This window comes from Monodelphis domestica, chromosome X (genome assembly GCF_027887165.1).
Source record: "Monodelphis domestica isolate mMonDom1 chromosome X, mMonDom1.pri, whole genome shotgun sequence".
Lineage (NCBI taxonomy): Eukaryota > Metazoa > Chordata > Mammalia > Didelphimorphia > Didelphidae > Monodelphis > Monodelphis domestica.
In genome coordinates, this window is record NC_077235.1 from 68740774 (window position 1) to 68884952 (window position 144179).

General features: G+C 41.9%; 2 protein-coding genes and 1 non-coding gene across 8 annotated transcripts; 1 reads left to right on the top strand and 2 right to left on the bottom strand.

Annotated features, from left to right (window-relative positions):
• Positions 1–21214: 21214 nt before the first annotated feature.
• Positions 21215–21321, bottom strand: LOC130456218 (U6 spliceosomal RNA). The gene has a single exon (XR_008914811.1). It is a non-coding gene; the product is annotated as a U6 spliceosomal RNA (small nuclear RNA).
• Positions 21322–45950: 24629 nt separating this feature from the next.
• Positions 45951–91069, bottom strand: LOC100011252 (protein PALS2-like). Of its 5 annotated transcripts, none has more exons than XM_056809695.1 (3): positions 90932–91069; positions 90025–90132; positions 45951–47542 (listed from the first exon to the last, which is right to left on the bottom strand). In XM_056809695.1, the coding sequence occupies exons 2-3, from the start codon at positions 90124–90126 to the stop codon at positions 46019–46021; spliced, it is 1626 nt and encodes a 541-aa protein (XP_056665673.1). In that variant the 5' UTR covers positions 90127–90132; positions 90932–91069; the 3' UTR covers positions 45951–46018. The 5 variants fall into 5 exon arrangements, with proteins under 5 accessions (XP_056665673.1, XP_056665674.1, XP_056665672.1 ...); XM_056809696.1 differs by having other exon boundaries at positions 90901–91039; XM_056809694.1 differs by lacking the exon at positions 90932–91069 and adding an exon at positions 90480–90616.
• On the top strand, positions 90827–93576 carry LOC100032944 (ubiquitin carboxyl-terminal hydrolase MINDY-3-like). 2 transcript variants are annotated; one of them, XM_056809700.1, is made up of 2 exons: positions 90827–91213; positions 91811–93576. In XM_056809700.1, the coding sequence occupies exon 2, from the start codon at positions 91886–91888 to the stop codon at positions 93224–93226; it is 1341 nt and encodes a 446-aa protein (XP_056665678.1). In that variant the 5' UTR covers positions 90827–91213; positions 91811–91885; the 3' UTR covers positions 93227–93576. The 2 variants fall into 2 exon arrangements, with proteins under 2 accessions (XP_056665678.1, XP_056665677.1); XM_056809699.1 differs by lacking the exon at positions 90827–91213 and adding an exon at positions 91566–91686.
• The last annotated feature ends 50603 nt before the right edge of the window (positions 93577–144179 follow it).

Genomic DNA, 144179 nt, shown 5'->3' on the forward strand with positions numbered 1-144179 from the left:
AATACCTATAAATAGAATAATTTTTATTTTGGAGTCATTTATGTTATCAATTGGGCTGGTGGAGTAGGTGACCACAGTGTATAAAACTGTTAAATATTTAGTTGAGTCTACATTTTTATGTATTTAATTCTTTATTCTTATAAATTAATAATTTATTATCAATAATAACAATAAAAAGAATAATATTGTCATCTGAAAGCAGTTTGGTTATGAATTGTGCTGGTTGAAGAGCTGATCACAGTATTTAAAACTGTTAAATATTTAATGGAGTCTCTTTTGCTTTATTTTCCTATATTTACATCATTAGTATTAAAAATTAATACTTTATTTTCATTAATAACTATAAGAAAAATATTTTAATCTGAAAATTGTTAGGTTGTGAATTGTGCTGTCAGATGAGGTGATCATATTATCAAAAAATTGTTAAATATTTAATTGAGTCTACTTTGCTTTTTTATTATTGAATTCATTATCCTTAAAAATTAATAATGTATTATCAATAATAACAATATCAAGAATAATATTTTAATTTGAATGCATGTAGATTATGAATTGTGCCTGTGGAAATGGTGATCACAGTGTTTAAAAACTGTTAAGTATTTCATGGATTCCTTATCACTTTATTTTTATGTATTTAATTAATTATTTTAAAAAACTAATACTGTATTATAATTAATAGCTATAACAAGAACAAGATTTTCATCTGTATGGAGTCAGTAATGAATTGTGCTGGTTGAGGAGGTGATCACAGTTTTTAAAACTTAAATATTTAATGGAGTCTCTTGTTTTATTTTTATGTATTTACATCATTAGTATTAAAAACTTAAATTTTATTATCATTAATAGCTACAACAAAAGTAATATTTTCATCTGAATGCAGTTTGGTTCTGAATTGTGCTGGTAGAGGAGGTAATCAACGTGTTTAAAAACTGTTCAATATTTAATTATGTCTACCTTGCTTTTTTATTTATTTATTTCATTATCTTCACACATTAATAATTGATTATCAATTATAACAATAATAAGAAGAATATTGTCCTGTGAAAGTATTTTGTTATGCAATATGCTCATGGAGGAGGTGATAACTGTGCTTTAAAACAGTTAAATATTTAATTGTGTCTACTTTGCTTTTTTATGTATTTAATTCATTATTCTTAAAAATTAATAAATTAGTATCAATAATATCAATATCAAGAAAGATATTTTAATTGGAATGCAATTAGATTATGACTTGTGCTGGTGGTGTGGGTTATCATAGTGTATAAAACTGTTAAATATTTAATGGAATCTATTGATTTGTTTTTATGAATTCAATTTATTATTCATAAAAACTAATAACTTATAATTAACATCAATAACAAGGATAATATTTTCATTTGGAGACACTTATATTATGAATTTTACTGGTGGAGGAGGTGATCACAGTGTTTCAAATTATTAAATATTTGATGGATTCTCTTTTGCTTTTTTATGTTATTTTATTTTATAATTTTTGTATATTATAGTAATATAATATTGATATAAATAATATTGTATTATAGATATTAAAATATTTTATATATTTTATAATGTTTTATATTTATATTATGATTATGAAAAACTAATAATTCATCATCCTTAATAACAATGATATTCATAACCTTTTCCTCTGCATGCAGTTAGATTATGAATTGTATTGGTTGAGGGGGTTTTCACACTGTTTAAAAACTGTTAAATATTTAATGGAGTCTGTTTTGCTTCATTTTATGTATTTACATCATTTGTATTAAAATCTAATAATTTATTATCATTAATAGCTATACCAAAATATTTTCATCTGAATGCAGTTAGATTATGAATTGTGCTGGTGGAGGATGTGATCACAGTGCTTAAAAACTGATAAACCTTTATGTCATATTTTGTATTTATATATTTATGTCATGATTATTACAAACTAATAATTCATCATCCTTAATAACAATGATTATTATAACCTTTTCCTCTGCATGGAGGTAGATCATGAATTGTGAAGGTGGAGGAGGTGATCATAGTGTTTAAAAACAGTTAAATATTTAATGGAGTCTACTTTGTTTTTTATATATTTAATTCATTATTCCTATAATAAATAAATTATTATTAATAACTTTAACAGGATTAATATTTTCATCTGGACGCAGTTAGATCAATGAATTGTGCTGGTGGAGGAGGTGATCACAGTGTTTAAAAAGTATTAAATACTTTATTGTGTCTAGTTTGCTTTATTTTTAAGTATTTCATGTATTTTGTTCATTATTATTAAAAATGAATAATTTATTATCTTTAATAACAATAGAAGAAAACTATTTTCATCTCGATGTAGTTATATTATGAATTGTATGGATAGAGAAGGTATTCACAGTTTTCAAAAGCTGCTATATATGTTATTGTGGCTAATTTCCTTTATTTTATGTATTTTATGGTTTTATTTATTATTAATAAAAACTAATAATTTCTTATCATTAATAACTATAAATGTCAATAATGTTTTATCTTGATACTGTTGAATTATGAGTTCTGCTGGTGGAGGAGCTAATCACAATGTTTAAAATCTGTTAAAATTTTAATTGAGTCTATTTTGATTTCTGTTTTATATTAAATCATTATTAACAACTAAAAATTCATTATCTTTAATAACTATGAGAATAAAAATGTTGTCATCTTGATGCAGTTAAATTATGAGTTGTGCAGGTTGATGAGATGATCACAGTGTTCAAACACTCATATTTTATTGAGTCTACTTTATTTTTCTTTATTTTATGAATTTCATTCATCATTATTAAAAAGTAATAATTTCTTATTGTTAATAAAAATAATTATTATTACCTTTTCCTCTGCATGCAGTTTGGTTATGAATTGTTCTGCTGGAGGAGCAGATCACAGTGTTTAAAAACTTTTAAATATTTAATTGAATCTATTTTGCTTTATTTTTAAGTTTTATTTTTTATTTTGAATTTTAATTAATTTGATTTGCACTCATTAAATTAATCATGATTAAAAAGCAATAATTTATTATCGTTCATAGCAACAATAATATTTGTCTTTGAGTGCAGTTATATTGTGAATTGTGCTGTAGGAGGAGTTGGAGTATCTGAGTTGATTTTGTTGTAACTCATTATTAATAGCAATGGTAGCGACAAGGCCTGCTTGAGCCAAGAGCCACAGACTAGGGCCTGGCCAGGTTCTTTGGGATGTTCCACTTGGGCACATTCCTTGTTGGCAGCAGGCCATAAAGTCTAAAATGCTCTTGCTTTGCATGAGAAGCTGGACCTTCTGACAGCTGCCATTGGGGAGGGCTTCTGAATTTCCTATGTCAAGACTGACTGAAAATGGGCTCGGTTGTTTGACCGTTGCTGCTGACATGATCAGGCTGCACCTGCAATATGTGTTCAAGTGACTCCGTGAAAGTTCTCAGGTTTAAGGCTTTGCTGTGATTTTCTTTTTATTTCCTCTATTCCTTGAGGCAGGTGATTGCTTGGGGTCAGGGGACTTGCCCTTGTGGCAGTTTGCAGTGAACTGGAGTTTTCGGGGTTTGGGGTGAACTGTCCCAAGAAGCTGGAGTGTGCACCATGGTTACAGCTCACTGAACTGGCTCAGCAGGTGGGCTAAACCAGGTAGGGAGAACCAAAAGGCCTCATGCCTGTCGGTGACTTGCTGGGGGGTGGGGGGACGGTTCTCCTCCAGGCATGGGAAGACGTCCCCTCAATGGAAGGGGCTGATGGGGACAGTTTGTTCCAGTGGCCACAAATGTGGGTGAAGTGAAGCAGGCACTGTAAGGTACTTAGATCCTGGTAGACCGAGAAGTCAAGGTGTTCCCCAGCATCCCAGACCTTCACTGATTGTCTTGTTACTGGACTTGGAAGACTGGAAGACTGAAAGAGGCTGATGACTTTGTTCAGCTCTGCCTCACTGGTATCCAATTTATGGCAAGAGTCAAAAGTGGTTTTGGTCTTCTTTCCAGTATGAAAGCCAACCAGTCACCCAAGCAGCCATGTAGTCACTGTAGGTGTGTAATTATGGGATGTGCTTATTTTCTTAATTTCTGGTAATTGATTCCTGCTGCAAGATGGATTTGAACTATAAAGGAGCCTTGTATGTGCTTATTGTTACCTGTTATTATAACAACATGAGAAACATATTAATAATGGCTATACTTAGTCCAAGTTGATATTAGTAGAGCTTGATTTTTGAGGCAAGCACTCGTGGGACTTGATTTTGATATTGTTCTGAGTTTGATTTCGGGTCTGATTTTCTGAATTATCATCAAGTCAAATATCCACCATTCAAGGGAAATATCACCTACTGCTCAAGGAGAGCGCAATCTGGAAGCTACTAAGGTCTGGATAAAGTGCTAGAGAGGGAGTCAAGGTCTGAACTCAGACATTTGCTAGCTGTGTAACTCTGGGCAAGTCACTTCCCCCTGGTTGCCTCAGTTTCTTCATCTGTAAAATGTGCTGCAGAAGGAAATGGCAGACTGCTCCAGTATCTTTGCCAAGAAAACCTTGAATGGTAGCACAAAGAGCTGGACACGACTGAAAAAACGAATCCAGTACAACATGGATCTATCTTCTCTCTCATTTTGATGGCCTAAGATGAATGTACAGGATTGCAATATGTAAAAGAATCATTTCTCTGCCACTCTGACATCATGTGGCCTGTGAGAAGCCTTGGAGTTAAGAGGCCTGATCAGTGTTCTGGTTTTCCCCAAAGCGTGAACCTGCGCTTCAGCAGAATAAAGCAGAGTTTCTGCCTCTGTAATTTCAACCTTGTGGGAAATATTTCCTTGGCAATGAACTCAGAGAGAAGAGCTTCCTCCCCTAACATATGTTTGTCCTATCCTGTGTACCTGTGGTAGGGAGTTGGGCCAAGGGCCTGGAGCTAGGCTGGTGACATGTTTATGGACAGCATATAGGTGTCACGTGGGAAAGGGAGCAAGGTTTGAAGCCTGGAAGCCAAGGGTTCAACTGCCACACACATAGGCACATGTTGTGGCTGCGTTGCCCTGGCCAAGCTTGATACTTCTCAAGGTTCTGGCCCCTGCTCCCTGGTTTTGTATCCTTCTGGGCACTCTAATTGTTCTTACATTTTAAAAAGCTGTATCACTTTTTCTAAAAGTTCTACAAAAATAGCAATTTTGGTTCTGTTCTCATTAGAGATATTCAAAGTGTAAAGGGCAAAGGGGTCATTCACTGCGAGCCATAGGGTGACCCCTGGAGGAGGGCCCAGGAGGTATGTTTGCAATCTGACCACTACAGAGGTTATTTTGTTTCCTAAATGACCTTTGTGCTATGCTGATTGATGGTACATTCCATCCTGCAAGAACCCTGTAAACTTCCACTCTGGGTCCTTCCTATGGGTTATCTGCTTGGCTATTGATAGGGGAATTACAAGAGATTTGTGTTCCTGGGCTTTGGGATCCGGTGGTCATCAGTGGCTCATTCTGTGTGTGTGCAATCTTTTTTCAAAGTACCAGCTTCTAGTTTTATTTATTAAATCAATAGTTCTTTGACTTTCAATTTTATTAATTTCTCCTTTGATTTTTAGGATCTCTAATTTAGTCTTCATCTGAGCATTTTTAATTTGTTCACTTTCTAGTTTTTTAATTTGCATGCCCAATTGATTGACCTCTGCCCTTCTTAATTTGTTAGTATATGAACTCAAGGATATAAATTTCTCCCTGAGTACTGCTTTGGCTGCATCCCATAGGTTTTGAAAGGATGCCTCATCATTGTCATTTTCTTCTATGAAGTTATTGTTTCTATGATTTGTTCTTTTGTGCATGTGCAATCATGCACACAAATCCTTCAGTATGTTTATAAACATTGCTGAAGGCAATGTTTGGGATAGTGTGTGGAATCTAGACAGTCCATTTCTTCTAAAGACATCCCTGTGGACTGTTTCCTGGCTATCTTTCCCCCCCCCCCATTTTTATTTCACTAAATGTCTTTCAATTACATATAAAAATTAACATTGAATTTTTAAAAGATTGAGATTCAAATTCTTTCCTTCAGAAGAAGGAAAACAATTTGATGGAGATCATACGTGGGAATTCAAGCAAGCCATATTTCCATGTGAGTCATGTTGCAAATGAAAACACAGGCAAAAAACTCCCAAGAAAGCTGAAAAAATGGATCTGCATTCAGACTTCTTTTTCTGAAGCTCAGCAGCATTTTTCAGCTGAGTTCTTTAGAACTCTCTTAGATCACTGCATTGCTGAGAATAGCTAAATCATTCACAATTGAGCATCATACAATATGGCCGTTGCTGTGTACAGTGAACTCCTGGTTCTGCTCACTTCACCCGGCATCAGTTCACATAGCTCTTTCCAGCTTTTTCTTTTTTTTAAATTTGTTTTAACATTTTTTAAATGAGTTCCAAATTCTCTCCTTTCCTCCAGCCCTTTCCTTAGCTATTGAGAAGGCATTCAACATATCAATTAAACATGTGAAATCATGCAAAACATATTTCCATATTACCATATTGAAAAAAAGTAAACAATAATACTTCCATCTACACTCCATAATAGTTCATCACTTCTTTCTCTGGATATGGATATCATGTTAAATTATGAGTCCTTTGGAATTTTTTTTGTTTTCCTTTCTTTTTTCAAAATCAAAATTAAGACTAGTGAATAAATATAAATACAATGCAATTCCTTCAGATCATTCTCCATATTTGTGTACATACAGACATTGATGAACTTAATCTTAGTGAAACTTATAGTCAGCAATGAAGTACATACACCCTCTCCTCCCCCCACTCAAAAAGATTTTTTAAAAGACATAAAAACTGGGGGCAGCTGGGTGGCTCAGTAGCTTGAGAGTCAGGCATAGAGATGGGAGGTCCTGGGTTCAACTCTGACCTCAGCCACTTCCTAACTGTGTGACCCTGGCCAAGTCACTTAAGTCCCATTGCCTAACCCTTACAGCTCTTCTGTGTAAGATGCCCCCCTGGGGGGCAGAACCGGGACCAGGAGTTAATCAGGTATGAGTGAGGGAAAATGGGAGACCAGAGAAAAAATTGGGGTCAGAAGGACCTCGTCTAGTGATGGTAGAATGAGTAAGCTTTCATTCAAGCTGGTAACGTCTTTTAAAGGCAAGAACCACAGATATTAAAACACTCCTTGGAGAAAGATCAAAGAGAAGGTGTCGCAGACAAGGCTCTGAGGTCACCCGGGTTCATGGAACGGTCTAATCAGTAATAACATGTTATTATCCACAAAAACACGTTTTATTATGCTAAGAATAAAGAAGGTGAAGGAGGCAGCACTCGAACGTTATCTAGACAAACTGAGTAATCTACCTCTGAGAGCCCAAATCTGAACCCTGGACAGGCTCGGAGATCTCTACCTCTGACACTTCTGCCTTAGAACCCATACATAGTATTTATTTCCAAGACAGAAGGTAAAGGTTAAAAAAAAAACCCAACATAAAAACATCTCATTGGCACAAACTCTCCCATTCCAAATGATTCCTATATAAATAGGTCCTGGATGCAAAGAAACTAATATGCTGATATATGTATAAACTTTGTTAATGAAAAACAAAATATATATATATTTTTTTTTTCCTTTTTTCTTCTCTCTTTGAACTAGTTCAGACAAGGGTGAGGTTCAAGTACTTTCTGGTCTCCTCATCATACCTTACCACCCCATTTCCCCTCTATTATAAAAGTTCTTCCTTGCATGCTTTTTTATGTGAGATAATTTTCCCTATTCTTACTTTCTTTTCCTCTTCGTCCCAGTGCATCCCTCTTTCTCACTCCTCCATTTTTAAAATTTTTATTCAATGTATTTAAATTTCCATATCATTTTTAATAGTTTCTCACATTATACTTTCCATGTTCTCTCTCTTTCCCACTCATCTCTCCCCCATGTGATAAAGGAGTATGATATAGGTTTGCCCATGTGTTATCATAGATTTTCTTGTTCATCGTGTTGCAAGAGAAGATACACATTACTTACACTACAAAAAGCCCATGAAAAATATCAAATGAAGAATGGCCAGCTTCACTCTGCATTTGGATTCATTCTGTTACTACTATGGTGGTGGATAGCATTTTCCTCATGATTCCTTTGGAGCTGTCCTGGATCCCTGCATTGCCAAGAACAGTTGTTGTTTGCAGTTGATCCTTGTCTGTTGTCTGTTACTGTGGACAATGATCAATTTGCATCACTTCATGTAAATGTTTCCAGGCATTTTTGTGATTGTCTCGGTCATCATTTTTGTATTATTATTATTGTATTATTCCATCATAATCAGAAACAACAACTTGTTCACTCATTCCACAACTGATGGCAAACTCTTCAGTTTCCCAGTTCTTTGTCACCACAAAAAGAGCTGCTATAAATACTTTTGCACAAACAGTGTTATTGCTGGGCCCAGGCTTCCAGCTTTTTCTGACAGCATCGTGCTTTTCATTTCCTATAGCTCAATAGTATTCCATCACAATTCTATACCATCACTTATTTGGCCACCATTTCCCATCTTTGCCATAACAAACAGAGTTGCTAGGAATGTTTGTACAGATGGATCCTTTTTTGTTTTTCTTTGACCTCTGTGATAGAGACCTGGTGGACCCTTGGTTGGGGTTCCAAAGTGCTCTCCAGAGTGTTTGAATCAGTTTACAACTCCAACAGCAGTGCGTTAGCATCCCAATTTTGCTGCATCCCCTCCAGCATTTGTCGTTTTCTTTTTCTATCACATTAACCAAACTAGTAGGTATAAGGTAGCGCTTCAGAGTTCATTTGCATTTCTCTAATCTGGAATGATATAGAGCACTTTTGTGACTAGCAATAGCTTTGACTTCTCTTCTTCTGAACACTGCCACTTCACGTCTTTTGGCCATTTATCAATTAAAGAATGATTCCTATTCCTAGAAATCTGACTGTTTCTCTGAGTCTCTCTCTCATTTGAGCTTCTGTTTACTTAATTATACTTCTTTTAAAAGTATTTTACTTTCCCGATTACATGTAATAGCAATTTTCATGAAACATTTTCTGAAATTATAAGGTCCAAATTGTCTCCCCCTTCTCTTCCCTCCCCCTTCACACATACGGGAAGGATTTTGACCTGGGTTCTACAAGTATAATCATACAAGAAATACTTCTGTATTGGTCATTGTGCTGAGAGAATAATCATATTAAAGCAAAACTCCCAAATAAACTAAAATGAAAACAGCCTGCTTTACTTAGCATTCCACTTCCAGCAGTTCTGTCTCTGGAGGTGGATAGCATTCTTTGTCCTTCACAGCTGCCCTGAAAACAGCTAAGTCTTTCACATTTGATCATTGTACAATATTGTACAATATCACTGTTACTGGGTTCAATGCTCTCCTGGTTCTGCTTGCTTTGTTCTGCATCAGTTCAAGTAGGTCTTTGCAGTTTCTTCTAAAATCATTCTGCTCATCATTTTATAGCACAATTATATTCTATCCCCATCATATCATGAGATTTATTTTTATATCCTATATTATTTTCATATCAGGGTCCTGGATTATAAAGGCTATTTTAGAGAGAATGCCTGAGCCAGGTCTCAGACCTAGCTCCATTCTTGCATTCTTCTTGTCCTGAGAAACGTGGTCCTTTCATAGACTTGGTTTAACAGGAAGAGTTCTATAATAATGCTTTTTCTGTGGATGTGCAAAACCTCACCTGTCAGTTTGGGGAAGGGCTAAGAGACTGGTAGACCACGTCTTAGTCAGCTATCACCAATTAAAGATTTCTTGGGACTTCTGGGTAAACATAGCTGCAATCTAGACGTGAATTGCTTCCTCTCCCCCGGCACTGAACAAAATAGACTACCTCAAAAGAGCATAAAAACCATCCTTGGAAGAACAGAGGGACTCTCCAGTACGCCACAGCAATGAAGGTACATGGGGTTTGAACATTTCCACATTATAAGAAGGAGGAAAAGCTTGCACACAAATGTAAGCTGAGCTACCCCTCCCCCACCCCACCTACGGAACCAGAGTAGGGGTCAGTGTGTTCACTGGAGACAGCAAATGAGTGAGGAACATCTCTGTCTGGGGGGGCACATCAGGGTTCTTGGGATCTAACGAGGACTGCCAGGGTCAGAGCAGGTTCACTGGAGACCCCTGTGCACTGGAGAGCGTGCAGACCGCGGGGGCTCCTGCAAACTGCGAACACTATGGAGATGCTAGAAACTGTAGAAACTGCCTGAGGCAAAAGCTTCGCTCCTCGCTGTAGTGAGGGGGGGCATGCCAGGATCCTTGGGAACTGACAAAGGCTACCAGGGAACTATCCCTCAGAGCAGTATTACAGGAGACTCCTGCACATGGAAGAGAAGAGACCACAGACCACGGGGGCGGGCATACTAACAAACTGCGGAGGCTGGGAAAAACCAGTCTGAGGAAAAAGCACCAAAACCTGCCCATATCACTCAGACTTCTGACTAAAAAGGAAAGGGAAAAGCACCAAAGGAATGGCTCACACTGCACAAGATCAACCCTCCAAGAAGAAAGGGAAAAAAGTGACTATTGAAAACTTTCATGGAGGGAAAACCCAGGCTTCAAAGGAAAAAGAGGATGAAATTCAAACAAAATCAAAACATGCCCCCAAAATGGAAATTATCCACAAGCTCTGGAAGAACTCAAAATGGAGCTTATCCAAAAGATGGAAACCTTCTGTCAAGAAAAATGGGAAAAAAAATCAGAAAGAGGTCAGCATCCTGACAGACAAGAACTCCCAATTGGCGAAACAGCTGGAAGCCTAAAACAGAAGGGCAGACCAAACTGAAAAGCAAAATCAGCCCTTAAAGATCAGACTTAAGCAACTGGAAGACAATGATCTTGCAAAATAGCAAGAATTAATAAAGCAAAGTCAAAAAATTAATGAATTAGAAGAAAACATAAAATATCTCACTGACAAGGTGACAGACCAGGAAAACAGAGGAAGGAGAGACAACTTGAGAATCATTGGTCTACCTGAAAAACAAGAGATAAAAAAAAATCTCGATGTCATCATCGAAGAAAATTGCCCTGATGTTCTCAAGCAAGGGGGCAAAATAGAAATAGAAAGGGTTCCCCAAAAGACAACCCCCAGGAATGTAATCGCCAAATTCAAGAGCTTCCAAGCTAAGGAGAAAATCTTACAAGAAGCTAAGAAAGGAAACTTCAGATACAGAGGAGCGCCAATAAGGATTACACAAGACCAGCAGCAAACACGCTAAGAAACTGCAAAGCCTGGAACACGGTATTCAGAAAGTCAAGAGAACTGGGTCTTCAACCAAGAATCAGCTACCCATCAAAACTGGCTATATACTTCCGGGGAAAAGTATGAGCATTCAACAAAATAGAAGATTTCCAAGTATTTGCAAAGAAAAGACCAGAACTCAGTGGAAAGTTTGACATCCAAACACAAAGAGCAAGAGAAACATGAAAAGGTAAATATGAAAGAAAGGGAAAAGAAGAAAAGTGGTTTATTTTTCTTTTATTCAAACTCTTCTATAAGGGCTACAATTAGATCAAATCATATATAACATATGGGGTAAATGTTATCTGTAACTTTCGAAAATTGTATGCATTAATATAGTAATCAGAAGAATCACTCATAGGGAAAGATCGGGGCATTAACATGATTTGGAGGGGAAAAAAGAAAGAAAAAGGGAGGGGGGGTCAACAATGGTACTAAGATATACTTGAAGAAATAGAAATAAATTAAATAGAATAATCTTTGTCACACAAAGATACTCATGGGAAGGGGAGGGGAAGAATTCTCTTATAAGGAGAGGGAAAGAGTGCTAATTGTTATTACTTAAACCTTACTATCAGTGAAATCAACTCTGAGAGGGAAGAGCATCTAGATCCATTGGGATCTCTAATTCTATCTTATCCAACAGGGAAAGGGAGAAGGGAAAACTAAGGGGGGTGGGGGGGAAGGAAAACAAAAAGGGAGGGAAGGAGAGGGGGGAGGGGAAGGGAACAAAAAGGGAGGGGCTAGAAAGGGAAGCATAACAATGGAGGGGACTAGGGGGACTGATTTAAAGTGAACCACTGGTTTGAAAAGTTATAGCAAAAGAAGAAAGGTCAGAATTAGGGGAGGATATCAAAATGCTGGGGAATTCCCAAATGACAATCATAACATTGAATGTGAATAGGATGAACTCACCCATAAAATGTAGACGAAAGCAGAGTGGATTAGAATCCAAAACCCTTCCATATGTTCTCTTCAAGAAACACACATTAGGCAGGTAGATACTCACAAGGTAAGAATTAAAGGTTGGAGTAAGACCTATTGGGCCTCAACTGACAGAAAGAAGGCAGGAGTAGCAATCATGATATCTGACAAAGCCAAAGCAAAAATAGACCTGATTAAAAGGGATAGGGAAGGTAAATACATCCTGCTAAAAGGGAGTATAGACAAAGAGGAAATATCACTAATCAACATGTATGCACCAAATGGTATAGCATCCAAATTTCTAATGGAGAAACTAGGAGAATTGAAGGAGGAAATAGATAATAAAACTATACTAGTGGGAGATCTGAACCAACCACTATAAAATTTAGACAAATCAAATTAAAAAATACATAAGAAAGAGGTGAAAGAGGTGAATGAAATCCTAGATAATTAGAGTTAATAGATATATGGAGAAAAATAAATATGGACAAAAAGGAAGACACCTTTTAAGCAGCACATGGCACATTCAAAAAGATTGACCATACACTAGGTCATAAAACATGGCATACAAATGCAGAAAAGCAGAAATAATTAATGAAACATTTTCAGATCATAAGGCAATAAAAATAATGATCAGTAAGGGTACATGGAGAGCCAAAGCAAAAATCAATTGGAAATTAAATAATATGATGCTCCAAAATTGGTTAGTTAGAGAACAAATCATAGAAACAATAATTTCATTGAAGAAAATGACAATGGCAAGATATCCTTTCCAACCTTATGGGATGCAGCCAAAGCAGTACTCAGAGGAAAATTCATATCCCTGAACAGCTAATCCCAATACTATACAAACTATTTGACATAATAAGCAAAGAGGGTGTTCTACCAAATTCCTTTTATGACACAAACATGGTGCTGATTCCAAAGCCAGGCAGATCAAAAACAGAAAGAAAACTATAGATCAATCTCCCTAATGAACATAGATGCAAAAAAATCTTAAACAGGATACTAGCAAAAAGACTTCAGCAAGTAATCAGGAGGATCATTCACCAGGAATGCAGGGCTGGTTCAATATTAGGAAAACCATCCACATAATTGACCATATTAACATGCAAACCAACAAAAATCACGTGATTATCTCAATAGACGCAGAAAAGGCCTTTGATAAAATACAGCACCCATTCCTATTAAAAACACTAGAAAGCATAGGAATAGAAGGGTCTTTCCTAAAAATAATAAACAGTATATATCTAAAACCATCAGCTAACATCATTTACAATGGGGATAAACTAGATGCATTCCCAATAAGATCAGGAGTGAAGCATGGATGCCCATTATCACCTCTATTATTTAACATTGTACTAGGAACACTAGTAGTAGCAATTAGAGAAGAAAAAGAAATTGAAGGCATTAAAATAGGCAAGGAGGAGACCAAGTTATCACTCTTTGCAGATGACATGATGGTCTACTTCAAGAATCCTAGAGAATCAACCAAAAAGCTAGTCGAAATAACAACTTTAGCAAAGTTGCAGGATACAAAATAAACCCTCATAAGTCATCAGCATTTCTATATATTTCCAACACAGCTCAGCAGCAAGAACTAGAAAGAGAAATCCCATTCAAAATTACCTTAGACAAAATAAAATACTTGGGAATCTATCTCCCGAGACAAACACAGGAACTATATGAACACAACTACAAAACAATCTCCACACAACTAAAACTAGACTTGAGCAATTGGAAAAAAAATTAACTGCTCATGGGTTGGATGAGCCAATATAATAAAAATAACCATCCTACCCAAACTTATCTATTTAGTGCCATACCCATTGAACTTCCAAATTTTTTTTTACTGAACTAGAAAAAACCATAATAAAGTTCATTTGGAAGAACAAAGGATCAAGGATATCCAGGGAATTCCTGGAAAAAAATGCAAAGAAAGGTGGCCTTGCAGTCCCAGATCTCAAACTATACTATCAAGCATTGGTCATTAAAACAATTTGGTACAGGCTAAGAGACAGAAAGGAGGATCAGTGGAAAGGAGGAATCAGTGACCTCAGCAAGACAGTATATGACAAACCCAAAGACCCCAGCTGTTGGGACAAAAATCCACTATTTGACAAAAACTGCTGGGAAAACTGGAAGACAGTGTGGGAGAGATTAGGTTTGGATCAACACCTCTCACCCTACACCAAGATAAATTCAGAATGGGTGAATGACTTGAACATAAATAAGGAAACTGTAAGTAAATTAGGTGAACACAGAATAGTATACATGTCAGACCTTTGGGAAGGGAAAGATTTTAAAACCAAGCAAGACTTAAAAAGAGTCACAAAATGTAAAATAAACAATTCTGATTACATCAAATTAAAAAGGTTTTGTACAAACAAAACCAATGTAACCAAAATTAGAAGGGAAGCAACAAATTGGGAAACAATCTTCATTACAAAAACCTCCAACAAAGGTTTAATTACCCAAATTTATAAAGAGCTAAATCAATTGTACAAAAAGTCAAGCCATTTTCCAATTGATAAGTGGGCAAGTGATATGAATAGGCAATTTTCAGCCAAAGAAATCAAAACTATTAATAAGCACATGAAGAAGTGTTCTAAATCTCTTATAATCAGAGAGATGCAAATCAAAACAACTCTGAGGTATCACACCTAGCAGATTGGCTAACATGACAGCAAAGGAAAGTAATGAATGTTGGAGGGGATGTGGCAAAGTTCGGACATTAATTCATTGCTGGTGGAGTTGTGAATTGATCCAACCATTCTGGAGGGCAATTTGGAACTATGCCCAAAGGGCAATAAAAGACTGTCTGTCCTTTGACCCAGCCATTGCAGTGCTGGGTTTGTACCCCAAAGATATAATAAGGAAAAAGGCATGTACAAGAATATTCATAGCTGCGCTCCTTGTGGTGGCAAAAAATTGGAAAATAAAGGGATGCCCTTCAATTGGGGAATGACTGAACAAATTATGGTATATGTTGGTGATGGAATACTATTGTGCTCAAAGGAAAAATAAAGTGGAGGAATTCCATGGAGACTGGAATGACCTCCAGGAAATGATGCAAAGTGAAAGGAACAGAGTCAGGAGAACACTGTACACAGAGATTGATACACTGTGGTACAATCGAACTTAATGTACTTCTCCATTAATGACAATACAATGTCCATGAACAATCTGCAGAGATCTATGAGAAAAAACACTATCCTCAAGCAGAGGACAAACGGTGGGAGTAAAAACACTGAGGAAAGGCAACAGCTTGACTATAGGAATGGAGGGGATATGATTGAGGAGAGGCTCTAAATGAACACCTTAATGCAAATACCAACAACATGGAAAAGAGTTCGGACTGAGGACACATGTGATACTCAGAGGAATCACGCATTGCCATTGGGAGGAGTGGTGGAAGGGGAAGGGGAGGAAAAGAAAATGATCTTTTTTTCTAATGAATAATGTTTGAAAATGACCAAATAAAATAAGGTTTTTAAAAAAAAAAGATTTCTTGGGCTCTTCAAGTGGAATAATGAGCTTCCCAAAATGTATATAGACCTGATCCAGGAGTTTCCACTTGTCTTAGAATTATTGAGATAGTTATTTGACCAAAATTAACTATGATGTCAATTAATATGTTATTTTGAAATGAAGAAAAAAACAGTCACTTAAGATATTTTTAATCTCTATAGTATACCGCAATCTGTTCAGTCATTCCCCAATCGACGGACATCCCCATAATTGCCAATTTTTTGCCACCACAAAAAGACCTGCTATAAATCTTTTTGTAAAAATAGGTCCTTTTCCTTTTGTCAAAATCTATTTGGGATACGGACCTGGCAGCAGTATTATTGGATTACAGGGTCTACACAGTTTTATAGCCCTTTGGGCATCATTCAGTTCACAACTCCAGTGTCTCAATTTTTCCACCAACATTTATCATTTTCCTTTTCTGTAATCTCACCAATCTGATAGGTGTGGACTGCTAACTACCTCAGAGATGTTTGAATCTGCATTTCCCTAAGCAGGAGGGATTTATAGCATTTTTATGTGACTCTCGATAGTTTTTTATTTCTTCATCCCCAAACTGTGTATATCCTTTGGCCATTTGCTGATTGGGGAATGGCTTGTATTCTTATAAATTTGACTCCATTCTCTATATAGTTGAGAAATTAGGCATTTATCAGAGAAATATGCTGTACACGTTTTCTCACAGTTTGTTGTTTCCCTTTGAATCTTGGTTACATTGATTTTGTTTTACAAAAACCTTCTAACTTAATAAAACCCAAATTAATCATTTTACGCATTCCAATAGTCTCTTTCTCTCTCTCTCTCTTGTTCGGCCACAAATTCTTCCATTATCCATAGATCTGGTAGACATACAATAGCTTGCTTCCACGGTCCCGAACTTTTTTGTGGTATCACCCCTTTTGTTTAAAGTTTAATATGATTAGGTCTCATAAAACCTAGTTTGGTTTATACCTAATTTCTGCTGTGCTGTTTTCCAGTTTTCCCAGCAGTTTTTGTCAAATAATAAATTCTTGTCCCCAAAGTTGGGATCTTTATTGCCCTTTGTATATTGTAAATCTAATCTGCTTCGTTGATCCACAGTTGTAGTTCTTTTTTTTTTTTTAGAAAATTTTATTTAGTCAATTTTAGAACATTATTCCTTGGTTAGAAGAATCATATTTCTTTCCCTCCCTCCCCTCCCCCCATCCCTTCCCATAGCCAACACACAATTCCACTGGGTTTTACCTGTGTCCTTGATCAGAATCTATTTCTATGTTGTTGATATTTGCACTAGGATGACCATTTAGAGTCTTCATCTCCAATCACATCCCCCTCAACCCATGTAATCAAGCAGTTGTTTTTCTTTGGTGTTTCTGCTCCCACAGTTTTCCTCTGGATGTGGATAGTGTTCTTTCTTGTAGATCCCTCTGAGTGGTTCAGGATCACTGCATTGCTACTAATGGAGAAGTCCATTACATTTGATTGTACCACAGTGTATCTGTCTCTGTGTACAATGTTCTCCTGGTTATGCTCCTTTCACTCTGTGAATGCAAACATTCCAGTTGACATGGAATAGGAATTTTAGTATTCCTTTGAGCACAATAGTATTCTATCACCAACAGATACCACAATTATTCAGCCATTCCCCAATTGAAGGGCATCCCCTCATTTTCCAATTTTTTGCCACAGCAAAGCTATGAATATTCTTGTACAAGTCTTTTTTCTTATTATCCCTTTTGGGTACAAACCCAGCAGTGCCATGGCTGTATCAAAGGGTAGACAGTCTTTTATCGCCCTTTGAGCATAGTTCCAAATTGCCAGAATGGTTGAATCAATTCACAACTCCACCAGCAGTGCGTTAATGTCCCAACTTTGCCACATTCCCTCCAGCATTCATTACTTTCCTTTGCTGTCATGTTAGCCAATCTGCTAGGTGTGAGGTGATACCTCAGAGTTGTTTTGATTTGCATCTCTCTGATTATAAGAGATTTAGAACACTTTTTCATGTGTTTATTAGTAGTTTTAATTTCTTTCTCTGAAAATTGCCTATTCATGTCACTTGCCCATTTATCAATTGGAGAATGGCTTGATTTTTTTGTACAATTGATTTTTCTCTTTATATATTTGAGTTATTAGACTTCTGTCAGAGGTTTTTGTTATGAAGATTTTTTTCTCAATTTGTTGCTTCCCTTCTAATTTTGGTTGCATTGGTTTTGTTGGTACAAACCCTTTTCAATTTAATATAATCAAAATTATTTTACATTTTGTGATTTTTTCTAACTCTTGCTTGGTCTTAAAATCTTTCCTTTTCCAAAGATCTGACATGTATACTATTCTGTGCTCACCTAATTTACTTATAGTTTCCTTCTTTATATTCAAGTCATTCACCCATTTTGAGTTTATCTTGGTGTAAGGTGTGAGATATTGATCTAAACCCAATTTCTCCCATACTGTCTTCCAATTTTCCTAGCAGTTTTTATCAAATAGTGGATTTTTCTCCCCAAAACTGGGATCTTTGGGTTTTTCATAGACTGTCTTGCTGAGGTCACTTACCCAAGGTCTGTTCCACTGATCGTCCTTTCTGTCTCTTAGCCAGTACCATATTGTTTTGATGACCACTGCTTTATAATATAGTTTGAGATCTGGGACTGCAAGGCCACTTTCCTTCACATTTTTTTTCATGAATTCCCTGGATATCCTTGATCTTTAGTTCTTCCAAATGAACTTTGTTATGTTTTTTTCTAATTCAGTAAAAAAGTTTTTTGGTAGTTCAATGGGTATGGCACTAAATAAGTAAATTAATTTGGGTAGGATTGTCATTTTTATTATGTTAGCTCATCCTACCTGTGAGCAATTGATGTTTTTCCAACTGTTTAGATCTAGTTTTAATTGTGTAGAGAGTGTTTTGCAGTTCAGTTCATATAGTTCCTGTGTTTGTCTCAGCAGATAGATTCCTAAGTATTTTATATTGTCTAGGGTAATTTTAAATGGAATTTCTCTTTCTCATTCCTGCTGCTGAGATGTGTTGGATATATATCAAAAGGCTGATGACTTATGTGGGTTTATTTTGTATCCTGCAACTTTGCTGAAGTTGTTGATTATTTCAACTAGCTTTTTAGTTGATTCTCTAGTATTCTTGAAGTAGACCATCATATCATCTTCAAAGAGTGATAGCTTGGTCTCATCACTGCCTATTTTAATACCTTCAATTTCTTTTTCTTCTCTAATTGCTACAGGTAGTGTTTCTAGTACAATACTAAATAATAGAGGTGATAATGGGTATCCTTGTTTCACTCCTGATCTTATTGGGAATGCATCTATTTTATCCCTTTGCAGATAATGTTTACTGATTGTTTTAGACAAATACCCTTTATTGTATTTAGGAAAGGCCCTTCGATTTCTGTACTTTCTAGTGTTTTCAATAGGAATAAGTGTTGTATTTTGACAAAGGCTTTTTCTGCATGTATTGAAACAATCATGTGATTTTTTTGTTGGTTTGTTTGTTAATATGGTCAATTATGTGGATGGTTTTCCTACTATTGAACCATCCTTGCATTCTTGATATAAATCCCATTTGATCATAATGAATAACTCTCATGATCACTTGCTGGAGCCTTTTTGCTAGTATTCTATTTAAGAGTTTTGCATCTATGTTCATTAAGGAGATTGGTCTACAGTTTTCTTTCTCTGTTTTTGACCTGCCTGGCTTTGAAATCAGTACCATATTTGTGTCATAAAAGGAATTTGGCAGAACTCCTTTTCTTATTTTGTCAATTAGTTTGTATAGCATTGGGATTAGTTGTTCTTTGAATGTTTGATAGAATTTACTTGTGAATCCATCTGGTCCTGGGGATTTTTTCTTAGGGAGTTCTTTAATGGCTTGTTCAATTTCTTTTTCTGATATGGAGTTGTTTAGGTATTCTATCTCTTCTTCTGTTAATCTGGGCAAGTTATATTTTTGTAAATATTCATCCATATCACCTAGGTTGGCATATTTATTGCCATATAATTGGGCATAATAGTTTTTAATGATTGCCTTAATTTCCTCTTCATTAGAGGAGAGGTCTCCCTTTTCATCTCTGATACTGTTGATTTGGTTTTCTTCTTTCCTTTTTTTAAAATTAGATTGACCAGTACTTTGTCTGTTTTATTTGGTTTTTAGAAGTACCAGTTTCTAGTCTTATTTATTAACTCAATAGTTTTTGACTTTCAATTTTATTAATTTCTCTTTTGATTTTTAGGATCTCTAATTCAGTTTTCATCTGAAGATTTTTAATTTGTTCACTTTCTAGTTTTTTTAATTTGTCATTGACCTCTGCCCTCCCTAATTTGTTAATATATAAACTCAAGGATATTAATTTACCCCTAGTACTGCTTTAGCTGCATCCAATAGATTTTGAAAGGATGTCTCATCATTTCCATTTTCTTCAATGAAATTATTAAATGTTTTTATGATTTGTTTTTAGCTAACTGATTTTGTAGAATCATTATTTAATTTCCAATTAATTTTTTATTTACCTCTTCATGTACCCTTACTAATTATTATTTTCATTGCATTGTGATCTGAGAAGGTTGCATTTATTATTTCTGCTCTTTTGCATTTGTCTGCAATGTTTTTATGCCCTAGTGCATGGTCAGTCTTTGTGAATGTACCATGTGCTGCTGAAAGGGTGTATTCCTTTTGTCCCTATTTATTTTTCTCCATATATCTAATAACTCTAATTTTTCTAATATTTCATTCGCTTCTCTTACCTCTTTCTTAATTATTTTTTGGTTTGATTTATCTAGTTCTTATAGAGGAAGTTTCAGGTCTCCCACTAGTATAGTTTTTCTATCTTTTTCATCCTTGAGCTCCACTAGTCTGTCCTTTAAAAATTGGCATGCTATGCCATTTGGTGCATACATGTCGAGGACTGATATTTCCTCATTGTCTATACTACCTTTTATCAGGATGTAATTATCTTCCCTATCTGTTTTCACTAGATCTATTTTTACTTTGGCTTTGTCAGATATCATGGTTGCAACTCCTGCCTTCTTTTTATCAGTTGATGCCCAAGTGATTTTGCTCCAGCCTTTTACCTTTACCCTGTATGTGTCTACCTGCCTCATGTGTATTTCTTGTAGACAGCATATGGTAGGATTTTGGTTTGTAATCCACTCTACTCTTTGTTTGTGTTTTATTGGTGTGTTCATTCCATTCACATTCAGAGTTATTATTACCAGTTGTGTATTTCCCAGCATTTTGATTTCAACTCCCGGTCCTGTCCTTTCATCTTTCACTATTTCCTTCTACACCAGTGTTTTGTTTTTAGTGGTCCCCCTAATTCTGACCCTTATTTTACTTCCCTTTCTAACACCCCTTCCTTCTTTTTCCCCTCTTATTTTCTTTCCAGTTTTTTTAATCTACCCCCCACCTTCTCCCTCCCTTGTATTGCTTCCCTCCCCACCAGTTTGTTTGTTACATTTCTACTTCTCTATAGAGAGCAAATCAATTCTCTGCCCCAATGGATTTGATTGTTCTTCCTTCTTTGAGTCAATTTCAAGGCACATAAGAAAAATATGGTATGCTTTATGAATTTGTGTGTCTTCCTTGTGCAGGGGCCATGCTAATCTTCTCTGTATTGTTCCAATTTTAGTATATGTGCTGCTGAAGTGAGCACCACTATTGTAGTTCTTAATCAGTATTGATTGCTTTAATGATTACAGTGATCTCTACATGATATTTACGTGAGACTTGTAGAAAATTGGAGATACTTGTAGAAAATGTTTGCACCATTAGGAATATAGTGTATTACTCTCCATTCCCACCTGTTTAGTTTCCAGCCTCCACCTCCCTCAATTTGCCCTCTTTTCTAATGTACAACTGAAAAATCTGTTACCCTAAAAAAAGAACTACATAGCCCAAGAGCCCACTGACTTCCTGTCATTACATACTTCCTGTATACAGAGGATAAAGGGTGTGGGCTTTGGAGGCTCCCTCTCTCTGATGTAGAATCAGCATTGATGGTGGTGAGTGGGGTTGACTAAAAAATGGCTAACCAGCCATGGGCACGTGGTCTTTATTTTGTATCTTCTTTATTCCTTGATTTCTAATGACCATTAATAAATCTCTTAAAATATAATATTATTATTGAAATTTAATTTTAACTTTTACATTTTTATTTTTTATTTATATTTATTATTATTTTATATTATATTTTATTATAAATAAATAAAGATATATTTATTATTATTATATTATATTATATTTATTTTAAATTTTACATTTACATGGCAACCACTAGTCGGAGAAGAATCTGAAATTTTTAAGATAGCCTAGATAATTTTTTAAGCCACATTTCTCCTGCCAAAGCTTTTTCCCCACCCCACCCACCCTCACAAACTCCAACTCTCTTTGGAGCTGCTGCATTTTTCTTTTCCTACTTTTTTCCCAGTTGCTTGCTCTCCGTACTGCCCAGGCTGTTTTTATTGGTTGGACTCTTGGCAAAGAAAAAATAAACTGCTTCTCTCCTCCAATTGCTTGAGTCCTTCATTCCTCATTCCTCCTTGCTGCTGACTCTGGTGTTGCTGATACTGCTTCCTCCTGATCCTCTGGACCCAGATCCCTCACCGAGCTCCAGCCCTCGGCCTCCAGAAATCCTCCTTCTGATCTCCAACTCCGATCCTAAATCAGACTCCATCCCAACCCTGATCACAGTTGCTGCCTCTGCTGGGCTGATTGCTGCCACTGAGAAGCTAGGAGTCCTTGGAGCCACTCCTCAGGGCATATAGTAAAAAAAAAAAAAAAAACAGCCTCCTAACCCCCTCTGGGGAAACTGGTGTTTTACCTCAGGGGGGGATGGGGAGAAGGAAGAGACTCTTCCAAATAGGAAATTGATTACAAACATGGCATATTCTATGAAAGAGCACTGCATTACCCATTTCAAACAGCTTCCAGCTTTAGGATGTTTTTTTCTTTCTACCACTGATCCTTTCAATTATCTTGTCTGAGATTCAGGGGAGAAATTCATCCCCCTACAACCCTTTGCCATTTGGGCTTGCCCAGTTTGAGATTTCTAAAACCCATGTTCTCCTTCACTATGGGATATCCCACAATGCTGCCAATAGGGATCTGAATTTTAGGGAAAAGGAACTTTAAAGGGTCTGGAGGTGAAATTTTAAGCCTTTTCAGACTCCATTTTTAATGAAAGTGTCTCTGTATCTTATTGTATTTTGCTTATTTTTTTGTTTAAGATTTAATTTTGTTGTTTTAAGTTCATATATTAAATGTATTCAATACTGTTCTGTTATAATGAATCATTTTAATCTACTGTGTTTTAACTATTAGATAATTTCTGTTACCTTTCCCTTATGACTACTGAACAAAATATTGTAAAATATTGCAAAAGCCCATAAACAGCCTTTTTTCCATTTTGCATTTGTTAATTGTCACATAGATGATGGATGGACTCAACCTGACTAACAACCTTTAGAGAATTTAATAAGCTAAGAATTTAATTGTAATGTTAAGGGATCTTCAGAAATAATTTTAATTAACTAGTGGTTTCTGAATGGTTGAGTTTTTTAATATTTATATTTTAAAGAATGTTGTATTAAAGGTAGAAAAACAAAGAAATGTTACTACCAAGGTATTCATATGAAGCAGGAAGCCAAAAAGAGCTCCTTCAAAATTCTTCATTTTAATTTACTTCAACCAGAACAATCTAGATTTCTTGGTGATATTCTAGACCCAAAAATAAGTTTTACTTTGTTTAAAAATATACTTGCCAAGGTTGAAAGATTTGCTACATCTGTAAAAATTGTGACAAATATCCATCAGTTAACAGGTTTGGGGTTTTTTGTCATACAGCAACTTATGTGAAATATGATAGTGGGTTTGTTTGCTATTGTCATTAAATGGGCTATTATAATTTTGGGGATTTTGATACTTTTGTATATGCATGGGATTTTGATACTTTTGTATATGCATTACATGTTGTACTATTGTTCTTTATAAAACACTGTTACTTTATGAAAATCATTTGCTTGTACTCACAGTGGATCATGGTCAGGTTTGAAGAGGAAATGCATCTCATTTTTGGTGAGAAACCTTTGTATTCTACATTAGCTGACAGAGTGTCAATGATTGTAAGCTATCTATTTTTGGTTTTTAAAACTCTTTTATTATTGGTTTTGCTTGCATTTGCAATATGCTATTTCAGTTTTATTTTTTCTCTCCATTTTGTATTTGAAGCACATGTCACCAGCATTGAGAAGATTTTCTTTAACTTTTTTGATTTTGCAGTAATTATAAGTTTAAAATATATTTGCTATAATGTCAATGCATGCCCCAAAGGCTTGAGACTATAAAAATGATACCATGGAGACTTCCGGTCAAGATGGCGGCTTAGAGAGAGCTAAAGTTTAGATCTCCGGAAACCCTTCCTAACTGATCTCAAACTGTATGCTCCTAGGACACCAAAATTCAAAACAAACAACAGGATAGATCCCGGGACCCCTCCTCCTGGACCTGGATCAAAAGGTACTGCCCTCCCAAAAGCCAGAACCCGAGATCACTCGGATCTAAGGGGTAGGTAGAAGGAAGGTCCCAGGACCCATCCCCCCCAACCCAGAGTTCTGAGTCCGAGGCAGCAGCGGGAACCTATGAGCCAGCAAAAGAACCTCAGGGCCAGCTATTCTGAAGGCCGCATCCTGAAAACAACCTGAGCCAGTTACAGGGGCACCCAGACAGCAGGGAAACAGAGAGAGACAGAGGGGAGCCTGTAGCCCCCTGGCTGGATCCCTCCGTCCGAGTCTCAGGGAAGGTCCCTGCTTTAAAACACACTCAATCCAACCCAGCTGAAGTTAATCCTATCAGGAACCCTCGGAGCTCCAGGAAGCCTCAGCCCCTCCCCCCTCAGAGTGCAGGCCCTTCTGGCCCACAAAGGCTCTGAGATACCTCGCAGACAGTGCCAAGCCAGGCTCAGAGCTTGGAAGTAAAGCAACAAAGAAACATCTGGAGGGAACTGAGAGCAGTAACACCCGCAAATGGACAATTCTCCTGGGGCTAAAGCCTCTGAACACCAGACACAGATAAGAAAAGCTAGACCAACCCATTCAGATAGAGATGGCAAACAGAACAGAAAAGCCCCCAAACTCCAAGAAAAACAAGAAGAAGGGGGCGACTTTGGACACATTTTATGGAGCAAAAATACAAAATACAGAGGAGATAGAAGAGAAAACACAAGCAAATGCTCCAAAATCTTCCAAAGGAAACAGAAACTCTCCACAAACCCATGAAGAATTTGAATTGGAAATGATCAAAAAGATGGAAGCCTTCTGGGAGGAAAAGTGGGAAATAATGCAAAAGAAATTCACACATCTACAAAACCTGTTTGACCAAACTGAAAAGGAAAACCAGGCTTTAAAGGTCAGAATAAGCCAACTGGAAGACGATGTGCATGTAAAAGAGCAAGAATTAATAAAGCAAAGCCAAAAGACCAAGAAATTAGAAGAGAACATAAAATATCTCACCAACAAGGTCATAGACTTGGAAAATAGAGGGAGAAGAGACAATTTAAGAATAATTGGACTACCAGAAAATCCAGAAATAAACAGCAAACTCAACATCATAATACAAGATATAATCAAAGAAAATTGCCCAGAGATTCTAGAACAAGGGGGCAATACAGGCACTGAAAGAGTTCACAGAACACCCTCTACACTAAACCCCCAAAAGACAACTCCCAGGAATGTAATTGCCAAATTCCAAAGCTTTCAAGCAAAAGAAAAAATCTTACAAGAAACCAGAAAAAGACAATTTAGATATAAAGGAATGCCAATCAGGGTCACACAAGACCTTGCAAGTTCCACTCTGAATGACCGTAAGACATGGAACATGATTTTCAGAAAGGCAAGAGAGCTGGGTCTTCAACCAAGAATCAGCTACCTACCAAAACTGACTATCTACTTCCAAGGGAAAGTATGGGTATTCAACAAAATAGAAGATTTACAAGTTTTTGCAAAGAAAAGACCAGAGCTCTGTGGAAAGTTCAATATTGAAAAACAAAGAGCATGGAATACCTGAAAAGGTAAATATGAAGGAAAGGGAAAAGGAGAAAAGTGTTATCTTTTTCTTTTATTCAAACTCTCTTCTAAAAGGACTATATTTATATCAATCTATGTATATTAATATGTGGGGAAAATGTAATGTGTAAATAGGGGGGAAAGAAAGACCAAATAGAATAATCTTTCTCACACAAAGATTCACACGGGAAGGGGATGGGAAGAAAACTCTTATAAGAAGGAGATGAATAGAGGTTTTACTTAAACCTTACTCTCAGGGAAATCAACACTGAGAGGGAAGAACATCCAGATCCATTGGGATCTTGAATTCTATCTTACCCAACAAGGGTAGGGAGAAGGGAAAACCAAGGGGGGGAGGGGGGAGGGAAGAAGAGGGGGGTGGGGAGGGAACAATAAGAGAGGGGCTAGAAAGGGAAATATATCAAGGGAGGGGACAAGGGGGACTAATTTTAAAATAAATCACTGGATTAAAAAGTTAGAGCTAAAGAAGAAAGGTTAGAATTAGGGAAGGATATCAAAATGCCAGGGAGTCCCCAAGTGACAATCATAACTTTGAACGAGAATGGGATGAACTCACCCATAAAACGTAGATGAATAGCAGAATGGATTAGAATCCAAAACCCTACCATATGTTGTCTCCAAGAAACACACATGAGGCGGGTAGACATCCACAAGGTCAGAATTAAAGGATGGAGTAAGACCTTCTGGGCCTCAACTGACAGAAAGAAGGCAGGAGTTGCAATCATGATATCTGATAAAGCCAAAGCAAAAATAGACCTGATTAAAAGGGATAGGGAAGGTAATTACATTCTGTTAAAAGGGACTTTAGATAATGAGGAAATATCACTAATCAACATATATGCACCAAATAATAGAGCACCCTAATTTCTAATGGGGAAACTAGGAGAATTAATTGAAGGAAGAAATAGACCGTAAAACCATATTAGTGGGAGACTTGAACCAACCATTATCAAATTTAGATAAATCAAATCAAAAAATAAATAAGAAAGAGGTAAAAGAAGTGAATGAAATCTTAGAAAAATTAGAATTAATAGACATATGGAGAAAAATAAATAGAAATAAAAAGGAATACACCTTCTTCTCAGCACCACATGGCACATTCACAAAGATTGACCATACATTAGGTCACAGAAACATGGCACACAAATGCAGAAAAGCAGAAATAATAAATGTAGCCTTTTCAGATCACAAGGCAATAAAAATAATGATCAGTAATGGTACATGGAAAACCAAATCAAAAACTAATTGGAAATTAAACAATATGATACTCCAAAATCGTTTAGTTAGAGAAGAAATCATAGAAACAATTAATAATTTCATCGAAGGAAATGACAATGGTGAGACATCCTTTCAAACCTTTTGGGATGCAGCCAAAGCGGTAATCAGAGGTAAATTCATATCCCTGAGTGCATATATTAACTAATTAGGGAGAGCAGAGATCAATCAATTGGAAATGCAAATAAAAAAACTTGAAAGCAATCAAATTAAAGAACCCCAGCAGAAAACCAAACTAGAAATCCTAATAATTAAGGGAGAAATTAATAAAATCGAAAGTGATAGAACTATTGATTTAATAAATAAGACAAGAAGCTGGTATTTTGAAAAAACAAACAAAATAGACAAAGTACTGGTCAATCTAATTTTAAAAAGGAAGGAAGAAAAGCAAATTAACAGCATCAAAGATGAAAAGGGGGACATCACCTCTGATGAAGAAGAAATTAAGGCAATCATTAAAAATTACTTTGCCCAATTATATGGCAATAAATACACCAATATAGGTGATATGGATGAATATATGCAAAAATACAAACTGCCTAGACTAACAGAAGAAGAAATAGAATTTTTAAATAATCCCATATCAGAAATTGAAATCCAACAAGCCATCAAAGAACTTCCTAAGAAAAAATCCCGAGGGCCTGATGGATTCACCAGTGAATTCTATCAAACATTCAGAGAACAGTTAATCCCAATACTATACAAACTATTTGACATAATAAGCAAAGAGGGAGTTCTACCAAACTCCTTTTATGACACAAACATGGTACTGATTCCAAAACCAGGCAGGTCAAAAACAGAGAAAGAAAATTATAGACCAAATCTCCCTAATGAATATAGATGCAAAAATCTTAAATAGGATACTAGCAAAAAGGTTCCAGCAAGTGATCAGAAGGGTCATCCACCATGATCAAGTCGGATTTATACCAGGGATGCAGGGCTGGTTCAATATTAGGAAAACCATCCACATAATTGACCACATCAACAAGCAAACCAACACGAACCACATGATTATCTCAATAGATGCAGAAAAAGCCTTTGACAAAATACAACAGCCATTCCTAGTGAAAACATTAGAAAGTATAGGAATAGAACGGTCGTTCCTAAAAACAATAAACAGTATATATCTAAAACCATCAGCTAATATCATCTGCAATGGGGATAAACTAGATGCATTCCCAATAAGATCAGGAGTGAAACAAGGATGCCCATTATCACCTCTACTATTTGACATTGTACTAGAAACACTAGCAGTAGCAATTAGAGAAGAAAAAGAAATTGAAGGCATCAAAATAGGCAAGGAGGAGAACAAGTTATCGCTCTTTGAAGATGACATGGTGGTCTACTTCAAGAATCCTAGATATTCAACCAAAAAGCTAATTGAAATAATCAACAACTTTAGCAAAGTTGCAGGATACAAAATAAACCCACATAAGTCATCAGCATTTCTATATATCTCCAACACAGCTCAGCAGCAAAAACTAGAAAGAGAAATCCCATTCAAAATCACCTTAGACAAAATAAAATACCTAGGAATCTGTCTCCTGAGACAAACACAGGAACTATATGAACACAACTACAAAACACTTTCCACACAACTAAAACTAGACTTGAGCAATTGGAAAAACATTAACTGCTCATGGATAGGACGAGCCAATATAATAAAAATTAACATCCTACCCAAACTTATCTATCTATTTAGTGCCATACCCATTGAACTCCCCAAAAATTTATTTACCGATTTAGAAAAAAACATAACAAAGTTCATTTGGAATAACAAAGGATCAAGGATATCCAGGGAATTCATGGAAAAAAAAACAGAAATGATGGGGGCCTTGCAGTCCCAGACCTCAAACTATATTACAAAGCAGCAGTCATCAAAACAATTTGGTACTGGCTAAGATAAAGAAAGGAGGATCAGTGGAATAGACTGGGGGCAAGCGACCTCAGCAAGACAGTATACGATAAACCCAAAGATCCCAGCTTTTGGGACAAAAATCCACTATTCGATAAAAACTGCTGGGAAAATTGGAAGACAGTGTGGGAGAGATTAGGAATAGATCAACACCTCACACCTTGCACCAAGGTAAATTCAAAATGGGTGAATAACTTGAATATAAAGAAGGAAACCATAAGTAAATTGGGTAAACGCAGAATAGTATATATGTCAGACCTTTGGGAGGGGAAAGGCTTTAAAGGCAAGCAAGACATAGAAAGAATCACAAAATGTAAAATAAATAATTTTGACTACATCAAATTAAAAAGCTTTTGTACAAACAAAACCAATGTAACTAAAATCAGAAGGGAAACAACAAATTGGGAAAAAATCTTCATAGAAACCTCTGACAAAGGTTTAATTACCCAAATTTATAAAGAGCTAAATCAATTGTACAAAAAGTCAAGCCATTCTCCAATTGATAAATGGGCAAGGGACATGGATAGGCAGTTTTCAGATAAAGAAATCAAAACCATTAATAAACACATGAAGAAGTGTTCTAAATCTCTTATAATCAGAGAGATGCAAATCAAAACAACTCTGAGGTATCACCTCACACCTAGCAGATTGGCTAACATGACAGCAGAGGAAAGCAGTGAATGCTGGAGGGGATGTGGCAAAGTAGAGACATTAATTCATTGCTGGTGGAGTTGTGAACTGATCCAACCATTCTGGAGGGCAATTTGGAACTATGCCCAATGGACAATAAAAGAATGTCTACCCTTTGATCCAGCCATAGCACTGCTGGGTCTGTACCCCAAAGAGATAATGGGGAAAACAACTTGTACAAGAATATTCATAGCTGCGCTCTTTGTGGTGGCCAAAAACTGGAAAACGAGGGGATGCCCATCAACTGGGGAGTGGCTGAACAAATTGTGGTATATGTTGGTGATGGAATACTATTGTGCTAAAAGGAATAATAAAGTGGAGGAATTCCATGGGGACTGGAACAACCTCCAGGAAGTGATGCAGAGCGAGAGGAGCAGAACCAGGAGAACATTGTACACAGAGACTAACACACTGTGGTATAATCGAACGTAATGGACTTCTCCATTAGTGGCGGCGTAATGTCCCTGAACAATCTGCAGGGATCTAGGAGAAAAACACTATCCATAAGCAGAGGACACAACTGTGGGAGTAAAAACACTGAGGAAAAGTAACTGCCTGACTACCGCGGTTGACGGGACAGGTCAGAGGAGAGACTCTGAACAAACACTCTAATGCAAATACTAACAACATGGCAATGGGTTTGAATCAAGAACACATGTGATACCCAGTGGAATCACGCATCGGCTATGGGGGGGGGGAGAAAATGATCTTTGTCTTTAATGAATAATGCTTGGAAATGATCAAATAAAATATTATTTAAAGAAAAAATAATTATGGGACTTTGCTTAATGATTCTGTCTGATTCCAGGACAAGAGAATACAAAAAGAGCCATTGCACAGTGCCAAAGAAGCACAAAGCTAAACTGAATAGTGCCTATCTAGCATAAAGTCAAAGAGACCAACCAGTTCCAATGGGATTCATGAAAATTTTGAGCCAAGACAAGAGGACTTGAATTTGTTTGGGGTTTGAGGTTGCGGCTGTTTAACATGTGTTAAAGACTGACCTTCCTTGTCCCACATTCTACCAAGTATCTCAAATTTGGTTCCTACCTGGCTCCTATAATCAGGCCCCTTTTCTGTCTTTAATGGTGTGGCAAACTTTCTATAGTCCTGGCTACTGATTGGGTAAATGCATAATTGCTTAAATCATTTTAATTGGGCCCTGATTCAAGGACCTGTTGTGGATTTATTTTTCCTTTACATAGAATTTTTATAAATAAGACTTTGATAGTCTATATTTTCATCCAGAACTTTTTTATTTGGATTTTTTTTCATATTTTTAATTTCTCTTGCCAATTGATTCATATACTTCATAACTTAATGTGTCCCTAAGTGATTCCTGTGTTTTTCAACACCCTCTTCAGGGGAGGGGATGTATTATTATTTTAAATTGCAAATTTTAAATTCTTTTTTAGAGTAATTTTAGGTTAAGAAACATGCTACCTCTCCAAATCCAGAAATTGAACTGTTCTTAGAAGGCACCATGAAGAAGCCTCCAGAACACAAGCTACATCAAGAACATCCAGAATGAAGTTTGGGTGTGGTTGATTGAACTGAAGGTTGCTTGAACATTTAATTTTAATGTATACTCTTATGCCAAAAGGGAAGTGCCCCCTGATTGGCTTTTTGTCAATGCGCTTAGCAATGATTGGCTTTGTTGTCTTTTCCTCTTATCCTCAAATTATTGCAATTTCTAAGTTGGTATGTTTACAAGACCCACTGGAGAGACTAATCTTTTGTGGGTCTCAGGGGGGAATATATGATTGAAAATCTGTTACCCTAAAAAAGAACTACATATTTCAAGAGTCCACTGACTTCCTGTTATTACGTACTTCCTGTAGACAGGATAAAGGGCTTTGGAGACTCCCTCTCTCTGATATAGAATCAGCATTGATGATGGTGAGTGGGGGTGACTAAAAAATGGCTAACCAGCCATGGGGATGTGGTCTTTATTTTGTATCTTCTTTATTCCTTGATTTCTAATGATCATTAATAAATCTCTTAAAATATAATATTATTATTGAAATTTAATTTTAACTTTTACAATATCAGCCTCACCCCATTCTCTCATCCCCCTACTTTCCTGTACAGTGAGACCAATTTCTATACCCAGTTGATGGTATATACTTGTCTCTCCTGTAGCCAATCCAATGAGAGTAAGGTGCAAGTGCTCCCCTCTCCGTTTCAGTGACTATTTTTAGTGATGTCTGGATGTTTTGGAAATTTAAAATTTCTTGGTGGATTTTTTATTTGTTTGTTTGTTTGTTTCCTTCTGTCTTGGAATTGATACTGTGTATTGGTTCCAAGGCAGAAGAGTGGTAAGAGCTAGGCAATGGGGGTGAAGGGATTTGCCTAGGGTCACACAGCTGGGAAGTGTCTGGTGTCAGATTTGAACCCAGAACCTCCCGTCTCTAGGCCTGGCTCTCAATCCACTGAGCTACCCAGCTGCCCCCTCTTGGTGGACTTTTTGAGGGAAATTTGCAGCTTATACATAAATAATGCTGAAAATGTTTGAATCCATTTTTCTTTGATGACTGGTTAGTTGTTTTCATAGAAGTTGAATTCACTGCCTGGAGAAAGCTGGGGGGAAGTGGTTTGTAATCTGTGGTTTATAGGCCTTATGAAGTACTTCCTTCTTTTGTAAACGATTTAATAGGACTTAACATCATTGTTAAGGTAAATTAGAGGTGGAATCTAAAGAGAAATTGAAATAAACTCAGCAAGTTAAAACATAAAAGATAAGAAAATTCATGCAGGAAAGATTCAATGGAGTCTTGGGATAGGATGTGATTGGGAATTAAGGGAGAGATAGGAATAAAAATTGAATGAAAGGAAAGTAGAGGTAAATCAAGAGTCAAATCAGAGGGTAACAAAAGGGGGGCAGTTTTGGAGTTTGGAGGGCTTTAGTCAAAGTCTCCAGCAATTAGGTAGACCAAGATTCAAGAAGACCTGAGTTTTAATCCACCCTCAGACATTTGCTATCCATATGAGCTTAGGCAAGTCACCTAACCCTGTTTGCCTCAGTTTCCTCATCTATAAAATGAGCTGGAGGAGGAAATGGCAAATAATTCCAGTATCTCTGCCAAGAGAACTCCAAATGAGACCACAAAGAGTCTGACTCGACTGAAACAACTCAACAACAATAGTCAAAGTCCACTGGGAAGAGAAGAGAAAAAGTTGAAGCAAGTAGAAAGGTGTGAAGAACGGGTGGCAACTTAAATAATGTTGGAGTTTGTTTGCACTGAATATGTGTGTGTGTGTGTGTGTGTGTGTGTGTGTGTGTGTGTGTGTGTGTGTAAATGGGGGGTTTCAAATCTGAGAAAGAGAGGTTTGACAAGGCTTTGATGTCGTCGACACAAGAAGGATCTGAGTAACTTTGGAGAAATGCTTGATAGGAATCTGAGCTAGGCATGGAAGCTACAGTAGTAAGTTTGCAGCATGGGATGATTTGAGCAGAGCATGAACAGATTCTGTCTGTCCTTGAAGGGCCCTTGGAAGGGTGTGTTCAGATTTGGGGGCTGCCCAGGTGCTGTCCGATTCTGTGTACAGTGGCCATGTTTTCGGAGGCTCTGGTGGGCCCGAGAGAGGGGAGTGAGAGTTAGGGGGCTGCCGGTGACAAGGATAAGCCTCTGGGGAGTGGGGGGGGGGCTTTGGATTACAGCTTTTCTTTTGCTCCTAATGCCATACAAATACAATTCTTTTCTATTTTGACTCGCAGTTTATTACAGGACAATTTAGTATGTTCACAATACAGTGTGAGTGCTTTACTGTATTAAAGACGTGTATTGCCAGGGCCAGTAAGAGAATCTGTGGCCTGTGCACGTGGCCATGTTAACAAGTTCCACTGCTAGGGGAAGGCAAAGGGATCCGGGGGAGACGTGGGAAAAGCTTCTGCTCCAACCATTTGTACCAAAACAATTTTGAGTGCAATTTTTAGAATTGCAAGTTAGTCACCTGGAGCCGGCCTTTGTCCTGAGGACTGAGAGGGCTGATGAAGAGCAGCCGTGGCCGGCTACGGGCCAGCAATCTCCCGGGCCTCAGCTGGGCCCTTCAGGGGAGAGAGAGAGAGAGGAAGCTGTATCTGTACCGAGCGAACAGGAGAGACGTCCCTTCCAGCACGGGCCTTAGTGCTCCTTCCAAACACCCTCCTTTGCTGTGAATTCTCAGGGGCCTCGCAACCAGCATCTCAAGGGTTAAGAAAGGGAAGCAGGACGGTACCCAGAGGCGGGGGAGGAGGCCCGGAGCCTAGAAGATAAAGGGCTCTGGCCTTGCACATTCCGGACAAAGCAAGCGTTCACTAGAGAAATCCTCCCACGGTGCCACGCAGGGAGGGAAGGACAAGATAAAAGGGGCAGAACACATTCAGACATTCTGGCTAATTCCAGGCTCCGGTATTCTTGGCCTATCAATTCGGCATTCATTTGTGCCTCGGCACACACGCTGTTGCTGAGAGACCATTGAAGTCCGAGCTTGCTCCCCATCCTCTCCCCCTTCCACATTTTGTCTGCAAGCACCTATCTAAGTCTCCCGTTGGCTCATCAGCAAGATTTCAAGATTTCAGGAGGTGCAGCAACCCCCGCCCCCATTCCACTCCACACAAACGTCTTTCCTGCTTGAGACAGCAAGTCGTTCAGTAGAGCTTCGGCTCTGCACTCAGATGAACCGTAGTACCATGGCCCAGACGTTGTAATAGAAAATAGGCACAAAAACCCAAGAAAAAGAGACAGAGAGATAGAAACAGAGAGAGACAGACACAGACAGACACAGGCTGGAGGGCGGCGCAGTGGTCTTGGGGCACTATTGCTGAGAATATCACCCTGCCTGCCTGCCTGCCTGTCCAACGTGGCCAATCGCCCAATAGCACGTTGCCCTGTGAGGCCCTTCCTGCGTCTGCTCCCTTCACTGTCCCAGTTCAGGCAAGCGTTTCTGACTCTTTCTGAAATCCTGAAGCTCGTCATTCCTTATAGCAAAGGGATGGTCCGTCACCATCAGCGACCACAGCTTGCGTAGCCATTACCAGCTTTGTCACCACAAAAAGGGCTGCTGGAAATATTTGTGACTTACGGGTCCTCCGTCCTTTCCATTGATCTCCATGGGACCCAGGTCTAGTGCTGGCATGGCCAGTGCTCTCTGGATCAGTTAGGTCAGTGGACAGCTCCACCCACGGAGCTTTCGGGTCCCAATTTCTCCAGAGCCCGGCCAGTGCTTGCTTGTCCTTTTCCTTTTCGATCCCATCAGTCAGTCTGACAGGTGTGAGGCCGTACCTGGTCAGAATGCCAAGCTGACACATGGATGAAGTCATTTCCTGACTAAGCTGGTTTGGAAACACACATCATCCAAATGGCTGTCACTTGCCTGGCAACAAGTGGCTTTTGAGGCTTTGAAAATCCGAGCTCCTCCCCTAGTATGGTCCGGCTTCTGATTTTCCTTTCACTGTGACTTTTGAAACAGCCGAACTGGACAAGAGTTCTCGGCGGAGAGTGACGCTGGCAGCTGTGATCCCAGGAGCCGGACTTCCCTTTGATTTCAGCCTTTAAAAGCTCTTAAGTATTTTGCTGGCCACATTTTGCCTTCAAATTCACAATCAGAATTATTTAGGGTTTGAAAAAAGTACACGTTTTCAGGCCTTGAGAGACTTCCTTGTGAGCCCAGATCTCGGTGAAGACACAGAACGTTCTCCCTACTTTGACAGAACTTGTGGAAAGAACATTGTGATGTTCTGACGTATGAAGTGGCCTGATGAGAAGCTCGAACCTCTCTCATATAAAGCAAGAGAACTTCCAGCTTTATTCATTGTTTGTCTGCTGCTTATGAGAATTACAATATACTGAAGTTCTCCATCTAAGCCAAAGATTCTATTTTGAACATTTTTAGGAAGCTTATAGTGGCTCAAGTTTTTAAGTGGACTATTGGAAGTAGTTTTTGAAGTAGATATTGAAGTATCTAAGGCAGAATATGATTATTCCTTCATTTCTTTTTTTTAAATCCATATCTACCTTCCATCTTGGATTGGCTCCAAGGCAGAAGAGTAGTAAGGGCTAGGCAATGGGGGTCAAGTGACTTGCCCAGGGTCATACAGCAGGGAAGTGTCTGAGGCCAGATTGGAACCCAGGACCTCCCGTCTCTAGGCCTGGCTCTCCATCCACTGAGCCACCCAGCTGCCCCCTATTCCTTCATTTCTGATGATTGATTTCTACTCTACATAGAAGGATGAATAACATGCCTCCTTGGTGTTGATTAAGTGTTATTGCAACAACAACAAGGTGAAGAGGAAGAGGAGGAGGAAGGTAACTGTATGTAGCCCTAAGCTGTGATTAGTGGAGCTTTCTGTTTGAGGCAAACATGTTTGGGGCTGTAATTTGAGAGTGTTCCAAGTTTAAATTTCCAGTATGGTTGTGTGAATTATCGTTGGGTCAGTAATCCACCGTTCAAGGGAAATGTCATGGACCGTTCGGAGAGAATATGATCAGAAAACTGGAGGACAATTTGGAACTATGTCCAGAGGCTATCAAGTGTGCATGCCCATTGATTGACCAGTATCCCAAAGGCACAAAATAAACAAGGAAAAGAGCCCATATGTACAAAATGCCTATAGCAGCAGCTTGTGTGTGTGTGTGTGGGTGTGTGTGTGATGGAGTCTGAATGCAGATCAAAGTAGACTTTTTTTCAACTTTATTTTTCTTGACTTTTTCTGGCCTCTTTTCTTTAGAAACCTGGCCAATGTGTAAAATATGCACGTGCTTAATTTATTTCCAGTTGCTTGCTGTCTGAAGAAGTGGCGGGCAGGAGAGAGGAAAGAATTTGCAACTCGATTTAAAAAAAATGAATGTTACAAATTGAAAAATTTGGGGAGAAAAACAAAACAGGAAAATAAAAGGCCCACAAAGTTCATTCACAAATGCCTCGGAAGGGACAAGTCGAGGCGCCTTTAAACATCAGCCACGTTTACCCGTGTAAAATAGAATTGCTGGCCGTGCGTGATGAAAAGCTTTACACAGGAAGTCTTTTTCCTCATCAGTGAAATTTTCACTCATAGTGACAATAAATGCTCCGCGTGGGTTTCCCTTTCCCAAATCCTGAGGGCACTTTTTCTCCCTCCTGTCTCCTTCCGCCCCCCCAAGTAGTGCTTCATCTGGGCACATCCCAGCTGGGTCAGAAGTGAGCAGCAGTGTCTGCCTCTCACTTGCTAAGCAGAAATGAAGATGCCGAGACTCATCCAGACAACCCTGTTCAGCAAGGCTGGCGATGATGGCACCGAAGAGCAGCTCCAAGTTCTTTGTCAGCACAAGAACCCTGAAGTTTTGTTGGTGCGCAGTTCAAGAGCTTTCTGATTGGTGGGAAATGGCCTTGTGACTTTCCTGTGAGGAGGGACGCACAAGAAAGTGGAGCTTCATTTCCCCAAGGGTGGGGTAAGGGTGGAATGGAATTACCAGTGCAGTGATGCTGTTTCCAAACAAAATGTCCTCTTTGGATCACGGGTTCTTGGCCTGTTGAAACGCTCAGAGTATTAGGCGATTCTGAACCAAAGGCCCATTCTAGCTGGACAGGCCTCAAAGGTGCCCAGTGACAGGAGCATCCTGAGGCCAGGGACTGGCACAAGCTTCGCACACTTCTGGAATCCCAAGGAGTGCAGACAGTCGTCGTCTCCCGGAGATGCCAACTTGGTTAGATGGATCTTATGGGTAGATTAAGCCGGCCCACCATGGACTGGTTGGAGAGGACAACGTGACGGAAACCTCGGCAAACCTGAGGACTCCGAGACAAAGAGCCGATTGAATGCAATAATAACGGTCTCCTCAAAGCCCGCTGACTGGCCGGCAGCCTTCGTGTAATCGGCTCCTTTCACCCTCAGCCGGCAGCTCCCCAGAGACCTCCTCCCTCGGGGTCTGCAATCAGCTTGGCTCTCAGGCAGGCTCTGGAGGCGCCAGTGGGCTCCTCTGACTCCGAGTCCCTGCAGACTGCCCCGGCTCACCTGCTCACGGCTGCCAGTCACAGGACGCGCTCAGTCCAGTGTAGTACAGCCTCTGACGCGCTTCCCCAAAGCAGCTCAAGCAGCTCAAGGCACCCATCCCAAGAACAAAAGAGCCACGAAGAGGCCAGCCGATGAGGAGCCCACAATGCAGCCGAACGCGCAGAATTGCAGCATTTCCATTCCACGTGCTGTTTGCATCTTTACTGCCTGCCAGGAAGGATCCATGAGAGCCTGGCGGGGAAAACGAGACCTTCCGGCTCTTCCATGATCAGTGGCTCCAGAAGGGCGCCATCATTTCACTTGGTTTACAATTACCAATAGCATTTTATAAGGAAAAGCTAGCATCGAATCTTGGGAGCTAAATCACACCCAGAGCCTCGACATCTCATTAGAACGATTGGGAAGTCAACCACATACACAATCCTAACGAACTCTCTCCCCCTATCTCTGCCTCACTCGCTCTTTCGGTCCCTCTCTCTCTCTCTCTCTCTTGCTCTCCCTGTCTCTGTCTCTCTGTCTCTGTATCTCTCTGATACTGTCTCTGGTCTCTCTGTCTCTCTGTCTTTCTCTCTGTCTGTCTCTGTCCCCCTCTTCTCCCTCTCTGTCCCTCTTTCTCTCTCACTCTCCCTGCCTCTGTCTCTCTTTCCCTCTCTCTCTGGCTCTCTCTCTCTGTCTTTTTGTTCCCCTCTGTCTCTCTGTCTCTGTCTCTGTCTCTGTCTCTCTCTCTCTCTGTATCTCTGTCTCTCTCTGTCAATCACCCTCTTTGTCTCTGTCCCTCTTTCTCTCTCCCTGTCTCTGTATCTCTCTGGCTCTGGCTCTGTCCCTATCTATCTGTCCCTCTCTATGTCTGTCTCTGTCCCCCCCCCCTCTCCCTGTCCCTGTCTCTCTCTGTATCTCTCTGTCTCTGCCTCTGTCCCTCTCTCTCTGTCTCTCTCTGTCCCTCTCTTTCTCTCTCTACTTGTCTCTGTCTCTCTGTCTCTGTATCTCTCTGTAACTGTCTCTCTGTATCTCTCTGTCTCTGGTTCTCACCCTCTGTCTCTGGTCTCTCTCTCTCAATCTCTGCCTCTCTGTCTCTCTCTGTGTGTGTCTCTCTCTGTGTATCTCTTTATTTCTGGCTCTCTCCCTCTCTCTGTCATTCTCTGTCTCTGTCTATCTCTCTCTGTCCCCTTCTTCCTCTCTCTCTCTGTCTCTCTTTATCTCTCTCCCTGTATCTGTCTCACTCTGTCTCTGGTCTCTCTGTCTCTATCTTTGTCTTTCTGTATCTCTCTGCCTCTCTCTCTCTCTCTCTCTCTCTCTGCCTCTCTCTCTCTCTCTCTCTCTCTCTCTCTCTCTCTCTCTGTCTCTCTGTCTCTCTCTCTCCCTCTCTCTCTCTCTCTGTCCCACTCTTCTCTCTCTCTCTCTCTCTCTCTCTCTCTCTCTCTCTCTCTCTCTCTCTCTCTCTCTCTCTCTCGTCCCTTTGTCTCTCTCTCCCTGTCTCTGTCTCTCTCTGTCTCTGTATCTCTCTGTCTCTGGTGTCTGTGCTTCTGCCTCTCTGTATCTCTCTGTCTCTGGTTCTCTCCCTCTGTCTATGGTCTCTCTCTCTCTCTCAATCTCTGTCGCTTTGTCTCTATGTGTGTGTCTCTCTCTGTGTATCTCTATGTCTCTGGCTCTCTCCCTCTCTCTGTCTCTGTCTTTCTCTGTCCCCTTCTTCCTCTTTCATTGTCCCTCTTTCTCTCATTCTCCCTGTCTCTGTCTCTCTCCCTCTTTCTCTCTGTCCCTCTTTCTCTCTCTCCAGGTCTCTGTCTCTATGTCTCTCTATCTCTCTGACTCTGGTCTCTCAGTCTCCATCTCTGTCTCTGTCTCTGTCTCTGTCTCTCTCTGTATCTCTCTGTCTCTGGCTCTTTTCCTCTCTGTCTCTTTCTCTCTGTCTGTGTGTCTCTGCCCCCCTCTTTTTCTCTCTCTCTGTCCCACGTTCTCTCTCTCTCTCTCTCTCCCCCTATCTCTGTCTCTCTGTATCTCTCTGTCTCTGTCTCCCTGTACCTGTCACTGGCTCTGTCCCACTCTCTCGGGCTCACTCTTTCTGTCTTTCTGTCCCCCTCTTTCTCTCTCTCTGTCCCAGTCTCTCTGTCTCTCTCTCTCTCTGTCTCTCTCTGTCTCTGGCTCTCTCCCTCTCTGTCTCTTTATCTCTTTCTCTGTCTGTCTCTGTCCCCCTATTTCTCTCTCTCTGTGTCCCTCTTTCTCTCTCTCCCTGTCTCTGTCTCTCTGTCTCTGTTTCTCTCTTACTCTGTCTCTGGTCTCTCTGTCTCCATCTCTGTCTCTCTGTGTGTCTCTCTCTGTATCTCTCCCTCTCTGGCTCTCTATCCCCCCATTCCTCTTTCTCTGTCCCTCTCTCTCTCTCTCTCTCTCTCTCTCTCTCTCTCTCTCTCTCTCTCTCTCTCTCTCTCTCTCTCTCTGTGTCTCTCCCTCTACCTCTGTCTCTCTCTGTCTCTGTCTCTGTCTCTGTCTCTCTCTCTCTGACTCTGGCTCTCCCCTCTCTGTCTCTATCTCTCTGTCCATGTTTCATTTTCTGTCACCCTCTGCCTGTGTCTCCCTCTTTCTCTCTGTCCTTGTCTCTGTCTTTTCTGTCTTTCTTTCTATGTATCTCTCTGACTCTGTCTCTGGTCTCTCTGTCTCTGGTCTCTCTGTCTCTGGCTCTCTCTCTCTCTCTCTCTCTCTCTCTCTCTCTCTATATATATATATATATATATATATATATATATATATATATATCTGTCCCTCTTTCTCTCTCTCCCTGTCTCTGTCTGTCTGTCTTTATCTCTCTGACTCTCTCTCTCTGGTCTCTCTGTCTCCATCTCTGTCTCTCTCTGCATTTCTCTCTGTCTCTGGCACTCTCCCTCTCTGTCTCTGTCTGTCTCTGTCCCCCTCTTTTTCTCTCTCTCTGTCCCTCTTTCTCTCTCTCCCTGTCTCTGTCTCTGTATCTCTCTTACTCTGTCTCTGGTTACTCTGTCTCCATTCTGTCTCTCTGTCTGTCTGTGTGTGTCTCTCTCTATATCTCTGTCTCTGGCTATCTCCCTCTCTGTCTCTCTGTCTGTCTCTCTCTCTCTCACTGTCCGTCTCAGTCCCCCTCTTTCTTTCTTTCTCTCTCTCTCTCCCTGTCTCTGTCTCTCTCTGTCTCTGTCGCTGGTGTCTCTGTCTCTCTCTTTATCTCTCTGTTTCTGGCTCTCCCCCTCTTTCTGTCTCTGTCTGTCTGTCTCTGTCCCCTTCTTTCTCTCTTTCTCTCTCTCTCCCTGTCTCTGTCTCTCTCACTCTTTCTCTCTCTGTGTCCCTCTTTCCCTCTCTCCATGTATCTGTCTCTTAGTCTCTGGATCTCTCTTACTCTGTCTCTGGTCTCTCTTTCTCTCTCTCTGCATCTCTCTGTCTCTGGCCCTCTCCCTCTCTCTTTATCTCTGCCTCTGTCTGTCTCTGTCCCCCTCTTTCCCTCTCTCTCTGTCCCTCTTTTTTTCTGTCCCTCTTTCTCTCTCTCCCTATCTCTGTCTCTCTGTCTCTGTATCTCTCTTACTCTGTCTCTTGTCTCTCTGTCTCCATCTCTGTCTCTCTGTCTCTGGTTCTCCCACTCTCTCTGTCTCTTTCTCTCTCTCTCCCCCTCTTTTTCTGTGTCCGTCTTTCTCTCTGTCCCTGTCTCTGTCTCTCTGTCTCTGTATCTCTCTGACTCTGTCTCTGGTCTCTCTGTATCTTTGTATCTCTCTGTCTCTGGTTCTCTCCCTCTCTCTCTCTCTGGCTCTGTCTCTCTGTGTCCCCCTCTTTCTCTCTCACTGTCCCTTTTTCTCTGTCTCTGGCTCTCCACCTCTCTCTGTCTCTTTCTCTGTCTCTTTCTCTCTCTTACTCTGTGTCCCTCTTTCTCTCTGTCCCTGTCTCTGTATCTCTGTCTCTGTATCTCTCTGACTCTGTCTCTGGTCTCTCTGTCTCTATCTCTGTCTCTCTGTATCTTTGTATCTCTCTGTCTCTGCCTCTCTCCCTCTCTCTCTGTCTCTCTGTGTCCCCATCTTTCTCTCTCTCTGTCCCTTTTTCTCTGTTTCTCACTGTCTCTATATCTCTGTCTCCATCTCTGATTTCTCTGTCTTCATCTCTGTGTCTCTGTCTCTCTCTGTATCTCTCTGTCTCTGATCTCTGTGTATCTTTTCTGTGTATCTGTGATCTCTGTTTTTCTGTCTCTGTCTCTCTGTATCTTTCTGTCTCTGGTTCTCCCCCCCCCCCATCTCTGTCCCCCTCTTTCTCCCTCTCTGTCCCTTTTCCCCTCTCCCTGTCTCTGTCTCTCTCTGTCTCTGTCTCTGGTGGCTCTGTCTCCATCTCTGTGTTTCTGTCTCTATCTCTGTCCCCCTCTTTCTCTTTCTCTTTCTCTTTCTCTCTGTCCCTTTTTCCCTCTCTTTCTCTCCCTGCCTCTGTTTCTCTGTCTCTGTCTCTGTATCTCTATGTCTGTCTCTGGTGTCTGTGTCTGTTTCTGTGTCTCTGTCCCCCTCTTTCTCTCTCTCTGTCCCTTTTTCTCTCTTTCTTCCTCTCTCTCTCTCTCTCTCTCTCTCTCTCTCTCTCTCTCTCTCTCTCTCTGTATCTCTCTGGCGCTCTGGCTCTGTCCCTCTCTGTCTCTCTCTCTGTCTCCCCCCTCTTTCTCTATGTCCCTCTTTCTCTCTCTCTCTCTCCCTGTCTCTGTCTCTTTCTGTCACTGTCTCTTTCTCTTACTCTCTCTGTATCTCTCAATCTCTGGCACTCTCTTTATCCCTCTTTCTTTCTCTCTGTCCCTGTCTCTCTCTCTGTCTCCCTATCTCTCTGTCTCTCTCTTTCTCTCTCTGTATCTCTGTCTCTGTCCCCCTCTTTCTCTCTCTCTCTCTTTCTCTCTCTCTCTCTCTCCCTCTTTCTCTCTCTGTTCCTGTTTCTCTTTCCCTGTCTCTCTCTCTCTCCCTCTCTCTCTCTCTCTCTCTCTCTCTCTCTCTCTCTCTCTCTCTCTCTCTCTCTCTCTCTCTCTCTGCCCCCCCCCTCTCTGGCTCTGGCACTGTCCCTCTCTCTCTGGCTCTCTCTCTCTTTATCTCTCCATATCTCTCTGTCTCTGGCTCTCCTCCTCTCTCTGTCTCCCACCCCCCTCTTTCTCTCTGTCCCCCTTTCTCTCTCTCTCTCCCTGTCTCTGTCTCTTTCTGTCACTGTCTCTTTCTCTTACTCTCTCTGTATCTCTCAATCTCTGGCACTCTCTTTATCCCTCTATCTCCCTCTCTGTCCCTCTCTCTCTCTCTCTGTCTCTCTCTCTTTATCTCTTCATATCTCTCTGTCTCTGGTTCTCCCCCTCTCTCTGTCTCTGTCTCTCTGTCCCCCTCTTTCTCTCTCTCTATCCCTCCTTCTCTCTCTCTGTTCCTGTTTCTCTCTCTCTCTCTCTCTGTTCCTGTTTCTGTGTATGTGTGTGTGTGTGTGTGTGTGTGTGTGTGTGTGTGTGTGTATCTCTTTGGCTCTGGCTCTGTCCCTCTCTGTCTCTTTCTCTCTCTCTCTGTCTCTGTCCCCCTTTCTCTCTCTCTCTGTCCCTCTTTCTCCGTTTCTCTCTCTCTCTCTCTCTCTCTCTCTCTCTCTCTCTCTCTCTCTCTGGCTCTCTCCCTGTCTCCCATTCTCTGTCTCTGTATCTCTCTATGTGTGTCTCTGGTCTCTCCATCTCTGTCTCTCTGTCTCTCCCTCTCTATCCCTTTTTTTCTCTCTCTCTCTGTCTCTGTCTCTCTGTCTCTGGTCTCTCTGTCTCCATCTCTGTCTCTGTCTCTCTGTCCCCCTCTTTCTCTCTCTCTATCCCTTTTTCTCTCTCTGTCTCTCTGTCTCTGTATCTTTGTCTCTGGTCTCTCTGTCTCTGTCTCTGTATCTCTGTCTCTGGTCTCTCTGACTCCATCTCCGTCTCTGTCTCTCTGTCTCTGTCTCTGTCCCTCTCTGAAACAAAACTTACTCGGTTACATGACGTCAGTTGACTGTGTTTCCAACTTGTTTCACAGGAGTCTTTTACTTGTTCAATTGATTGAGTTGGGGCCCAATATAGCGTCGTTACCTTTACTAACATTTCAACGGGGCTTATTTTCCCATCCTGTGGCCCCCAACCCTCTTGGGAGACGGGCCATTATCTGCTTTCCAGATTAGGGAACTTTGGGAACAGAAGAGCAGTCGTTGCTTCTGGTCGTGCAGTGACTACATTTCTGAGTTTTGAACTCAGATCCTTCTGATCCCTGACTTTCCCAGCATGTTTCCCTTATGCCAGGCAGCGGTCATTGCTTTTTACTAAGCTCCGACTTAGCGCAGTTATCCTGCTAGGCGAACAGATTTCATCGATTCCACATTATGATTTAATTTCAAGCAAATTAAATCCGGATTTGTACTCACTAATGGTAACAGGCAGCGGCTCGGTTTTCCCCAGGGTTATTAGCTCGCAGCATCCTAGCTTTCTCGGTGCACAGATTTCAGTTCGCTCACTTACCAGGATTCGCAATAGCCCTTTCATTGCCCTGCACTCCTCAGTCATTTTCACTAGCTTCAGTTCTGCTTATTTGCATCTTCCAGGGAGGTGAAAGAGATTGTTTGCACTTTGCGGAATCCCAGCTGCAAACCTCCAGAAATCTGCGGGGAGGGTTTAGAAATTTCCAAACTCTTTCCACCATCATTTGGAGATTCACAGAAAAGATGTTACATTGCAGTGGCAATTCTCAAGTTTCTAATTGGTTTCTACAGCCATGAATTTCTAGAAACCAAGAGAAAAGGTTTCCTTCTTTTGTCTGTTCATCTCTGCACCCTCTAGCCTGGCTGGGGTTGTGAAGGCAGAGAAAGAAGCAATCTGGAGGTTTGTCCTCCTTTTCTGCCACTCATGGCCTAGCCAAAAGTCAGGGGGAGTAAGCCCCTGCTTAGCATGACTTACCAACAGGTAGGAGAGTTGCTTTGAGGCTTCATGCGCCATCTCCACATTAGCCCCTTCTTTTGTGCTGGCTTGCCAGTTTTTAGAATTCCGCCTTCTCCCATTTTCCCTGCACAGGGGTTTCCTTTTCTCAAAATGAATGTTGGTTGATTCTGATTTTGAGTTTTTGCCGATTACATGCCATAAATTTCCAACCAAGTTTTCCAAATTTATATGATTAAAAATGTCTCCTTCCCTCCCTCCTTCTCTCCCTCCCTTCTCCTCCCCCCTCAGGGCTTAGAAGCAGTTGGGTCCCCCATTTTATTAAATGGGCTCAGCCATTCCCCACTTGGTGACACCCGGAGTTCCCAATTCCTGGCCACCACAAAGAACTGCTGGAAATATTTTTGTACAAGTAGGTCCCCCCCACTTTTCAACAGCCTCTTTGGGGTACAGACCCAGCAGTGCTCTGGCTAGATCAGAGGGCAGGTAGTCTCTTGTAGCCCCTTGGGCGTAGCTCCAGACTGCCCTCCAGAATGTTCGGATCAGTTCACAAGGCCACCAGCAAGGCATTAGTGTCCCAGCTGCAAAGTGCTTCATTATTTTTCAAGCCCTTCCCTTCTGTCTTGGGATCAGTACTGTGTATTGGTTCCTAGGCAGAAGAGTGGTCAGGGCTAGGCAATGGGGGTTAAGTGACTTGCCCAGGATCATACAGCTGGGAAGTGTCTGAGGCCACATTTGAATCCAGGACCTCCCATCTCTAGGCTTGGCTCTCTATCCACTTAGCCACCCAGCTGCCCCCCCCCCCCCAAGAGTACCATGGCCTTCCAATTTTTCCTTTCCTTATGCCTGTGTTGAGGCCTTTGTGGAGCTCTATTCTCAGGCATCCATCCCCTTCTGAATGGGTAGCTCTCCTAAAAACTCCCACTTGCCCCACCCTCCATCAATCCCCTCCCTCACTAGGGTTTCCTCAAGGCCAAAGAAGGAGCCTCCTGGGTGTGGAGTCCTTGGTAAAAGGCTCCCTGGAGCATTCGGGGAGCTTCAAAGGCCTGCAGGTGACGGGTAGAAGGCAGAGCCCAGTAACTGACGGTGGCCAGTGACTCGCTTTCAACACGACTTACAAGGGTGTGAAGTGCAATGGGAAAGCCATGGGTGGAGCAGGAAGCAGCCCTGAGGAACGGATGGCAAGGCACTGGGCAGCACGTGTCTGCTCCCTTAAGAAATCAGGGGAGGGTGGCAGCTCGCCAATTTGGTCTCCCCTCCCAGCAAATAGTGAGCAATGGAGCCCCAATGAGAGTTTTAGCCCAGCTGCTTCGGGTGAGTCCAAGCACAGCCCACCAAGGCAAGAAAAAAGGCAAAAGTGGTCAAGGGAAACGGAGACTTAGTGACCCCCCCCCCCCACTGGCTGGCATGAAGGTCAGTGGCCCAGGCCAGGCCCTTCCCCTTCCAGTGAACAGAGCTGGAGCTGCAGAGGTTTCTCAGGCAAACGTTTATTTATTGCTGAAGCTCAAGCCTGGGAATGGTGGAGGCGGTGGCGGCATGCTAGTACAGCCAGCTGACGGGGATCCACTGGGGCTCGGTGCGCAGCCTCTCGAAGGCAGCCAGCAGCTTCTCGAAGGCCTTGTCCAGGTCATCGTTGACGATGGTCAAGTCGAAGTAGTGGCTGTAGGTGCCCTGGATGTGGCCGCTCTCGCTGACGGTTCTCTGCAGCATGGCTTGTGTGGGCAGCTTGGTGGTGATCCCCGAATTCACTGTGGCCTCGTGCATGGCGCGGAGGATGTCCAGCTTGGGGGCGGCGATGAACACCACGTAGGGCATGAAGTCGGCGGTGCGGAGCAGCTTCAGGGCCCGCGGGTTCACGTCCAGGATGCACGTCTTCCCGGCCTGGGTGACCTCGAAGATGGACTCGGTCTTGGTGCCGTACAGGTTGCCCTGGTACTCCCCGTACTCCAGGTACCTGCCGGCCCTGATGTCAGCCTCCATCTCAGGCCGGCTCACAAAGCGGTACACCTGCTCGTCTTCCCCTTTCCTGGGCTTCCGGGAGGTGAAGGGCACGGTGGTCCCGAACAGGCTGGGGTTGAGCACGATGAGGATGTTCTTCAGGGTCCTGCGGCCCACGCCCTGGGCCCCGATCAGCACCAGGACCTTGCGCTGGAAGGGTGGCGCCCGCACCACCTCCTCGTAGATCTGGATCTCATGGCGGTCGAAGTCGGCGTTGCGGTGGGTGTCGTACATGATCCGCCTCTTCTTCTTCTGGCTGCCGGCAGCCCCGCACAGGGGCTCGGGGCTGCTCCTGCCACAGCGGACGAATGCCTTCCTCTTCTCCTCCAGGGTCTGGCTGGGCACCAGGCCGGCGGCGGTGCTGCTCCCTTCCTCGGCGTGCCTCGCCTGCCACCAGTTGGGGTCGTCCGTGTTGACGATCTGCAGGACGTCCCCCCTGGAGAAGCTCAGGCCCACCTCCTGGCAGGGGATGAGGCTGTCGGCGCCCGGGTCGTAGTCGAAGTGGCACTTCACGAACATGTCCTGCGGGCTCGTGGCTCTGCGGGAGCTGGGCAGGATCTTCAGCAGGACGTCGCGCCCGGCGGTCCTGAGCAGCTCCTGCAGCCCCCCGGCGTCGGTGCCCACCCGGCGGCCGTCGGCCTCCTTGATGACGTCCCCCACGCGGAGGAGCCCCCCGCGGTCTATCACTCCGCCGCGCAGGATGCGGGCGATCACCAGGTCGTTGTTCTCCACCCGGAGGGTCACCCCCAGGGGCTCCCCGGCTCGCTTGTGGATGCTCAGCAGCTGGACCGCGTCCTCCGGGGGCAGGGGGCTGTCGGAGGAGGCCGGGGGCGGCTCGTAGCCCTCGGACGCCAGGGTGTCGCGGGCCTCCAGGAGAGCCCGAAAGTGGGGCTCCTTCAGGATCCGCAGCAGCTCCGCCACGTTTTCGTCGGCGCTCCGCAGAGGATGGATGTCGGCGAGGATTTCATTGGCCAGCGCCAGGCTGTCGAGGGCCGAGTCTTCGGGGCCGGCCGCCCTGGCCGGGGCTTTGGCGAGCAGCTTTTCCATGATGCCTTCGGGTGTGCGCTAGAGTGGGGAGATGGGAGAGGGGCTGTGAGGAAGGAGCCCCGGCCGGCTCCGCGCCCGCCCCTGCCTCCGCGCCCGGCTCCAAAGCGGGGCGTCGGAAGGAGGCAAGGGAAAGTGGGGGGCTGCCCGCCCTCCCTCCCTCCCCCTCCTCTTCCCTCCCTCCCCCTCCTCTTCCCTCCCCCCCCCCCCCACCTCAGCGGCTCGCGCGGCCCTTCCTGCCCCTCTTTGCCCGGGATAGTCCAGGTGGAGGCAGTGCGAGGAGGGGCAGCCCTGGCCAGCCGCGCGGAGTAGCGGGATGTCCAGGTTGGGTGGCCCCGCCTCAGGCGGCAGAGCCTCAGGTGTGTGACGGGTGCCACGAGCGGGCCGGCCTCGGGCCCGGAGGGGAGCGCCGAGCCGCCCAAAGGGAAGCTCACCTTCCCGTTTCCAGGCCGTAGCACCGCACATAGTACGAGGACGTAGGCGGGACTCTGGGAGAGGAGGCTGGGGAAGGGGGGGCGTGAAGCGGCCCCGAGGGCGGCCAGAGCGCCCAGCACCTCCCTAAGTTTGCTGGGAGAGGGCGAGCCCGCAAGATCACCTACCGGGCGAGGAGTCCGAGTGCCTGCAGCCAGCTCCTGGACGCCCGCGCTCGCGCTATTCCTTGGGGGAGGGCCGGGCCGGGCTGCCCCACTGTCGGCCTGGGGGCGGTGAGCTTCAGGGATCTCAAGATCGCGGCTGGCAAGCTTAGAGTGGGGAGCGCCAAGCCCGCCCCTTTTCGCCAGCCCCAGCGGAAACAAAGTGGTTTTCTGCCTTGAGCCCTCCCTTTTCTCACCCTGCGGCCCCCAGCAGAGAGCAAAGGCAGCTCCCGCCCGCCCAGAAAGCACCTGGGGGCCAGTCCGTTCCCTGGGGGCGTGCAGCGGGAGAAATCGGGTGGCAGTGACTTGCCCAGGGGCACCCAGTTGGATCTGGGCTCTCTGACCCCTCCCCAGTCAGCTGGCTCCTCAGAGAAGCACAGGCATGGTAAATAGAGGCCCAAACTGAGGAGCCTGGGCTGATGGGGAGCCTCCCTGCCCGTGGGGATCCCGGGAAACGCCCTTGGCCGGCCCCAGCCCAGTATTTGCTTTAGTCGCTTTTCTCCTCAGGCCCAGGAGGAAGCCACATCAGCCGCCCCAGCGCAGCCACAGACCACCCGGCCAGATCGGGGTCTTCGCTGGTGCTCCAGGAGAGCTCCTCTAATGAAAACAGGACCCAGCAGGTGGGACTGGAAGGAGCTCTGCTGGTGGGCCACAACCCCCGGGTGCCACCTTGGTGCTCTGGGAGCTCCCGGCACTCCTTGGCTTCTCTGTGCGAGATCCACCTCCCTGGAGGGCTCTCTGGCTGAAGAGTTCAGATCCCTCCTCAGACATTTCCTATCACTGTGACCCTGAGCGAGTCACTTACCTAACTCTGTTCATTCTCAGGTCCTCCCTGGCCAAACGCAAGGCAGTCTCTGCCTAGCCCAGGGCATGGTGAGGGGCGACGGTGGTCACACATGGCAGAACTCTGGGATTCAGAGGGCCTGGCCCAAGAGGAAAGGGCTCGCTGAGCCCCAAAGAAGCTCCCAGGCAATGCAGGCAGATTTGGCAGGCCAGGCTTTGTTTGGGCTTCATTCCCAGGGCAGAGACCAAAGTCTGCAAATTACTAGTTGTGGGAAGGAGTCTGGGATGCTCCTGCCGCCTCTCCTCAGTCCGGGAGGCTTTGGGTCTAGAGCAATTGGGAAGAGAGGCGTTGGCCAAGATGTGGGGGGAGCAGGGGGAATCTGGGTGTGCCGGAGCCTTCTTCAAAGAAGAGAAGCAATAAGCTCAGGGAGCCTGAGCAACTGAGGCTCACAAAGTAAAGATGTGAGGTCGGAATTCCCACCGCTGTATTTCAGTGATGGGGGAACTCTGAGCCACTGAGAGGCCGTGACTTATTGGAGGACTTTGAGCAGGGTCCGAATCTGTGGTGTCAGGTGACACGGTGCCAGCCAAGACAGCAGGAGGAGTTGGGTCCTCCATCCTCCTAGGCCACCAGTTGTCCAGTCAAAGCGTGTCTGGCCTGAAGCAGGTACCTGGACCTTCTCTGGAAAATGGGCAGCACCCAAAAGTGGCCATTCAGCCTAGCCAGGCCTATCACAATCCCACGTTTGCCTGATCCTCCATCAGCTCCAATGGCTTCTCCTTTATTGTCTCCCCCAAAGCCCACTCAGGCTCAAGACTGGTGGCACCTGAGCACACTGGGTCATGTGGCGTAGTAAAACCCGAGGCCATGGAACCCCGGGCAGTAAGTAGTTTCCTAATGCAATGCCCATGGGTTCTCTCATGTCAAGGTTTCTGGTCTGCATAGTGAGCCTCAGACTGCTTGAGGTTTTCCCCATCCCACCTGAGGATTACTACACATCCACGGGGGTTCTTGGGAAGAAAGGGCCTGAGCCCCAAAATGGCCATTGGGGGCATAGAGAAGATGATAATCCTTAAGGACAGAGGAAGGAGGAGGGCTCCAGACCTTCTAGTACTGTGGGGAGAGCAAATGAGGTCCCCAGGGGGCTTCTAGAAGCTGCCACGAGAAATCTAACCACTTCTCAGGGTTTCACTAGTTAGTCTTGCATTAGGACATAAGGGGAAACGTGCCAAACAGCTGTGGAGGAGCGAACAAAATCTGGAGATCCGGGCTCTTCAGGACGAAGCCTTACAGTTTGGTTCAGGGGAGGGGGGGGGAGGATGTTGGCTCCTTGCAGTTTAGGCGAGTCTCCTGATGCAAGGTGATGACACTAAACAGGAGCAGCACCAGGCACGTGTGAGCCACCTCGGAGATACCTCTGCCACAGTCAAGCTTGGAGTAATCTGTGGCCAAGTGCCTGCAAGGTCTTAAGCTGTTCTATACAAGCTGTCCTGGAATCCATTCTGATGCCAAGGCTCTCGGAATTGTCTCAGGCTCTCCCACCGCCATCTTGTCCCTTTCAGAAGCCTCTGCCTCCTCCTACAACTGCCCCACAGGGGCACCATCAAAAAGCTAAAGCATCTCCTTTCTTCCATAAGAATCCTCAGTCATAGTTAGTAGAGACTGTTTTACTGCCTTCAGATCCCTGGAAAAGCAGAGCACCTCCCATCAATTCCACCTAACAGTCCCACCAAGCCCTCTCTGAAAAGTTGTCAGAATCTTCCTTGAAGGGTAGAAATGGCAGGGACCTGAGGAACTTCCCCAGAGGAAGAGGGACCTTGCGGCCTGCTCAGGAATTGGGACAAAGAGGAACCTAAGAAGGTCTGCAGGAGATAAATCTAAAAGCACTCAGTCCTTATAAGGTATGTCTTCCTGGTTACCAGAACCAAGAAATCAGTGCACTATGGAGCCAGGTACTAGGAACTCCCTCAACCACCTAGAAAAAGAAAAAGGGAAGTTCCTGTCTAGAGCCTCTAAATAATTTGGTCTGTGCTGTAGATTTAAGTCTTTGGAGAGTCTGGTAAGTTTCTGGAATTCCATTGAGGACAATCCCCACATGGGCTCCATTAGCTAAGGATTTTCAAAATGTTGGGAGTTTCCAACACTTTTGAAGGGTGTCTGGGAGGCCAAAACTACGTTCATCATAATTTAAAGATGTTCTGACATTGAATAACATAAAGACTTGTGTGATCACTTGTGTGGTCGCCAGCTCCAATAGGTACCATCTTGGTCTTTAAAAGTCAAGAGCTCTGGCTCTAGCCATTGAATACCCGTGGCCAGTTCACTTCAGTCTTAGTACGCTGCCTGTCAGATTTCTGCAGTATAGTCAATAGAAGCGGGGAATTTAGGGACCTGCCACTCTCTGTATCCTCCAGCAGTCCCAAAGGTCAGAGGAGGCTTGCTTATTCCCCATTTCACTGAGAATATTCCACACACCCACCAGAAAGTCTCTCTACCTGGGAAGTATCCAGCTATCTGATGATCTTGCCCTGCAGATGTAAATTCGTGCCCTCCTTCCAACTCAACTATGATGTGGCCTACAAAGCCATCTCCTCCCAAATGTCTTACTATTCCAGATGGCCCAATACCAACCCTCTCTTAGTTCCCATTTGCTTTAGGGATGGGATGAAGCAACCACAAACCACTAAGCAGGTGACCAAAAGGAGGTTCATCTCGACAGAGGAAGGAGATGCATCAAGGGGACTTGTTGGCGTCAGCTTTGGTTGATTTGCCTTTCTTTGCTTTTTTGTGGAAACACATCTTCTCAGGATGTCACCAGAGCAATGCATGATGCTTCTCATGGGCTTGGGCACTCCCCAACTCTAAGAGGACTGGCACCCACTCCAGGAGGCCTTTTCTGGTCTTGGGGAAGCCTGGCCCAATGAGGTCCTGAGGACAGCTTTGTCTCCTTAAGGAAAAGGTAATCCCCAAGAACTGGGGCAGGAGGGGAGGTCTGATTTTCTCCTCCTGAAGAAGCTTCACCGGGAAATGTTCATCTGATCACAAAATTGCTTTTCTTAAAGTGCTGCAGCAATTCTTGTTGTTATTCTTGTTCTTTGTTATTAGGTGCCCAGTTCCTTGGTTTGTTCGTTCTCTCTCCTGTTGGAATTCCTTAGAGATGTATGTTTGCCCCCACTTGTTGCTTTCCTGTGTCCCAGAAGTCCTGGTGGATGGGCTCATCCTTGTCATTTTCTGTTATTTCTATCATTTGTTCTCTGCTGCCCTCCCCTACCATTGGCCGGATCCCTCCCAGGGTCTCACCTCCCAGCTCTGCTTTTGGCCTTCCTGGCCTTTATCATCATGATTCAGCTGCCTTCTTGCCCTGAAACTTCCTTTAGGCCTGGGACTAGTTTACCCTAAAGCATCCCTACACCATGCTGGCACCACTGGCGAGTTCCTTCTAGGAACGTTGGGGACAAGCCCAGGCAGTCACACTTCAGTCCCCTCCCAGCTGTCTTCTTTGGGCTCCCCCGATTGGCCCCTCTTCTTCCCCATCCTTTCCTTGCTTTGCAGATCTGTTTGTATCTGCACTCAACACAGAACTTGGCACATATTAAGTGCTAATTAAGAAATGCTTTTTATTCGCCTGCCTGCCACTTGCTATTTAGAATTAAATTGTTTTTACAAAAGAGGAAACTGAGACTCACAGAAGGGCCATTCAGATACTAGAATAGCAGAGGGGTAAGGGATCTTAGAGATTTTAGCTCAGCAACTTCTTGGCATGTAAGGACTAAGAAAGAGAGACAGAGACAGAGACACACACAGAGACACACACAGAGAGACAGAGACAGACAGGAAGACAGAGACAGAGAGAGAAGTGGAGAGATGGAGAGATGGAGAGTTGTTTTCCAATCAGGAAGAAGTAAAGCTAGAATTTGTTTACTCTGGAGCTAGTACTCTTTCCAGTATTCCACCTTGGGAGACTGACCCCCAGACCATGCAGAAGAGAGCCTATTTGGCTTGGAATTCAAAGATCTGGGTGTCCGTGTTAGTTCTGCTCTTTGTGGGTCGAGACTCAGTTTCCTCCTCTGTGGAATGAAGGTAGCTCCCCCATATGTAGAGTGAGTCCTGTAGAAGGATGACTTCCTTTCCCAGGTATCCTGTGAGGCTATGTCACCTAAATCCATAACTCACTGGCACCAACTAATGGGTTCATCACCTTTGACAGTCTCTCAGCCAGAGGGCACAAAGCAAAGACTTGGAAAGGAAATGACAGAATAGAAGTTGGGATAAACGATTTTGCCATAAACCTTGCATACAAGCTCTCACAGCTATGCCGCCATCAGGGGTAGGAGTGGTGCATGTAGGGAAGGCATGGGAACATGGAGATGGAGACAGATGAAGGAGGAGGAAGCAGTGGGGAAGAACATTGATGGAAGGGCAGCTCATATGAAAATATCTAGGCCAGAAAGAGGGATGCCTGGGGAAAGGGGGGCCAGGAAAGAAAGAAGAGGGAAAAATAGCTCATAAAAGGGACACTCAAGGGAGAGCTTTTACAGTGGAGAGAAAAATGATAGGGGATCAGGGATCAGGCAATGGCATCTTTCTCTCTCTCTCTCTCTCTCTCTCTCTCTCTCTCTCTCTCTCTCTCTCTCTCTCTCTCTCTCTCTCTCTCTCTCTCTCTCTCTTCCCTTTTTGAGCCTGTACACACACACACACACACACACACACACACACACACACACACGCATTTGGGATGGGATAAGAGAAAAGTGAAGCAACACAAGGCAGGCACATTAAAGAAAGCAGTGGCCAGAAGCAAAACAGACTTTTGAGGAAGGACAGAAGGAAAAGAAAGCCAGAAGGCTAACTAGAAGAAAATGGGATCGAGGGACATTCCATAAAATGGAAGCAGATAGAACAGACGGATCAGAAAATAGAATCCAACAATATGTTGTTTACAAGAAACACACTTGAAAAAGAGAGACACACAGAGGTAAAATAAGAGATCTGAACAGAATCTATTTTGGCTACAGCACAACAGGCAGGGCTATAGCAATCACAATCTCAGATAAAACAGAAGCTAAAAGCATAGTCAGAGAAACTACTATAGAAAATGAAATATCAATACTCAGCATATATGCATGAAATGGCATAGCATCCAAATTCTTAATGGAAAACAAACGAATTATAGGAAGAAATAGACAATAAAATGATACAAATAGGGAACCTCAACTTTCCCCTCTCAGAGCTAGATAAACCTAACTATTAAATAAATAAGTCAAAGAGATTATTAAATAGACTCTCAGAAAAGTTAGATATGATAGACCTCTGGGGGAAACTGAATGAAAATAGAAAGGGGTATATGTACCGTTTACTCAGATTTTCATGCACTTCCCCAAAAATTGTTCTCATATTGTAAAAAACCTCACAACTAAATGCAGAAAAAGAGAAGTATCAAATACATTCTTTTCAGACTATGGTGCAATAAAAAAATCACAATCAGTAAAGATTCATGAAAACATAGATTAAAAGATAATTGGAAACCAAATAAACTAATCTTGAAGAATGAATGAGACGAAGGATGTCATAGAAACAATAAATAATTTCATTACAGAGAATGACAGTGAGATCAAAATTTATAGAATACAGTCAAAGCAGTGCTTGGGGCCAAATTTGTATCTCTAAATGCACACATCAATAAAAAGGAGAAAGAACAGTTCAATGAATTGGGCAGGCAATAACAACAACTAGAAAAAGAACAAGTTCAAAATCTGCAATTAGATATAAAAATGGAAATCCTGAAAATCAAAGGAAAGATTAATCAAATTTAGAGTAAAAAAATTACTGGACTAATAAATAAAACTAGGAACTAGTTTATTAAAAAAATAAAATGGATAAGTCATTGGTTAATTTGATTAAAAAAAAAGAATAACATCAAGTTACCAGTATCCAAAATGAAAAGCTCGCCAATGAAGATGAAATTAAAGCAATAATTGAGTTATTTTGCCTAATTATATGCCAGTAAAACTGATAATCTAAATGAAATGGATACATATTTACAAAAATATAAATTGCTTATATTAACAGAAGAAACAGAATACTTAAAAAATCCAATCTTAGAGAAAGAAGTTGAACAAGCCATAAATGAACTTCCTAAGGAAAAATCCCCAGGACCAGATGGATTCACAAGTGAATTCTACCAAAGATTTAAAAAACAATTAATACCAATACTATATACCTGTGTTGGCAAACCTATGGCACATGTAATGGAGGGGGCTGCTCCTTTCCCCCTCTCCATGCATACCTGAGGATATTTCTCTCATGACTCTACTCTCTGCTCAGCAGCCCAATGGAAGTGCTTTCTCCTTCCCCTGTTTGGGATAAGGGTGGGGAAAGGGCTGCAGTTTGGGCACTTGGTCTCTAAGGTCTCTAAAAGTTTCGCCTTCACTGCTATATACTATTTGGGGGGAAATGGATAGAGGAGTCCTACCCAATTCCTTCTAGGACACAAATATGGTTTTGATACCTAAATTAGATAGATCAAAAACAGAAAGAAAAGTCTAAAACCATTTCCTTAATATCGATGAAAAGCTTTTAAATAAAATACCAGGAAGATAAGATCATATACTATGACCAGGTGGAATTTATACCAGGAAGGGGGATCTGGCTCAATATTAGGAAAACTATCAGCATAATTAACCCCATCAATAACAGTAGCAACAAACATCACATCAATAGATGCAGAAAACTCATTTAATAAAATATAGCACCCATTGCCATTAAAACACTTGAAAGCACAGGAATTCATGGAACCTTCTTCAAGTAAGCACTACCTATCTAAAACCAAGACCAGGTTTTATCTGGGTAGAAAGTAATCAGGAGGTGATAACCTGGTCTTATGAAACTCCAAGTTGACCCTGTCCCTGTCTTCAAGAAGCCCTTTTTCTGCCCCTTGGCCCAGACTGACCCCTAACCCTGCAAGCACCGCTTGATTGCTTCTTCCGCTAGAATTAGCAGATATAACGAAGCCTCAAGCACCCTTTATGCTTTCTGAGTTTCTCCTTGTATCTAGGCTACTCCCAGGCACCCTAGCATTGGGCTCTGACATCTAGGTCTTTCCTGGTCAGTTTAGACTGGGGCTAGTCCAAGTGAGTGATGGGGCACAAGCCCTGCCCCTTCTCCAAAGTTCTCTCCAAGCCCCTTGCATTTAGTGGTTCCATGGAAGTCCCAGGACTGAGGCTCTGTGTAGAATCTTTCTACCCCAATTAAAGACCATTATTGTAGCCACTTTGGCGGTTCTCTGTTTTTTCTGGTCGACAGAGTCTACCTGCCAAGCGATGACCCAAGGATTTATATGAACATGATTTCAAAACAGTTTTCCCATAAATAGTCAGATCTCAGCAAATGGGAGAATGGGTAGGCTGAGCCCATATACTGAAAATATCAAGTCTACCTAAATCAATTTACTTATTCAGTGCCATACCAGTCAGACTATCAAATAGAGACTTTATGGAGCTAAAAAAATAGTAAAATTCACTTGGAAGGACAAATGGTCACAAATATCAAGAGAATCAAGAAAAAGTGTTAAGAAAGGCGACCCAGCAGTTCCAGATTTCAAACTCCATTACAAAGTGGTGAGCACCAAAACAATCTAGTACGGACTAAGAAATAAAGGGTGGGTCGGTGGAATAGATGAGGAACACAATGCACCATAGTAACTGACCAGAGGGCTCTAAGGTTTCATGAATGCAAACCGCCCAGCTTTTGAGGCAAGAACTCAATGACAAAAATTGCTAGGAAATCTAGAAAACAGTTTGGTAGAAACGAGTCATAGTCCAACAACTCATTTCATATACCAAGATGAAGCCCAAATGGGTAAACAATTTAGACATAAAGGATGATATCCTCAGGAAATTGGGGGGGGGCGCATGAAAAATTCTACCTGTAATATCTATGAAGAAAGGATGAGCTTATGACCAAACGAGTGATAGAGAAGATGAAGAGAATACAGTAAAGAATGTTGATAACCTGAAGTCAAAAAGCTTTTTCACAAACAAAACTAATGGAGCCAAAATTGGAAGGAAGGGGGGAGGTATGCAACAAATTCCTCTGATAACGGTCCTATTTCTCAAGTCTATGGGGAATTTATGAAAATAAAGGCCATTCCCCAGGTGATAAGTGGTCAAAAGATATTAACAGTTAGTTTTCAGAAGAAGAAATGAAAATCTGCATTAATTACATGAAAACACGCTTTCAATCACCACTGATAAGAGAAATGCACATTAAAACACCCCTGAGTCACCACTTTGTCCCTATCAGATGGGCTAAAATGACAGAAAAGGGAAATGGCGGGTGCTGGAGGAGATATGGAGAAACGAGGAGACTGATGGTGTGTTAGTGGAGTTGTAAACTGTTCCAAACATTCTGGAGAGCAATTTGGAACTGTACCTGAAGGGCCATTAAATGGAGTGTTTGTGCCCTGTGTCCCAGCAATACCAATATAAGGTCTGCATCTGTTTGCACACAAATATTTCCAGCCAATCTTTCTGGGGTAGGGAGCCCAGAACTGGCCATCAGCCAGATGCCCGTCATTTGGTAAATGGTTAAACAAGGCGTGCGACACAGCTGTCTGTCATGGAATGCTATTGTGCTCGAAGAAATGATGGCCAGGGTGGTTTGTGAAAGAGCTGGGAAGGTCTGTGAATGGGTTCAGAATGAAAGGAGCAGAACCTCGAGTATGCTGCACACAGTAGCAGCAATATGGGAATGAGAACCAACTGGGAAAGACTTGGCTCCTCTGATGAAGACAATGAATGATCCAGAACAACTCCAGAGGAGCAATTGTGGGAAACGCTGTCTATCCATCTCCAGAGGGAGAACTGGTGACTTTATTCTTCGGTTTTCTGGAGTCTTTGCAATATGGCTGCACGGACATATGCACTGCATCAACATGAATGTGCTTGCTACCTTCATGAGGAAGGAGAGAATTTGGAACCTGAAAGATGTTAAAGTGATTTTTTCTTCCACGTTGCTGGGAAATATCTAATGAATACATAAAACAACTCCTAAAATGAGTGCATTTGCAGGGAGGGAGAGTAGCTGGAAGGGAATATTCAGTATTCTAAGGAAATCCCAAAATGGTGGCAGAGAGATGAGCTGGGAGTCGGAGTTACTGGGGGGAAGGTGAGAATGCTGCTACTATACTGTATAAAGCTGACATGAATTTGGGATTCCGACAGTCCTAGAACTAAAACCCAAGAACTGTGACTTGTTATTCTGTGATGAGAAAGAGGCCGGCTGTAAATGTGGAAAACTCATTTCTTTTTCAGCTCCCTGAGGGACTCTCTTGGGATGGGAGCTCCTCTTCTCCAGCACTGCTCCAGTTCAGGCAGCCTTGCTAGCTAGCACCACCTGCTGTCTACCTAAACATCAGGCCCGAGATGATACTCACCTGCCCTTTCCACTGCCCCAGGTTGCCTCCTATTCTTCCAATTTTACAACTAAAGACATAAAACCTAGACCATGGTCATCGTATTGGTATTTATCCAAAGCTGGATTTGAACTCTGTTCTCCCTAACTCTGAATCCATTAAACTAGAATGCACTGAGAAGTTCTCCTGTTGGACTATGACTCTCTTCTCTAAGGTGCCTACTATGTGTCAGGTATTGGGCTAAGCACTGGCAGAGTTGGGGAAGGAGCTGCATAGATGGACTGCCTTCACAGAGATCACAATCCAGTGGGAGAGATAGCACGCAAACCACTATAGACAAAACAAGCCACACACAGTATGAAGAGAAAATGAACCTGAGGAAGAAGCAGGCAATACGATGGCTTGGGGAAGACTTCCAGTAAAAGATAGGGTTTTAGGTGGCCCTCCAAGGAAGCCAGAGAGGTCCATAGTTGTAGTGGAAGAAGGATGGAGGCTGAGGAGGAGGCTCTCTCAGGCCTGAGAGAGATGGGATGTTTTGTTCTTGGAAGAGCCAGGAGGTTAGAGTCACTGGATAGAATAGCACTTGGGGGTTGGAGGGTCGCCTTTACCACAATGGGGCCAATGTACAGCAGTGTGTAACTGTCAGCCACTAAGGTGGCACAGCTGGAAAGGTGGTTGGAAAGACACCTAAGGTTGATACTCCTGCTGACCCTCTGGGCAGTGCAGACTATTATCATCCCCCGTTTGCAAATGAGGTCAAGAGGGAAGAGATGATCAGAGTTCTGAGCAATCTGAGGCAGAATCTAAACCAGTGTCTTCATTCCTGGAATCGAAAACAATTCAGCCTAGCAATGGACTATTCCAAATGTGCAAAGTGAAGTTTTTAGCCAAACTGATTCAACAAGGTTCAAAAGAAAAGGGAAACAATTAGCCAGGAACACAATATTTGCATCGCGTTTCCTGGATAAAGACATGCAGTCCAAGGCAAATAGGGAAAAGGCTACATGGGGCCAGATCTGGCTGTTCCTTCTCTGCTGCTGACAACAAGGGCTTCCGGGGGAAGCTTAAAGTGTGATGATGGAGCAGCTGCCTATGACACCTCGCATTTTGTCCCCCAAAAAAGTAATATTTGAGGGAGGCCTCAGTCTGTGTGAGGTCCTGGTGCTGACATGGGGCTGGAGACTCGAATCTTGGTCAGGAATGGCATTTTCTCCCATTGCAAAGATGCCCCTGTTTCTCTTCTGCTCAGATAAAGGGAGGGAAAAGCTTCTGTTTGTGCTTCTAGGTCCAAGGCAGTGGGTACATTTACCAAAGAGGATACTAATAAATTACGTGAATGACTAATATTTCTGTCACACTTTAAGGGTTGTGGAGGACCTCACACACGAGCTCCCCATTCTTCCAATAATCTTGTGAGGTAGGTACTATTGTTGTACTCCCATTTTGACAGATGAGGAAACTGAGGCAGGCAGCGATGAGGTGTCTGAGGCACAGTTTGACCTCAGGTCTTCCTCATTACAGGTGCTCCTTTCTAACCACTCTGGAGGCCTGTTGCCTCCAGAAGCTAGCTACCTGATCGCCTGCATCAGCAGCATTCTTGCTCCTCCCAAGCCCCTTTGAAATGAGCTTGGTGTAGGACTCAGAGATCAAACGTACACCCAGCACTCTGGAAGTAGTTCGTCCATGGCTGATGAGGTCCGGTGGGAGCCTGACACTCTCTCTGCCACCAACCACCAGCTTGGCATTTCCTATTGGTGGTGGCCCCTTTCTGGAGGTGGCTCTTAGTGTCAGCCCCTGCTCGTCTGCAGTCCTTAGCCGTTGGGTCAGGAGACAGAGGGGAGTGAAAGCATTATAGGCATGGGGGACAGTAGGTGAAAAGGAGAGAGCTGAAGGGGGATGCTAGAGAAGTACCAGGAGGCCAGAGCAGCTGCACCTTAGGGGAAGCAAAGGCCTCTGAATGCCTGCTCGAGGCCATCGCCCTGGCCCCTCATTGGTAACTGCTCTCTGTAGCCCTCCAGTGTCCACCATCTGTTGCTTTTTTCATCCAGCCCCCAACCAGCTGGCTCCCTCCTTTCTTTTACTAAAGAAACCTCCACTTTGCCCAAGCTGTGCTAGAAGCCTATGGGATGGCACCGAAAGTATGAGGCTTTTCTGATCTAGGGATCCTTGGGGGCCAGAAAATGATGCTTCTCTTCTCCCTCACCCTAAAGAGGGAGAGGGAAGAAATCTCATGAGAAGTGAGTCATATGCTCAGAGGAGGACATGACTTCTCCATGGTAACTGCGAAAAAACTGGGGGGACTGAGTTCCCAAGTGCCATTGCTGCTGGCACCACTGCCATAACCAGAAGCTATGTGGAAGCGGATAGATACTGAAAATAACAAAACAAAACATCCCAATAAAAGAACCCTGTTTTCCCAGAATGGTGATGGCAAGGCTTCCTCCTCTCTTGCCCCACCTCCCCTTCTCAGGGATCATGGGCATCCCTTCCAACGCTTAGCCCTGCATCTTGAAAGTTCATCTTGTCCAGTTCTAGCCATCAAGTCTGTGCAATCCACTACTAAGATAACAACTGGTTAACTCAAATACGTTCTGTTCCAGGAGAGTGAACATGAAGAAAACTCCCAAGTCACTGGGCGGGTGTCTTCAGCTGGTAACTGAAAGGGAACTAAAGAGATGTTGCTACTAGATAGTATTATTACTCCTCCAGATCAGGTGTAGCAAGTATACTCTGGGCCATTCACCCGATCCAAGCAGCCTCTACCTGACCCTCAGGCTCTCCGGTAACCTAAAGGCTTGTAGGATGTGTCTACTTTGCTGCTAAATCTTCCCTGGCCCCCCCACCTGCCCCTGGCCCCCCACCCATACCCAATTCTTGAGTTTCATTTAGCCACTGAGAAAACCTAGGGAATTAGGACAGCAAGTGGTTAATTGTGGGCCTTGAGTGAACCACAGTGATTCCTTCTTGTAACCCAGGTCTGGAACTAGTTCAGTTCCCTTTTTTTCAATTTATAGCTCTATGGCCAGTGATGATGAACCTTCTAGAGACAGAGGGCCCAACCTGCAACCCTCATGCTGCATAGGGGAGGGAGGAAGTGCTCCCATTGTCCCCAGACAGGGGAGGGAGGAAGTGTTCCCATTGGGTTGCTGGGCAGAGGGGTGGGCGATGAGAGAAATGTCCTCAGGTGTGTATGGAGAAAGGAAGGGGAGCAGCCTCCTCTGGCATGCTCTGGCATGTGTGTCATAGGTTCACCAACATAGGTCTAGGCCAACTTCTATCTTGTGAGAAAACTTTTTTTGTACTGTGGGAATTCGGAGAACATCTTACTGCAGCACTGGCAAACTTTAACAAGTTTGAGTGACCAGAGGGCACATTCAAGAGGTGTGTGAGCCCTCACATTATTGGAGAGAGCTGAGGGACAAATGGCTTGCTTTGGGAAGCTGGACAGAGGGGTAGGGCATAAAAATGTCCTCAGGCACTGGAAAGAGGGGGGAATGGAGCAGCCCCCAAGTGCTGGCTCTGCACGTGTGGCACGTCTTTGCCAGTGAGGCCTATTGCATTCTCTGTAACTAGCCCTGAAAAGCTGGGAAAGTGCATGTCCTCTACCTGCTGTTTTGGAACCCTGGTTCTGCTGACCAGAAACCCAGTCCCATCCAAAGACTGATGCAAGGAATTTTCTCACTGTGATATATCTCAAACCACCCACATGTCTTCTCTGAAACTTATTGTTTCCATGTTCCTTTGAGTGCATCTAGACATCTGGGAGCCATGGGACAACTCTTTTTCTGATTTCAGGGAACTCTACTGATTTGCTCTCCCCCTCGAGCCTGGAAAGTCCCTAATCTCTCCTCTAGCTGGAAAGCAGATTACTAGACGTTGTGTATAGGTTAGTTGTCTCCTTTTAATTAACTGGCTTCATTTGGTTCATTGTTTTTAGTGCAAAAAAGTCTGTCTCCCCCTGTGTTCAGTGTCCATCCCTAAGCTAGGAAGGGGCCTGGTCCCGATTTCTTGGGCAATTGCCAAGCATTGCCTAAGAAACTGATATACTCAACAGGAAGAACAGCCCTTTGTTTCCTCGCTCATTTCCTCTTTCACCCACCATGCCACTTAACATCAATTCCTTTATTAAAGGGATATTTACTTCCACGATACAGCCAGAACAAAAGGACAAAGGCCTTCCCACGTGCATCTTCTGGGGCATCCTTTTCCCTACAACACCTCATCTCATATACCTGGAGAGGGAGCAAAAGCTAGCTTGCTTCTTGGGCAGCTTGATGGTGGCGTAGAGAGAGCACTTGGCCTGGAGTCTGGATGACCTAAATTCAAATCTGGCCTCAGGGACTAACTGTGTGAGCTTTGGTGAGTCATTTAACCTTCCTCTGCCTCAGTCTTTTCAACTGAAAAGTGGGGACAAAAATGGCTCCTATCTCAAAGAGTTGTGGCAAGGCCCAAATGAGATAATATTTATAAGAGACGCTGAGCACAGTGCCTGGCACTTAGGAGCTATGGGTTAACTGCTTGTTTTCCTCTCTTCCCCTTCTGCCTTGGGGGAGTGGGGTCCCAAGCAGGAGGAGCAGTCATTCTGACTAAAAGGGAGAAATGGGAACGCCATTTATGCTGAAAGGCATCATATAAACTAGATGAGTGTCAATAATAAACAGAGATGCAACCAATCAGTCTGTGAGGAAGCATGTGTTCAATTCCTAGTATGTGCCAGGTCCTGGGTAAAGTCCTGGGGACATGGAAAGAGGCAAAAGACAGTCCCTGCCCTCAAGGAGCTCACATTCTAAAGGGAGAAGAAACAAGCAAAGAACTACGCACAAACAAGCCTCAGACAGGATAATCAGTAGATGGGAAGGCCTGGAATGAATCAAGGGAGTTTCAGGAGGTGTCCTATGGGGAGGGGTATTTTAGCTGGGACTTGAAGGAAGCCAGGGAGCTTAGGAGGCAGAAAGTGGAGCAAAGAGAGCATTCCACAGGGAGAATGCCTGGAAGCAAGCGTTGGGTCAGCCAGGAAGCTGGCAGTCCTGGATTGAGGAGTAGGTGTCAGACAGTAAGGTAGGAGTCTGGAAAGGCCAGGTGGGGGAAGGCTAGCAGGGGTCAGGGCTCTGTATTTGATCCTGGAGGTAATAGGGAGCCAATGAAGTTTACTGAGCAGGGGAGGGAACCCAGTAGGAGTGAACTTTGGCAAGTGAGTGGAGAGAGAAGAGTCTTGAGCAGGCTCTTGCAGTGGTGCCAACAGTGAGAGCAGTGGCATCTCATCTGCCCGCTGTGTTGTTGTTTTTATCTCGCTTATATTTGCTTGCCTTTGAGTCCCCCGCTGGGCTGTCTCTCTGCCACCCCAGTGTTAGAGGCGGTCGCCATTTGATACAGAAGTCTATGGGAACTCTATGCTGCATACACATTTGGCCGGCTCCCTTCTTCCTCCGGATGAAGCATTTTCCCTGGACTTGTCATTGATTCGAATGTCCTTCCCGCCTTACTCTGACTGCCTGTGACGTTCTCTTGGGTCCGCTCATGTCGCTCTGCTTCGCTTCACGCATGGAGCATGTCTTGCTCTGATTTTCTACAACTCGCTCGGCCCTCATGTCTGCCAGCTCAGTCCCCGACTGATGGGGGTCTTCAGTCCTTTGCCCCCAGAAGGAGAGCTGCTAGAAGGACTTAGATATATAGATGTATGTATATATTCATATATATTCTATAGATACATGTAGAGGTTCTGGGGCGGCTAGGTGGCTTCAGTGCAGGGAAGCCTGAAGACATGAGGTCTTGGGTCCAAATTTGGCCTCAGACACATCTTAGCTGTGAGACCCTGGGCAGGTCACTGCTCTTCTGATTTGGAACTGAGGGTTGATTCTAAGACAGAAGGCAAGGGTTTAAAAGGAGATGTGTGGGTTCTTTTATGTTTTCCCTCCTTGCCTTGGGAAAGAGACCCAACATTGAGAACCCTGGGCCAAAGGGAATGCATGCTTTTACATATTAGACATATACGGAGGACTCTTTGGCTGTAACTCCCAATTGCTCCCCAAATGGTTGCCTCAGTTCCCAATTCAGTCCATGAAGAGTGTATTAAGGTCTCAGTGGTCCCATGTGCAGTCCAGCCTTTGTCCTTTTCCTTTTCTGTCAGATCAGCCCATCCGCTACGTGTGAGATGGCACTTCAGAGTTGTTTTCATTCGCATTGATCTGACCAAGAGGGATTTCGAGCATTAGAGGCTCTGATTTCTCTTTCACCAATTGAGGAATCCTTGTATCCTTACAAGTCTGACTCAGCTGTCTCGGCAGTTTTCACACAGGGCCTTTATTCAAGAAATCTTCTGTACCGCCCCCCCCCCCCCAGCAATGTCCTGCTTTCCTTCTAAAGCACTGCATGTTTTACAGAGCTTGGTTGGCAGCCCCATTTTCAGCAGGAGCAGACTGAGCCAGACACAGCCTCAATGACTCGTCCAGAGTCACACAGCTTGTCACTGTCTGAGGTGGCATTTTAGCTCCATTCTTTGTAACTGCACATCCAACAGCCCACATGCCAGCTCAGGCCAAGAGAATTGGACAAAACACTCAGAGGAAAGGGACTCATCTTCAAATGGCAGAAGAAGAAGAGATGTTATCCGATACCTTCTAGCCTGAAAATACAGGCTCACTAACTGAACGGAGGAATGGAGGAGGATCCTTGTACAGACCCCAATGTCCCTTGGGAGCTTTGTTACAAGAGGCTATGCTACCACCACATAAGACTGAGATTGTGTACATGACCAGATTGACAGAGGCAAGCTGGCAGAGTGAAAGAGGTGTTTGGTGTCATCTCCCAACACCCCCCTTCCACAACAACTGAAAAAATCCCAGCAAACTGAATACTGAAGAAGAAAGCCAATTCAAAGTCTCAGTGAGTCATTTTTCTAGCTCAGAGAAGCTTAAGAAGACAGACAGGTCTGTAAACAGTGGGGCAGGGCACCAGTGGTAGGGTGGTGGCAACACCTGGCTGTGGAGGTGGCAGAAATGGTGGGGAGCAGCCCAACATCCAAGGCTGGGAAAGGCCTGAACTTACTCAATAGATAGACATCTCAAGAGGTCCCTATACTAGTACTGGGGCCAGGAGCAGGTACCATCTGGCAGCTCTATTACCCATTACAGGGCATAGTTTTGGGCAAAGAGAAAATCAGCTGTAGTCACAAAGGAGTAGGGGCCCTACTTGGGTAAGAACCAGAGCTCAGACCAGGAGGGCAGTGATCAGATTTCTCCTCAGACCACACTACTTTGGAAGCACTTAAACCTTATAGAATCTTCCTGTGAAAGCAGTGGAAGGACAAAGAAAAATGGAGCTCAGGCCAGACATCCCTCACTCCTTACCCTCCAGGGCTGAGCAGAGGCCAACACTAACATAAAGTTCAAAGGGAAGAAGTAGGTCGCAAAGGTGAGCAAACAACAACAACAAAGAACACAAACATAAAGAGCTAATACGACGACAGAAAAACTCAGGATGAAAATTTCAGACAAATAAGATAATGTGAAAATATCTACAAGTAAAGCCTTAATGAAAAATGCAGATTGCGAACAAGTCCAATAAGCATTCCTAGAAGAGTTTTAAAAAGAGAAAAGGAGAGAGACGTGAAAAAGAGAGAAAAAACACCAAATGAGAGAGATAGAGGGAAAATAGAGAAAAGAAATGAGTCTAATGCAAAGAAAATCATCAAAAGAGAATGGGCAGCTTGGTATAAAAGGTACAGTCAAAGTACTTTTGGAAATAACTACTTATATAGCACAATTGGACAAATGGTAAAGAGAAGCACCACAGTTTGCTGAAGAAAAAAATTTTAGCAATATGAATTTGTCAAGTACACATGTATGACTCTACGAGACCTCAAGAAACATTATAACAGCATCACTGAAAAAGAGAAAGAATGTGAAATATCTCACTGGAAAAACAACAGACCAGGAAAATAGCTTGAGGAGAAATAATTTGAGAATTATTGGACTACCTGATAGCCATGACCAATAAACGAGCCTAGGCACCATAATGTCAGAAACTATCAGGGAAAACTGCCTAGAAACAGAGGATGAAATAGAAATTGAAACAAGCCACCGATCATCTCCTGGAAGAGATTACAAAATGACAACTCCTAGAAACATGGTAGCCAAATCCCAGAGCTTCGAGGACAAAATATTACAATCAGCCAGAAAGAAACAATCATGGAGCCCCAATCAGGACCATGTGAGATTTATCAGCTTCTGTATTAAAGGAGTCAACCAGGAAAATGTTTTACACAGTAACAATATTATACAATTATCGACTGTGAATGTTTTACTCAGAAACACAAAGATCCAAGATAATTCTGAAGGACTCGTGATAAGAAATGAGTCTGAATGCAGCATGAAGCATAAGGTTTTTTACTTTCTTTATTTTGGGGGGTCTTTGTTTTCTTTCACAACATGACTATGTGGAAATATGTTTTTCATGACTGCACATGTATAGCCCATACCAAATTGCTTGCCTATTCAGTGATGGAGGAAGGAAAGGGGGGAAGGAGAGAATGTGGAGCTTAAAGTCTGAAAACATGAATGTAAAAATTGTTTTTACATTTAATTGGGAAAATTATAAGATTAAAAATTTATTTAAACAATTTTTAAATTCAGCAAAATTACAGACTACAAAATAAATCTACATAAGTCATTAACAACTATTTATTACCAAAAATCCAGCAGGAATAGAAGAAATTCTATTTAAAATCATTACAGACTATATAAAATATTTGAAAGTCTATCAGAATCTATGTACCAGAACGTAATTATAACACTATCATTGCCAAGCATTTCTACCAGGAATAAAGGCAGACCTGAATATCTGGTAGAAATCTATTCTTTGGGTGGAGCCAAGATGACCACAGTGTACTAGGAGCTTTCTGAATCTCCTTCCAACTAGTCAATACAAAGCATCTCAAAAGGACAGAAATCAAAGTCAGATGAGTAAAGGGCCTCTCCCACAGGATGCAACCTTAAAAGTAGGCAGTGTTTGGGGCTTTCCATGCTATAAGGGGTGAAACTACACTTATCAAAGCATGAGGTGATCCCCCCTCCCCCATACCATCTACCCCACCTGAGTCAGAATGAGGGCCAGGCAATCTCTAAATTCTCAGGGGATGGCTGAAGGCACCACACCCTTGATGGCAGTGCAAGACCTTGGCAGTAAGACTTGGGACCCAAGGCTGAAGAGGGTGGAGCTTGGGCAGCAGAGTGCAGAGATGGGGCAGACACAAGGCTGGCCATAGCAGAGGCAGCAGTGACTGGAAAAATAGCCTCAGGACAAAACACTTTAAAGTACACTACACAAAGAACTGCCCGGAAGATACTACCAAGACAAAGCCATGGGAGACAGAGGCTAAGAAAGTAATGTCCACCAAGATGCAAGAACCACAATCTACAAGTAGCAAAAGAAATAAGCAGCAGCAAAAAAAGCTTTTGACCCTGGATAATTTCTATGTTGTCTACAAGAAACACACATGAGGCCAGTAGACGCACACAGGGTAAAGGTAAGAGGCTGGAGCCAAATCTATTGGGCATCAACTGAGAAAAATAGGGCAGGAGTTGTAATCATGATATCTGACGAAGCCAAAGCAAAAATAGAGCTGATTAAAAGAGATAGAGAAGGTAATTACATCCTGATAAAAGGCAGTATAGACAATGAGGAAATATCAGTATTCAACATGTATGCACCAAATGGTACAGTGTACAGATTTTTAAAAAAGAAACTATTACAGCTTAAGGAGGAAATAGATAGTAACACTACATTAGTGGGAGATCTCAACCTTCCTCTAGCATATCTAGATAAATCAAACAAAAAATAAACAAGAAAGAAGTAAGAGATGTGAATGAAATCTTAGGAAAAAATTAGTTAAAAGATATATGGAGGGGGCAGCTGGGTAGTTCAGTGGGTTGAAAGCCAAACCTAGAGACAGGAGGTCCTAGGTTCAAATCTGGCCTCAGCCACTTCCTAGCTGTGTGACCCTGGGCAAGTCACTTGACCCCCATTGCCTGGCCCTTACCACTCTTCTGCCTTGGAACCAATACACAGTACTGATTCCAAGACAGAAGGTAAGCGTTTAAAAAAAGATATATGGAGAAAAATAAATATGGAGAAAAAGGAATACACCTTTTCAGCAGCACATGCTACATTCACAAAGATTGACCATGTACCAGGTCATAAAAACATTGCAAACAAATGCAAAAAAGCAGAAATATTAAATGCAACTTTTTCATATCATAATGCAATAAAAATTATAATTAGTAAGGGTACATGGAGAGGCAAATCAAAATTAATTGGAAATTAAATAATCTGATTCTTTAAAATTGGTTGGTTAAAGAACAAATCATAGAAACAATTAATGATTTCATTGAAGAGAATGAAATATCAAAATTTATGGGATGCAGCCAAAGCAGTACTCAGGGGAAAATTTATATCCATGAGTACATATATCATCAAATCAGAGAGGGAAGAGGTTAATGAATTAGGCATGCAAATTAAAAAACTAGAAAGTGAACAAATTAAAAATCCCCAGATAAAAGCTAAATTGGAAATCCTAAAAATCAAAGGAGAAATTAATAAGATTTAAAGTAAAAGAACTATTGCACTAATAAATAAGACAAGGAGCTGGTACTTTGAAAAAAACAAACAAATAAAATAAAGTATTGGTTAATCTAATAAAAAAGAAAGATAAATAATAAACAAATAAACAGTATGAAAGATGAAAAGGGCAACCTTACCTCTAATGATGAGGAAATTAAGGTAATTATTAAGAACTATTTTGCCCAATTATATGGCAAAAAATATGACAATCTAGATGAAATGGGTGAATATTTACAAAAATATAAATTACCTAGATTAACAAAGGAGGGATGCAATGATCCAGAACAATTCTGAGGGACTTATGAGAAAGAACACTATCCACATCCAGAGAAAGAACTGTAGGAGCAGATCACACAGTTTGATGGGGATAGGATTGGGGATGCTGACTCTAAATGATCACTCTATTGCAAATATTAATAACATGGAAATAGGCTTTGAACAAGGATACATGTAAAACCCAATGGAATTGCTTGTTGGCTCCAGGAGGAGGGGAGGAAAAGAACATGAATCATGGAAAAATATTATTAATTAATTAATTAATTAATTGAAATTTTAAGGGAAGAAATTTGTTGTTTATAGTTAAATAGTGCCATAGTTTAAAAATCACAATATAAAAATGACCATCCTACCCAAATTCATTTATCTATTTAGTGCTATACCCATTGAACTTCCAAAATTTTTTTTTACTGATTTAGAAAAAAACATAACAAAGTTCATTTGGAAGAACAAAGGATCAAGGATATCCAGGGAAATAATGAAAAAAAAAATACAAAGGAAGGGGGCCTTGCAGTCCCAGATCTCACACTATATTATAAAGCAGCGGTCATCAAAACAATTTGGTACTGGCTAAGAGACAGAAAGGAGGATCAGTGGAATAGACTCAGGGTAAATTACCTCAGCAGGACAATATACGACAAACCCAGAGAACCCAGCTTTGGGGATAAAAATTCACAATTTCATAAAAACTGCTGGGAAAATTGGAGGACAGTGTGGGAAAGATTAGATTTAGATCAACACCTCACACCCTACACCAAGATAAATTCAAAATGGATGAATGACTTGAATATAAAGAAGGAAACTATAAGTAAATTAGGTGAACACAGAATAGTATGCATATCAGACCTTTGGGAAGGGAAAGATTTTAAAACCAAGCAAGACTTAGAAAGAGTCACAAAATGCAAAATAAATAATTTGGAATATATCAAATTAAAAAGGTTTTGTACAAACAAAACCAATGTAACTAAAATCAGAAGGAAAGCAACAAATTGGGAAAAAATCTTCATAAAAACCTTTGACAAATGTTTAATTACTCAAATTTACAAAGAGCTAAATCAATTGTACAAAAAATAAAGCCATTCTCCAATTGATAAATGGGCAAGGGACACAAACAGGCAGTTCTCAACCAAAGAAATCAAAACTATTAATAAGCACATGAAAAAGTGCTCTACATCTCTTATAATCAGAGAGATGCAAATCAAAACAACTCTGAGGTATCACCTCACACCTAGCAGATTGGCTAACATGATAGCAAAGGAAAGTAATGAATGCTGGAGGGGATGTGGCAAAGTAGGGACATTAATTCTTTGCTGGTGGGGTTGTGAATTGATCCAACCATTCTGGAGGGCAATTTGGAACTATGCCCAAAGGGTGATAAAAGACTGTCTGCTCTTTGATCCAGCCATAGCACTGCTGGGTTTGTACCCCAAAGAGATAAAAAGGAAAAAGACTTGTACAAGAATATTCATAGCTGCGCTCTTTGTGGTGGCCAAAAATTGGAAAATGAGGGGATGCCCTCCAATTGGGGAATGGCTGAACAAATTGTGGTATATGTTGGTAATGGAATACTATTGTGCTAAAAGGAATAATAAAGTGGAGGAATTCCATGGAGTCTGGAACAACCTCAAGGAAGTGATGCAGAGTGAAAGTAGCAGAACCAGGAAATCATTATACACAGAGACTGATACACTGTGGTACAATCGAAGGTAATGGACTTCTCCATTAGTGTCAATGCAGTGTCCCTGAACAATCTGCAGGGATCTAAAAAACACTATCCACAAGCAGAAGATAAACTGTGGGAGTAAAAACACCGAAGAAAAGCAACTGCTTGACTACAGGGGTTGAGGGGATATGACTTAGGAGAGACTCTAAATGAACACTCTAGAGCAAATACCAACAACACGGAAATGGGCTCAAGTCAAGAACACATGTGATACCCAGTGGAATCATGCGTCAGCTATGGGAGAGGTGGTGGGAAAGGGGGGTGGGGAGGAAAAGAAAATGATTTTTGTTTCCAATGAATAATGTTTGGAAATGACCAAACAAAATAATGTTTATTAAAAAAAAAAGAAATGACCTATTCTAGCCCCCCTCATTTCAGAGAAAATGGAAACCGAAGGAAGAAAATCTTAGAACTAGAAGAGTCTTTAGAAGAAAATCACAATAATTCATGCCATATCCATCTATTTATGGATTCATTTATGGTATTTGGGAAAATAACAGTAAAATTCATCGGGAGCAACTGCATGTCAGGATTCTCAAAGGAAAGAATAAAAAAGTAGAAACGGAAGTTGTGGTCTAGTAGTGCCAAGTCTCCAACTATATTTCTAAGCAGTAATCTCCCAAACTCTTTGCGGCTGGTTAACAAATGGATCAGCCAAACTAATGAAGTACGAGACAAAAAAGGAAATGGACATAGTCTCATTGTCTGATAAACCTATAAATCCAAGGTATGGGATAAAGACTCATCAAAATGTGCAGGGAAATTGGACTTCAGGCTGGCAGAATGAGCTATAAACCAACATATAATGTCATATACCAAGAGCTGCCCAAAGTGGAACTAGCAACTAAACGTGAATGTTTGTATCATAAACAAATTAAAGGAGCAAATGAGAATTTATCTTCTTCGAGTGTGGATAAGGGACCAGTTAATCAATAAACAAGAGGCAGAGAGGAGCAAAGAGGACCAAATGGACCAATTTTATTGCGTACAATTAAAAATGTTAAAGTTGATTTGGGGTTCTTTCAACCCTGCCATAATCTAGAACATGGTTAATGGGGCTTTGCACTTGAAAGAAGAGGACAGTGTGGACTTGAACTGCATCACCAAGTTGTTATGATGGAAAAAAGAGCAGAGAGTGGTTAGTGCAGCAGTGCTGAGCTGGGAGAGAACTGAAGAATGAAGGGATTGAAGGTGGCGACGTGGATAAAAAGTAGAGTTGGTAACAGAAGGCAAAGGGAGAGATGGAAAGCCAAAAGGTTAGGGTTAGGTAAAGGTTATTGTCCGTACACTTGAATAGCAGGGAGAAATGGATACTGAACCATCTTGTTGGTACCCTGTGCCCCCTTTTCACAGGCAGACAAATGTAACAAAAGTATAAACAGAAGGAAGTTAACAGCCTGGCTGGGCCTCGGAATGTTGACAGATACAGAAAGAAGTCCTCCACAACTCATCACAAGGCCATTTCCCACTTGGTTGAGTGGGCACGTATACACACACTGTTAATACCCTTCATCGGAGGTTACCTCTCATTTGTACTCTCTATATATCTGCCGAATGTGTAATGGTGACTTGAGCATTGGGATACCCAGCTTCTAGGAGAAGCAATCCTGTGGTGCCCTTCCACGTGAGTGGGTGGGAGTACCAAGCTCTGATTGGCCTTGGACCTGAAGCAGGGCACCTCTAAACTGCCAGACGGTTTGCCCTTTCCTGTGCAGCTTCCAGAGAAGGTTAGGGTTCGGGTTAGGTCAGGGTTAGGTGTGTGCGTTCACCCACAGCTCAGGTTCAATGGAATTGAACAATTAATCACTTCTTCCCCAGACTCTCTTTTAGGCCCCCAAAATAGGCTCTGGGTATTTCTGTTTGCCCGGCTTTGTTTCTGGGTGCAGCCGATATTCCTCGTTGCACCCCAAAGTGCCAGCCAGGACCCTAGGAAGGGAAGCCCTGAGAAACTAGAGTTCCCAGGACTTGAGCTCAAGGTGGGGTTTAAGCCTGGAACCTGGGACTATATTGGATATGAAATGAGCTAATCTCTGAACCTAACCATAGTGAGCCCAGGTAGCATACTTTAGCAATCTTCTCCTGCCTCCTACATTAGTAGCTGGTTCACTGGTTCACCAAGGGGTCAAGATGGGGAAAGGAAAAGAGTGTAGCTAGTGCAAAGGCGATGAGCCCAGAAAGAACTGAGGATGTGTGTTGGAGGTCTTGGTGAGGATGCAGACCAGAGTTTGGAGTGGCAAGGCAGAGGGAGAGGTGGAATAACAACAGATGACAAGAAGGAATTTTAGCGGTCATTAAGGTGGAAGCAGTGCATTTGGGAGTGACAGCAAGACCAAAGTGTGTAGCTGGGTGGGGTGGAAGAGGAGGCAATAAGAAATGAGGATGTTGAAGAAGAAAAGGCTAGGATTGATCTTGGAGAGAGCATCAACCTGTAAACTGAAGTCAGGAGTGTTGACTTCGAAATAACACAGAACTACCAAAGTAGGCAGAAAAACTACTCTTTAATCAGGAATAGGGATAGGTTCATGCTCTGGCCACCACACAGAGCCCAGCGCCAACTACCACACAGGACCTGCACCCTGGGGACTCTGGGGACAGTATCCCTTCAGGGGAAAGCACCCCACAAAATTCCAGCTCTGATGCCTACTCTGCCCAGGGAGAAAACACCATGCTGAGTGCCACCTGGGAGAGGTATGGAACTTGGGGGGTCTCTTATACCCTCTGGAGAATTTGCTACATACAGCAAGCCTGCAGACACAAATCACAAACAGGTTGCAAACCTCTTGGCAGCCAGCCTCAGGGGCATCACCTAGGGGTCAGCTATATCACATCAAAGGCAAGGCCAAAGTCAGGAGCTGGGCTCCTGAGAGGAGACAACACAATAAGAGAAGCCTCCAAAACAAATAGAAGGCACTTAACATTAGCTGTGCCCACAAATCCCACCCACATTAAGAGTTCCCAAACAGTTCTTAAGTCCATAGTTCAACCCCAAAACAGTGGTGCTTGGCACTGAGGTTTCTCAAAGGGCAGAGGTAAACTGAGTCATCCAAATTTCTCGTCAACAGGAATTACAGAAAACAAACTGTGAGCTACGCACTGAACTCATGGATGGAGGAAGGAAAGAAGATACCTTTCTATGGACAACAGCTTCCCTAATCTTGACTGGGTGATGAATAAGGTCTGAATGAACCTCAGAGGGAGATAGCTTATTGAGCAGGAGTGGTAGAAGGAAGGGCTGTTAGTACTAATGGGGAGGGAGCATTCTTATTTCCCCAGACTGAGCAGTGAGTTGGAGCAATGAGTAAAGGTGCAGTGTTGGGAAAAGTCATTAGGGAAGCTGTTGTGTTATCAGGAGAGAGTGAGAGCAAAAAGATGGAGGAAACCAGAAAAGGTTTAAAATGAAAACACTTGCTATTTATGTAGGCCAGTGTTGGCAAACCTTTACCCCTCCCCAACTCCCAGTGTCAGGTGGGTGAAGTGAGGAATGTCCTCAGTGAATGTAGAGAGTGAGAGGGGAGTGGCCCAAGTGCTCTGCTCTGCTCCCCTCCAGCTCTTCCTCCTGTGAGCCACCCACCTTACTTCCTGTGTGCTCCCATTGGCTGCTTGAGAGAAGGGTGGGGGATGTGAAAAATGTCAGGCACAGGTGGAGAGGGGGAGGGGAGCAGCTCTGCTGGAGGCCCCCTACCTTTCTAGTAATGGACTCTGGGGGGGGTGAGGAAGGAGGGGAAGAAGCTAGGTAGCTTTAGAGTGGGAGTTTGAGGAGAGAACAGTTGGACTGACAAGGACCAGAATAAAGGAACAATTAGCCAGTGGGGAATGGAGAACAGGATTGCAACAATCACTGAGATTAGGAGATTATGATGGGAGTGTAAGTAGTTTAAGCACTGAGGAATGAGTTCAGGCACGTGATCATTTTCCAGAGCAATTTATCCTTCAGAGGAACTGTCCCAGGGAGTCAGACCATTGTGTATGACTGGAAGAGGGAGAAAGGGAGTGCAAGGCAATGCTAATAGTTTTTGTTCACCTTGGTTAAGTCAGTCTCCAGCTATAGTCAACCTGGTCTCTTCTGGACAACTTTGAGTAGGTCCAAGGAGACTACACTGACTAAAAATTCCACTCTCCCTTGAGCTCGGCACCAAGATGATCCAGAGAAAGGGACTGAGGGGGGAAGAGCCGAGAAAAAGAGCACAAGACTTGGAGAAGAGTCCTTCAGGGCTAGGCAGAGATTCCATTTGGCATATGGCACAGCCCCCCACCCCCACCCCCAAGCTGAAGCTTTTGTTACCATGGAAATGTGACCAGATTCCATGAAGATCTGCCGTCCTGTCACTTCCCTCACTCCAATGGCATTTCTAACAAGAGCTTGTTGGCAATTTGGCATGCTTCGAAGATGGGGAGCACCATGGAGCCCTCCAGAGACAAATGTGTGAACGAGCGAATGACGGAGCATTGAGGAAGCATTTAATATGTGCCACAACCTGTCATAAAGAGCATTTACTCCAACCCTTTTGATTTGGGTGAGAGGAAGCTGGAGATGAGAGAGGGGTCCTCCTCCTTCAATGCAAAGGCCTCAAAGCCGACGGATCCCCCTTTGGAAGAGCAAACAGCAAAATGGCGCCCAAATATTTGGAACAAAGAAAGGACAGAGATGCCCAGATTGAAATCTCTCATCCATTTGGTAGAAAATGGTTAGGTGTATAGATCACACCCATCTGGGCTGAGATGAATGGAGACAGGCCTCCTTCATTAGGTAAATGCTTTCTAAGTCTAGCCAACAATGGTGTTGGTGTTGGTGTTGGCGTTGGCAAGCCTGGCGGTGTTTGGTCTTGCAAGAGAGCTAACTGTTTTCTCTGTCTCTCGCTCTGCTTCTGTCTCTCTATGTCTCTCTCTGCCTCTCTCTATCCCTGTCACTCTGTGTCTCTCTGACTCCTTCTGTCTCTCTGTCTCTGCATCTCTCTGTCTCTGTCTTTCTGTGTCTGTCATTTTTTTCTGTCTCTGTCGTTCTCTCTATGTCTCTATCTCTAACTTTGTCTCTGTCATTCTGTCTCTTGCTCTGTATCTGTCTCTTTGTCTCTCTGTGTCTCCCTCTATCTCTGTATCTCTCTGTCTCTGTTTTTGTCTGTCACTCTTTCTCTCTGTCTCTGTCATTATCTCTCTCTGTCACTCTCTCTGTCTCTGTCATTGTCTCTCTCTGCCTCTTGCTCTGCCTCTGTCTCTCTATGTCTCACCCTGTGTCTCTCTTTGTCAATGTTTCCTTCTGTCTCTCTCTGTCATTCTCTGTCTCTTGCTCTCTCTCTCTCTCTGTCTCTCTCTGTCATTCTCTCTCTGCCTCTTGCTCTCCCAATGTCTCTATGTCTGTCTGTGTCTCTTTCACTCTGTCTCTCTATCTCTGTCACTCTCTCTCTCTCTGTCTCTTGCTCTGTCTCTCTATATCTGCCACACCCACTCTCTCTGTATCTCTCTGGTTCTCTGTCTCTCTGTCTGTCTGTTTCTATCGTTCTCTGTCTCTTGCTCTGCATCTCTCTCTCTCTCTGTCTCTTGTTCTGCATTGGTCTCTCTCTCTGTATATCTGTCTCTGTCGCTCTGTCTGTCTCCTGTTTCTCTCTGTCTTTTGCTCTGTCTCTGTCTCTCTTTAGGTCTCTGTCACTCTCTCTGTGTGTCTCTTGCTCTCCTGCAGCCTCTCTCTATGTCTCTCTGTGTATCTGTCACTCTCTATCTCTGTCTCTCTCTCCCTGTCTCTTGCTCTGTCTCTGTATCTGCCACACTCTGTATCTCTCTGATTCTGTCTCTCTGTCTGACCTTCTGTCTCTGTCTCTGTTTCTCTTCCCCTGTCTCTTGCTCTGCATTTGTCTCTCTTGATGTCTTTCTGTATCTCTCTTTGTCTCTGCATCTCTGTCTGTCATTCTCTACATCATTATCTCTCTCTGTCTGTCTGTGTCTATGTCTGTTTATCTCTATCTTTCTGTCTCCTTCACCATCTCTCTGTCATTCTCTCCCCGTCTCTTGCTCTGTCTCTCTCTCTCTGTCTGTGTCATTGTATTTCTCTGTGTCTCTTGTTCTACATCAATTTCTCTGTGTCTCTCTCTGTCTCTGTATCTCTGTAATTCTCTCTGTCTCTGCCTTTCTGTCTCTGTCATTCTATCTCTGTCATTGTGTGTCTCTGTCTCTTGTTCTGCATCAGTTTCTCTCTATGTCTCTCCTGTGTTTCTCTGTCTCTGTAGCTCTCTATCTCTATCTTTCTGTCTTTGTCATTGTCTCTGTCATTCTCTCTCCATCTCTTGCTCTGTCTCTGTATCTCTGTCTCTTGTTCTGCATCAATCTCTATGTCTCTGTGTCTTTGTCTCTCTTTCTCTGTTTCTTGCTCTGCCTCTGTCTCTCTCTCTCTGTCTCTGTCATTCTGTCTATGACTCTTGCTCTGCCTGTCTTTCTATGTCTCTCTGTCTCTTTCTCTGCACTTGTCTCTCTTGATGTCTCTCTGTCTCTGTCTCTCTCTCTCTTGTTCTCTCTCTGTCTCTTGCTGTCTCTGTGTCTGTTTCTCTCTGTCATTTTGTCTCTGTCATTCTGTCTCTCTCTATGTGTCTCTGTGTCTCCCTCTGTCTCTGTCATTGTCTATCTTTCTATCTCTGTATCTCTATCTCTGTGTCACTGTCTCTCTCTGCCTCTATCTCTCTCTCTTGCCCTTGCTCTGTCTCTATCTCTGTCTCTTCCTCTACGTCTGTCTCTAAATGTCTCTTTCATTCTCTCTTTGTCTGTCATTCTATCTCACTCTCTCTCTCTGCATCATGTCTCCCTGTCTCTCTCTGTCTCTGTATGTCTGCCTCTATTTTTCTGTCACTATGTTCTCTCTCTGTCTCTTGCTCTACCTGTCTCTCTCTGACAGTCTTTCTGTCATCAATATAGATTGTTCTGTCTCTCTCTCTGTCTCTTACTCTGTCTCTCTGTATGTGTCTCTGACCTTCTTTCTCTTTGTCTCTTGCTTTCTCTGTCTTTCTGTGTCTGTTTCTTTCTCTGTTTCTTGCTGTCCGTCTCTCTCCATCTCTGTTATTCTCTCTCTGTCTCTTGCTCTCTTTCTTGAGTTTCTCTATGTCTTTCTCTACCTCTCTGTATCTGTCACTGTCTGTCTTTGTCTCTTGCTCTGTCTCCAACTCTGACTCTCTCTGTCTCTCTGACAGTCTTTCTATCTCTCTCTGTCACTTTCTCTCTCTTGTCTCTTGCTCTGCCTCTATCTTTCTCTGTCTCTTACTCTGACTTTCTCTTTATGTCTCTGTCTCCCTCTGTCTCTCTCATTCTGTCTCTGTCTCTCTTGCTCTGCCTCTATGTCTCTCACTCTGTCTCTGGCATTCTGTATCTCTCTCTCTGTCTCTTGCTCTGCTTTTGTCTGTCTCTATGTATCTCTGTGTCTCTCTCCCTGACTATCTGTCTCTCTCTTTCTCTGTCTCTTTCTCTGCCTCTCTCTGTCTCTGTCATCCTCTCTCTGTGTCTCTTGCTCTGCCTCTCTCTGTTTATGTCTTCTGTCTTGGTCTCTTGTTCTGCCTCTAGCTCTGCCTCTTCTTTCTCTGTGTGTCTCTCTCTGTCACTGTCATTCTCTCTCTCTCTCTCTCTCTCTCTCTCTCTCTCTCTCTCTCTCTCTCTCTCTCTCTCTCTCTCTCTCTCTCTCTCTCTCTCTCTTAGTGTGTCTCCGTCTCTCAGTCTTTCTCTGTGTCTCCTGCTGTCTCTATCACTCTGTCTTTCTCTTTTTCTCTGTCTGTCTCTTGCTCTGCCTCTTTCTCTCTCTGTCTGAGTCTCTCTCTTTGTCATTCTCTCTGTCTCCTACTCTGTCTCTTTGTCTCTCTGGCAGTCTGTCTCTTGCTCTGCTTCTGTCTCTGTGTCTCTCTCTATGTCTTTCTTTGTCATTCTCTGCCTCTTGCTCTGCTTTTGTCTGTCTCTATGTATCTCTGTGTCTCTGTCCCTGATTATCTGTCTCTGTCTCTTGCTCTGCCTCTCTCTGTGTCTCTTTCTCTGCCTCTTTCTCTCTGTCTCTCTGTGTCTCCTCCTCTGCCTCTGTCCTCTCTTTCTGTGTCTTACTCTGCCTCTACATTTTTCTCTCTCTGTCTCTAAGTGTCTCTCTCTTTTTCTCTATCTGTCTCTCTGTCTCTGTCTCTCTGTGTGTCTGTTTCTGTCTTTGTCATTCCCTCCATCTCTGTCTCTCTGTCATTCTCTCTGTCTCTTGCTCTGCCTCTCTGTGTGTGTTTCTCTGTCTTTTGTCATTCTCTCTGTCTCTAGCTCTGCCTCTGTCTCCATCATTCTCTCTCTCTGTCTCCTCTTCTGCCTCTGTCCCTTTCTATGTCTCTTTGTGTCTCTGTCTTTCTGTGTCTCTGACTCTTACTCTGTCTCACTGTTTCCCTCTCTGTGTCTGTCTCTATGTCACTCTGTCTCTCTCTATGTCTTTCTCTGTCATTCTCTCTCTGTCTCTTGCTCTGCCTTTCTCTCTGTCTCTGTCATTCTGTCTGTTTCTCTCTTGTTCTGCCTCTGTCTGTGTCTCTCACTCTGTCTCTGTCATTCTGTCTCTGGCTCTACTTTTGTCTATCTCTGTATCTCTGTGTCTCTCCCCATCTGTCTCTCTTTCTCTGCCTCTGCCTCTCTCTGTCATCCTCTCTCTGTGCCTCTTGTTCTGCCTCTGTGTCTCTGTCTCTAGCTCTGCCTCTGTCTCCATCATTCTCTCTCTGTCTCCTCTTCTGCCTCTGTCCCTTTCTATGTCTCTTTGTGTCTCTGTCATTCTCTCTCTTTGTGCCTTACTCTGCCTCTGCATTTTTCTCTCTGTCATTCTCTCTGTCTCTTGCTCTCTCTATCAGTCTTTCTCTGTGTCTCCCGCTGTCTCTGTCACTGTCTTGCTCTGCCTCTTTCTCTCTGTCTCTGTTTCTCTGTCTCTTTGTCTTTGTCATTCTCTGTCTCTTGCTCTGCTTTTGTCTGTCTCTATGTATCTCTGTGTCTCTCTCCCTGACTATCTGTCTCTCTCTTTCTCTGTCTCTTTCTCTGCCTCTCTCTGTGTCTCTTGCTCTGCCTCTCTCTGTTTATGTCTTCTGTCTTGGTCTCTTGTTCTGCCTCTAGCTCTGCCTCTTCTTTCTCTGTGTGTCTCTCTCTGTCACTGTCATTCTCTCTCTCTCTCTCTCTCTCTCTCTCTCTCTCTCTCTCTCTCTCTCTCTCTCTCTTAGTGTGTCTCCGTCTCTCAGTCTTTCTCTGTGTCTCCTGCTGTCTCTATCACTCTGTCTTTCTCTTTTTCTCTGTCTGTCTCTTGCTCTGCCTCTTTCTCTCTCTGTCTGAGTCTCTCTCTTTGTCATTCTCTCTGTCTCCTACTCTGTCTCTTTGTCTCTCTGGCAGTCTGTCTCTGTCTCTGTTTCTCTGTCTCTTGCTCTGCTTCTGTCTCTATGTCTCTCTCTATGTCTTTCTTTGTCATTCTCTGCCTCTTGCTCTGCTTTTGTCTGTCTCTATGTATCTCTGTGTCTCTGTCCCTGATTATCTGTCTCTGTCTCTTGCTCTGCCTCTCTCTGTGTCTCTTTCTCTGCCTCTTTCTCTCTGTCTCTCTGTGTCTCCTCCTCTGCCTCTGTCCTCTCTTTCTGTGTCTTACTCTGCCTCTACATTTTTCTCTCTCTCTGTCTCTAAGTGTCTCTCTCTTTTTCTCTATCTGTCTCTCTGTCTCTGTCTCTCTGTGTGTCTGTTTCTGTCTTTGTCATTCCCTCCATCTCTGTCTCTCTGTCATTCTCTCTGTCTCTTGCTCTGCCTCTCTGTGTGTGTTTCTCTGTCTTTTGTCATTCTCTCTGTCTCTAGCTCTGCCTCTGTCTCCATCATTCTCTCTCTCTGTCTCCTCTTCTGCCTCTGTCCCTTTCTATGTCTCTTTGTGTCTCTGTCTTTCTGTGTCTCTGACTCTTACTCTGTCTCACTGTTTCCCTCTCTGTGTCTGTCTCTATGTCACTCTGTCTCTCTCTATGTCTTTCTCTGTCATTCTCTCTCTGTCTCTTGCTCTGCCTTTCTCTCTGTCTCTGTCATTCTGTCTGTTTCTCTCTTGTTCTGCCTCTATCTGTGTCTCTCACTCTGTCTCTGTCATTCTGTCTCTGGCTCTACTTTTGTCTATCTCTGTATCTCTGTGTCTCTCCCCATCTGTCTCTCTTTCTCTGCCTCTGCCTCTCTCTGTCATCCTCTCTCTGTGCCTCTTGTTCTGCCTCTGTGTCTCTGTCTCTAGCTCTGCCTCTGTCTCCATCATTCTCTATCTCTCTGTCTCCTCTTCTGCCTATGTCCCTTTCTATGTCTCTTTGTGTCTCTGTCATTCTCTCTCTTTGTGCCTTACTCTGCCTCTGCATTTTTCTCTCTGTCATTCTCTCTGTCTCTTGCTCTCTCTATCAGTCTTTCTCTGTGTCTCCCGCTGTCTCTGTCACTGTCTTGCTCTGCCTCTTTCTCTCTGTCTCTGTTTCTCTGTCTCTTTGTCTTTGTCATTCTCTGTCTCTTGCTCTGCTTTTGTCTGTCTCTATGTATCTCTGTGTCTCTCTCCCTGACTATCTGTCTCTCTCTTTCTCTGTCTCTTTCTCTGCCTCTCTCTGTCTCTGTCGTCCTCTCTCTGTGTCTCTTGCTCTGCCTCTCTCTGTTTATGTCTTCTGTCTTGGTCTCTTGTTCTGCCTCTAGCTCTGCCTCTTCTTTCTCTGTGTGTCTCTCTCTGTCACTGTCATTCTCTCTCTCTCTCTCTCTCTCTCTCTCTCTCTCTCTCTCTCTCTCTCTCTCTCTCTCTCTCTCTCTCTCTCTCTCTCTCTCTTAGTGTGTCTCCGTCTCTCAGTCTTTCTCTGTGTCTCCTGCTGTCTCTATCACTCTGTCTTTCTCTTTTTCTCTGTCTGTCTCTTGCTCTGCCTCTTTCTCTCTCTGTCTGAGTCTCTCTCTTTGTCATTCTCTCTGTCTCCTACTCTGTCTCTTTGTCTCTCTGGCAGTCTGTCTCTGTCTCTGTTTCTCTGTCTCTTGCTCTGCTTCTGTCTCTGTGTCTCTCTCTATGTCTTTCTTTGTCATTCTCTGTCTCTTGCTCTGCTTTTGTCTGTCTCTATGTATCTCTGTGTCTCTGTCCCTGATTATCTGTCTCTGTCTCTTGCTCTGCCTCTCTCTGTGTCTCTTTCTCTGCCTCTTTCTCTCTGTCTCTCTGTGTCTCCTCCTCTGCCTCTGTCCTCTCTTTCTGTGTCTTACTCTGCCTCTACATTTTTCTCTCTCTCTGTCTCTAAGTGTCTCTCTCTTTTTCTCTAGCTGTCTCTCTGTCTCTGTCTCTCTGTGTGTCTGTTTCTGTCTTTGTCATTCCCTCCATCTCTGTCTCTCTGTCATTCTCTCTGTCTCTTGCTCTGCCTCTCTGTGTGTGTTTCTCTGTCTTTTGTCATTCTCTCTGTCTCTAGCTCTGCCTCTGTCTCCATCATTCTCTCTCTCTGTCTCCTCTTCTGCCTCTGTCCCTTTCTATGTCTCTTTCTGTCTCTGTCTTTCTGTGTCTCTGACTCTTCCTCTGTCTCTCTGTTTCTCTCTCTGTGTCTGTCTCTATGTCACTCTGTCTCTATGTCTTTCTCTGTCATTCTCTCTCTGTCTCTTGCTCTGCCTTTCTCTCTGTCTCTGTCATTCTGTCTGTTTCTCTCTTGTTCTGCCTCTGTCTGTGTCTCTCACTCTGTCTCTGTCATTCTGTCTCTGGCTCTGGCTCTACTTTTGTCTATCTCTGTATCTCTGTGTCTCTCCCCATCTGTCTCTCTTTCTCTGCCTCTGCCTCTCTCTGTCATCCTCTCTCTGTGCCTCTTGTTCTGCCTCTGTGTCTCTGTCTCTAGCTCTGCCTCTGTCTCCATCATTCTCTATCTCTCTGTCTCCTCTTCTGCCTCTGTCCCTTTCTATGTCTCTTTGTGTCTCTGTCATTCTCTCTCTTTGTGTCTTACTCTGCCTCTGCATTTTTCTCTCTGTCATTCTCTCTGTCTCTTGCTCTCTCTATCAGTCTTTCTCTGTGTCTCCCGCTGTCTCTGTCACTGTCTTGCTCTGCCTCTTTCTCTCTGTCTCTTTGTCATTCTCTGTCTCTTGCTCTGCTTTTGTCTGTCTCTATGTATCTCTGTGTCTCTCTCCCTGACTATCTGTCTCTCTCTTTCTCTGCCTCTCTCTGTCTCTGTCGTCCTCTCTCTGTGTCTCTTGCTCTGCCTCTCTCTGTTTATGTCTTCTGTCTTGGTCTCTTGTTCTGCCTCTAGCTCTGCCTCTTCTTTCTCTGTGTGTCTCTCTCTGTCACTGTCATTCTCTCTCTCTCTCTCTCTCTCTCTCTCTCTCTCTCTCTCTCTCTCTCTCTCTCTCTCTCTCTCTCTCTCTCTCTCTCTCTCTCTCTCTCTCTCTTAGTGTGTCTCCGTCTCTCAGTCTTTCTCTGTGTCTCCTGCTGTCTCTATCACTCTGTCTTTCTCTTTTTCTCTGTCTGTCTCTTGCTCTGCCTCTTTCTCTCTCTGTCTGAGTCTCTCTCTTTGTCATTCTCTCTGTCTCCTACTCTGTCTCTTTGTCTCTCTGGCAGTCTGTCTCTGTCTCTGTTTCTCTGTCTCTTGCTCTGCTTCTGTCTCTGTGTCTCTCTCTATGTCTTTCTTTGTCATTCTCTGCCTCTTGCTCTGCTTTTGTCTGTCTCTATGTATCTCTGTGTCTCTGTCCCTGATTATCTGTCTCTGTCTCTTGCTCTGCCTCTCTCTGTGTCTCTTTCTCTGCCTCTTTCTCTCTGTCTCTCTGTGTCTCCTCCTCTGCCTCTGTCCTCTCTTTCTGTGTCTTACTCTGCCTCTACATTTTTCTCTCTCTCTGTCTCTAAGTGTCTCTCTCTTTTTCTCTATCTGTCTCTCTGTCTCTGTCTCTCTGTGTGTCTGTTTCTGTCTTTGTCATTCCCTCCATCTCTGTCTCTCTGTCATTCTCTCTGTCTCTTGCTCTGCCTCTCTGTGTGTGTTTCTCTGTCTTTTGTCATTCTCTCTGTCTCTAGCTCTGCCTCTGTCTCCATCATTCTCTCTCTCTGTCTCCTCTTCTGCCTCTGTCCCTTTCTATGTCTCTTTGTGTCTCTGTCTTTCTGTGTCTCTGACTCTTACTCTGTCTCACTGTTTCTCTCTCTGTGTCTGTCTCTATGTCACTCTGTCTCTCTCTATGTCTTTCTCTGTCATTCTCTCTCTGTCTCTTGCTCTGCCTTTCTGTCTCTGTCATTCTGTCTGTTTCTCTCTTGTTCTGCCTCTGTCTGTGTCTCTCACTCTGTCTCTGTCATTCTGTCTCTGGCTCTACTTTTGTCTATCTCTGTATCTCTGTGTCTCTCCCCATCTGTCTCTCTTTCTCTGCCTCTGCCTCTCTCTGTCATCCTCTCTCTGTGCCTCTTGTTCTGCCTCTGTGTCTCTGTCTCTAGCTCTGCCTCTGTCTCCATCATTCTCTATCTCTCTGTCTCCTCTTCTGCCTCTGTCCCTTTCTATGTCTCTTTGTGTCTCTGTCATTCTCTCTCTTTGTGTCTTACTCTGCCTCTGCATTTTTCTCTCTGTCATTCTCTCTGTCTCTTGCTCTCTATCAGTCTTTCTCTGTGTTTCCCGCTGACTCTGTCTTGCTCTGCCTCTTTCTCTCTGTCTCTGTTTCTCTGTCTCTTGCTCTCTTTCTGTTTGTCTTTCTTGTGTCTCTGACTCTTACTCTGACTGTCTCTTTGTCTCTCTGACAGTCTGTCTCTGTCTCTGTGTCTGTCTCTATGTCACTCTTTCTCTGTCATTCTCTCTCTTGCTCTGCCTTTCTCTCTCTGTCATTCTGTCTGTTTCTCTCTCTTGCTCTGCCTGTCTGTGTCTCTCTGTCTCTAGCTCTGCTTCTCTGTCTCTGTCTTTTTCACTCTGTATCTGTCTCTCTGTCTCTGTCATGCTCTCTCTGTGTCTCTTGCTGTTTATGTCTTCTGTGTCTTGGTCTTTTGTTCTGCCTCTGTCTCTCTCTCTTCCTTTGCCTCTGTTCCTTTCTATGTCTCTCTCTGTGTCTCTGTGATTCTCTCTTTCTGTGTCTTACTCTGCCTTTTCCTTTTTCTCTCTTGCTCTCTGTGTGTCTCTGTCTCAGTCTTTCTCTGTGCATCTGTCTGTCTCTGTCTCTTGCTCTCTGTCACCCCGTCTCTCTCTCTCTCTCTGTCTCTTGCTCTGCCTTTGTATCTCTCTGCCTCTCTCTTGCTCTGGCTCTCTGTGTCTCTCTCTGTCTTTGTCATTCTCTCTGTGTCTCTGTCTCTGCCTTTCTATGTCTCTGTCATTCTGTCTCTGTCTCTTACACTGCCTCTGTATCTCTCTCTGCTTCTTTCTGTCTCTTGCTCTGCTTTTTTCTGACTCTATGTTTCTCTCTCTATGTCTCTCTCTGTCTCTGTCTCTGTCATCCTCTCTCTGTGTCTCTTGCTCTGCCTCTCTGTTTATGTCTTTCTGTGTCTTGGTCTCTTGCTCTGCCTCTGCCTCACTGTCATTTTCTCTCTCTCTGTCTCTGTCCCTTTCTGTCTTTTTCTGGGTGTCTTTGTGTGTCTGTCATTCTCTCTGTCTTACTCTGCCTCTGCCTTTTTCTCTGTCACTGTCATTCTATCTCTGTGTGTCTCTGTCTCTCAGTCTTTCTCTGTGTCTCCTGCTGTCTGTCACTCTGCCTCTCTTTTTTCTATCATTCTCTATCTTTCTGTGTATCTCTGTCTGTCTCTTGCTCTGCCTTGCTCTCTGTCACCCTGTATCTTTGTCACTGTCTCTCTTTGTCTCTTGCTCTGCCTCTTCCTCTCTATGTCTCTCTTTCTTTGTCACTCTCTCTGTGTGCATCTCTTGCTCTGCCTTTGTATCTCTCTGCCTCTATCTCTTGCTCTCTGTGTCTCTGTTTCTCTCATTGTCTCTGTCTCTAGATCTGCATCTGTCTCTCTTTGTCTGTGTCTCTGTCTCTGTCATTTTCTGTGTCTTGCTCTGACTCTGCCTTTTTTCTGTCTGTGTCACTGTCATTCTCTGTCTCTTGCTCCATCTCTACCTCTCTGTGTCTGTCTTTCTCTGTCTCCTTGTCTTTGTCTCTATCTCTTCTTCTCTGTCATTCTTTCTGTCTCTTGTTCTGCTTCTTTCTCTCTCTGTCTCCCTCTGTGTGTCTCTGCCTCTTACTCTGCCTGTCTCCCTCTGTTTCTGTCTCACTATTTCTGTCATTCTGTTTCTCTCTCTCTTGTTCTGCCTTGCTCTCTGTCTCTGTCCCTCTGTCTCTATCTCAATCTCTCTCTTGCTCCGCCTCTGTCTCTCACTCTGTCTCAGTCTCTTCCTCTCTCTCACTGTCTCTATCTTTTTCTCTGTCATTCACTCTCTCTGTATCTCTATTTCTCTGTCTTTCTCTTTGTCTGTCTCTCTGATTATGTCTCTGTCTCTGCCTTGCTGTCTCTGTCACTCTATCTCTGTCTCCTCCTCTGTCCCTGTGTCTCTCTATATCTCTGTGTCTACATTTGTCTGTCTTTGTCACTCTCTTGCTCTGCTTCTTTCTCTGTGTCTCCCTCTGTCTCTGTCATTCTGTGTGTGTGTGTGTGTGTGTGTGTGTCTGTCTGTCTGTCTCTGCCTCTCTCCTGGATGGCCTTCATAACTGGAGGCAGCCCTCTTTCCTTTGGGTGTCTGCATGAAGGTGACTTTGCTAACATTGGTCATTTTTGTGCCCCCCGCCCTGTGACAGCTGGCTCGCCTGAGGTGGCCGAGAAGATGGCCTGCTCTTCTTAGCCAGCATCCTTCCGCTCAGAGAGCTGCTCCAGACTGGGAGCCAGGTCTGTGTTCAGGGGAGTCCGTGCTCAGCTGATTGCTGGGTCTCAGCTCTTGTCCTTGCTGTGGGGGAGTTTGTGTGCCCGTTCACCAGTGAGAGTTCTTTGTTTCTTTTCCTTCCCATTCTCTGTGCTTCCCAGCTCGAATGGGCCTGAGTGCACAGCATACAGGTGGCTTAGGGATGCTGTACGTGCGGCCCAGTCTTCCCTTCAGAAATCTTTGGCTTGGCCAGGCTGGCCGAGCAACACATGTGAGGCAGAACCTTGAGGGCGCCTTACCTGAGCTCTCTACGGGAAGCCCCATACCAAGGAGAGATGGCTGCAGGCTTGTCTCACCAATAGTTTGGCACTGTTCCGGGCAGCCATGGAGCAGCAGGAGTGGTGCTGAGACCTCTGGAGCTTTCCTCTCATCCTCCGGGTTCCTCTCTTCATCCCACCCCCTCCTGAATACTCTGCTCACTTGTCCCCCTTCCTTCTCTGACCAGGGGAAGAAGCCTGTGTCTTTCCATGGCTCCCAAGTGCTCGTGCAGCTAGGCACCAGGGCTTCTGCAGCTTTACACATACCCAAATGATCCCCAGGGTCAGGTCAGGGCTACACGATGGGAAGGACAGAAATAGCCAGCAGAGTGAAAGGGAGTTGATGGAGCCCCGCTTCGATCTCAGGAACGGACCTTAACGAAGTGTCCGAGCATGCCAGCTACGCTGGGTGTCCTCGGGCAAGAAAGAAATGAGAGCACAGCCACAGCATGACCAGCCAAGAATGCTTGGATGGCACTGGAGCCAATCAAACAAAAGTTCTAGCAGTCCCTTTGAGCAAGGGGAGATTACTTTCCACTGGGGTATCCAGGGAAGGCTCCCTAGAGGAGGAATATGCATGAGCATCCCCACTACCTAGTCGCCAATTTCCTGTTGAGCCTCCCTCTTCTGGTCAGGATTAGGTGCAAGTACTAGCACTCTTGGGCAAAATAATCTCCCCTTACTCTGCCAGAGCAGGCCCATATAGGACTTCTAGGAGTTGAGCCGCCTCTTCTCTAATGCCAGTGGCTTGAGTTCCCATTGCAGTGTGTTCCTCTCAATATTAGATGGCAATTCTTAGCACCCCAGTTCCATTTAACCAATGAACATCAATTAGCTATTCCATTGGAATGATCTGCTCAAAGAAATATCAAGACCCGAATTATAGAGTGACAGGCCCAGAGACTGGAAGGCTTATCTTCCTGAGTTCAGCCTCACATACTTCCTAGCTGTATAACTCTGAGCCAATCACTTCATCCTGCTTGCCTCAGTTTCCTCATCTGTAAAAATGAGCTTGAGAAGGGAATGGCAGACAATTCCAATATCTTTGCTGAGAAAATCCCAAATGGGTCATGAAGAGTCAGACAGGACTGAAAGGACTGAATGACAACAAAAAACAACCCCACGTGCACACCTCAAAGGCACAGAGAACTATTCTCTAAGGAGGGTGGGCTTGAAGCATTTTCTACATATGTGGCTCCTGCCAAGTTCACATGCAAATGTGGCACTGGTCAATCGGCCAGTCAGGAAATAAACATTCAAGTGCCTACCATGTGGAAGGCACCATGCTACACATTGGAGATGCAAAGAAAGGTAAACTAGAGTCCCTGCCCTCAAGGAGTTCATAGTCTGATGAAAGAGACAGCAAGCAAATGACTGTGTACAAACAAGAAAAAGTAAGCTGGGAATGTTATTCCTCCTTGTTAGGACTGGTGACATCAACATGTGATGTCCTGACTTATGCATAAATTGGACTTGAATGAGGCAGAGCCTCTTCCAGAGTCATCAGAAATCGATGGCCAGACAAAAGTCGGGATGCCTGGAGATGGCCTGGGATGTAGGGGGTGACCTGGGCATCTTCCGTGTATAAGCAAGCTCTAAAGACTCCATGGCGCTGTGCCAGCTGCTTTCATGGCCATTGGAACAAATTGCTGTCATCTGCGCATTTTGCCAGGGGAAGTCTTCACATGCCTGGGGTAGACAAGCCCCTAAGTTACCGATGGGTCCCCCCCCCCAGCCTGGTTTAGCCCTTTTGACTGGGATGCGGCTGCTGTGCACACTGTGGCTTCCTGGGGCCACAGGTCAGGGGCAGGCGAGGTATAGGTGCCCACGGTGGACGAACAGCCCTGGAAAGGCCTTAGCAAGCCCTCCCCCCAGAGGCGCTGAACCTCCCTGAGCACCCCATACACCCACGTGGGCTATTGGAAAGAGAAACTGGGAATAATCAACAGAGGAGAGGTGTTAGAATTTCAGTGGGGGTGCATCAAGAAAGGCTTAGCTGACCAGAACCAACTCCAAAGTCTCTGTGCATTGTTTCAGTGCCATCGTGGTGCTCCCAGAGGCAGCTGGCTAGCCTCCTCCATGTGGAGAGGTCGCCTCAGATGGGCAAAGGATGGGAGCTGGAAATTCAGCTCAAGCTGGGGCCAACTCCTCAGTGACCACTGGGCGGCAGTGAAGGCCAGGGCTGAGGTGTGGGCCAACAGGCTCTGAGTTCTATGGGGACTTGCCTTAAGGTCTCAAGAGGAGTTTCTAAGAGCTCTCATGCCACTGGCCGGGCATCTTGGGCTGCTGGAAGGAAAATCTGAGTATTGAGGAAAACTAGTTCTGTGTCACAAAGTGGCTGGAATGGGGCTGAATTCGGAATGGAAAGAGCCACCTCGAGGTGTGGCAGGGCTCAGGTATGTCCCGAAGTATCCCGACTGAGAGAAGAGGAGCTGGAGGCAGAGCCAAGGAGTGAGGAGAGCATTCTGGGCATGGAGGGTGGTCGAGCGGGGGAGTTGTTTGTGGCCAGTCGCTGGACCCCAGAGCTCACAGAGGCCTGCACAAGTGGGACAGCTCAGGAGGGGGGCCGAGTCCAAAAAGGAAAGACAGAGGACAGGAGACTGCTGGAGCCCATTTACCAGGGGACGGATCTGGGCCCAAGTCTGATGGAGTACGCTAGAGGCTGAGGTGGGGGGAGCTGGCCTGAGCGTCTGGCCATGCCCAAAGAGGGAAGGCTGGGACAGGGGATTGCAGCTGCCCGCCCCTGCCACGTCCCATTTGAAGTCATTTTCACACTGGCCATCTAGGAGGCTAGTTCCGCTCCAACTTGGGCTCACAGCGCCAGTTTACCATGGCAGGCAGCTCCCCCAATCCCCAGGGAGTACCCCCCCCATGCCAGCTTGGATTCTGGGAAAGTAAAAGGGGGATTTCATTTTGGGCCTTGCCTGCCTCCAAGCCTTGGTCCCACCTGGCCTGAGGCTGTGCTGACTCTAAGCTGCTGCAAAAGCCTGCCTTGTTTTCCCTGACTCGCTCTTTCTTGGTCCTTCTCTCACCTGTTTGCCTGCTCCTTTGGCAGGTCGGGCCTTCAGGGCTGTCCTGAGACCTCTACGTAGGTCTTCTGGGGCAGAGAGCCAGCTTCGTGGTCCGGTGTACATGGAATGCTAGATGAAATCAGAGGATCCGGATTCAAATTCTCTCCCAGTGGCTCTAGTGAAGTCCCTTAGCCTCTCCCTATTTGCTGTATGTATAATCCATCAAATGAGGGGGTGGACTGGACAATCCTTTAAAGTGGTCCAATGAGATGGATGTGCTTGCGGGGTGTGTAAGCAGATAGAGCACTGGGGCAGGGGTGAAATCTGGCCTCAGATTTACTAGCTGTGACCCTAGCCAAGTCACTTCACTTGTGTGCCTGCTCCCCCCCCCCCCCCCCATGGGGGTTGTGTTCTCCTAGGCTGCCAGGCATGATGGTTGTGAAGTGTTGTAAAGCACCTGGGCACACGGAGCCTACCCGGCACGCCACAGGCTGACAGGCAGGAGGCAGTGCGCAGGTCCCCAGGCCTGGTGCTGAGGAGTGGCTGGACACCCAGCCATCCAGCCCCAGCATCTGGCCTCCCCATCAGTCATCCAATGAGCTTCCCAAGTTCCTTGCTTGCACCAGGCTCCTTGGGGAATGGCAGGAGAGGGCCACGGACCGGACCCGATGCCCAGGGTGACAGGGAGCCACTGCATTCTGCCCGGAGAGAGAGTGACCAGTCAGGAGGGAGGACCGGCAGCCCAGTGGAGCAGGCTCCTTGGGGTGGGGGCGGGGCGGGGAGGGGAGATGGTGAGGGGCTGCACGGGGGCGGGGACAGCTTTGAGTCACTGGGAGCGGCTGGCTGGTGGGGACTAACGGGTCAAGCGAGGCTTCTTTGCCTCGCTCTGAGCGGTACCTGGCCTCGGGATCCCAGGAGGAATCAGTACCTATTTCAGGCAGTGCCGGAGGGCAGCGGCTCAGTCCAGCGGCCGGAGGCCTCGTCTCGGATTGGGACGCTCCTGGGCCCAGGTGTCGTCCTCCCGGAAGGCTCTCCCTGGCCCGGCACGTCTCGAAAGCGCTCTTTGACGGCTCTCCCTCCCTGGCAGTGCGGCCCCCCTTTCCCCACTCCCGCTCCCACCTCTTCCTTCTCCGCCCCCTCCCCCATCCGCTCCTACCGGCCGAGCTCGCGCACCTGGAAACCCAGCGTTCGCCCGTAACGTAGGCAACAGGTAAGCGCGAGCCTTTGTTGAGGTAAACAGAAGGGAGGGGCCGGCGCCATTTCTGCCCGAGCCACGGTTGCTCGGGCCCCACACCCTGCGGACTAGCGGACCTGAGGATCCCGTTTCCTCGGGTTCTCCCAAATAGAGCAGAGACGGAGCCGCAGCAGCTTTCCGAGGCCCAAGAACACCCAGTAGCCTTCTTGGAGAACCTCATCCTGCCGGGGCTCCTCTTCCTCCTCCTCTTCTTTTGCCTCCTCATCCTCCATTTCTTCCTCTTCCTCTTCTTCCTGCTCCCCCCCCTGGTCCCTCTTCCCCTCTTCTTTTTCCTCCTGCCCTTCTTCATCCGCTCCCTCCCCGGCGCCCGCCACTGACTCTCCCTTCCCCGCTGGGCTCCCGGTGCCGGTGCCGCCGCTGCCGCTGCCGCTGCCGCCGCCGCCGCCGCCGCCGCCGCTGCCGCCTCCGCCTCCTCCGCCTCCTCCCAAGTAAGCTCCTGCCTGGCTTGACTCGCACTGCACTCTCTCGCCCCGCCCCGCCCCGCTCCGTGCTGCCCCGCCCCGCCCCGCCCGTGCCGCCTCCCTGGGCCTGACCTTTCCCCTTTCCCCCCAGGTGTCCCTCTCCGCCGGACCCCCTGGCTCTCGGCTCCCGTTCTCACACGTCGGGGCCCGACTGGGATGTGTCAGCATGTCTGACGTGACCAAGCAGCTGAAGGAGCTCGTGTGGGGACCCAAGGCCGGCCCGGGGCTCTCCGAACCCATCTTCGGCCGCTGGACCCAAGGCTTTGTGTTCAGCGAGTCCGAGGGCTCGGCCCTGGAGCAGTTCGAAGGGGGCCCCTGCGCCGTCATCGCGCCGGTGCAGGCCTTCCTCCTGAAGCAGCTGCTCTTCACCTCGGAGAAGCCCTCCTGGAGGGAGTGCCGCGAGGACGAGCGGAAGGACCTGCTCTGCCACACCCTGAGTGACATCCTGGAGGCGGCCGGCTTCGACTCCTCGGGCCCCTACTGCCTGGTAGCCTGGCTCCGAGGCAAGGAGGCCCTGGCCCTGGCCAACCGGCCCACAGCTGCGGGCGAGTGCAGCTGCCCTGAGGGCTTCTCCCCGGGCCTGGCGGGCCAGGAGCAGCTGGGCTTCGAGCGCTTCCACTCGCTCATCCACAAGATGTCGTTCAAAAGCTTCCCGGAGCTCAAAGACGCCATCTGGGAGCAGTACTCCATGTGGGCCAACAAGTTCGGGGTGCTGCTCTTCCTCTACTCCGTCATCCTGACCAAAGGCATCGAGAACATCAAGAACGAGATCGAGGACTCGGCCGAGCCCCTGATCGATCCCGTCTACGGGCATGGGAGCCAGAGCCTGATTAACCTGCTGCTGACCGGCCACGCCGTTTCCAACGTGTGGGACGGAGACAAGGAGTGCTCCGGAATGAAGCTCCTGGGAATCCACAAGCAAGCCACCGTGGGCTTCCTGACCCTCATGGAGTCGCTCAGTTACTGCAAGGTGGGCTCTTACCTGAAGTCCCCCAAGTTCCCCATTTGGATTGTGGGGAGTGAAACCCACCTTACTGTCTTCTTTGCCAAAGACATGGCCTTGGTGGCTCCCGAGACGCCTTCTGAGCAAGCCCGCAGGATTTTCCAGAACTATGACCCTGAGGATAACGGATTCATTCCCGACTCGCTGCTGGAGGATGTGATGAAAGCCCTGGACCTGGTTTCAGATCCTGAGTATGTCAACCTCATGAAAAACAAACTGGACCCTGAAAGGCTGGGAATCATCTTGCTGGGGCCCTTCCTTCAAGAGTTCTTTCCAGAACAAGACTCCAGCATCCCGGAGTCCTTCACCGTGTATCACTACAATGGCCTCAAGCAGTCCAACTTCAACGAGAAAGTCATGTATGTAGAAGGCACTGCAGTCGTGATGGGTTTTGAAGACCCGCTGCTCCAGACAGACGACACTCCCGTTAAACGCTGTCTCCAAACCAAGTGGCCATCCATAGAATTGCTCTGGACCACCGATCGGTCTCCTTCACTCAACTAACTGGCCAGCTGTTTGTGAAGAAGATATCCCATACAGATGTTGAGAAGATATTTAAAGAGATGCCATACTTCGAAAGAAACTTAGACACTGGTTTATTTCATTGATAAACTGTAAATAATTAAAACCACTCAATGTCTGAGATATATTTGTTTGACTTGTTTTAAAATCTCTTCTGCTAAAATGTGTCATTTGGGGCAATCATAACATTAACATAAAAACTCCATATGTTCAATAAAATACATCTCTGAACTGTCAAAGAGAACGGTCCACCCCTAACTGGTCAGTGACAATTGCCCAATGCTCTACTCTCTGTAATGACATGACAAAATTAAAGGTATTCATGAACTCCATTTGTGTGTCCACTTCATTGCGTTGGGGGTGAAGATTGCTTCAGCATGGGTTAGCCTGACCACCAAGATGCCTCAAGGCTTGAATTATTGCTCTTACTTTGCAAACATTTGGGTGTGTGACCCAGTAAAGCCAGAGCCCACCCTGACAAACCCAGAAGCACAGATGTCTCAGGGAAGCTCCCCCAAGTCACCTGTCAGTGAGATCAGTAATAGCAAGCCAAAGTTTCTTTTTCCCAGGAGCAGCAGGAGTTTGCATATCCTCTAGCCACCAGTTCCTGGGGAGTCTCTCCTCCCTATGACATTCCCAAGCATCAGTGTAGACCAGTCCCCAAGTCCAGGTTCCTCATTTCCCCAATGCCTGGTGCTACTCAATCCAGACAAGAAGTTTACCTTTATTAGTTGTGGGTGTACCATTGCTTCTAGGAAAGATAATAATGGAAAGAAGGGCCTGGATGGCCTGGGACACTTTAGAGGGTGCACGCCCCTTTCTGGGTAGCACTTGGGCCTTATAAGGGACTACTTCCAACTTCTCCTATATCAGAAGGCTGACTTGGGGCCAGAGTGGTTCCTCAGACAGTGGAGGAGGGAAAAATCATGGGCTCTCTGATCGCCTTCTGGTGCTGCTGCAACTGGACTTCTGTGCTGACTTCCTGAGTGATGTGAGCTTCTGACAATGCTACTGCTCACCACAGTCACCCCCCACCCCACTATTGTCATCACCATCTCTATGCCACCCTTTCATCCCTCCACTAGAAGTGGAGGATGTGTGTGTGGGTGAACTCTAATCCTTCCAGAAAACTGCCTCTTCTGGATGAGAAGGGGCAATTAGTGGGCACATGCCCCTGCTAGGGACTAGGAAACAACCCAACAGGGCTATTAGCATGGAGATCAGGGGCAGGAAGAAAGGGCAAGTGGTTATGAATTTAATCACCTGCCTCCAACCTGGAAAATGGGGGCAATGGTGAAGACATACATTATTCCAGATTGGCCTGATAACCCTCATCTGTGTCTAGCTCCTTTTGAAGGTGAGTACTGGAGCTTTTACCAACTGCGGGCTTCCCTAGACAAGATCTGGAAGGGCAAGGTGGGACGAAGAATGACTGACCATCGCCACCCAGCCTGATGATGCAGAGAAGGCACGGGTAGGCTCAGAGCTCCCTGAGTTATCCAGCTGGATTCAAAGCAGCAATCATAGCCCCAACCCCTTTGTTTCCATAGGCAGTGGGGATTTCCAATATCAACTAGCCAATGATTCTCTGGGGGTCTCCCCATCCTCTTCCCCAACTAGTCCCTAGGTTCAGGCCTCTTGCTTTCCTGCCCCAATGTGTGGTCCTGCTGGACCTTATTGATTCTGGGGCCCCAGAGCAGAATCCTGGTGAAGCTGATCCATGTTCATGATCCTCCCTGACCACCCTTCCTGTGCTGTCTGCCTGTGTGCTCTGTGTCTCCTTGTGCTTGAACGTCAGTGTTCTGAGCAGCCTTAAGTCTGCATCAGGATGCTGGGCCATGTTCAACAAAAGCAGCCACTGAGAGGGAATGCTCAGCTCGAATATTCCCTCCTCTTAGAGAATATTAGTGATGCCTTTGAGGGCCAGGAGGTGAGGAATAGGAGCTGGATTCTTTGTGGACAACCCTCTCCCTCCCCACATGCCTTTGCAGGTCCAGATCTGGGATGGGGCAGGAGGGGCACCCCGGAAGACATTCATGCATTCCTATTCTCTGGTGCATGTCTGAGCCTTGAAGGCAATGGCATCTTCAGCAACAACTGCTATACTAGTAGCAGGGCTGTGCTGCAGAGGGAAGATAAGGTTAAGGAGGGGAGACAGGGTGGCCAGAGGGTTCCTGCTCCTGCAGCAGACCTACTCCTTTCCCATTCCTCCTTTCAATGGGGGAGGGGGGAGGAGAGAGAGGGAGAGCTGCTTTGGGCTTCTCCACTCTCTAGGCAGTGTGTGCAGGAAGTGGAGAGGAAACATCCAGGCAGGCTTCTAGAGGATGACAGACACAGGGGGGGAGATTTATCCAGGGTCATACAATTCTAGGAAGTGTCCAAGACCGAATTGGAATTCAGGTCTTCCTGACTCCAGGTCCAGAGTTCTTCCCACTGTAGCACCTAGTGATGTTCTAGGCCTAGGGCAATCTCAGACTTCTATAGTGAGAGGGAGCCCTTTGGTCAAGAAGACAAGAACAAGAAATCAAGTAAATAAGCACAGTCAGAGAGGAGACCAAACCCTCTTTGTAGAAGATTTTACATAGAAAGCACAAACTCCAAGCATCTCCTCCTAGGGTCCCTAACTCCCCTCCTGTTGCTTGGTCTGGGAGGGAGGGAGGAAGGGCAACAGTGGTGACATCTCCCAATCTCAGACCCCAGACTCCTGCCTCCATCTCAGCTTGAAGATGAAGGCAGCCTGGGAAAGAGCAGGTTGTATTTGCCTCCATGACCCCCAAACAGTCACATCCTCTGCCCTTTCCTGAGAGCCCATCTGGCTTTGGAGGACTCACATGTAGATGTTTTCCTGAGGCAGGTGCTGAGCACCCTCTCTAGAAGTGTGGATGGCTTGGTAGCTGACAATAGACCCGGCTATCCAGACCCTGATTCTAACCTTTGGCATCTGGGGAGGCCCATGGTATGCACCCTCTCCTCCCACTAGTCTAAGGCTCTAGAAGCCCACAGAGGTGGCCACATCCATTCCTACTTCCACTACTGATTCAGTGTGCTGCTGTGCAGATATGTCCTCTTTCTTTCTCCTGCTCCTGCCTCTGACCTACTGCAAGGAGAGCTGTGGATCTGAGAGGGGGGAGGGAGGAAGAGACACAGACAAAGAGAGACAGAGACAGAGAAAGGACCAAAGGGTAGGCAGAAGGGAGGGGACAGAAGTGAGGACAGAGAGCTAGAAGGTTGGAGAAAAATAGGGACAGAGAGGCAGACAGCAAATTATATGTAGATTATGAAGAGAAAAAATTCTGGCCTAAACCTTTAAGGGTGTTGCAATATCCATTTGGGACATAAGATGTCAGTGAAAGACCGTGCTATTGCCCTCAAGGCAATGAAATGGCCAATTATCAGTTATTGATCATACTCACAGATGGACAGACATATAGATAGAAACACAAATGTAAGAGCAAATTGTTATATTTTCCATCTTATTGGTGACAATTTGGAATCTGACAAATACATCAGGACACTCTCTCTTCCCACTATTCTAGAACTAGAGGGATCACTTGCCTCTTCTCTCTATTCCCCGCATGGACAGTTAGCCCTTCTTCCATTGAGGAAGGTATGTTTAATTACGACCTGCAGGATAAATCCAGTGTAGTGCTTTTGATATGTTGCCATAGTGATGTCTCCCTGTTTCTCCTGGCCCACCTCTGGTCTGTTGCAATGAGACCTCTGTATTTGAATGTGTATGCGTGTGTGTGCGTGTGTGAGTGTGTGTGTTTTCTCTTGCTTTCTTTGCCATTTCCTGACTTTTGATTTTCTTTAATATTGCTATATCTCCACCATGCTTTCTAGGACATAAGGGGAACAAATTGTCACTGAGTGTCTGGTCTATGGACTCATCAATTAAGTAATTCCATTATTTGGTGGCTCCATCCTTTCTTTGCTATTGGTAAGGATAGCTAACTGAAAAAATCATTTATTTATTTATTTTGTTTTTATTGTCATGCAAAACCCACTTCCATATTGGTCATTGATGTAAGAGCACACTCATCCATAACCAAAACCCCAAAATAAAACCCTAAATACACCAATGAGAAAGACAATTCCAACAGTTCTTTCTCTGGGGGTGGAGAGCCTTCCCCACTGTAAGTCTTTCCTTTGAGAGCCAAGCCAGTGGTTTCTCAGAGGGGAGGGTCCTTCTATCTAAGTGTGACAATTCAGTCAAATAATGGATGAGAGGCACTGCATGCTCAATCCAGTGTCAGACATCACACAGTGCTCTGTCATGGCACAGGGGTTGGTTTATTTTATAGGTTCAGTGAGTATATACTTTCTTGGCCCACAATCATTTTTCAACATACATGTTTCCATAGGACATAACAACAGACACGAAACCTAAGCATATAGTCAACGAAACATTGTTGCTATAACAGAAATAGAGGAGTGACATAAACAGGGTGATCTGGAGCTTAATTCTCCCTGACCTATGGGATGACTAGTTAGGAGAATCATTGTTACTTTTGGTCAGCTTTTACAATCAATCACAATTACTTAAGAGATGGGTAACAAAAAATTTCATAGCTAGGTACAGGGTTAGGGGGTAACTTAATGGCAGACCAGATTTAGGGTTTTCCTCAATTTACAAGTTCTATTTTTCTTGTGTTATTTTAAAGCACTTGACAATGTTGTCTGGTTTCTGTCCACAAACAGATTCAGTGGAGTGTGTCCTGTAGACCTGGGCTTGAAGGTGATTGATGCTCTTGGCTTGCCTGGCTTGTAATGGGAGTGAATGTAACTCTGTGGAGAAGGAAAGAAGGGGAGTAATGGGTAATAATCTTTAGGTTTTAATTCTGTGAATGTAATCTTTTAGGGTAATAATCTGGGGGGATTAAGGTGAGATATATGTGTGTTAACCCTATAAGTATTTGCTCTCATATTATTTCTCCTGTTTCAGGAATCATAACAATTCCATTAGAGAGAGAAGTCACACAGAGGGGGTTTCCGTGGGTGCCTTATTTTTCCAGAAAGTCGCTTTGCAACTCTGGAACTCATGCACAACCATGTCAGACAGCATATGGGCTTGATGGCTTCCCACATCTTTCAGGATTGTCCTAGATCATTGCATTGCTGAGAGGAGCCAAGTTTTCACAGATAATCATCATCCAATATTACTGTTATTGTGTACAATATCCTCCCAGTTCTGTTTATTTCACTCTGCATCAGTTATTGCAGATCCTTCCAGCTCTTTCTGAAATCATCTTGTTCATCATTTCTCATAGCACAATAGTATTCCATCACCAACATGTACCACAATTTGCTCAGCCATTTCCCAATGGATGGAGATGCCCTCAGTTTCCAATTCTTTGCCACCAGATAGAGCTGCTAGAAATATCTTTGTACAAGTAGATCCTTTCCCCTTTTTTATTATCTCCTTGGGATATAGACCCAATAGTGGCATTACTGGTTCGAAAAGTATGTACAGTAAGGTAGCACCTCAGAGTTGTTTTAATTTGCATTTCTTTAATCAAGGGGAACTTGGAACATTTTTTCTATGATTATTAATGGCTTTGATTTCTTCATCTGAAAATTGCTTACTTAGAGATCCTTTAAGCATTTGTCAATTGGGAAATGACTAGTATTCATAAAAATTTGACCAAGTTCTATATAAATTGGAGGAATTAGACCTTTATCAGAGACAATCATTAAAAAAATTTTGCCCAGTTTCTTGTTTCTTTCTAATCTTGGTTATATTAGTGTTGTTTGACAAAAGCTTTTTAATATAATATAATCAAAATTATTCATTATACATCTTATAATACTTTTTATCTCTTGTTGGGTCATAAATTCTTCCCTTATCCATAGATCTAATAGGAAAATTATTCTGTGTTCATCTAATTTAGTTATGGCATCACTCTTTATATTTAAATCATATATCCATTTTTACTTTATCTTGGTATAGGTTATGAGGTAATGGTCTATACCTAGCTTCTGGCACACTGTTTTCCAATTTTCCCAGCAGTTTCTCTTAAAGAGTGAGTTCTTATTCCAAAAGCTAAGCTCTTTGGGTTTATCAAACACTAGGTTTCTTAGGTAATTTACACCTGTATATTATTATGTATCTAATCAACTCCATTGATCCACCCTCCTGTTTCTTAGTCAGTACTAGATTGTTTTGATGACTGTTGCTTTATAAAAGTTTAAGATCTGGCACTTCTAGGCCCCCATCCTTCACATTTTTTTCATTAGTTCCCTTGATATTCTTGATCTTTTGTTCTTCCAGATGAATTCTGTTATTATTTTTTCTAGTTCTATAAAATAATTATTTGGTAGTTTAATTGTATGGCACTGCATAAGTTAATTGATTTAGCTAGAACTCTCATTTTTATTATATTAGCTCAGCTTACACATGAGCAGTTATCTATATAATTTCTGTGTTTGCCTTGGCAAACAGATTCCCAGGCATTTTGTATTGTTTAGAGTGATCTTAAATGGAATTTCTCTTTCTAACTCTTGTTGCTGGAATTTTTTGGAAAAATTTAGAAATCCTAATGATTTATGTGAGTTTATTTTGTATCCTGCAACTTTGCTAATGTTATTAATTATTTCCACTAGCTTTTTAGTTGATTTTCTAGGAATTCTCTAGGTTAACAATCATATCTTCAGAATGTTACTGTAGTTTCCATGTTGCCTACTTTGATCCCTTCAATTTCTTTTTCTTCTCTATTTGGTAAAGCTAGCATTTCTAGTACAATGTTAAATAATAGAGGTGATAATGGGCATCCCTGCTTCACTCCTGACTTTACTGAGAAGACTTCTAAATTATTTCCATTGCAGATGATACTTGATGATGGTTTTAGGTATATATGACTTATCATTTTAAGGAATGACTCCTTTATTCCTATGCTTTCTAGTGTTTTCAATAGGAATGAGTGTTGTATTTGATCAAGGGCTTTTTCTGCATCTCTTGAGATAATCATATGACTTCTATTAGTTTGATTATTGATATGGTCAATTATATGGATAGTTTTTCTAATATTAAACCAGCCCTGCATTCCTCTTATAAATCCCTCCTGGTCATAGTCAATGATCCTTGTGGCATATTGCTGTATTCTTCTAGTATCTTATTTAAAATTTTGTATCTATATTCATTAATGAAAGTAGCCTATAATTTTCTTTCTCTGTTTTTGCTCTTCCTGGCTTAGGTAACAGTACTATATTTATGTCATTAAAAGAATTTGGTAGCATTCCTTCTCTGCCTATTTTGCCAAATAGTTGTATGGTACTGGGAATAATTGTTCTTTAAATATTTCATAGAATTCACGTGTGAATTTATCTAGCTGTGGAGATGTTTTTCTTAGGGAGTTAACTGATGGCTTGTTCAATCTGTTTTCCTGAGATGAGATTATAAGGATTATGTTTCCTCTTTTGTTAAATTGGATGATTTGCATTTCTGTAAATATTCATCCATTTCATTAAGATTGTCAGATTTATTGGCATATAATTGGGCAAAATAGTTCCTAATGTTTTCTTTAATTGCTTCTTCATTGGTGATGAGTTCACCCTTTTGATTTTTGATACCAATTATTTGATTTTCTTCTTTCCTTTTTAAACCAAATTAACTAATTTTTCTCTCTATTTTATTTGTTTTTTCATAAAACCAAATCCTAGAAAATGTAACAAAATTCATGGGATATAGCCAAAGCAATATTCAGGAAATTTTATAACCCTGAATGCATATATCAATAAAATATAGAAAAAGCAGATCATTGAATTAGGCATTCAATTAAAAAAACTAGGAAAAGAACAAATGAAAAATCCCCAGTTAAAGACTAAGTTGGAAATCCTAAAAATCAAATACAAATTAGTAAAATTGAAAGTAAAAGAATTATTGAACTAATAAATAAGAGTAGGAGCTAGTTCTAGGAAAAAATGAAAATAGAGTATTACTTAATTTGATTTAAAAAAAGAAGGAAGAGAATCAAACTATCAGTATCAAAAATGAAAAAGATGATTTCTAATTAAGAGGAAATGAATGCAGTTATTAGGAGCTATTTCACCAAATTATATGAAAAAAAATCTGATTACTAGGTGAAAAATATAAATTGCCCAGATTAACAAAAGAGGAAATAGAATACTAATAAATCCCATCTCAGAAAAAGAAACTGAGCAAATTATTCTTGAACTCCTCAAGAAAAAAATCCCCAGGGCCAGATGGTTTCAAAAGTGAATTCTATCAAACATTTAAAGAACAATTAATACCAAATGATATTATACAAACTATTAGCAAAATAAGTACAGAAGGAATCCTCCCAAATTCTCTTTATGACACAAATATGGTGCTGATTCCTAAGCCAGGAAGACCAAAAAGAGAAAGAAACTTATAGATCAATTTCCTTAATGAACAGTGATACAAAAATCTTATATAAAATACTACATAGAGACTAGAGTAATATATGACAAAGATTATTCACTATGACCAGGTGGGATTTATACCAGGAACTCAGGGCTGGTTTCATATTAGGAAAACCATCACCATAACTGGCCATATCAATATTCAAATTAACAAAAATCAAATGATTATCTCAAGACATGCAGAAAAAGCCTTTGACAAAATACAACACATTCCCATTGAAAACACTAGAAAGCATAGAAATAAAAGGGTCTTTCCTAAAAATAATAAACAGTATATATCTAAAGCCATCAACTAATATCATCTGCAATGGGGATAAACTAGAGGCATTCCCATTAAGATCAGGAGTGAAACAAGGATGCCCATTATCACCTCTATTATTTGACATTGTACTAGAAACACTAGCAGTAGCAATTAGAGAAGAAAAAGAAATTGAAGGCATTAAAATTGGCAATGAGGAGACCAAGTTATCACTCTTTGCGGATGACATGATGGTCTACTTAAAGAATCCTAGAGATTCAACCAAAAAGCTAATCGAAATAATCAACAAATTTAGCAAAATTGCAGGATACAAAATAAACCCACATAAGTCATCAGCATTTCTATATATTTCCAACACAAAATTACCTTAGACAAAATAAAATACTTAGGAATCAATCTCCCGAGACAAACACAGGAACTTTATGAACACAACTACAAAACACTCTCCACACAACTAAAACTAGACTTGAACAATTGGAAAAACATTAACTGCTCATGGGTAGGATGAGCCAATATAATAAAAATGACCATCCTACCCAAACTCATCTATCTATTTAGTACCATACCCATGGAACTTCCAAAAAATTTTTTTACTGATCTAGAAAAAAACATAACAAAGTTCATTTGGAAGAACAAAAGATCAATGATATCCAGGGAAATAATGAAAAAAAAATACAAAGGAAGGGGGCCTTGCAGTTCCAGATCTCAGACTATATTATAAAACAGCGGTCATCAAAACAATTTGGTACTGGCTAAGAGACAGAAAGGAGGATCAGTGGAATAGACTCGGGGTAAGTGACCTCATCAAGTCAGTATATGACAAACCCAAAGATCCCAGCTTTTGGGACAAAAATCCATTATTTCATAAAAACTGCTGGGAAAATTGGAGGACAGTGTGGGAAAGATTAGGTTTAGATCAACATCTCACACCCTACACCAAGATAAATTCAAAATGGGTGAATGACTTGAACATAAAGAAGGAAACTATAAGAAAATTAGGTGAACACAGAATAGTATACATGTCAGACCTTTGGGAAGGGAGAGGCTTTAAAACCAAGCAAAACTTAGAAAGAGTCACAAAACGCAAAATAAATAATCTGGAATACATCAAATTAAAAAGTTTTTGTACAAACAAAACCAACGTAACTAAAATCAGAAGGGAAGCAACAAATTGGGAAACAATGTTCATAAAAACCTCTGACAAAGGTTTAATTACTCAAACTTACAAAGAACTACAGCAATTGTACAAAAAATCAAGCCATTCTCCAATTGAAAAATGGGCAAGGGACATGGATAGGCAGTTCTCAGCCAAAGAAATCAAAACTATTAATAAGCACATGCAAAAGTGTTCTACATCTCTTATAATCAGAGAGATTCAAATCAAAACAACTTTGAGGTATCACCTCACACCTAGCAGATTGGCTAACATGACAGCAAAGGAAAGTAATGAATGCTGGAGGGGATGTGGCAAAGTAGGGACATTAATGCATTGCTGGTGGAGTTGTGAATTGATCCAACCATTCTGGAGGGCAATTTGGAACTATGCCCAAAGGGCGATAAAAGACTGTCTGCCCTTTGATCCAGCCATAGCACTGCTGGGTTTATACCCCAAAGAGACAATAAGTAAAAAGACTTGTACAAGAATATTCATAGCTGCACTCTTTGTGGTGGCCAAAAATTGGAAAATGAGGGGATGCCCTTCAATTGGGGAATGGCTGAACAAATTGTGGTATATGTTGGTGATGGAATACTATTGTGCTAAAAGGAATAATAAAGTAGAAGAATTCCATGGAGACTAGAATGACGTCCAAGAAGTGATGCAGAGAGAAAGGAGCAGAACCAGGAAAACATTATACACAGAGACTGATACACTGTGGTACAATCGAAGGTAATGGACTTCTCCATTAGTGTCAATGCAATGTCCCTGAACAATCTGCAGGGATCTAAAAAACATTATCCACAAGCCGAGGATAAACTGTGTGAGTAAAAACACCAAGGAAAAGCAACTGCATGACTACAGGGGGGAAGGGGATACGACTGAGGAGAGACTCTAAATGAACACTCTAATGCAAATACCAACAACATGGAAATGGGTTCGAACCAAGAACATATGTGAAACCCAGTGGAATCATGCGTCGGCTATGGGAGAGTTGGTGGGAAAGGGGGGTGGGGAGGAAAAGAAAATGATCTTTGTTTCCAATGAATAATGTTTGGAAATGACCAAATAAAATAATGTTTAAAGTGAAAAAAAAAGATTTAAAAAAGTTAATGTATCAGGGGCAGCTGGGTAGCTCAGTGGATTGAGAGCCAGGCTTAGAGATGGGAGGTCCTAGGTTCAAATCTGGCCTCAGACACTTCCCAGCTGTGTGACCCTGGGCAAGTCACTTAACCCCCATTGCCTAGCCCTTACCACTCTTATGCCTTGGAACCAATACGCAGTATTGATTCCAAGACAGAAGGTAAGGGTTTTAAAAAAAGTTAATGTATCACCTATCCAATTATCTTTACTTGAACATGTATGTTGGATAATGTATCTGTGTGCCCAAAAACTGGATATAAAAAATAAAGGCAAAACCTGGGCATGGTGAAGCAGCTACTTCATGCAGAGCATGCCTCAGGCAGAAACATATACACAGAGCTGCCTTCCATCTCTCATTTCACCTATCTGCTCCACCTACCGAGGACCCCTGGTGCCATGAGTGGGGCTGGACCCCAGCCTGTGGCAACCAAATTATTGGTTGTTTCTATAATTTGTTCTGTGACTCACTCCTTTTTTGCATTGTATTATATTAATTTCCAATTAATTTTTGCTTTGTCTTTCCATGGAACTTTATTGATTATAATTTTTATTGCATTATGATCTGAAAAGGATGCATTTATTATTTCTGTTTTTCTGCATTTGGTTGTGAATATTTTATGCCCTATTACTACATGGTCAATCTATGTGTAGGAGCCATGTATACTGCTGAAAAGATGGCATATTCCTTTCTATTCCCATTCAATTCTCACCAGAGTTCTATTAGTTTTAACTTATCTAAGATTTCATTCACTTCCTTCACTTCTTGTTTATTTTGGGGTTTGATTCATCTAGATTTCAAAGGGGCAAGTTGAGGCTCCCCACTAGTATAGTTTTACTGCCTATTTCCTCCTGAAGTTCACTTAATTTCCCTTTTAAAAATTTAGAGGCTATACCATTTGGTGCATATATGTTTAGTACTGATTAAGTACTTCATTGTTTCTACTTTTTAGCAAGATGTAATTTCCTTCCTTATCTCTTTTTTTTAAACCCTTACCTTCCACCTTGGAGTCAATACTGTGTATTGGCTCCAAGGCAGAGGAGTGGTAAGGGCTAGGCAATGGGGGTCAAGTGACTTGCCCAGGGTCACACAGCTGGGAAGTATCTGAGGCCAGATTTGAACCTAGGACCTCCCGTCTCTAGGGCTGGTTCTCAATCCACTGAGCTACCCAGCTGGCCCCTCCTTATCTCTTTTAATCAGAGATATTTTTGCTTTAGCTTTGTCTGAGATCATGATTGCTACTCCTGCTTTTTTCACTTCAGATGATGCACAATAAGTTCTGCTCCAGCCTTTTAACTTCACTCTTTGTGTGTCACTCTGCCTCAAATGTGTTTCTCTTAAATAATGGATGGTAGGATTCTGGTTTTTAATCCATGCTGCTATCCAGTTCTGTTTTATGGGTGAGCTCATTCTATTCACATTTACAGTTATGATTACCAACTGTGTATTCCCCTCCATCTTATTTTCCCCTTTTCATTATTCTCTTTTCCCTTTCATTCTGTTCTTCCTCACCAGTGTCCTGCCCCCACACCCTTGTCTTATTCCCCTCCTACTTCTCTATAGGTTAAGATAGAATTCTGTACCTGAATGAGTATGGCTGTTGTACCCTCTCTGAGACAATTATAATGAGAGTGATGTTTAAGTATTGCCCATCACCACCCTCATCCTCCTCTCCATTGTAATAGTTTTTCATGCTTTAGGTGAAATAACTTACCCCATATCATCTCTCCCTTCCCTTTTCTCTCAGTACAATTCCCTTTTCCCCCCTTGGTTTTATTTTATATCACGTCATCCTAATCAGCTTACTTTCACACTCTCTGTCTATGTATATTCTTTCTAACTGTTCTACTACTGATAAAAATTCTTAAGAATTCTCAAAAAATTCTTTCTTTGAAGGAATGCATACAGTTTGACCTTATTGAGTCCCTTAAATTTTCTCTTCCTCATTTACCTTTTTAGGCTTCTCTTAAGTCTTGTGTGTGAACATTAGATTTTCTGTTTAGGTCTAACCTTTTCATCAGAAAAGCTTGGACATTTATTTATTTAATGACTATTTTTCCCCCCTGAAAGAATATACTCAGTTTTTTGGGATTGGTGATTCTGGGTTGTAGAAAAAGATCTTTTGTCTTCTAGTATGTCATATTCCATGGCTTCTGATCCTTTAATGTGAAGGCTGCTAAGTCTTGTGTAATCCTGACTGTAGCTCCATGATATTTTGAATTGTTTCTTTTTGGCTGCTCATAGTATTTTCTCCTTGACTTGGGGGCTCTTGAATTTAGCCATTGTGAAGATAGGATTAACTCTCCCCTTGCCTATTTTTAGCTAAACAAATCAAGAACTCAAAGCACCCCTACTTAACACTAAGTAAGAGAATTCACAAGTCATTTACTAGAGTAAGCTCACACCTCTAAAGGCTACTGCCACCCCCACCCCCCATGCACTGCTAGGCAAATTGAAAGGCTGTGATTGGTTCCTGTAAAGTGGGGAAGGGACAGGAAGGGACATGAAGAAAGGACTATAAAAGTACTGAATTTTCTGTCCAAGGGCCTTCTCCTTTGAACTTCTTTTCCTTTGGAGTTCATCTTTGGACACTCTGCAGTGGTGAGGTGGACTCCTTCAGACAGAAATTATAGGGTATCTACCTAGGCAATACTTTGTACTTTCTTCCTGCGTTTCTCTCTTTTACTATATCTCTATTAAACTAAATTGTTAAGAGTAGCTAACATAAAGTCACCCAAGACAATATAAAATACTTAGGAATCTATCTGCCGAGACAAACACAGGAACTATATGAACACAACTACAAAACACTCTCCACACAATTAAAACTAGATCTAAACAATTGGAAAAACATTGATTGCTCATGGCTGGGATGAGCTAACATAATAAAAATGACCATCCTACCCAAACTTATATATCTATTTAGTGCCATACCCATTGAACTACCAAAAAACTAAAGAAAAAAGAAAACAAACAAATCAAAGAAACAAAAAGAAAAAGAAAAAATAAACAATGACTAATATGGAAGTGTGTTTTGCATGACAATAAAAAGAAAGAAAGAAAGAAAGAAAGAAAGAAAGAAAGAAAGAAAGAAAGAAAGAAGAAAAAAGCATCAGAAAAAAAGAGTAGCTAACAGACTTATGACCTAAGAGTTAATTTTTTTAAATCTGTGACCACAATATTACTTCACAACTTTGATATTTAGCATAAACACTTAAATTTTAAATTCTTACATTATATTCCCCAGAGTTGTCATTTGAGGATTTCTTTCCAGAGGTGGTCTATGGATTCTTTCAATTTCTATTTTAATCTTTTATTCAAGAAAATCAGAGCAATTAAAAAATAATTTCTTGTATTATGATGTCTAGGATTTTTTATCATGGCTTTCAGGTAGTCTAATAATTATTAAATTGCCTCTCCTGGATCTATTTTCCAGATCAGTTGTTTTTTCAATGAAATATTTTATATTTTCTTCTGTTTTTTTCCCCATTCTTTTGATTCTGTTTTATTGTTTCTTGATGTTTCATGAAGTCATTAACTTCTACTTGTCCAATTCTAATTTTTAAGAAATGATTTTCTTCTGTGAGCTTTTGAGCCTCACTTTTCATTTGGCCCATTTCTTTTTGCATTTCTTTCATTTCTCTTCCCCATTTTTCCTCTGACTCTTAAATGGTTTTTGAAATTCTTTTAGAGCTCTTCCAGATCTGAGACCAATTCATATTTTTCTTTGAAATTTTGTGTGTGTTTGCTTTGTTTTCATTGTCCCCTTCTGTATCTGTGCCTTACTCTTTGTCAACATAAAAATTTTCTAGGGTTAAGTGTTTTTTTGTTTGCTCATTTTCCTGGCCTTTTTCTTGACTTTCACTTTTATTTTAAAAGTAGGCTCTGTTCACAGGGAGGATAGGGCACTCTCTTAAGCTTCAGTTCTTCCTTGATGTTGTGCTTCGCCTTGTTTCTGAGTTTCTGTAAGTTTCAGTTCTTCCAAAGTAGTATGATGGCCTGTGGAAGCACTGCTAATTCAATCACCCCCAGAGACTGCTGATGGCTCAAATCTATCTTCAGGCTTGTTCTGTGGCTTTTTGTCTCACTCTGGACTTGATCAGGCCAGGCACACTGTGGATTGCCTTGCTTTGGGGCTTCACCTGGGTCTTGGCTCCCACAGGTCAGCAACCTGGGGATTGTCTTTGCTGGGAATAGGGGTGCCTCTCTCTTGGTTTTACACTGACCTGGAGTGCCATACAGACTGCCTCAAACTAGGATTCAGGTCCTCATTATAAGCTTGGACTGGGGCTTCTGGCCTTGTTCTGGGCCTACAGAGATTAAGTGTCCAGCACAGACTGCCTCATGCTGGAGTTCTGGACCTTACCATAGGCTTGCTTGGAACTTTATGAGGTATGTGTTGGGTTGCACTGCTGTTGGCTTAGGCAGGGTCTGGATGTTCTCCTGGGCCCAGGTTCAGAACCTGAAACAGTAGATGTGGGGTGGAGAGTGTAAACCTCAAAATTTCTCAGACTTATGAATGTTAGGGGTTTCCCCCATTGGGAAATCTTCTACTTAAAAAAATTCCCTAGCAGATGGTGAGAACTCTACTTGAGTGTGGGGGATCCTAGCTATAGGAGTGTCCCTGCTCCACCCTGCTTAAGACTGCTTTAGAACAGAAAACGGCTTGATAAACAACGAAAGTACTTTGATCTATGCTTATGGAAGGGACAGGAAGTTCTTTGAGTCATGACTGTTTTAGAATTGATACAATGGGATACTAAGTACCTATAAAGGTGGGGCAACTTGTAAACTACTTAAACCTAAAAGGGTGATAACTTATTCAGAGGTTTTTTCTTAATGAAATTTGACACAGCAAAATTTTTTCCTGACTTACTAAAGAGATTAAAACTACTCAGCTGTGAATTCAAAATGGGTGGTCCTTTAGAAACATCTACAGTGATTGGTAGATGTAAGGACTTAGGGGAGGTGACAGAGGAGATTTTGCCCTTAAAAATAAGAGCTTGGATCTCATTCAGGAAGAGATCTTGATTTCTGACTCTTATTCTGAAGGAGAGCTCCTTGAGGAGCTCCTCTGAGGGGCTCTGTCCCTCTGGGGTAGGAGCTCTGGAGACTCTTGAGAGAGGCCCTTTGAAGCAACCTCTGGCTGGAAGACTCTTTGAGGAAGGACGCTGGCCTGGTGTCACTAGTATCCTTGTTTAGTCAGACCTTGTGGTGAGTGTTAAAAAACTGATTTCTCTTTTAAGACTCAGGTCTAGGCCATATTGGCTTGAGGCCCTTCATACTTATTCATTTCTTTCTCTCTCTTTTTTTGATTACTCGTTGTATTGTTAATTAAAATCTCTATAAAACCCAATTGACTTGGGTATTTGAATAATTGGGAATATTTCCCTGGCGACTACCTTATATTTGATTTTAAAACCCAAGACACTGTAGTGAAACATATTTCTGTGGTCAAATTTACTCACCCTCTCTTATATCTATCACAATTTATATCTTCCACTATTTTAATCACTACAGTTTAGGACATCAACCATTTTAAATCTCACAAGAGGCTTGCTATTGCCTTACTTTTCTCCTTGTTGCAGCCTCCTGCTGGCTGGGATCCTCTCACTCTAATGAACTAGACACTCTATGCCTACCTTTCAAGCTATTCTATGTGTGAAAGTTGCTTCACTCCATCTCTTTTATGATTCTTTCACTTCAAGATTCATTTTGTGACATTATTTTAAAATTGGTTGGAGAGGATTCTCATGGTGGTTTCAAGCTTTCCCTGCTTCTACTCTGACATCTTGGCTCTGCCTCCCATGGCTAACATTTATTTTTGTTTTTTAACTGAAAAATTTTATTTAATTAATTTTGAATATTATTCCATGGTTACATGATTTATGTTCTTTCCCTCCACCTCTCCTCCCCCATATCTAATGTTCAATTCCACTGGATTTTACATGTGTCATTGATCAAGACCTATTTCCATATTATTGATAATTGTACTAGGGTCTATATCCCCAATCACATCCCCATCAACCCATGTGATCAAGCAGTTGTTTTTCTTCTGTTTCTGCTCCCACAGTTCTTCCTCTGAATGTCCTGGATCATTGCATTGCTACTGGTCCATTACATTTGATTGTACCACAGTATATCTGTCTCTGTGTACAATATTCTCCTGGTTCTGCTCCTTTCACTCTCCATCAATTGCTGGAGGTTGTTCCAGTTCACATGGAATTCTTCCAGTTCATTATTCCTTTCAGCACAATAGTATTCCATTACCAACATATACCACAATTTGTTCAGCCATTCCCCAATTGAGGGGCACCCCTTAATTTTCCAAATTTTTGCCACCATAAAGAGCATAGCTATAAATATTTTTGTACAAGTCTTTTTCCTTATGGTCTCTTTGGGGTATAAACCCAGCAGTGCTATGGCTGGATCAAAAGGCAGGCAGTCATTTAAAGCCCTTTGGTCATAGTTCCAAATTGCCTTCCAGAATGGTTGGATCAGTCCACAACTCCACCAGCAATACATTAATGTCCCAATTTTGCCACTTCCCCTCCAGCATTCATTACTTTCTTTTGCTGTCATATTAGCCATGGATAACTTTTAGAGACTGGCTAGGATTGTCTTCTTCCATATAAGGAGGAAAACTGTCGGGAGGTTGACAAGTGGGCCAGTCCTGAGACACAGCTGAAGTGGAGATGCTGAACTTTCATAGCCACTATATGTCTGCCTGCCTTCTTTGTGCCCTAAATCTCTCCAGCTTCCTTGGCATCTTCCCTTTATACATTTCTGCACGCCTTTCTTCCTCCTTTGCTTTCTGCCTAGAGAATACAGATCTCCCCCTGTGACTCAGAGCCTTTGAGACTTAAGAGCAGGAAGGAGATAGTGTTTGGGAGAGAGGCCATTCATATGGTAGGTGAAGCTTCCTTTTCTTTCTTTTTTCCCTTTAATTTTAAAAATTCCATCTTTCTCTCCCTTCCTTCCTTTCATCCTTGCTGAGTTAAGAACACTTTACTAAGATGTAACCCCTAGTATTGAGAATGGACCCCAGTAAAATCAAAGCCATGGTCTGGCCAGAATCAGTCATGTAGCACTCCTCACATGAGGCCCCCCAAACCCCTCCTTTCTACCCCTCCCTGCTGTACTTTGTAGAAATTGCATGTCCTTCCAAGAAACTACTGATGCAGGAATTCTATGAGAATCTGGATTAGATGGTTACACATTGACATGTTAATTTATCAGCCTATAGAAAACTCTTTTAGATTTAATGAGGTAAACCAAGGCTATTGTAAAAAGAATGTTATCTACATTCATTGTGTATGTGAAAATACTAGCTGTGATCAATAAACCTTGCCTCTGATTGCTACCAGCTTCGGTGGTGCTCCTGAGGCCCAAGTGTGTTTGTGTCATCCTTCTCACCACATCTCATTCTCCTCACCCCTTTGGTACCCCCAAATGTTTGTCAGGACCCCTTAGGACTCCCTGACAGTTCTGGGAGGTAAGTCTAATTAATTCATTTGCCCTAATCTTCCAAAGGTGGCAGATCTTCATCCTTTTGATTTGAGATCCCTTGGGTTTCTCCTGCCAAAGCTGTTGCTGACCAGAACCCTGAAATTCCAGATTTCCCCTGGAGAGAAAAGATTGTAGGGTGGTCAGATCAGTCTTCCCTGTAGGGGAAGTGTCCCTAGAAGAGGTGGAAGTCAGAGGGACAGAGGCAAGTGGAAGCCCTCCAGGCAGTGGAGTGTGATTTTTTAGACGCCTTAGTTCTTCCTCCCTTTATTCTCCTCTTGCTATTTGCAGTAGCAGCCTCTGGCCACCATAGGCTATGTTCATTGATAGACCTAGGTCATGGCTTTGTCCTTCCAGTTTGGTGGCCTGAGGCTGAGAGAGGCCCAGCCTAGGTCAATGGAGTCCTTCCAGCCTGTCCAAGAAAGGAGAATCTAGTCTTTTAGAAGGGGTGGGGAGGGAGAAGGGGGAGGCTGGATAGCATCAGCACCAGCAGCTGGACAGCTCCTCTTCTGTTATCCAGGTGCTTCCCTCTTGTGGACAACTTTGTGTATTGCAGGCAAAGTGGTTTCTTTTATATTTGTGCTTTGACATCTTCCTTATAGGTGTCTCCTCCTCTAACCCTAAGCATAACCCTCAATTCGAGCAGGCACACAGCAAACGCCAGATCCAGGAGACTTGGAACGCCCAGATGAAGAAAGGATCAGGAAGCCTTTAAGGTGCTTTGGGGGGTTGGGGGCAGCAGGTACAAGTGGAGGGATCTAGAGACCATCGCTCATGCCAACCTGGCCTTCTCAGAGGGGCTTCCCTGTCTCTCCTCCTAGCATCTTGCTGAACTAAGGCAGAGGATGGGTGGTCTGGAGTGGCACGTAAGCCTAAATTCGAGCCTGGTTCCAAGTGTGAAGGGAGATCTGGCATGCTTCTCCTCACAAACCTCCCTTCTCTTCCTCCCTCAACCCCACCCATCTTCTGTCATGGGCAAATTCCACCCTTGCCCGAGATTCCAGGGTATCCTGACTGGTGGTGAACAATCAGTCAACAAAAACAACAAATGGAAGACAGCTTAATCATAAAAGCCATGGGATTGCTTTGCATCTGATAGCTGCTCCACTTTCCCAATGTCTGATCTTTATTTTTATACCCATTCTCTTGTCATGCAGATACACAAAATCAAAGAGATAATTGGAAAAGTGATACATCAACTTTTAACAAATCACTTGATCAACATTCTATATTTTTGTATTGTGATCACAGACAGAATAAAGGTTGCACACAAGATAAATGATTAAGATTAAAATAAGATTAAAATAAGCCACAGGTGGCTTAATTTTCTCATTACCCTGTGAGAATTTTTGAGCTTACAATCAAGGAAAATTACGTATTGCTTTTAATAAAATGGAATAATTAATCAGCAGTTCTTAGAAGACAATTCAACAATAATATCATCGAGGCTCAGGGGTCTGGGAACACAATTCAAATTTAGACTGGTGGCTACTAGGGAGTTACTTATTTGTGTAATCGAGTCACTGAGGCATACTGAAGCTTGATGTACTTATCGCTTGGGCCTCTATGATTGATTTGTGTGCTGACTTCATGAGAATAGGCTTCTGTATGTGGGAAAGTTTTTGGCTTGGCTTGTAGCTGCGGTTTTGCTGGGAATTATGTACCTAAGTAAAAGTTAACCCATGAAAGTCTTTTTGGGATTGGGCTTAAGGATCTGATCTTTTGGTGATGCTTTGGAGAATTAGGGTACAGGTGTTTCACTCTTGCATTATTTCTTTTGAGACTAGGGGGAATAATAATCATGTCAATTCATAGGTAAGGGGCATTGATGAAAGAAGTCATGTAAAAGGGGGTTGGGTGGGCAATCACATCTTGCCAAGGACCACTCTGTGGTCTCCCTAGCTACCGCGCGTGACTCTGCCAAGGCATCGTGGACTGATGGCCCCCAACACTTCTCCTGACTCCTCTACCTCCCCCACTATACCTCACCTTCTTAACTCTGCCCCCCAATGCCATGGTCTCTGCCCCCACTCTGCTCCATCCTCCTCACCTTTGTACCCCCCATCTAGGTCCTCTGACCCTAACTCCCCTTATTCCCCCCTCAACTTTTCTCATTTCTTCCACTCTTCCTCTATCTCATCTCTCAACCCTTCTTTGGCCTGTCACTTCCACTCCAGCTGTGGCCTTTCTTCTGTCTCCTTCTCCCAGCATCTAGGAAAAAATTCCTAGGGGGGGAGGTAGGAAAAACTGTTCCTATCCTCTAAGGAAGGAAGGGCCTCTACCCCTAGAAGCTGGCTAATCCTCTTCTCTGTCCATCCTGTCACTCTCCCTGACTTACTTTTTATACAAGGAAAGGTTTGAGTGTATGTATGTTGACATTTCAACTATTTCTCTCCCATTTCTCCTTTGTGGGGTTCCATGCTAAACTTCATTCTGGAGTAGGAATCTCTAATTCTTGCAGATTCTGGAGAGATATTATTTTAGGCCTGCTCATTTGCTTTATCTCTGTTTTATAGTTGAGGGAACTGAAGCATACAGCAGTGAAGTGGCTTGCTCTAGGATCATACTGTTAGGTAATCTAGGCTAATTTTTACTTATGTCTTCCTGGCAATGTTCTAATCCAAACATTGTGCCACACTGAACACCAGGCAAGAGCATCTTATGTCTATCCTCTTGCCTAGTGTTCAGTCCTGTGACATGTTAGCCCAAAGCTGATCTTGTTGATTAAAGTTAAATTTTATTCTCTAACTTAATGGTGGTTATGAAAGACAAGAATAGTATTCAAAGGTTTCAGGCTTTTGGGTTCCAGCACTTTTGCCAATCCTGAACATGCAATAGATGCCATGAGAGCTATGAATGGAGAGGTAAGGTTGTTTAACTTCTGGTCTTTGCTGACTCACCAGTTGTTCACAAGAAATATGCTGGTTACCCTGCATGGATGTAAGGGGAGAAATGAATGTTTTTCTTGTAGAAGTGGAGGAGTGAGTCTCAGTAAGCAGCTAGTCTGGGCTATGATTGACTTCTGCTAGTGCTGTCTGGGAACTTTGGTCTTGATAAGATTGAGAACTAGTGAGCTGTTTCTTTTTTTTGTCATTTTTTTTAATTTTTTACAAGTTGAACTTACATATATATTTTAAATATTTTTCCATGTGTCCATGATTCATTTCTTTCCTTCCTCTCTTCCTTCCCCTCTCCTGGATCCAATAAGCACTTCCACTGGGTTATACAAATGTTATCACTTATACCTATTTCCATATTATTCATTTTTGCAATAGAGCAATCTTTTAAAACAAAAACTCCCGATTATTAATCCATATAAACAAATGATGTCATTTGTTTTTCTTCTGTATTCCTATTTCCACAGTTCTTCCTCTCGATATGGACATTATTCATTCTCATAAGTCCCTCTGGATTGTCTAGTATTAGCAAAGTCCATTACATTGGATTGTTCCATAGTGTTTTACTTTATGTATATAATGTTCTCTTGGTTTTGCTCATTTAACTCTGCATCAGTTCCTGGAGGTTCCTACAGTTCATATAGAGATCTTCCAGGTATGAATTCTACCTGGTCTTAGTGAATAATCCTTGCGATGACTTGCTGGAGTCTTTTTGCTAGTATCCTATTTAAGATTTTTGCATCTATATTCATTAAGGAGATTGGTCTATAGTTTTCTTTCTCTGCTTTTTACCTGCCTTGCTTTGGGATCAGTACCATGTTTGTGTCGTAAAATGAATTTGGTAGAACTCCTTCTTGGCTTATTCTGTCAAATGGTTTGTATAATATTGGGATTAGTTGTTCTTTGAATGTTTGATAGAATTCATTTGTGAATCCATCTGGACCGGGGGATTTTTTTCTTAGGGAGTTCTTTAATGGCTTGTTCAATTTCTTTTTCTGATATGGGGCTGTTTAGGTAATTTATTTCTTCCTCTGTTAGTCTAGGCAATTTATATTTTTGTAAGTATTCATCCATTTCACATAGATTGCCATATCTGTTGCCATATAATTGGGCATAGTAGTTTTCAATGATTGCCTTAATTTCCTCTCCATTAGAGATGAGGTCTCCCTTTTCATCTTGGATACTGTCAGTTTGGTTTTTTCTTTCCTTTTTTTAATTAGACCGACCAGTACTTTGTCTATTTTATTTGTTTTTGCAAAGTACCAGCTTCTAGTCTTTTTTATTAAATCAATAGTTCTTTGACTTTCAATTTTATTAATTTCTCCGTTGATTTTTAGGATCTCCAGTTTAGTCTTCATCTGAGGATTTTTAATGTGATCACTTTCTAGGTTTTTAATTTGCATACCCAATTCATTGACTTCTGCCCTTCTTAATTTGTTAATATATGAACTCAAGGATATAGATTTCCCCCTGAGTATGGTTTGGCTGCATCCCATAGGTTTTGAAAGGATGTCTCATCATTGTCATTTTCTTCAATGAAGTTATTGTTTCTATTATTTGTTCTTTAATTAACTGGGTTTGGAGAATTGTATTGTTTAATTTCCAATAAATTTTTTATTTACCTCTCCATGTTTTCATTGCATTTTGATCTGAGAAGGTTGCATTTATTATTTCTGCTCTTTTGTACTTGTTTGCAATGTTTTTATGCCCTAATACATGGTCAATTTTTGTGAATGTACCATGTGCTGCTGAAAAGAAGGTATATTCCTTTTTGTTCCTATTTATTTTTCTCCACATGTCTACTAACTCTAATTTTTCTAAGATTTCATTCACTTCTCTTACCTCTTTCTTATTTATTTTTTGGTTTGATTTATCTAGTTCGGATAGAGGAAGGTTCAGGTCTCCCACTAGTATAGTTTTTCTATCTATTTCATTCTTGAGCTCCACTAGTTTCTTCTTTAGAAATTTGGATGCTATGCCATTTGGTGCATACATGTTGAGTACTGATAGTTCCTCATTGTCTATACTGCCTTTTATCAGGATGTAATTACCTTCCCTACCTCTTTTGACGAGATATGTTTTTACTTTGGCTTTGTCAGATATCACGATTGCGACTCCTGCCTTCTTTTTATCAGTTGATGCCCAAAAGATTTGGCTCCATTCTCTTACTTTCACTCTATGCATATCTACCTTCCTCATGTGTGTTTCTTGGAAACAGCATATGGTAGGGTTTTGGATTCTAATCCACTCTGCTATTCACATGTGTTTTATGGGTGAGCTCATTCCATTCACATTCAGAGTTATGATTACTAGCTGTGTATTTCCCAGCATTTTGATTTCTACTCCTGGTCCTGCCATTTCTTCTTTCACTATTTCCTTCTACACCAATGTTTGTTTTTAATTAGTCCCTCTAGTTCCCACCCTTATTTTACTTCCCTTTCTATCCACCACCCTTCTTATCCTCCCCCTTATTTTCCCTGTAGTCTAAAATTGCCCCCCACCCTCTCCCTCCCTTGTATTGCTTCACTCCCCACCAGTCTGCTTGTTACCCTTCTACTCCCCTATAGGGCACAAATATATTCTCTGCCCCAATGGATTGGATTGTTGTTCCCTCTTTGGGTCAATTTCAAAGCACATAAGAGCTGAGTATGTCCTGTCTCCAGCCTCTTTACCCTTCCAGTATATTGATGTTCTCCCCCCTCCCACCATGAGCATCTTTGTGATCGGTAAATTTACCCCCATTTGTTTCTTTTCCCATTTCTTTTAGTATTAGCCTATTTTTTTAGCTCTAGATGTATATATATATATACATATATATATATACACACATGTATATGTATTTATACATGCATATATCTATATACCTATTTATGTCTTGTCCTTTCTTCCTATACAGTTTGTCACTGTTCCCTCTAAGTGTAATTCTTCTACCTGTCCAGGGGATAGCAACAGTTTTTAAGAGTTACCAATGACCTCTTTTCTTATAGGGATACATGTCATTTTAACTTACTGAGTCTCTTAAAATTTTTTTGTTTTGTTTTTCTTTTTCTCCTCTTTTTTAATTACCTTATGATGATTCTCTTGAGTTCTGTGCTTGGGCATCAAATTTTCTGTTCAGGTCTGGTATTTTCTTTATAAATTCTTGGAATTCTTCTATTTTGTTGAATGGCCATACTTTCCCCTGTAAAAATATAGTCAGTTTTGCTGGGTAGTTGATTCTTGGTTGTATATCTAGTTCCCTTGCGTTCCGGAATAGCATATTCCATGCCTTTTGGTCCTTCAGTGTGGATGCAGCCAGATCCTGCATTATCCTCACTGTGTTTCTGTGGTGTCTGAATGACTTCTTCTTGGCAGCTTGTAATATCTTTTCTTTGGTCTGATAGTTCTTGAATATGGCTATAACATTCCTGGTGTTGTTAGTTGGGGATTAAGTACAGTACAATCTGTGGATTCTTTCAATCTCAACTTTTCCCTCTTGTTCTAGGATATCGGGGCAGTTTTCTTGTATAATTTCCTGTAGTATTATGTCTAGGCTTTTTCTTTTGTCATGGTCTTTTGGTAGACCAATGATTCTTAAATTGTCTCTCCTCGAATGATTTTCTAAATACTCTGTTTTGTGAATGAGATGTTTCATATTTTTCTCAATTTTTTCATTCTTTTGGATTTGTTTTATAGTGTCCTTCTGCCTTGTGAGGTCACTTAATTCCAGTTGTTGTATTCTGGTTCTTAAAGACTGGATTTCATCACTAGCTTTTTGGTTATCCTTTCTCTTCTGGTCTCATTTTCTTTGAAGGTCATCTTTCATTCTCTTTACCTTATCTTTCATCTCCTTTGCCTCATTTTCCAGCTGGTTGATTTTGGCTTTCAAGACACTATTTTCTCATTTTAGTTCAAGTGCCTCTGTTTCCAGATGACTTATCTGAGTTTTTACGTTCTTTTCCCAATTGTCTTCAGCCTCTCTTACTTGTGTTTTGAATTGCATTTTGAGTTCTTCCACAGTCTGTAGCCAATTCGCTGGGAGTTCTGATTTATCGTTTTCTGATCTCTCCCCTTCTGTTCCATTCGCTGTATAGAAGATGTCTATTGTAATTTTTCTTCTTTTTCTGTTGTTTGCTCATACTCACCCCTTCTTTGCTCCCTGTATTTGTCTGTGCTCTTGCTCCTCTCATTTTTTTTGGTTTTGGGGACTTCTGTCAGTCTCCCCTCTTGGAGCTTTGGCAGAAACTTTCTAGGTGCAGTCTCTAGCGGATGTTTGTTGGGGGTTTGAGCTTCCCTGTCCTCTGGAGGCTTTTGATTGAATTAAAGCCCAGCAGTCAATTAGGAGGGGTGTGGAGCTTTGGCTTCCCTGACCTCTGAAGACTTTTGATGGGATTAAGTTCAGCTTGGTTGGGCTGGGTGTGCTCTGAGTCCAAAACCTCCTGGAAGACTGGAGCAAATATGGAGGATCTCCACAGCTCTGGCCAGGCTGTCAGGTCTATGCTCCCTCTCTAGCTCCTTCCCTGCTGTCTGTGTTCGAAGCTCTGAACTTGGCCCAGCCTTGCCCACAAGGTACACCGTCCAGACCAGCACCTTTGCCTACCCTGCTGTTGCTGGAGTCTCAGTGCTCTGGGTGGGCGGGGGGATGGGTCCTGGTACTTTCCTTCTGCCTTCCCCTTAAACCTGAGTATTCTTAGATTCTGGCTTTTCAGGGGGTGTACCTTTTGAATTGAGTCTGGCAGGAAGGTTCCTTGGCTCTGTCTTGGTGTTAGGTTTGATTTTCAGTCCCCTAGGAGCATTCAGTTTGTGATCGGTAAGGAAGGGTATTCAGAGGTCTGAACTTCTGCTCCTTCAGGCTGCCATCTTGACTCCACCTCCCCTTTTATTCAAATTTGAATGTACCATTCCACCTCCAGAATCAAATATAAAATACTCTATTTGGCATTCGGAATTACATAGCTGAATTCCTTGGCAACTTTAAATTAATATATATCAGTCTTTTAAAGTGATTTCCTTGTCACATTGATCCTGTATTCTCCCATTCCAGTATTCTCACACCTTCTTCACCCCTTATGTCCTCTGTGATCCAATGATACTGGCCACCTTGCTATTCTTTGCACAAGATACTCCATCTCCCAACTTGGTTATTTTCCCTGGCTTTGTAGCTTCCTTTAAATCTTAGATAAATCACACCTTATCCAAGAAGGCTTTCTTTGTCCTCCTTAATGCTAGTGTCTTCCCTTGATTAATTATCTTCAGTTTTTGCTCTCTATACCTTGTCTGGACAAAGATGTTTATGAGTTTCTTAAAAGCAGGAATTATTTTTGCCTTTCTTTGAATTCTCAGTGCTTAACTATGCTTAGGACACAGCAGGAAGCTCATAAATACTTGTTGATTAATAGTAGTCCTATCCATTTTAAAATATCATTTAACAGTACTTCTTTGCCTCTATTGTTCTTCCTAAAATGTTTTTTGACATGTTCCCCATTCATTTAAATTTAGGTGCATATTTCCATTCACATATTGTAGTCATTCATATCTTCCCAAATACCTATGGCAATTTAGGTGGGAGGGGGGTGTTAGATTCACCTCCCACCAGAATCTCTAATTCTTCTTAATTGGCAGCCAGATTTTGTGTATTCCTGCATAGAAATCTGAGCCCAGGGATTTTACCACTAGTTTCTTTCTTGGCTTTTATATTTGCCTTAATTACTCTTCTTCCTATATTGTAACTCTCCCCTGTGGTATCTTGTTTAGTGTTATACATGCACAGCTTTCTCACTACTCTATTTACTTCACATTTAAAGCTTTTTCGATTAATTTCACAACACTCCAGATATCTTGCCGTCCTCTATTTTGTATAATCCTCATAGCCATTGCATCTGGCTTTGTAGAGTAAGCTACTCCAAATGCCTTTGTGTGACCCTCTGCTCTCCAGCATTCTATTGGTTTTGTGGTCTCACTGATGGAGAGATCATCTCTAACAATGCAGATAGCAACTGATCTTGACCTACCATCTATAACTCCATTAGCTGTTCTCCTCTAAGTTTTGCAAAATCAGCCACCCAAAGTGCTGGCTTTTCTTCACATTCTCTTTGTGTTCCATAGATATCAGGGGAGCATACAGATTGAGAGAATGAATCCATCTTTCTTTGACCTTTTCACACCATTTGTCCTGTATGTTTCATTTGTAAGAATTTGCAGCAGTTACTTTAAGAGCTCTCAGCCCAACTATAGTGGGGGAATGAGAGTGTTGGTCTGAAGGAGAAATTGAGCATGGAGAAAAAGAGAAAAATACAGAAGTAACAGCAGAGAGTGACAAACTAGCAAACACATCCAAACTTCCCCCTCTCCAAAAAAATGGAAATTGGTCACAAGCTCTCATAGAACTCAAAAAGGAGTTCAAGAACCAATAAAGATAGAAGAAAATGGGAAGAAAAGTGGGGAAAAGAAATGAAACTAATTCAAAAAGAAAATAACAGCTTAAAAGACAAAATTGCCCACATGGAAAAAGAGGCATAGAAAACAAATGAAGTAATAAGCAAATTGGAGGCCAGAATTGACCTGCTGGAAGCCATGAAAAGTAGAATAGACCAAACCAAAAAGGAAAATCAAAAGATCATAGCTGAAAATAAGTCATTAAAGACTCAAATTGGGCAAGCAGAAGCTAATGATCTCACAAGACAGCAAGAATTAATAAAGCAAAGTAAAAAAAAATGACAAAATAGAAGGAAACATGAAATATCTCATTAAAAAGACAACAGATCTAGAAAACAGATCCAGGAGAGACAATTTGAGAATTGTTGGATTACCTGCAAACCTTGAACAACAACAAAAAAGCCTTGACATAACATTATAAGAAATTATCCAAGAAAATTGCCCTGATATTCTTGAACAAAAAGGCAAAACAGAAATTGAAAGAATGCACAGATCACCCCCTACATTAAATCCCTAAAAGACAACCCCCAGGAATGTTATAGCCAAATTCAAGAGCTTCCAGGCAAAGGAGAAAATATTGCAATAAGCCAGAAAGAAACAATTCAGATATCAAGGAGCCCCAGTCAGGATTCCACAGGACCTGGCAGCCTTGTGAAGATTAAATTAAATTTTCCCTGCCCATTTTTAGATCTAATCACCAGAAGTGTATACACCCCACTTACACTTGAGTGGATGAGGTCTATAACTCATGTGTGCAATAGTAGGTGACAAATAAGAATCGATTGACTGCCCCCTGGGCAGTCCTAAGCAAAGCCTTAGCTGTAATTGGTACACGTAAAATGGAAGGAAATCACAGGAAGTGACAAAAAGAAATGGTCTTTTAAAATGCCAAGAACTTTCTGTGAAAAGGGCTTGTTGGTCTTTTGTCTTCAACTTGACTTTGGAGGAGCTCTGACTGAGGATCTTGGACTGCTTCTACTTTCGTTTAAAACTACCACATGGGGTGAGTGAAAAAGGCTGACTCCTTTCCTTGTTTTCTGAAGGGACTAGCCTTAGGAGATACCTACCCTCTTGAGAGAGGCTTCCTTCATCCCCAGACCCTTGGCTCAAGACTGAGGCCTCTCATGCTAAGGGCTAATTAATCCTGCCCAAGTTGAGCCAGGGGTCAGGACAAAATACTTAGTGTAGCCTATATATCTTACCCTAGCTTCTCTCTGATTTTCTTACTTTCACTCTTTCTTTGTTTTATAAATAAATTGTTAAAATAAATCTCTTTGGAATTTGACTAAATTCTTGGTGACCCTACTCCTAAATAATCCAGTCCAACCTTTTATATAAACCCCTTACATTTCTGCCCCTTTATAGCCTACACAAAAAAGAACTGCAAGGCTTGGAATATGATATTCTGGAAGGCAAGAGAATTGGGTCTACAACCAAGAATCACCTAACCATCAAATCTGATTATTTAATTTCAGGGGAAAGTATGGGCATTTAACAAAATAGAATATTTCCAAGCATTCCTAATGAAAAAAAGGTTTTGGGGGTGGGGAGCAATTAATAGACCTTAAAGAAAAATAAGAGAGGAATAAGAAGGGAGAGGTGGGAAGAAAAGTAAAATAAGGGTGGGGAAAAGGGGGAGTGATTAAAAGCAAAACACTGGTATAGAAGGAAATGGTGAAAAAAGAAAGGGCAGGACTAAAAGAGAAAATCAAAATGAATACACAGGTTGTAATCATAATTCTGAATGTGAATGGGATGAACTCAGCCATAAAACAGAAGCAGATAAGAGTGAATTAAAAGCCCAAATCCTACCATGTGTTATCTACAAGAAATGCACATAAGGCTGGAAGACATAAAAAAGGTTAAAAGGCTGGAGCAGAATTTTTTGGGCATCAAATGAGAAAAAGAAGGCAGGAGTTGCAATCATATTTGACAAAGCCAAAGTAAAAATAGATCTGATCAAAAGAGATGATAATTACATCCTGATTAAAAGGCACTACAGACAGTGAAGAAATGTCAGTATTCAACATGTATGTGCAAAATGGTATAGCAACCAGTTTTTTATAGGAGAAACTATTAGAGCCTAAGTAAGAAATGGATAGTAAAATTATACTAGTGGGAGACATTAACCTTTCTCTATCAGATATAGATAAATCAAACCCCCCAAAAATAAATAAGGAAGAAGTAAGAGATGTGAATGAAATCTTAGAAAAATTAGAGTTAATAGTTATATGGAGAAAAGTAAATAGGGATAAAAAGGAATATATTTCCTTTTCAGCAGCAGATGGCACATTAAAAAAGATTGACTAGGTACTAGGGCATAAAAACATTGCAAACAAATTCAGAAAAGCAGAAATAATAAATGCAACTTTTCAGATCATAATGCAATAAAAATTACAATTAGTAAGGGTACATGAAGAGGCAAATAAAAAATTATTTGGAAATTAAATAATCTGATTCTCCAAAACTGGTTGGTTAAAGAACAAATCATAGAAACAATAATTTCAATGAACAGAATGACAGTGAGGAAATAATATATCAAAATTTATGGGATACAGCAAGAATAGTACTCAGAGGCAATTTTATATCCCTGAGTGCCCATATTAACAAAAAAGAGAAAGAGGAGATTAACGAATTGGACATGCAACTAAAAATGTGGAAAAAGAACAAAATAAAAACCCTCAGATAAAAATCAAATTGGAAATCCTAAAAACCAAAGGAGAAATTAATAAAATTGGAAGTAAAAGAACTATTGAACTAATAAACAAGACTAGGAGCTGATATTTTGAAAAAAAGAAAATAGATAAAGTACTGGTTAATCTAATTAAGAAAAAAGAAAGAAGAGAACCAAATTAACAGTAGCATGAATGAAAAGAGTGATCTGACCTCTAATGAAGAGGAAATTAAGGTCATTATTAAGAACTATTTTGCCCAATTAATTATATGGCAATAAATATGACAATTTAGGTGAAATGGGTGAATATTTACAAAAATATAAATTGCTTAGATTAACAGAGAAAATAGAATACTTAAATAATATCATAACAGAAAAAGTAATTGAACAAGCCATCAAAGAATTCCCTAAGAAAAAATCACCAGGGCCAGATGGATTCACAAGTGAATTCTATCAAACATTTAAAGTCAATTAATTTCAATACTCTACAAGCAATTTGGCAAAATAGACAAAGAAGGAGTCTTGCCAATAAAAGATCAAGAATATCAAGGGAAATAGTGAAAAAAAATTGTGAAGGATTGGGGCCTAGCAGTACCAGATCTTAAAATGTACAATAAAGCAGTGGTCATCAAAAAATATGGTGCTGGATAGGAGACAGAAGGATAGATCAATGGAATAGACTAGGGGTAAATTACCTCAGCAAGACAGTCTATGATAAACCCAAAGATCCTAGCTTTGGGGACAAGAACTCTCTATTTGACAAAAACTGCTGGGAAAATTGAAAAACAGTATGGGGATCAATATCTCACACCCTATACCAAGATAAATTCAAAATGGGTAAATGACTTAAATATAAAGGGTGAAATCATAAATAAATTAGGTGAACATAGAATAGTATACCTGTCAGATCTGTGGGAAAGGAAGGAATTTAAGAACAACCAAGAAATAGAGAACATTACAAAATGTTAAATGAATGACATCAAATTAAAAAAAATTTTTTTCAAATGAAACCAATGCAACCAAAATTAGAAGGAAAGCAACAAACTGGGAAAACATTTTTATAACTAAACTCACTGACAAAGGTTTCATTTCTCAAATATATAAGGAACTAAGTGAAATTTACAAAAAAATCAAGCCATTCCCCAGTTGAAAAATGGGCAAGGGACATGAATAGGCAATTTTCAGTTAAAGAAATGAAAATGATCATTAATCACATGAAAGTGTTCTAAATCCCTCCTGATTAGAGAAATTCAAATTAAAACAACTCTGAGGTACCACCTTACACTTATCATACTGACCAATATGGCAGAAAAGGAAAGTGATAAATGTTGGAGAGGATGTGGCAAAATTAGGACATTAATGCAGTGCTGGTGGAGCTGTGAATTGATCCAACCATTCTGGAGGGCAATTTGGAACTATGCTCAAAGGGCTTTAAATGACTGTCTGCCCTTTGATCCAGCCATAGTACTGCTGGGTTTGTACCCCCAAAGAGATAATAAGGGAAAACACTCGTACAAGAATATTCATAGCTGTGCTCTTTGTGGTGACAAAAAATTGGAAAATGAGGGGATGCCCTTCAATTGGGGAATAGCTGAACAAATTGTGGTACTTGTTGGTGATGGAATACTATTGTGCTCAAAGGAATAATGAACTGGAGCAATTTCATGAAGACTGGAACAACCTCCAGGAATTGATGGAGAGTGAAAGGAGCAGACCCAGGAGAACATTGTAAACTGAGATGGATACACTGTGGTACAATTGAATGTAATGGATTTCTCCATTAGTGGCAATGCAATGACCTTGAACAACTTGGAGGAACCTACAAGGAAAACCACTTATCCACATCCAGAGGAAACACTGCGGGAGTAAAAACACTGAAGAAAAACAACTGCTTGAATACATGGGTCAAAGGGATACGGTTGGGGATGTAGACTCTAAATGAATATCCTAGTGTAAACATCAACAAGGAAGTAGGTTCTGATCAAGGACACAAGTAATACCCAATGAAATTGCATGTTGATTGCTGGAAGAATGCGGGGAGGGGAGGGAGGGAAATAATGTGGTTATTGTAACCAAAGTATAATGTTCTAAATTGACTAAATAAATTAATTCAAATGGGAAAAAGGAATTGCGCATTGGTTCTGGGAGGGGGAAGGGAAAGAACATGAATCATATAACCATGGAAAAATATTCTAGGGGGCAGCTGGGGTGGCTCAGTGGATTGAGAGCCAGGCCTAGAGATGGGAGGTCGTAGGTTCAAACCTGGCCTCAGATACTTCTCAGCTGTGTGACCCTGGGCAAGTCACTTAACTCCCATTGCACACAGTATTGATTCTAAGACAGAAGGTAAGGGTTTTTAAAAGAAGACTCATGTAACCATTGGAAAAAAAACAAAATAAAATGAATAAAAATTTTAATTTTTTTTCAAAATGCTTTAGATCACCATTAATTAGAGAAATGCAAATTAAAACAATTCTGAGGTCCCACTACCCTATGTCTGTAAGACTGACTATTATGACAGAAATAGAAAATAATAAAACTGAGAGAGGATGTGTGAAAACTGAGACATAAATGTACTGAGTTGTTAGGTGATTCTATCTTTCTATAGGACAATTTGGACTTGTGCCCAAAGGGCTGTAAAATGGAACATATCCTTTGACTCAGCAATGCCATTATTAAGTTTGTATCCAAAAGAAATAAAAAGGGAGGGGAACTATATATTTGAAAATATTTAAAGCAACTCCTTTTGTGGAGGCAAAAAATTGGTAAGCGAGAGGATATCCATATATTTGGGAAATGACTCAGGAAGCTATATAGTAGGTGATGTAATGGAATACTACTAGTAATGTAAAAAACGACAAGCTGGAGGAGTTCAGATAATCCTGTAAAGAGTTACAGGATCTGAAGCAGAGTAGAATAAGCAGAACCAGAACACTGTACAGTGACAGGAATACTGTATAATGACAAACTGTGAATAGCAGCTCTTTTCAGCAATAGAATCCGATACAAAGGATGCATGCGAAAAAATGCCATGTGCTTCCAGAGAAAAAGAACTGATGGAGTCTGAATCTAGACAAAAGCAAACTTTTTTCACTTTCTTAAATTTTTATTCTCCCACAAAAAGTCTGTGACATCTTTTCCCACAAGTGTATAGGGAGTCCTGAGGAAAGGGGTCTCAATCTGTCTTTAAGAAGATTACATAAATAATCTTATGTTTCAGTGTCAGAAGAGTATGTCAGTGTCTTGAGTTTTCTGAAGTCATGTGATCCATATTGTTTCCCTTCCTTATTCCCTCCCCCTTCTGCTGAGAAGCAATTCAGTCTGGGTTATACATGTATTATCACACAAAACATTTCCATGTTATTCATTTTTGTAAGTGAATAATCTTATAAAACCAAAACCCCAAAACATATACTCAAATAAACAAGTGATAAATCATATCTTTTCATCTGCATTTCTACTCTAAAAGTTCTTTCTCTGGAGGTAGATAGTGTTCTTTTTCATAAGTCCCTCAGAATTGTCCTGGATCATTACATTGCTCATATAAGTGTCTTGAGTAATTTGTCCTACACTTTGTGTGAAATCTTTGCTGGGATCATGTCAAGATAGTGGACACGTTGGCTGTCTAGATATGAAGGCAAGATTGAGCTGATCTGAGGCTACATCAATATAATGAGCCCTGTGAATTTCTGCTTACTCATTGAAGAGAATGGGCAATAGACTGGGAAGTGGGAGTGGAATTCCTAAATTGAGTCTCCCAGAATTGTCTCTGGAGGTCAGAAGAATGTAGGAGGATATAGACATGAAGTGAAGCACTTAGCAGCTCTATGTCCTCCATCCATTCACAGTTCAGAAGGATAATTCAGAATGGCTCAAATTGGATCCAATCACCACATAAGATAAGAAATATTAACACAAAAATAAAAATGGAAAATACAGAAGAAAATGTGACTTGTCTCAAACTTTCAGTTTAAGGGACAGCATATTAACTTTTCTCTCCCATACTTTCCTCTTGCCAAACCTATGATTAGGTTTCATTTCCCTGGGCTTTCAGATGGTCACACCACTTCCCCCACCCACATTCTTTTATGAGTAGGGTGGTACAAGGATTGTGGAGACTTGAGGGGCTAAGTTTCGAGTCCTGGGTTTGACTGCAGTTCAGATCCTACCTCTGACAACACTAGGGCAGTCACTTAACCTTTTTGGGTCTCATTTTCTCATCTTTGGTTTATAGTGGTGGAACTCCTTGGCTACTGAGGTTCTTTGAAGGTCTGCAGCCAGGATCCTCTGGGAAGTCTAGCTAAGTAATGCCAGAAACTTACCCACCGAGTTAAAAGTTTTTTACCACAATAACTCATAAAAACACCTTTGAAATATTGCAAGTTTTGGCTAGAGTTAATATGCACAAAGAAGCAGGAACTCTATCAATATCTAACTTTTCTCAAGAAACAATAAGATTTCATTTCATTTTTATTGAAGTTCTTAAAATTTATTTTTTTCTCAATTATGTGTAAAAATTCTAACATTTACTTTATATTTTTAAGTATTTTCTATGTTTACATGATTCATTTTCTTTCCCTCTCCTCTTCCCTCCCCTTCCCCCATAACTGACAAGCAATTCCACTGGGTTACACAAATGTAATCACTTGGTACCTATTTCTGTATTATTCATTTTTGCTATAGAGAGATTTTTTAAAGCCTAGTCCCTAAATCACACCCTATGTGTGTGTGTGTGTGTGTGTGTGTGTGTGAAAGAGAGAGAGAGAGAGAGAGAGAGAGAGAGAGAGAGAGAGAGAGAGAGAATGTGCCATGTCCTATGTTTTGCTTTTGCATTTCTACTCCCAGAATTCTCTCTCTCAATGTGGATAGAGTTCTTCCCCATAAGGCCTTCAGGAGTGTCCTGGCTTGTTGCATTGCTACTACTAGCAAAGGGTTATTACACAATGTTTTACTTTCTGCTTACAATGTTCTCCTGGTTCTGCTAATTTCAATCTGCATCAATCTGATAGTTCATTGAGGTTCTCCCAGGTCATATGGAAAGCCTCCAGTTCATCATTTCTTACATTGCAATAGTATTCCATCACCAACAGATACCACAATTTTTTCAGCCATTACCCAATGGAGGAACAATCCTTCATTTTCCAATTTTTTACCACCACAAAGAGCGCAGCTATGATTATTTTTGTAGAACTGTCTTTCCTTATTATCTCTTTAGGGTACAAACTGAGTAGTGGTATGGCTGGATCAAAGGACATGCATTCTTCTAAAGCCCTTTAGGCATCATTTCAAATTGCCTTCCAGAATGGCTAGATCACTTCAAACTTCTACCAGCAATGTATTAGTCTCCTGATTTTGCCACATCCCCTCCAGCATTCATTACTTTCCTTTGCTGTCATGTTAGCCAATCTGCTATTTGTGAGGTGATACCTCAGAGTTGTTTTGATTTGCATCTCTCTGATGATAAGAGATTTAGAACACTTTTTCACGTGCTTATTGATAGTTTTGATTTCTTTATCTGAAAACTGCCTATTCATGTCCTTTGCCCATTTGTCAATTGGGGAATGGCTAGATTTTTTTGTACAATTGATCTAGCTCCTTATGAACTTGAGAAATTAGCCCTTTGTCATAACATTTGTTATGACGACCCCCCCCCCATTTGTTGCTTCCCTTCTAATTTTGGCTGTATTGGTTTTATTTATACAGAGACTTTTAAATTTAATTGCTGGTCAGTTTTCCTTAAGGTTTCCATCTATTAAAAGTGAGAGTTCATCGGGTAGAGAAAGAACAGAAAAAGACTGACGGAAAAAGTTAGCTACTATAATATATTATTATATTATAATAATAAACAATAAACTTAGTGGTTTACTTCTATTCTCACCTGTGTCTCCAGGGCAAAATTAGTAAGAAACCAAACCCTCACATTTATAACAGGCCTAAAAAGGAGTTAGTATGAGTACCAGAAACTCAGGATTGGAGAAACACAACCATGTTGATTAGTGATTTAGATCAGCTGATGCCTACTTCCTCGAGCAATAATTCTTTCACTAGTGAGCTTATAAAAGAAATGTTCGATAAAATAGTCTGAGTAACTTCCAATAAAAAAAAATTCCCTGTATAAACAAATTAAGAAGGGCAGAGGTCAATGAATTGGGCATGCAAATTAAAAAACTAGAAAGTGAACAAATTAAAAATCCTCAGATGAAGATTAAATTAGAGATCCTAAAAATCAAAGGAGAAATTAATAAAATTGAAAGTCAAAGAACTATTGATTTAATAAATAAGACTAGAAGCTGGTACTTTGAAAAAACAAATAAAATTGACAAAGTACTAGTCAGTCTAATTAAAAAAAGGAAAGAAAAAAACCAAATAGACAGTATCCAAGATGAAAAGGGAGACCTCACCTCTAATGAAGAGGAAATCAAGGCAATCATTAAAAACTACTATGCCCAATTATATGGCAAAAAATATGGCAATCTAAGTGATATGGGTGAATACTTACAAAAATATAAATTGCCTAGACTAAAAGAAGAAATAAATTACCTAAACAACCCCATATCAGAAAGAGAAATTGAACAAGCCATCAAAGAACTTCCTAAGAAAAAAATCCCCCGGTCCAGATGGATTCACAAATGAATTCTATCAAACATTCAAAGAACAGCTAACCCCAATACTATACAAACTATTTGACAGAATAAGCCAAGAAGGGGTTCTACCAAATTCTTTTTACAACACAAACATGGTACTGATCCCAAAGCCAGGCAGGTTAAAAACAGAGAAAGAAAACTATAGGCCAATCTCCCTAATGAATATAGATGCAAAAATCTTAAATAGGATACTAGCAAAAAGACTCCAGCAAATCATCACAAGGGTTATCCACTACGATCAGGTAGGATTCATTCCAGGAATGCAAGGATGGTTCAATATTAGGAAAACCATCCACATAATTGACCATATTAACAAGCAAACCGACAAAGATCACATGATTATTTCAATAGATGCAGAAAAAGCCTTTGACAAAATACAACACCCATACCTATTGAAAACACTAGAAAGTATAGGAATAGAAGGGCCTTTCCTAAAAATAATAAACAGTATATACCTAAAACCATCAGCAAACATCATCTGCAATGGGGAAAAACTCAAAGCCTTCCCAATAAGATCAGGAGTCAAACAAGCATGCCCATTATCACCTTTATTATTTAATATTGTACTAGAAACACTAGCAGTAGCAATTAGAGAAGAAAAAGAAATTGAAGGTATTAAAATTGGCAATGGGGAGACCAAGCTGTCACTCTTTGCGAATGATATGATGATTTACTTAAAGAATCCCAGGGAATCAATCAAAAAGCTAATCAAAATAATCAACAACTTTAGCAAAGTTGCAGGATACAAAATAAACCCACATAAGTCATCAGCATTTCTATATATCTCCAACCCAGTTCAGCAGCAAGAATTAGAAAGAGAAATTCCATTTAAAGTCACTCGAGACAATATAAAATACTTAGGAATCTATCTGCCGAGACAAACACAGGAACTATATAAACACAACTACAAAACACTCTCCACACAATTAACACTAGATCTAAACAATTGGAAAAACATTGATTGCTCATGGGTGGGATGAGTTAATATAATAAAAATGACCATCCCACCCAAACTTATCTATCTATTTAGTGCCATACCCATTGAACTACCAAAAAACTATTTTACTGAATTAGAGAAAACCATAACAAAGTTCATTTGGAAGAATAAAGGATCGAGGATATCCAGGGAAATAATGAAAAAAAAATACAAAGGAAGGTGGCCTTGCAGTCCCAGATCTCAAACTATATTACAAAGCAGCGGTCATCAAAACAATTTGGTACTGGCTAAGAGACAAAAAGGAGGATCAGTGGAATAGACTTGGGGTAAATGACCTCAGTAAGACAGTCTTTGACAAACCCAAAGACCCCAGCTTTTGGGACAAAAACCCAGTATTTGATAAAAACTGCTGGGAAAATTGGAAGACAGTGTGGGAGAGATTAGGTTTGGATCAACACCTCACACCTTACACCAAGATAAACTCAGAATGGATGAATGACTTGAATATAAAGAAGGAAACTATAAGTAAATTAGGTGAACACAGAATAGTATACATGTCAGAACTTTGGGAAGGGAAAGATTTTAAAACCAAGCAAGACTTAGAAAGAGTCACAAAATGCAAAATAAATAATTTTGACTACATCAAATTAAAAAATTTTTGTACAAACAAAACCAATGTAACTAAAATTAGAAGGAAAGCAACAAATTGGGAAACAATCTTCATAACAAAAACCTCTGACAAAGGTCTAATTACTCAAATCTATAAAGAGCTAAACCAGTTGTACAAAACATCAAGCCATTCTCCAATTGAAAAATGGGCAAGGGACATGAATAGGCAATTTTCAGTTAAAGTAATCAAGACTATTAATAATCACATGAAAAAGTGTTCTAGATCTCTTATAATCAGAGAGATGCAAATCAAACAACTCTGAGGTATCACCTCACACCTAGCAGATTGGCTAACGTGACAGCTATGAAAAGTAATGAATGCTGGAGGGGATGTGGCAAAGTAGGGACATTAATGCATTGCTGGTGGAGTTGTGAATTGATCCAACCATTCCGGAGGGTAATTTGGAACTATGCCCAAAGGGCGATAAAAGACTGTCTGCCCTTTGATCTAGCCATAGCACTGCTGGGTTTGTACCCCAGAGAGATAATAAGGAAAAAGACTTGTACAAGAATATTCATAGCTGCACTCTTTGTGGTAGCCAAAAATTGGAAAATTAGGGGATGCCCTTCATTTGGAGAATGGCTGAACAAATTGTGGTATATGTTGGTGATGGAATACTATTGTGCTAAAAGGAATAATAAAGTGGAGGAATTTCATGGAGACTGGAACAACCTCCAGGAAGTGATGCAGAGTGAGAGGAGCAGAACCAGGAGAACATTGTACACAGAGACTGACACATTGTGGTATAAGAGAACGTAATGGACTTCTCCAATAATGGCTTTCCAATGTCCCTGAACAACCTGCAGCAATCTACGAGAAAAGAAAAAAAAAACCTAAACTATCCTCAAGCAGAGGACAAACTGAGGGAGTAAAAACACAGAGGAAAAGCAACTGCTTGACTACAGAGGTTGAGGGGACATGATCGAGGAAAGACGCTAAATGAACGCCCTAATGCAAATACCAACAACAAGGAAATGGGTTCAGAGCAAGGACACATGTAATACCCAGACGAATCGCGCGTAAGCTAGGGAAGGGGTGGTGGGGGTTAGGGGGGGAGGAAAAGAAAATGATCTGTTTCCAATGAACAATGTATGAAAATGACCAAATAAAATAATGTTTAAAAGAATTCCCTGTCAGATCTCTTCCACTCCTTTGTATTCCCAAAATAAGCATTCTGGGGCTCAATATTAGCTCTTTATCTAATGAGGTATCATTGGCAATGCAAGCGTTCCTTCCTATATTAAATGACTCATATTTTTAGTAAATTACAATTTTTTTTACAACCAAAGAGATTCAACATTTATTTTTATCATAAAAGTCCAGCAAAAAAAAAACTATACATCAAGAAACAATCAAACAAAATTAAAGCAGTGGAAAATAGAAGGAAATATGAAATATCTCATTGGAAAAATACTTACTTGGAAAATAAATCTAGGAGAGATATTCTAAGAATTGTTGGACTACCTAAAAGCCATGATAAAAAAGACCCTAGTCATTATCTTTCAAGAAATTATTAAGGAAAATTGCACTGATATTCTAGACCAGAGGATAAAATAGAAATTGAAAGAATCCACGAAGATCTCAAAAAGCATCACTCCAAGGAATATTATAGCCAAATTCAAAAATGCCCAGGTCAAGGAGAAAATATTGCAAGCAGCCAAAAAGAAATAATTCAAATATTGTGTAGCCACAGTCAGGATAACTCAAGATTTAGCAACCTATACCTTAAAGCATCACAGGGCCTGGAATATGATATCCAGAGGGCAAAGGAGCTAAGACTTCAACCAAGAATCACTCACCAAACAAAACAGTATAATCCTTTGGAGGAGAAATGTGTATTCTATGAAATAGAGGAGTTTCAAACATTCATGATGAAAAGACTAGAGTTAAGTGGAAGATTGGACTCTCAAATACAAGACTCAGGAGAAGCATAAAGAGGTAAACAGGAAAGAAAAATCAAAAGGCATTCAATAAGGTTAAATTATTTACATACATACATGGAAAGATGATTCTTGCAACTCCTAAGAACTTTATTATTATTTGGGCAATTAAAAATAATATACATAAAAGAAGGCAAGGGTGTGAGTTAAATATGATGGAATAATATCTAAAAAGAATAAAATTAAGGGGTGAAAAAGAAGAATGTATTGGGAAAAGGAGGATGTAAGAAGGACATAAATAATATTACATAAAAGAGGCATGAAAGAGCTTTTATATTGGAAGGGAAGATGGGAGATGTTGGAAAAGGAGCACTTTAACTTTTATCTATAAAAGATAATTCGTTAAGCTATTTAATTAGGATATATTCATTTTTTATTAATATTTTATATGTGTATAACTTCTGCATGTAATCCTCTTAGATGGCCAAAAGTATAACAATGAGTTGTAATCACCGTTGAATTAATAAGGAATAATTGTACTTATTAGTTAACTGAAGAATTGTGTATGAGAATCAATAATCATGAGTCATATTTTGAGTAAAATTACAAAGAAAATTCTCTGAAATGCCTTGGCAACTTGCCAAGGGGGAATTGTGTGCGTGTCCAACATTTTGCAAGGTGTCCAGATAGTATGCTATGTCAGCTGACTTTGAATTACAAGAAGTGACCTTGGTTTTATTTACCATATATGTAACTCAAGAGACCTTCTCTTATCATCCTTTTAAGAAGAGATGTTCAAAAGACCACTCTTTAATTTAATTGTATAATTTGACTATCTATATACTAGTGACCCATAAGCACTGGGTCTTGTGCTGGGATGTGCCTGAACCCTGACATTTTGTAATTTATAACTTTCTACAATAAATGTTAGATTTGCTCAGATAATTGTTCCCTGAAATTAATTTTCAATTTTTACACATCAGAATTGACTAAAAGAGGAAAGAACATACATAATCAATTGGGTATAGACATCTATCTTCTCCTACAGGAAAGTAGGAGAAGAAAATTAAGAAAAGGGATTAAGGCTAACAGAAAAGAGGGCAAATTGAGCTATGTGGTGGTCAGAAGCTAAACACATTTGAGAATGGACAGAATTAAAGAAGAGAAAAGTATAAACAAAGGGGGAAATAGTAGGTAGAATAATACACAGTAATATTAATACTGAATTTTTTACAAGTCTTTCTAATAAAGAACTCATTTCTCAAAGATATAGAGACAAGTCAAATGTGTAAGAACATGAGTCATTCCACAACTGATAAATGGTCAAAGGATATAATTTCACATACAAAGTAATTAAAGATGCAAAAATGCTCTAAATCCCTATTAATTTGAGAATTGTAGATTAAAACAACTCTAAGGCACCACCCCACATCTATCAGATTGGCTATTATGATAGAAAAGGAAAATGACAAAACTTGGAGGGGATGTGGGAAAATTGAGACACTAATAACACTGTTGGGGGAATTGTGAACTGATTCAAGCATTCTGGAGAGCAATTTAGACCTATTCCCAAAGGGGTATAAATCGGTATATATCATTTGACCTAGAAATACCATGACTAGTTTTGTATTCCAAAGATTTAAAAAAGGGGCAAAAGATGTATATGTGCAAAAATATTTAAAGAAATTCTATTTGGGGAGGCAAAGAATTGGAAAGGGAGGGAATATCCATTAATTGGGGAATAGCCAGGTTTTAGCAGTGGAATATTATTGTGCTGTAAGAAATGATTAGCAGAAAGAGCTCAGAAAAATCTGGAAAGACTTATAGAAAATGAAGCAGTTGAAGGAGAACCAGGAGAGCACAATAACAGCAACATTGTACAATAAACCACTATGAATAACTTAGCTATTCCCAGCAATACAGTGATCTAAAACAACCCCCATGGACTCATGATTTTTAAAAATGCCATCTGCTTCTGATATGGGGGTTTAGGGTTTCTCTCTGTACACCTCAAACTCCAGAAGCATTCTAGGTCAAAGGGGACATAAGAAATTCCTTTCTAGGAGCATTCATCCCCTCTTTGGACTTTACTCTAGATCTTCAATTAACATAGATAAGTATCAGGTGGTACCTAATCAAATTATCCTTTGAATTCCACAAGTCATCCCTTATACCCCCAACCTCAATGACTTAACTCATTCCTGATTCATCCCATCCCCCTTTTCTTATCCTGTAACTCTTGCTGTAAAGGGGGTATAAAATCCCCAAACCCTATCTCCTTGGGAGAAAAGTGTTCCACCTGCACATTGTCTCCCAGTCTTTGAACATGATTTCCAAATTAATACATTTCTCTTTCTATTTTAGAGCTAAGTTCTGGAGTCTTGCATTCTTGCAAAAGGTAAGCTGTTCTGAACCTGCGATTTCATCTCAAAGCTCTCCCATAACACTTCCAGAAAAAGAACTGATGGAGTCTGAATCTAGACCAAAGCAAACCTTTTCACGTTATTAAATTTTTTTCCTTTGAGTTTCCTTTCACAAAAGGATTACTTTGGGGAAAATGTTTTGCATGATTGCACATGTAAAATCGATATGAAATTGCTTACCATCTCAAGAGGATGTGTGACTTTGGGGTGGTGAAGGAAGGAAGGAGAAAATTTGTGTCTAAAAATTCTTTGGAAAATGTTGGAAACTGATTTTACATGTAGTTGGAGAAAAATAAAATATAAAGGAAGAAAGAAAAAAGATGATGTACTAGATAAGTGCTCAACAAGGATAGATTTCTTGCCTTTTGGTTTATCTAATGCTTTCCCCCAAATCTATGCCATTTGCTCTCTCTCTCTCTCTCTTTTCTCTTGTTGGAAGTAGTATGAATGAGGAGGGACTACTAGTCCCAGGGGGTGTGTATTAGAGAAGAAATGACCAGACAGAAGAGAGGCAAACACCAAGGATATTAAGAATACAAAACCTCCATTTCAGGAGCTGTTGGTGAGTGCTTCATTCTAAATGAGATCATTTGTCACACCAGATTTTCTATCTCCGTCTATGTGCCATTGTGTTGGGGTTTTGTATTTTCTGGTTCTTTTTTTTTAAACCTCACCTTTGTGAACCTTAAAAATTCTTAAACCCTACTTCATAAGGTTAGGATTGTAAACATTAAAAAATTCCCAGACCCTACTTCACAAGGTTGGGTTAAGACCATTCCCCATTGGGCAGTGAAGGTACTTAGATCAGGAATGTGAGAACTCTACTTAGATCAGGAATGTGAGACCTCTACTCCACCCCTACTTAAGCCTGCTTTAGGGGAAGATAAAGTTGTAAACTCTTTGCTGAACAATGAAAAGTACTTAAACCCATACTCATAGTAAGACAAAAAGTTCTTTAAGCCATGCCTATTTTAGGACTAACACAAAAGGGTGCTAAGTACCTATAAAGGTCAGGCAACTTTTGAACTTACAAGGAGCAAAGAGGTGAAAACTTACTCAGAGATTCTAGTCTACTCAGGTGTGAATTACTCAAAAGATTAGTGTACTCAGGTGTGAACTAAGAATGGTCTGTCCTTTGAAAAACATCTACTGTGATTGGTAGATGGAAGAACTTAGGGGAGGTGACATAGGAGAAAATTCCCTTTAAATAGGAGCTCAGATTCATTCAGATACATTCAGATTCAGGCATTGAGCTGGTGGAGTCAGCTGAAATGAAGCTGGCCTGGTGTCACTAGAATCCTTGCTTGGACAGATCGTGTGGTGAGTGATTAAGGACTGACTGATCTTTCTTTTAGGGCTTAGGTCTGGGTTAGCCAGAGCTGCCCTGGGCCGGCCTATCCTTTTCTCATTATTCCCCTTTTCTCTCTTTCTCTCTTTTTCTTTAATTCCACATTTGTATTAATTAAAATCTCTATAAAACCCATCTATCTTGGGTATATTTAATAATTGGGAATATTTCCCTGGCGACCACCTTATATTTGATTTAAAACAAGACACTGTAAAGAAAACATATTTTCTGCGGTCACAATTTACTCATCCACTCTTATATCTACTACAATTTAAGTCTTCAACTCTTATATCTACCACAATCTATATCTTCCACTATTTTAATCACTACAGTTTATGACGTCAACCATTTTAATTCTTACACCTTCCATCTTGGAATCAATACTGGGTATTGGTTCCAAGGCAGAAGAGTAGTAAGGACTAGGCAATGGAGGTCAAGTGACTTTCCCAGGGTCACACAGCTGGGAAGTGTCTGAAGCCACATTGGAACCTAGGACCTTCTGTCTCGAGGTCTGGCTTGTAAAAAATAGACTCAAATACAGGACTACAATCCCCATGAGCCTTTGCTCCACTTCCCCAGAATGCCTTGTAATCTCACCTGGGCCGAGATCGAGAAGGTATTTAAGCTGATTCAAAGGCTTTGGAGGGTCTCTTGGCTCTTGGACTTCCATTTTGGGGCAGGCGTGGCTTTTTTTCATAATGTAGGTGAGGTTGTGTCTAGGCCACTCTATGGCCTGGACATGTGTTTCTTATCCTGTATTTTCTTTCATCCTTAATCTTCAATAAACCTCTAAAAAATATAATACTCCTTGCAGAGAGAAACTAATTTCTACCTGTTTCAGTCTCCCCATATATTCCTAAATTTTAATCTTTATAGGCTCTCAATCCACTGAGCTACCCAGCTGCCCCGGTATTTTCTGTTTTTGTGCATGTTTTATATCTAATTGTGTGTATGCATGAGAGAGACAGACAACAAAGCAGTGAAATTGATAAAGGAAGATGCAATGTCATATGCCAACCAAATAGATTGTTTTTAGGAAGCAGGAGCCATGCAGGGTGCTAGCCACCAAGATCATGGTGATTCAGTGTATTGAATCAGTAGAACTGCTTTAGACAATAACTTGAAATTATGCAAATAAAGTAACTGTCCATACGATTTCCCCCAGAGATTCCACTACTAGGCTTATACCCCAGGGAGGGCTTTGATAAGAATACTTTTTGAGATAGCAAAGTATGAGAAACAAAGTAGAAGCCCAAGGACTGAAGAATAGCTCAGTAAATTAGGCAGCTACATGTCAGAGTGGATAGAATGTTAGGCATGAAGTCAGGAGGATTCATCTTTCTAAGTTCAAATCTGGCCTCTGACATGTACTAGCTATGTGACCCTTGGTAAGTCCTTTAAACCCATTTGACTCAGTTTCCTCATCTGTAAAATGAGCCTCAGAAGAAATTGAAACCAATTTGGTATAATTGCCAAGAAAACCACAAATATGGTCACAGAGAATGTCTGAGATGACTGAACAACAACAACAACACAACAAAATAAAGTTACTTTTTAAAAAAGAATATGGGTTTCCTTCAAATATATAAGCAGGTGGGGAAAAGAGATAGATTCTGAGGAAAAACATAATGACATCCAATAGGTAACCTTGCTGGGATCCTGTTAACCAGATGGTCTCCCAGTGGATCTAGAACTTGGCTGATAATTACTTTGGTGGCTCTAGGACTTTACACATGGTCTGGTACCCAATTAGTGATCTTCATGGGGACCTACTGAATGGTGGTGATCTCAATGAAGCTTCATTGAATGGTTTGGCTTGGGTTTGGTGTTCTCAAGGAAGTCCTGGAACACAAGTGGCAATCTCAACCAGGGCCTGGGATTTGGTCTGTCTCTTTTCTGGGGTCAGTTGCACAAGCAGAAGTCTAAATGGGGATCTGACACATAATTGTAGGTCTCTCTGTGAGTGTGACTCTCCCTGGCAGACACTATTGCCTTGGGAGCCATACAGCTTTTGGGATTATGAGAGAGGGAAGTAGGTTCTGATTGAGTATATTCTCCCTCTCTCATATCTTTGTCAATGCTATAGAGGCTGCTAAAGATTCTTCCAATACCACCATTCAGGAGATGAACTCCCATGAGGATCACCAATCTGATGCCAGGATCCCACTTAGTTCCTCTAGTTGGAGGCCAAAATCCCATAAAATTGCCAACTGCCTTTAGAGAGGATTAGTAAAACTTGAAGAAGGTAGGAGAGAGAAACTAAAATCACTGTAAGAGTGAATCAGAAGGACCAGTCTCTCTTAAAAGGGCTCCTGGAAAGAAGATACCACCAATCCCCTTAGTTACTGGCTCACCCCTTCTTTAAGAGGAAGCTCGCTATGATATCTGACCACCAAGCACTTCTTAAAGAAAAATCCCAGACCAGTCATTAGGATCTGGGATCTAAACTCTGGGCTACCAGGGACTTATGGCTGTGGTTACCCAAAAGGTTTCTTCCTCTCTTTCTGCCTCAGTTTCTTCATCTTAAAAATGAGCAGTATGTACTCAAATATCTGGAACTTCCCTTCCACATCTAATATTCTATGTCCCAAGGTTCCTCCCAGGTCTAACATTCCACCTTTATTGTGCTCTCCACATGTGGGACTCTGCTCAAAGGGTCCCTCCATCTCTGATACCATGTGTTTTAAGGCTGCTCTCAGCTTGGACATTCTTTGTTTAATACTGTTTTGAATCCTGACATTCTATGTTCTTTGATGAGAAAACATTTTACCTTGTTGAACTTTGCCTTGGGCATGCCCCAAACTTCCCTTGAAGTATACTCCTTTTCCCTGACACTCCCCTCTCCCTACTTTAGTCCCTTTGTGCTGGCCTTTGGCTGCTCAGGGTGTCCCTGTCCTGAATCCATAATCTGGAAATCTCTTTTTCTCAAAAGCCACCATACATATCTCAGAAACTCATTGACCCCAATTCTTTGAGAATGGCAAATGCATAATTGTGCCCTTGAAATAGAGGGAAATGCTTCTAATAGAGAAAGGTTTTAATATAGGACTGGTGTGATGGTTAGAATGATGGATTTGAATTGAAGAAGAGCCAAGTTCAAATTTGGCACAGACATCAAAGCTGAGTGTTCCTACAGCAGTCATGTAACCTCTCTCTACCTAAAATTCCTCATCTGCAAAATGAGAGGGAAAATAGATTCAATAGTCTCTCAGGTCCTTTTCCAGCTCTAAAATTGATGATCCTTTCATTCAGTTATGTAAATTCAATCTCTCCTCACTGCCTCACTCCAACACAAACACCCAGGGGCACACAGGTAGATGGAGACTACATTGTGTTTGGAAGGGAAGAAGGGGTCAGGCTGACCAACAAGACCTCACGCCAAATCTAGGTTGAATCGAGAGGCATTAACAACAGTTATGAATATGCTAATGTTTGTACTAAAGAAAGATCTTTGAAGGATCCTCCCTAGCAAATATACCCACAGAGCTGCTCTTATAGTGTATAGGGAACATAAAGTGGGAAGAAGTTCCATTGAGAGTGCCAGGGAAAGAGAAAATTGCCTGGGCTGATTGAGAAAAGAAGTGGGGAGCAGTCATGGGGAAAGACTTGAAATCTGGAGAGGAAGAGGGGGTGTGCAAGGTAATCCCTGTGAGTAGCATCCCAGACAGGTGGTATAGTTGGGGAAGAGATGAAATGAGAGGGCAAGGAGAAGTTTCACTTGCCAGTTCCACTTGTATGAAAATATTCATAGCTGCTTTTTGTGGTGGCAAGTAGTCTTCCAATATTAATCTTCCAATTATAGATCCATTGATTTGAAGGGGATTGCAGATGCCTCTTTCTTGCCATGCCTGAGTGCCATTACTTTCTACATCTTTCATTTGGCTTTTGAGTTCTTTTTGATGTTTTATATTTATTTTATTAAAATAAAAAATTTCCACATAAGTTTTCCAGACTTATATGATTTGTGTTGTCTTCTTCCCTCTCTCACAGAGTTGACAAGCACTTCAATCTAGGTTGTACATATATTATGATGGAAAATTATTTCCATATTATTCATTTCTGTAAATGAATAATCTTATAAAACAAAAACCCACATACTCAAATAAACAAGTGATAAATCATATATTTAATCTGCACTCATACTCCAATAGTTCTTTGTCTACAGGTATTTCATATGTCCTAAATCATTGTGTTGCTGTTAGTAGCAAAGTTGATCACATTGGGTAATTCTACAATATTTCAGTTATAATGTATAATGTTCTCCTGGTTCAGCTTATTTCACTCAGCATCTTGTCTTTCCAGCTCTTTCTGAAATCATCCTGTTCATCATTCCTTATAGCACAATAGTATTCCTTCACCATCATATACCACATTTTGTTCAGTCATTCCAGAATTGAGAGATATCCCTTTAATTTCCAATTCTTTGCCACCACAAAAAGCAGTTATGAATATTTTCATACAAACAGGTCTTTTCACATTTTTAAAAACCTGTTTGAGATACAGACATAGTAGTGGTATTGCTGGTAGTATTGCTGGATCAAAAGGTATGCATTCGTTTATAGCCATTTGGCCACAATTCCAAATTGTCTTCCAGAATGGTTGGATCAATTCACAATCCTACCAGCAATGTGTTAGTGTTCCAATTTTGCCACATCACCTCCAACATTTCTTAGTTTGTTTATTGTTATATTAGCCAATCTGCTAGATGTGAGGTGGTTCCTCAGAGTTGTTTTCATTTGCATTTCTCTAATTAGGAGGTATTTGCAACACTTTTTCATGTAATTTTTGATAGTTTTGATTTCTTCATCTGAAAACTTCCTGTACATATCTTTTGATCATTTGTCAACTGGAGAATGGCTTGATTTCTAGTACGTCTGAATTAGTTCCTTATATATTTTGGAAATTATACCCTTGTCAGAGACTTTTGTTATAAAATTTCCCCCTAATTTGTTGCTTCCCTTCTAATTTTGGTAGCACTGGTTTTGTTTCTACAAAGCCTTTTTGATTTAATATATTCAAAATTATTCATTTTACATTTAGTAATGTACTCTATCTCTTCCTTGATCTTAAATTCTTTCCCTTCCTATAGATCTGATAGATATACTGTTCTATGTTCACATAAATTATTTATTATTTCACTTTTTATATTTAGGTCATTCACCTATCTTGAATTTATCTTGGTAGAGGGTGTGAGAGGTTGATCTAAACTTAATTTTTTCCATACTGTTTTCCAATTTTCCTAGCAGTTTTTGTCAAAATAGTGAGTTCTTGTTCCAAAGCTGGTTTCTTGGGTTTCTTGAACATTAGTTTGTTGAGGTCATTTACCCCTAGTCTATTCCACTGATCCTCCCTTCTGTCTCTTAGCCAATACTATATTGTTTTGATGACCACTAATTTATACTACAGTTTAAGATCTGGTACTCCTAGGCTCCCATCCTTCACATTTTCTATTAGTTCCCTTGATATTCTTGATCTTTTGTTCTTACAGATGAACTTATAATTTTTTCTAATTCTATAAAAAAGTTTTTTGGTAGCTTGATAGATTTGGCACTGAATAAGTAAATTAGTTTAGGTAAGATTGTAATTTTATTCTATTAGCTCATCCTAACCATGAGCAATTAATGCTTTTCCATTTAGATCTAGTTTTATTTATGTGAAAAGTGATTTGTTCTTGTGTTCATATACTTCTTGAGTTAGTCTTGGCAGATAGATTCCCAAATATTTTATATTGTCTAGAGTAATTTTAAATGGAGTTTCTCTTTCTAACTCTTGCTGCTGAGTTTTGTTGGAAATATATAGAAATGCTGATGATTTATGTGGGTTTATCTTGCACTCTGCATCTTTGCTAAAATTATTAATTAGTTGATTTTCTAGTATTCTTTAATTATACCATCATATCATCTGCAAAGAGTAATAGTTTAGTTTCCTCATTGCCTACTTTAATCCCTTCAATTTCTTTTTCTTCTCTAATTGGTACTGCTAGCATTTCTAGTACAATATTAAATAACAGTGGTGATAATGGGCATCCTTGTTTCACTTCTGATCTTACTGGGAAGGCTCCTCACATATCCCCATTGCATATGATACTTACTAATGGGTTTAGATAAATGCTGTTTATTATTTTGAGGAAAGGCCCTTCTACGGCTATACTTTTAGTGTTTTCAACAGGTATGGGTATTGTATTTTGTTGAAGGCTTTTTCTGCATCTCTTGAGATAATCATATGATTTCTGTTAGTTTGGTTATTGATATGGTCAATTATGTGGATGGCTTCCCTAATATCAAACCATCCTTGCATTCCTTGTATAAATCTCACCTGATCATAGTGAATAATCCTTGTGATGACTTGCTATAGTCTCTTTGCTAGTATTTTATTTAAGATTTTTCCATCTTTTTTCCATTAAGGAGATTGGTCTGTAGTTTTCTTTCTCTGTTTTTGGTCTTCCTGGGTTGGCAATCAGTACCACATTTCTGTCATGAAAAGAATTTGGTAAAATTCATTCTTTGCTTATTTTGTTAAATAGTTTGTGTAATATTGGGATTAGTTGTTCTTTGACTATTTGATAGAATTCACTTGTGAATCC

What these genes read in the sequence shown, in the direction of transcription:
- LOC100011252 (XM_056809694.1), bottom strand. Translation starts at nt 90,575, where the DNA reads ATGCTGGGGCTGGATGGCTGGGTGTCCAGCCACTCCTCAGCACCAGGC. An exon ending in GTCAGCCTGTGGCGTGCCGG is followed by an intron (nt 90,133 to 90,479) that starts GTAGGCTCCGTG and finishes GATTTCATCTAG; the next exon opens with CATTCCATGTACACCGGACC. An exon ending in CCAAAGGAGCAGGCAAACAG is followed by an intron (nt 47,543 to 90,024) that starts GTGAGAGAAGGA and finishes TCCCCACTCTAG; the next exon opens with CGCACACCCGAAGGCATCAT.
- LOC100032944 (XM_056809700.1), top strand. Translation starts at nt 91,886, where the DNA reads ATGTCTGACGTGACCAAGCAGCTGAAGGAGCTCGTGTGGGGACCCAAG.